The 110,769-nt window shown below is 42.0% G+C and overlaps 3 protein-coding genes across 7 annotated transcripts; 1 reads left to right on the forward strand and 2 right to left on the reverse strand.

Moving 5' to 3' along the window:
* Window positions 1-18,677: 18,677 nt before the first annotated feature.
* On the reverse strand, window positions 18,678-41,951 carry LOC306807861 (5-formyltetrahydrofolate cyclo-ligase-like). Its single transcript, XM_079317838.1, has 3 exons — window positions 41,758-41,951; window positions 38,073-38,337; window positions 18,678-19,970 (listed from the first exon to the last, which is right to left on the reverse strand). Exons 1-3 carry the CDS (start codon window positions 41,896-41,898, stop codon window positions 19,747-19,749), a joined length of 630 nt encoding a protein of 209 aa, XP_079173964.1. The 5' UTR covers window positions 41,899-41,951; the 3' UTR covers window positions 18,678-19,746.
* Window positions 41,952-44,088: 2,137 nt separating this feature from the next.
* On the reverse strand, window positions 44,089-79,165 carry BCL2A1 (BCL2 related protein A1). Of its 2 annotated transcripts, XM_079317550.1 has the most exons (4): window positions 78,726-79,165; window positions 73,270-73,447; window positions 46,417-46,964; window positions 44,089-44,938 (listed from the first exon to the last, which is right to left on the reverse strand). In XM_079317550.1, the coding sequence occupies exons 3-4, from the start codon at window positions 46,834-46,836 to the stop codon at window positions 44,834-44,836; spliced, it is 525 nt and encodes a 174-aa protein (XP_079173676.1). In that variant the 5' UTR covers window positions 46,837-46,964; window positions 73,270-73,447; window positions 78,726-79,165; the 3' UTR covers window positions 44,089-44,833. The 2 variants fall into 2 exon arrangements, with proteins under 2 accessions (XP_079173676.1, XP_079173675.1); XM_079317549.1 differs by lacking the exon at window positions 78,726-79,165 and having other exon boundaries at window positions 73,270-73,723.
* On the forward strand, window positions 72,328-108,445 carry ZFAND6 (zinc finger AN1-type containing 6). Of its 4 annotated transcripts, XM_079317546.1 has the most exons (7): window positions 72,328-72,532; window positions 75,188-75,278; window positions 97,086-97,255; window positions 98,340-98,451; window positions 100,567-100,667; window positions 106,770-106,883; window positions 107,473-108,445. In XM_079317546.1, the coding sequence occupies exons 3-7, from the start codon at window positions 97,105-97,107 to the stop codon at window positions 107,619-107,621; spliced, it is 627 nt and encodes a 208-aa protein (XP_079173672.1). In that variant the 5' UTR covers window positions 72,328-72,532; window positions 75,188-75,278; window positions 97,086-97,104; the 3' UTR covers window positions 107,622-108,445. The 4 variants fall into 4 exon arrangements, with proteins under 4 accessions (XP_079173672.1, XP_079173674.1, XP_079173673.1 ...); XM_079317548.1 differs by lacking the exon at window positions 75,188-75,278 and having other exon boundaries at window positions 72,351-72,532; XM_079317547.1 differs by lacking the exons at window positions 72,328-72,532; window positions 75,188-75,278 and adding an exon at window positions 79,301-79,387.
* Window positions 108,446-110,769: the final 2,324 nt, after the last annotated feature.

Here is a 110,769-nt window from a genome sequence, read left to right on the forward strand (position 1 = left end):
TGTAGGCTTTTTACCCCTTTCCCCCCTTTTCTGTCCCACATTTCTGTGGTACTCTGCCATGGACACAGATCCTGTGGTACCAGGCAGTGACTCAGGGTGGCCAAGATGCTTCATCCTGAAAGGTTTCTACAGATGCACCTTCTGCAGTTGCAAGATGCACACCCTGGACTTCAGAGAGACACAAAGAACAGCTCTTGGCCAAGAAATGCAAGGACAAGCTCTCTTGTCTCATCCTGAGGATGTTTTTCTGGCTCTAAGTAGGAGAGGAAGACAACCTGGGAGTGTGAGCTCCTTGTGTCCACTGGGAGTCATCCCCAGCAGGGAAGGTCAGCAGCATCTGTGAACTTGATGCTCTGGGGCTGTGGAGGATTAGGTGGTCCAGGAATGCTTTGGGAAGTTTTAACAGCAAGAGCTCCAAAATCACAGGGATTAAAAAAAAAAAAAAAAACCCAAAAAAAAACCAATCCAGAGAGTAGGAGATCTGGAGAAAGAAGACAGAAAATAGAGAGGGTGAAGATGATGAAAATAAAGCAGCACAGGCTGCCCCTGTCCGTGCTCTCTCTGGTGGAGCATCAAGGAGGGGATGGGGGAGAAGCACAGGGCACCAGGTGTGGTGAAGAGTGAGCTGTGGTCACTCCTGTGTCCCCTGGGAGCTGCTGAAACACAGCCTCAGCTCACTGGACAGAGGGGGAGAAGCAGGGAAAGCAGCCCTGAACAAAGCAGGGAGAAGCAAGAAGGAGAGAGCAAGAAGGGAGGGAACCCACCCACCCATCCCTGTCTGCCCTTGGCTCTGCCCAGGCACCAGCAGAGCCCCTGCCTGGTCCCTCAGGGGTTACAGAGCTGCCTCATGGGGGGAACACCCCCTCTGGAAAGGATGACCCTGTTTACATGATTCATAGCCAGATAAGGCTTATAACAATGAATAATGAATAATGAATAATGAATTCCTACACATGTTAACTGGGGCAAAAACATGACAGCCCTTAGAGCAGAGTGCTCAGGGATAGCACAGCCTTGAGCCCTGGACAGTGTTTGGGGAGTGATGGTGATGATGGTGAGGATGGTGAGGATGGTGAGGATGGTGATGGACATGGCTCAGAGGCAAGTCCTTCATCCTGAGTCTGAAAACAGGGAGAAACCTCCACAGAGAGTTGCAGCCCTTGGTCCCTGATTATTCATTGAGTGTTGTGGGAATGAAAGGGAGAAGTAAAAAGAAAAAAAAAAAAAAAAAAAAAAAAAAGAAGAGGGGTTTTGGAAGAGACACAAGGTCTCATGTTCTGGCCCTTCTGTTAACACCCTGGGAGATGGTTTCAATCCTGAGGGCTGAGGCTCCTTCTTAAATCTCAGCAGATGTTTACAAATATTCTTCTGAGTTGACTGGGTCATTGCATCCCAATTTGCCCTGCAGACATTTACACTTCTGCTCCATATTTTCCAGTTTCTGCTCACACACATTGTGTGCAATGAAATCAAGCATTTTCAGCCACACTAATTTTAATCTAATTTCAGACAGGTTGGTAAGATAAGGTCAGCATTCTGTCAATGACAAATTTAATGAAAATAAAGGTCCAGACACCAAAGTGTTATGGAACTGGATAAGGCTTTTTGATTGCTGTCATTACAATTGATAGTTCTATTCAGTCACTTGAAATTTTATTGATTTTTTTTTTTCCCAAGCACTCCACCTTAAACTTATTTTTCATTTCAAGAAATCAATACTATGGATCCTTTGACATGAGGCATGCAGCATTCTGCCACAATATGTATTTCATGATGGAAGGAGCTGGGATTTATTTTTTTTCTTCTCACTTCCTTCATCGTGCAAATAAACTGGAAAGTCTCAGTTACTTATAAAATTACAAATCTTAAGGAAACTTCCTGCCCTTGATTCTCTGCACTAGATCACCTGTGCTGCTGTGGAGATGTTTTTCCTGAAGCCCTGCTGCTGGTGGAAGGCAGAGTTATGAATGTGTGATGAGGTTTGCCTAACAGCTTTGGTAAGTGGAAATTTTCTTCTTCTTCTGTCTGCTTTTTGTCCTGTATTTTTTACTCAGTTCTGCTTTCCTGGGCACAGGTGGACTTTTTTTTCTTTTCTTTTCTTTTTCTTTTTTTCTTTTTCTTTTTTTTTTCCCTTTCCCCCCCTTTTTTCTCTTTTCTCTTTTTTTCCTTTTCTTTCTTTTTTTCTCAATTTCATCAATAGAATTAAAAAAACAGGTTCTGGGCTGGAGCTCCAGGTTATGTCACTGCTGCAAAGGCAGATGAACTCTGGGGTAGTGAACATGATGGGTGAAAAACGTGGGGTGTGAAATGTTATCAGGGATCCTGTGGGTGGTGAAATGTTATTTTCCATGCTTGAATAATGCCCACCACTTTCCTGTTAGGAAATCTCTGTTAGGAAAATAAAAATTCCTGTTAGGAAATAGGGAGCAGAAAGAGCAAGGTCATACCTGAAGCAGGTGACCCCTCTGGTCAGATGAGGTCCTTAGAAATGTCCTGTACTGTGGATCCTGCTGTCCTTCTGACTGATAAATAATTTAGATCTGGGTGTTTTGAATCCCTGGCCTTCTATGAATATAGAAATTTATTACAAGTGCAGAAAGTCTCACCTTTATCAATAATTAAAGCTGGTTACACAAAATGACTTTAGCAAATGTTCTGAGATTTAGGTGAAAAAAATGGAGTATTTGTCCCTCTTTTTCAGATAAAAAGAGAAGAGAGTGTTGAGGGATTGATAACAATGTAAGGGCACATAGGAGGGGTGAGTGGACTACATCTTTCTTCTGAGTATCTCTCTGACCTGATGGATTTGTGACTACAGCTCTGTAATTTTGAAGTAAATCAATTCAATTCAGAGAGAAGCAGGAGAGGAGGAGGGAGGTCTGCCATCCACATCCTTATAGGTGCAACAGGTATAAAAAACCAATATCCAGCATCCATATCTTATTACAACCACCACTAAACCAGAGTGTTATTAGCAGTCGTGGCACAACAGAGAACAGGAGGGGAGATAAAGAAAGAAAAGAAATCAGGATTGATGTTCTCTTCCTGTATTTGTTATCTTACAAAACCAACAGCAGAATACAAATTAACCCATCCCATGCACAAGAGGGTGGGATCCTTCCAGGCTCTTGTTTTATAGATTAAATTAATTCAGTTGCTGGGGGATGGGAGGCTCTATAAATGTAAAGAAAATCTCACCTTTTGCATATATTCTTCCTCTGGTCAAGAGCTTCTGGAGATGGTGTGAAGGGAAGGGCCAATAGTGGCCCAGAGTCGTCACAATTTTGCCCTTTCCAGGAGAAATTATCTTATAGACTTCTTCTACTTTTTCATGGCAACTCCTTCCATGGAGGAGGCGAAATGGCACCCAAGGTATTGTTACTCAGTTGGGGGGAAAAGAAAAAGGGGAAAAAAAAAGAAAAAATGGGGGGAAATATTTTAAAAGGAAAATGAGCTGACTAGGGAAAAGTATGTGAGCAAAAGTGGAAAAAAATTATGTTCTTCATGTTTCAGCAGAGACCGACAGTCTGCTTTTTTCCAGTCTGCAGTTTTCTACCTGAAAACACAAGTTTATGTGTTTTACAGACCAAATCAGCAACTGTTACACTCTGAAGGAGCCTGTATCTCCCTGAGAACAGGAAAACACAGCAAGCCCCAGGCTGGCGAAGCCACCTCACCTCCCCACCACCATCTCCTGCTCTGCACTGCAGTTGCTTCCCACACTGTACCTCACCTTGGCATGCTAGAGAGATTCCACAGCTGTCTCTAAGTTGAACTGAAAACCTACCCAATATATTCCTTTATCCCTATTTCTTGAAGATTAACATGGACATGTCAATCTATAACTTTTCAGGCTTGTGGCCTTTGCTGGAATATACTGATTTACAAGGTGGAGTCAAGAGATTGGTTGTTGTAACAATATCTCTCACGAGCACACATCTCTCAATTTTCTATCATAGCAATTATCCTAGAGGCAGTGGGATTCTTGGGGTTCCAAATACATCATGCCCAGAAGGTGATTTCTCTGTGAAATCGAACCACATTCAAAACCAAAGGGCACTTTTCAGATTGGTGATAAAATTCTTAATTATGCTGCATCAACCACAGCACTGCTATGGAGAAGCAAATTCTCCTACAAATTATGCACATACATCAAAACCACCCTCTGTTTCAGAGACAAATGCCCAATCATTCCAACCTATTTTGCCATCTACAGCAGACACTGCATCAGGCTATTTGATATCTTTAAATTTTAATATTCCTTCCTCACTACAGTCAGTCAACTTGTGATTAGCCAGACTCGGGGAGGGAGCTGAACTAACCCAAATAAAGTGAAGCACAGTCAAACAAAACTGATGTAAATCAGACTTTGGAAATAAATGTTTTATTTTCTATATTAATCTTGGCAAAAACCAGAGCGACAATGTAGGGAAAGGTCAATGAGGAGAATAAAAGTGGTTTATTTTTGGTGTTCCAGGGTTCATTTGCAATTGGATAATCTGCCCACACATAATTAAAAGTTGACAGTGTCTGTATTGCAAGCTAGGCAAGCAAGTCAAGGAAAAAGCAAAGTTGATTTTATTTCAGTCTTTGCAAAGATTCTGCTGCTCGGTCCAAGTGATGGATTAAGATGGAGCTGGGATACAATTTACAGCTCTGTCCCCTGGGCAGACTTTTCAGAGAAAAGAAAGCAGCAATGGAACAGCACAGTCCTGATCTCTTGGCAAAATGTAACGTGCTTCCAAAACACAAGGGGCAGGGCCACAGACAGGGGTTTAAATAAAACCAGCTTGTGAGAGAGAGATCTACAGCTCAGTGGGAGCTGCAGCCAGGGCCCAGCCAGGTGGGGAGGATGGACCAGAGGCAGAGGATTCATGGGGGGATCTAAGTGACCATCACACAGCTCTGCTGGTGCTGACATACAGGAGAGGTGCACATATAGGGGAGGCAGATAATGCTTAGAATGAATTCTGTACATTCAATAATCATCCTTTTCTGCACACTCAATAATCTCCCTTACAGAGATTTGATTTCCTATTACATTATTCTGAATCTTATTAGAGGTTGCACACAGAATAAAGATTGGGCTCCCTCATCCTTTTATGCCTCTAAACCTAGATGGAATGCTAGAAGACAATAAAGTTCCTTTTCTTTTTTTTCCCCTTCCTTCTCTACTTAGAGGAAAAGGTGCTTGATAGTAGTTTTAAGATTAAGAAAGAAAATGGGTATTTAAAAAAGAAACATATTCCTCTTGGGTCACTCTGAAAAGCTGTTTCATTACTGCCTTGAACCAATGGAGATAAAGCCAGCATGTCATCAAATCCTTAATACAGCATTAGATCTAATTGAATCTTTTGCATCTATTTTTAATGAGCATCTTGTTTGTTTAATGTGATGGCTACATAATTATGAGTATGAGTTTGTTCTCTGCTTGGGACATATTGGTTCTAATGCAATGACATTTAATTACCACCTCTCAAGGAATTATAAGAAACAAGCTGCCAGGTTTGAAAATGCAGTGAATTATTCCTTGTTCATTGGACTGAAGAGCCCACACCTTGTTATCCATGAGGTGTCCCCGAGGGGGCCAAACCTTTCATCCCAGATTTCTCCATCCATCTCAGCACTGGAGCTCTGTACAGGAGCCAGCTCAACACCAACATATGCAGATGGGTGAGACTTGCCATAAAATGAATCAAAATCCTCCTATTAAATGTGCAACAGCTCAGAGCAGCAATAGTGAGTGATAGGAATGAGGATGAGGTCCAGCTGTTGAGACAGAGAAAAGAGCACACATTGGGAATGCACATCTGTTTTCTAAGGAACAGCATCATCTGCTCTCCTTGCACCCGTCTGACCCTATTTCTGTCTACCCAAGAGCCCAGAAATGGCTCTAGAAAGCCACCAAGGCTCCTGCTGGGAGCTGTCTGCCCTGATTTCTGCAGCCCAGGCCTGAGGCTCGACCTGCTGTCCCTGCCACATGTCACTACCTGGCATCTCCTCTGCCCTGCTCCAGCAGCTGGCTCTTGCCAAGGGAGGTGACAGGAGTGGAATTATTGGTGGTAAAAACATCCACAGCAAATCTGGCCTTCCTGCCATGCTTTGTCTTAACCAAACCTGTGCCCTAGGAAGGGATCAATCACTTGTAAATTCTCCCAGTGCTCAAATGAGGAGGGGTTCCCAAAGAACATGTGCCTGGTTGGTTTTGCCTCTTAGTACTTCAATCACAGGCATCTTCTCCCCAGTAATTAATAAAAACTCCTTAAAGATGAAATAACAAATCATTACCCTCCATCCAACCCCACCTCAGAGGGAATAGCCTAAATCCCTTGACCTGTTCTTTTTAACTCCTATCAGTATTTCTCTTTTCACTAAAAATGGTTTTCCCCTATTTTCACCCAGTTGCTGTGCCTTTGCCCTTCCAGCCAGCCCCATTTAGCAGGGCTGGCCACAGGTCATTTCTCAGCCAGCCAATTTGCCATTCTCTTTCTTTATGCCATTACTCTTCCCTTCCTGTAAGCCTCCCTCCCACAGGACCCCATCAATAACGTGAGCTGAGCACAGAGCTTCACTCCAAAAACAGTCAGAGATCCTCATGCTGCTGCTTGTCCAGCCCCTGCTTAAACAGAATGACTATTTGGGGGCTGCTGGCCATAAAGAAACCCCTTCAAAATGCCTGGATTCCTTAACAGTGTGTCCTGCCTGCTCCATGCCTGCTGCAGTGGCACAAGTTAATTGGAGAGCAATCAGGCAGTATCATAACTCTGCTGACACCAGTAACTGCAGAATTGCCATTATTTCCAGCAGAGCTACACTGCAGTCCCCACAAATAACTCTACAATTGACTTAGATAAACCCTGCTGTTGTTCTTCAAATGTTTTCTAGATAACATTGTTGTGAGGGATTTCATAGGTATGCATTAACAAATTAAAGATGCAGAGTTTAGGCCAAAGTCAGAAACTTCATTCACATTACCAAATCAGACCTTGGTACTTCATTCACATGAGATGAAGCCCAGGTAATTCCTGCCACATTTTTTTTTTTTTTGTCTACAGAAGGATTTAGCCAGAGAAACAGCACTGGAGAGACACAGCTCCAGCTTTCTTATAGACTGTGCAAAAATGGTAACCCAAGGGACATCCAGAGCAGCAGTTCTGCTGGAAAAGTGATCTGGGAGATCACCCATGCTAGGAAAAATCCATATGGACTAGGGATGAAAATGTCTAGAGGAAAACAGAGCTGACAAGAACTACTTTTAGCTCCCATTGTTTGTTCCAGCTTAGAACACCACTGCAAGAGAGTTGTTTTTTTTTTTTTTTTTAAGTTGCACATTTTGTCCTTCCAACTGGAAGAAAGGCAGAGAACAGGAGGAGGAGAAGGGACAGCACAGATTAAAACACCAGCTTGGGCTGGCAGTGAAATATCACACTCAAATGCCTGAATAACCCACAGCAATGCAAAAATTAGACAAATGAACAATAAAACTGATTGTTCCATCTTGTCCTCAACGGATGGGAAAATAATTAAAATCTCATCAAAGATATATGGTAAAGTTAGTTTAAAATGGATTTAATGAAAATAAAAGAGGATGAGTACTCATTCTAGGCTACTGATTTTTATTTTCTGTATTTTAGTCCTCATAACCAAGTTCTGTCTCATTAGCCATTAGAAGTTTAATACAGGGTTACACGTTCAGTCAAAATCCAAGCAGCTTTTAAGACTTTGAAGGAGCAAAACTGCATTTTGAAAGATTAGCAAGGGCGTCCTTGGCTGGGTCCTTGCATATTAAAAAGTAAAGTTCAAACCTGGGTTTTTCTTGTGGGATGGGGGGATGGGGAATAATTCAAACCATCATGCCTTTTTTTTTTTCCCTTGCATTGAACTTGCTATAGTGTAAAATTATACCAAACTTGCAACAAAAGGAATAAAGGTTTACAAAGAATTATCTAGAAAATGAGTGGCTCTTGTGAAGATGAAACATGCTCCAAAATTAGCTGAGGGTTTGGGGTTTTTTTTTTTTTTAATTCTATATTCTTTGTCTTTCATCTGCTTGCAGATTTCAGAAAGAATGAGCTTTGTCTCCTCAATATTTTTCCATAGTGTAAATAATACATCACAATAACAATATTTGGAAGAAGTGGGATCTGTCTTGGTGTCAGAGGTGTTGGAGACAGACAGTGTGGACAAGGGTTATGCACCACAGTGAAACCCTCATGTTAAACAGTGAACTAGCAAACATCCTCAACTAGGTGTGCTGGGGAAACATCCACAGAGGGATGCTTAGGGATGAGTGACCTTTTAAATGGGCACAAATAAGCAAAAGTCCTTTATAAAGCAGGAGGTTACAAACCACAGCCCCAGGCTGCCCACACTGTGACTCAGCACTGAAACTGAGCCTCTGTGGCCCTGAGCAGAGAGCAGCTCCTCTGACTCATCCCCAGCACGGTGCAGGGCTGCCAAAATGCCAGCGGGGTCTGGTGACAGAGGTGCCACACACCAGTGCCTGGCTGAGCCCCCTCTCTGCAGGGAAGGGCAGCTCTGGGGACCACACCTGACCCAGGCTGGGCACAGACCCGGAGTGAGAGCACTGTCATCTCTGCAGGTGCAGATGGGGCTGCCACAATGGCCAGCCAGGGGCTAATTGCCTAATAGTAATAAGCTAATAGTTAATAGAAAATGGCTAATTAGCCCATAAGAAATTTAGAGCACTGAAGCTGCTGTCAGCTCTCTGGCTGCTGTGAGAGCGTAGATCCAGATCTCTGTAGCTTGACAGCAATGTCCTTGATCTTTTTAGCTGTGTAAATAAGTGCATAAATAAACTACACACACGTGCTTTCCTTCAGAAACAAATGGGAATTTTCCACACCCAGACAGGGAGCAGCTCTCTCCTCAAGGCTTCTTCCCATGGCTGTCCCCAGGACTCCAGTGTGGCACAGGATCCTGCTGCAGCCTCTGCTGGCATCTCTCAATCTCTGCTGCCAGAAAGCAGCTGCTGCTGCTAAGTGACTTTCTGCACCAGTGGCCCTTCTCACGAGCAGCACTGATTTTTCTTTCCTTAGCATCTGAAGATGCAGGGTGTAACTTCAGTCAATTGATTTTGATGGGGATCACATCCCCTGGCACAGGGAGGAGTGGGATGAGCCAGTGCCTCAGCCCCAGAATGAACAATTGCACCAACAGCAAGGACACCAAGGCAGCACAGCCCAGGCTGGCACAGGCAGAGGTAACAGCCCATCACCTGCAGGAAATGACTGTGCTACAGTAAATCCATCCACACCCTGGAGTGAAACCATCCTGCTCCCAACCTGGCCCACGGCAAAGAGGTGACTCATTTCTTGAAACTCAGCTGGGCTTTATTTTCTCAAAGTTGCACGGTAACTTTGGAGCCCCTGACCAAAATGAAGGAATGCTACCTCAGCAAAGTGAGTGCTTTTAGATGTAAATTCCCCTAGTGCTCACTGCTCTGACTCTTACTCTGATCCATCAGTATTTATAAACCACAAGCTGCTTTTGGTGGGTGCCTTTGCTGGGTGCTTTTGCTTTTTCCATCATGGCTCAAGCTCTCAGGCCTCATTCTTGTTCCCAGAGAACAGCCCCACCATCACACCCCACCCAGTGAAAGTGGCCTCTGTCCTGTGGCAGTTTTGCTGTGAAGGGGTTGCCTGGGCACAGCCACATCCCAGCTGATCAAAAGAACTTGACCATGAGCCCTGTACTGCTCTGTGTTTGGTTTCTGAATATTTCTAACCCTAAAAACACAGTGTCTGCAAGCAGGAGGCTCTCAAACATCACAAGCAGGGCAGATAGCTGTGTTTTCTCCATCCCCTACCAGCACTATGAGTTTTCTTCTCTGGTGCAGGAGGAGCAAATACATTACTCACCACAGCAAATGCCAGACAGACAAACACAGGCACTCCTCAGGCCCTGGTGAGTAGGGCACATCTCTCCCTAGAGAATAATCTCCCTGTGATCAACACATAACACTGAAAGACAAATGAGAATGAAAAGGCCTCTCAAATTTAATAGCCTCCATGAATTACATGGCCTTTCATCTACATGGACTGTCACTCTTTCCATTAAAGAGTTACTGTCATCTGTAATCCATTTTAAGATTTATAGATGTGGAGATTTATAGACTTGCTGTTCTTATCTGCCTTTTCTTCCCCATGCATCTCCAAGGGCCCCCAAAAGGTGGGATTCTGCCCAAAGCCTCTCTCCTGCATCTGAAAATATAAACCTGTGATGGGATGGAGGGCTTTTGAATTAGATGCCAACAAAACTAATAATGCTGATAAGGATAGAAAGGTTGATAACTATGAGGGGGAAAGAGAGGAGCAATGACAAGGACAGGAAAGGATAAAAGATAAAAGCAGGAGAAATAAGAGGTGAATAATCCAGATTTTTATGTATTTTTTCCCAATTCTCACTCTATAATTCTATAATTTCAAGAGAAAAAAAAAAAAAAAAAGAGATTCAGGTCCCATTTTTACATCCAGGAAGGCCACTTTACAATACTCACAATAAAGAATATGCTCAGGTGGGAGTATGCTGACATTACCAAGTCTGTTCAAACAGCTAGAGGAATTTTAGTACAAATGAGCCTCAAGCTACCTGCTTTGCATATTTTTATCCGATTCTAGTGCAGTGGCACAGTTTGTTCTGATAGTAGTTGAATACCCATGTGTGGATTAATACCTCCAACACAAAAGCATTTGAGTGTGCTCATGCTGCTTGGAACCAGTCTGTTTGCATGTGCAGCTCCATCCTTGATAAAGCTGCAAATACTTACATGACTTAGAAATCAAAGGACTGTTCAAAAAGCTTCTCACTCATTCTGGATCTGGTTTTGGGACACGTGTGTGAGAAACAGTTCTAGTTATCCTCACTCCATTATTCCTCACATATTATTTTAACAGTAAGTAGTGTTTGAAGTAACACTGAAGAAGAAGCACTAGACTAAATTCCTTAGGTAATCTCAAAAATTTCTGTTCTTTGTATTTCTTCATGTATTTGTACCTGCTTGTTTGTAAGAAGAACGAGGACAAATCTTTCCTGAGTTTTGGTGCTGTGTGGAAGAAAGCTGCAATGTTTGGTGAGTTACCAAAGGAAATGCTCTGGTACAAATGGCTATGGTGTAAATCACTGGAAGTCTACAGGGAAGACCATCCATGTGCATCAAAAATAAGGCTCTCTTTCCACATGCAAATTTACTTAAAGAGCAGTGAACTGTGGGGATTGAATGTGTAAAATATTCTAATTAGCTTCCTCTTAATCATAGCCATTACCACAGGCTATCATCATATTGGAAGCAGTGTCTGTGCTGATCCTTTACACCATGTACATGTGACAGCTGCCAAAGTAATTATCAGCACAAATTTCACTTTCTGTTTGTATTTTCCAGCTCCAGACAGAGAGAAACTAGTGGTGGATTAATTTTGCTGTGCTCTTGGGGATAGGCTGTGCTAGGATTCATTTCACATTGATCCTTCTCAAGCTCTTCAGCAGACAGAGCTGTAACCCATGAAGCCAAGATCTGCCTTCCTGTGCTCCAAAGTGTTACAGAAAGGAAGCCACGAAGCCAAAGCTGTTAAAAGTCTCCTCCTTGAACAAATAGCTGCTTTAATAAATGCTCTGGGCTCATTGCCTTTAATAGTGTTTTCCAGTGTTGCCTCAAACATTACCTGCTGTCAGAGTAATATGTAGAATAATGGAGTGAGGATAAGTAGATCTCACACACACATCCCAAAACCAGACTCAAAATGAGTTAGAAGTTTTTGAATATTAGTTTGCTGTGGTTTTTTGTTGTTGTTGTTTTGTTCTGTTCTGTTTTGGTTTTGTCTGCATATCATTAATATGCTGATATTTGTCTCCCAACAGCATTATTGTCTTGCAAAACAGCTCCTATATTGGATCTTCTTTGTACACCACCTCTTGCATGGCACACCAGGTATCTGAGAAATAAAATTCAACAGGGGAGAAGGGTAAATGCTGGGATTTTAGTGTGCTTAAACTGTTCTTGACCCATATTTCAGGTGACACCAGACAGAGGTCACTTCATGGAGCAACAGTATTTTGGATACCTTGAAAAGAAGCAGAGTGCTCAGCTGCAGGCAAACCCTTCCTCTCTGGAAAGAGCTTTACTGTATTTTAAACACCAAAAGGATAATTGTGCTGTTCCATGGGCTAAGAAAATGGGGAAATAGTGTAGAAGTTGGTCACCTTTCCAGCTCTCCTCCTGCATCAGGAGGCTGTCCATGGTGGCTGCCTCCTTTTCCTCCTCCTCTGCCTGAAGGCAGCAGTTTGAAAATGCATAACCTGGCACTTGGGCACCTTTCCAAACCCATGGAAATGCTCACTTGGCAAATGGTTTCTCTTTCCCCACCTCCCTTGATTCAAATGCCCTAAATCTCCAGGCAGGGCCAGCTGTGCTGGAAACCAGAAGGTGAGGGAGGACCACAGAAGGCAGAAGCCTCCATGCCCACATGAGAGCTTGCAGGAGAACATGTGGGATCAGCTATTAAATACCCACAAACAAAGCAGGAGATTAAAAATGCCATTTTGCAGCCTCCTGGCAGCAGTCACCATGCTGACATCATACAGCATCAGATGGGGCAGAGCCCAAACCTTTTTTTAACACACACACATCCCACCTACTTTAGATAGTGACTTAGAGATCAGAAAAAGGACTCGACAGTTTAATATAAAACCAACTTCTTTAATGTTTAGACCATCATGTTAATAATCTGTGTGTTATAACAATAATCAAGAGGAATAGAAACTTGCTTGCAATTAGCCCCTTCTGTCACACTCTACAGCACCTCAGGCCCATGGCTTCTAATTTTAGACAAATGCTAGGTTTAAAATCCAATTTACATTTTGTTCTAGAAAAAAATCCACAAATACTTGTGTTCCCATGGCTCTGTATAAAAAGTTTCCTGAATGACAGGAGGTGAGTCTGTGGCAGTCCCCATTGAAAAGCTGCTCCCTTTCTTCCTCCTCAGCTATTCACCCTTTCTGCTCCTCTTCCCCCTCCTCCCCTCCTCCAGACAGCTGCAGCCCTCTCCCTGCTGTCCTCAGCCAGAAACATTTCATTTCTGGGTACCACAATAACCAAGAGAACTGCTGTGCCCCTTATGGCTTCTGTCCATGCACAATAGAGTGTCCTATAAATGTTGAAGTAGGATGCTTATTCCAAAAAATTGTACACAATCAGGGAAAGAAAAGGCAAAGCGAGAAAATGATACATCCAGGCTGGATTTGAAGTATTCAAATGGTGAGGAAATAGCCTGGCTGGTCCTGCTGCTGCTCTGCAGGCCTTACAAAAAAACAGATTTAAGCCTATTGCACTATAATCCCCTCCTCCTACCTCTTTATTCTTGCTCTTGAATAATCTGCATTGTGCTGGGACTAATCCCAACCACAGGCCTGTTGTGCTGGAGATTGTGCTAAAACCAGTGTCACACAGAGCTTTAAACCTCACTTTAATTTTGGTGCAAATTATTCAAAACAAAGTGTTCACAGCACTGTTCAATAAACTGGGGAATTCCGTCAGGAATTTGTGTTATGTTGAAAAATGGAGAGAGGGTCTTTTTCTTCCTTTAAATAAAAGTAAAACAAGAACCTCATCACCAAGAACAGCTTCTACCAACAGTAACCTGGATGGTTTTTAAGCCAGCAAAGAGTCTTTGACTGATAGCCCTGTGTGTATCAAATCTCAGCTGTGCTCTGGTGGAGCCCTGAGCAACAACATCCACAGCAAGACAGCGCCTGTGCCTCCTCAACATCTTTATTAATGATGTACAGCCCAGTCCCTGCTGCTTGCTGCTGCTTACCCCAGATTTATGGCCAACTTCCAGCCCTCTCCCAGCTCTTAATTTATGATAACAACGCTGTTCATATGTGGGTGTCCCGTGTCAGGGACAGCACAGGAGGTCTATCCAAGTCCTACCAGCCCAGGAAATGTCTCAGGGAAGCAAGTGTCTCCCAGCTAACAAACTGAAAAGTTGCTTTTTCATCCTTTGTAAAGTGGAGGCTGGTTTTTTTGAGCTTTTGCAGAGCATTTATCAGGGCTGTAAAGGGGCAGTTTGCATCTGGTCACTGACTCCTGCAAGTGTCCCCAGAGGGGTGGCTGCAAAACTGCTGAAGTCTGAGCTAAGCCCTTTCCCACCGAGTCATTGCAATCCAGTTCTTAAAGGGTAATCTCTTTTTCCCTTTTTACAGCATGACTTGATTGTATCTAAGCCTCCCCAAATTCCCACCTCAACTCCAGTTTTCTGTTAAATTTACCTGATTTTTCTTGCTAGGTTTTTCACTTTTTTCTGTATTAAAGGGCTGGTAGGTTCCAAAAGTGGTGCTCCCAGGGGACCACAGACTTTTCCCACACCAGGAATTACAGAAGTGATGGTTCAAAGCTTCCCTGGGCACAGTGATCAGAAAATCATCAATAGTTTCCTGGTTCCTGGAGTTTTAAAACTGGAGTTTTACCTGGCTATTGCTGTGGAAGGTGCTATAAAATGAAGTCCCCATAATTAAAGTGGAAATGATCAGTGACCTGCTCCACCACTTGGACACTCATATATGTGGGGGGAATGGTGAATCTAAACTATTTAATAGGAAATGATCCTTTCCAGTACTTTTTTTAGCCATTCTAATATAACTTTTTTGTTAGTAATATTTTATTAAATTTGACAAGGTGATAACAAAAGGCTATAGAAAGGTATTCAGCTTTATTATAGCCTACAGTACTTCTCCATAAAGGTTAATATGGACTTACCAATCCTAATAATTAAATGGCAGTACTTCTGCTCAGAATATTCAAACCTGATAGTCTTCCCCTTTCCAGAAGAATCCTTTGGTTTACATTCTGTCCTATTCCATTCTTCTGTGGTTTTCATGAAAAGACTACATTTGCAGAAATTTAGGGGCATCCTCTGTTTCCTCACAAAGTGCTACCGGATACACTACAGTAAAATACAAAGTAAAATCTACTGATCAAGACAATTTGAAAGCTGACAACATATTTTGTTCCATAACTATATATCCAAATCATCTCCAAAGTATTGTAGTCTTCTCTTGGAGCTGATAAGCCATTTAAAATGCATTACACTGGTGACAGACAAGCTGGAATTTGCTACAAGCATTTTTATGATTCAGTAGTTTGCAGAGAGACTAGAAAACTAAGTAGCAGATTTACAGTATAACAAAATAAAAGCAGAGATCTCATCTGCCTGATGAACGACTGAAGCAGCTTTCATCTCCAGATTTGCAGATAGTTTGCCTGAAGGTGGAGAACTTATTGCTTGGGATGTGCTAATGGCACCCCCAGGCTACAATCACACGGCAGCTGCTGAAGACTGTACACACGCAGGGGGGAGAGAGATTCCTAACTCTGGGGCAGTTTCCATCTAAGCAAGACATGTAAGTGCAATAAATTTGAAAGAAAAAGGAGACCCAGAGTAAGGAGAAGTGCCAATATATGGGCCCCAGCAGCTGTGCCTGGCTGGCTGCCCTGTGCAGCCCTTGGCTCTGTGGTGAAGGTGCCACAGCAGACGTGGGGCTTTTCAGAAATAACAAATTCAAGGGCAACTGCAGCTGAAAGGCCATTACATACATAGAATTTGGCATCAACAGGCAGGCAGATAGAGTATTTCTGGCTGCCTCATGCCTTAGCAAACAGATATTAGATAATGCCTCCTTCTTGGCCAAGCAATGAGTCAGTGGTTGAGATGAAGGGGGAGCTCTCTTGACTTCCATTCTTCACATCTGACCAGAGATCATGCCAGCTATCTACACCCACACATTTGAAAAGGTCACAACATCTGCCTGTCCCTCAGCACCAAGGGACATACTCAGCCCACCTTTCACTAAGGGTTAACCAGGCTGTTTTGAGCTAAAATGTCTTAGATGGTGAGAGAGTGATGGAAAAGTTAGACTGTCCCAGCACCCTCTTATTCTACCTCTCCATCACCTCTAATCTTTCATCTCCCTCTGTTGGGGCTTAGAATCATGGATTCATAGAATGGCTCAGGTTGGAAAAGACCTGTAAGATCATAAATCCAACCAGTTACCTCTGTACCCTAAGGAAAAGCCCACACAAGACAGTTCCTTTTCCACCAAGGAAATGGCCATGAGGCACTGTCACATCTGGGCTCATACTAAGCCTTCTGAGGCCAGTGGGAATACCGGGCAAAACCAGCAAGTGCATTTTCTATGCACAGAGTTTTTGGTGCTTTCCGTATGATTTTTAAGCCATGAGTAATGTCGGCTTTCAGAGATTTGTCCTATATTTGAACCTTGCTCGCAGTCACCCACTTGCTTAGCTGTAAACATGATTTCAACAAAGCTATTTCAACATCTTAGTTAATTTGGTTCTGAGGCCTTTCTCTTTCAGAGTGTGTAATTAAACTAAAAGAGCCTGGAAAAGCCCCTTACAGTAAATAATTTACAACTTCTTCCCCGGGGACATTTTTTAATTATAACTCCAATGGTCAGATCTTACTGAATAGTCTGAGATAGCATTCCCCGCTGAGATCCTGAAATATAATTAACTTATTCCTTTGGTAATGGTGTTTTTCCTTAGTCTGTCTGTTTCTTATGCAGGGCAGGCAGATTTGTTTATAAACAAAGTGGAGATTGATAGACGCTTTGTCACGAGAACAGCAATAATGGCAATGGCTGCGCCAGACGGGGGCACGTCCATTTGAGGAAAGATGATACTGTTTTGAAGCAATTTTTATAAATCCTACCCTGACAATCCAGCATGGAGAGATACAAGAGAGCATGCAGACAGCCCCGATTCCTCTCGGTCTTGGCAGCCTGCCTCGCTCCCCGAGTGCCACTTCATGCATAGCAAACGTAAATAATCCTGACGAGCCCCCCGCCCCTCTAACCTTTGTGCTTCAGGAACACTGCTATATACTATCAAACTGACAGTGATTTCATGTTCTGTGGCAGAAAAGAAAAAGCGTGAGCGACAGCAGCAAGGCTGGGGATGTCAAATGAAAACTGTCACATTTATTTAGCTCCGTGATTCTCAAGACAATATACATAAATATCGTTTTACTATCCCCACCAGCTAAATGTTAAGAGCTATTTGCATCAGCCAGGGTCCTGCAGCTCCCCCAGCCTGGCTGATGAGCCTGTAATGATCAACTCCTGACTCAGGAGAGGCTGGCAAGGAACAAAGCACCAGCTCCTCTTGTTCCCAATGATACAGTACATTAAATAGTCTCCTCATCCTTTCCCACTGCAGCTGTAGCCAAAAGGGCAGTTTGGAGTGAAAGTGGGAGAGAATGGCTGCACGAGGTACTGAAAGTGATCTGAGACATAAGAAGTTTGAGGACACTCATTGCCTCAAGTCCTGAAAACCTTCAAAGCTTGCTTGCTTTTTCTACACCAATTAGTTCCAGCAACTCCAGTGAGCCCACAAGGACAAAGCTTGGTGCTTATCTGTGGCTGTGCTGTATGAGTGGCTGTATTTTGCATCCAAAATCTTGTCTTTCATTTCCCCCCTCCTATTTTGAACTCTCACACAACAAAACCAAGTCCTTGTTTCCCAGCCCTTTGTTTCTGTACAGCTCTAGTGCTGGCTCTGAAGCCTCCTCCCCATAAACTGGCCTTTCTGTACACAGTTGTTCACCTGGTACAATCCATATTGAAATACCTACATGCCCAGCAGCCCTTATTCCAGTGAATAAATCAAAGTTCAGACAGCAAGACCAAAAGCTAAGCCAAAGGTCTGCACAGTGTTGGACCTATTATATGCATTTAAAACATGTATCAGATGCAGGTTCCAGGTTTCTGCTGTGACAAGCACTGGGTTCAGCGTGGCTTTGTTGGTGTTGGTGGCAGGCTGTGCCATATGGCACACTGCTGAGCCTCGTGTGGTAGGTGAACTCAAGCTTTGCAGACAAATCCAGAAACAGGCCTGCCACACACAAACCCCATTGTTTCATCTCATTGCTCTCCATATGCTAATGGAAGATCAGAAATAAAGAAGGGATTAAAATACTGACACAACAGAGATTGTAAAAAGAAAAAAAAAGGTCTGATTTTCTCATCTCTCTTTTATTCCCCAAAGGTCTGCAATGGTAGGACTCTGTGAGAGGCACTATAGCTGGCAGTACTCAGAGTTGAGAGGACCTGGGGGATCCTCTGACAACTGCACCAGCACTGATGCTGTCACCCCAATTTCTGCTTGCACCACCCTTTGTACACCCATGGGCACACCTTTTGTTTGCAGGGGTGACCCAAAGTGACAAGGAAGGGATGGAAGCCAGCTCTGATCACCACTTACACCAAGCAGCCCACACTGCAAAGTGCCACCAGCTGCCCTGCCCAGGCTGCACACACAGGTGGGATCTCAGCAGGCCAATGCCAGAGGGATCTTCAGCCTGGCCAGATGGACCTTGGTTAACTCAGGATGGAGAAGGGAGCACAGGCCAGAGGCTAAGCTTATGCTCACCCCAGAGCCAGAGGGTTAAACAGCTCCTGTATGAGCAGAATGGAAACAGCACTGAATACAAGCATGCAAGCACTCTGAGAATAAAAGGCTCACGTGCACTGCAGGCATGGTTCTGCTCACAAAAACAGTTACTGCTGAGGAAGCCTTAAGGTCATTCCACTCTGGTGCTGGTCCTAAAGAATTTATGGATTTTTTAATGATGAGTAGTTTGGTGGAAAACAAACGCACTGATTTATTGATTGAGGGAAGAGTTAAACATGCACAGAAAAGGTGAAGTTGCATTGAAGAAGGAACACAAAATTCTGACAGTTTGATTGATCCTGATTGGAAATATTGTGTTCTTATACTACAAGGACAGTGTACAGAGGAAACTCACTATCTTCTTCTGGATTTCCATGATTGTGCATGAGAAGCAGAGAATAAGCAACCTTTCACACAAAAATTTATTTCATCCATAAAATCTGCTTTCTGCAATTCTCAGCATCTCTTATTTTTAACACAGCACCACACAGTATTTTGGGACGTTATGAATAGCTTATGTACAAAATTAGAGAACTCAAAGTAATTTTGAATACTATTTTACCAAAAAAGAGCTGTCTCCAGATGGAGAACTCCTTGACCACATTTTAGACTACATTACAATTTTCTATTCAGATAAAGGAAAGAACATACCAAAGTTATAGACGTCAACCTTTTTTTTTTTTATTAACAGGTTTTTTATTTTAAGACAACTGCAAGGAGCCAAGTAAACAGCCATAATTACTGCATACACTAAAATTAATTAAAGCTTTTTTTCCATCACCAGTTTTGCCCAGCTTCCTCTAAGATGTTTCCATTAATTTCTTGTTTTGATCATGGATGCACACAATATTTAAGTACTAAGAACTTTTACCATAACAAGTATCTAATTCCAGAATGGATCAAAAACTGTCATTACTGGACAATTCCCTTTTAAACCAGATAATAAAACTGTTAAGTATCAAGAAGCCTGTACCTCACAAATATTATGAGAAGAAATGGTCCTTACTGTAATAAACACTCATTCTTGTGTGTATTTATCCTAGAATAAGAATTCACACCAGACATTTGCAAATTAGAAGCAAATCAACACAATCCTCACTACTATTACAGTTATATTCTTTTTGAGCTTTTTGTCCCCAAACACAAATAGTATATTTTATTGGTCCCAAAGTCATATATGACAATTATTAAAAAAAAACATGATTGATGGATATGACACCTTTGGTTGCTTGCTCTGGAGGTGGATTGGTATCAAAACACTTTCAGCAATCTTCATAAAGGATTTCATCTATTGGAACATCATTTTCTGTCACAGGCACTGATTCACAAATCTGTTCCCTAAAAGCCAAAGCAATCGTGTAAGGCTTTCCACGGGGATGTTTCATACATCTTTCAAGATAGGTATCATAATATCCTTTCCCTCTTCCCAATCTGTTGCCTTTTTTGTCAAACCCAAGGCCTGGCATGAAGATAAGGTCAAGACCTCCTGCAGAAAAATGAAATAAGCATTAGTGGATGCCCTGTGGATTTCCTGATGGCTTGACTACAAACCACGTAACTTCAGATATTTGCAAGAACACAAGCTTTGTGTTTTGTAAAATGCTTCCCTTTCTTTGATCAGATGAAAAATACTTTGAATACTAAGCCTGTAAATTTACATTTTCATCTTATCAACTGCACACTAGTTCAGCTGAAAAATAATTAGATCTTGAAAAGCTGGATGGGAAAAAAACTCCTACATTTTAACAAATTTATTTTATCATTTTAACCCCACACTTCCAAATACAAATGATTATAACTCTAAATCCAGGTTGAGACTGAACTCAGGGAAATGAAATGCAGGAAGAATCAGAAAATAAAATGAACTTCAACATCAGACACAAAAATAGAAAAGGAGAAGAAGAATGAAAAGAATATGTGTAAGAGAAAGTGGAGACATCTTGACACCACTGTAAGATGCCATGAACCTTCTCTTGACCTTCCAAACCCCAAAAGCCATGAATACGATCTATTCTGAAAGTGGTAATTTGCCATCTTATATCAAGATGAAGATTTGAAGGCCTGTCCTTTTATGATGTCAGGTTCCTTTTGTCCCAATGGATTTTCTTTGTTGGCATCCAGCAATTTTCACTGCTGTTCCAGCAGCACACACAGGCATTCTGCTTCCCTGCCCTAAATATCCCTCCTTCCAGGATTCTTATGAGAATGCCCTTGATTGGAACTCAAAATCAGTTAAAAAACTGAAAAAAGACGCATAAGCTGCTAATCACCTGGACTGGCTGGTGAAACCCTGACAGGAGACCCCACCAACCAGCTCCAGACAAAAAGGCAAGAGCTCTTGCTTTGCTCATGCTCTGTGAGGAGATGTGGATGGGCACCATGCCAGGGAGCCAGCTCCAGTTAGCACTTGGCTGCACACTTGTTTCAGGAGCTGATTCACACCACTGAAAGCATGAGGAGTGCACCAGGCATGGAGGCTGCACATCCCTGTCACTTCTGCAAGGCTGATATGCTCAGTGTGAGAAGTCTTGCATGGACATCCTCTAAACAAATGAGCTGGACTGGCCTGGTGCTGACTCCTGAACCCAGGAACATCCCACTTACTCCTTTCACAATGCAAAGAAAGTCTTTTATTTCTTGCTGCTGTAGCAGACAGACACTTAAGGAGAGAAGGGCAGGGGGTGGAAAGGCAGCACGAACTAAGACAGCTGACACGAGTCTGGAAAGAAAGCAAATACAGTCTCAGTCCACTGCTTCTGCCTTCTTACAGGAACAGTGCTCAGCCTTGAGCAGCTTTTCTGTGACCAGACTCTGCTCCTTCACCAGAGCTTGGTCCTGGTCAGGTATTTTCCTGCTTTTTCCATGTCCATACCAACTCTTTCCTGACATTTTGGGCTGAGCTGCTTTTACTATATCTGAGGGATGATGCCCACCATTGAAGGAGATGTGTGGAAAAGCAGAGGAAAGCAAAGTTTTTCAGTTCAGAGGGAATCCCATCTGAGATCACATATCAACTCCAAACTCTGCCTGAAAGAGCACGTTAACAATTCACATAAAACCAACTCATTTGAACACAGTTCCCAGGCTTCTGCAGATTTCCTTCCACTCTTCATTTTTCAGAGGAGAGTCACTGACATGAACACTCAAGCATCATGATCTGATGTCTTAATTAGAACATTGATATAAAATATGCAAGGCAACACAGTGTGAAATGCTTAAAGAACATCAATCTTGCAAATCCAGCACTGTACATTCAAGAAGCTCAGCTTTTCTAAGGAGGTCAGGGGACTAAGGGTAGAGAACTAGCCATAGGACAGACCATAGAACAATACTGGTTAGATTAAAAAGGAATCAGGGTGTTTTACCACACTGCAGTCAACTTTTTACTCACAGGATAGTAAAATGAGTGAAATAGCAAATGGCAAACAAAGAGAAAAAGAGGCCCAAAGGCAGAAGTATGGTCTCCTTGAAAAGAGCTGCCATTTTCATGGTACCACCATGTACATCATTTAGGACATACCACATCACATCCCCTCAGTTTGCTCTTGTCAACAGTCAGACCTATGAACTAGGACCTAGAAACCAGCCCCGCTGTTAGCAAGGTCAGGAATAGATTCTGCAGGTCAAATCCTCCCCAAGTTACTCCTGGTTATCCTCTCCACAACCTGCCTCACATCAGCCTTGTGCAGGTAGTCAGGTGGCCTGTAAGGTATTCAGGTATTCAGAAGCCAGTAAGTACCACTCAGTCATGATGCACAGACCTAAACACACTCTGCCTCACAGTCTGTTTCAGCCATTTTCACTCCAGGTGCCTCTCAAGACAAAAAGCAGGAAACATTTGCAGTCTGCTGCTAGCAGGAAGAATGCACACGGGGCAAATCTGCAGAGCAAAAAGGTACCATTTCTCCTTATATTTGTGTTAGAGACACGAAAAAGACAAGTCAGGGGAAACACTAGGGAAAGAGGGAAATGGCAAAAACAGTGAAGGGTAGAAATGTATTTTCTGTGGAGTTTAAGTGATAGCATCAGGCACCTCTAGTGAATTTAGATGTACTAAAGCACTGTTTTCCTCTGGGTTCTCTGGAGAAACAGGGACTTTTTAAACAAGTTGTCTTCTCTATGATTGTGGGGGTTTTATGCTGAAGAACTCAAACAAGCTTATGCAAATCTCAATATGAAAAATTATGCTGTAAATACTGCAGTAGTTACCCTTATATTTTTCTTTTATGGAGCACATCAATACTGACTGCCTTGCTCAGACTCACAACATGTTCTCTGCATGTAACTTCCATGCAACTTACACTGCACAAGATTTAAGTAAAATATCTTTCAAGACTTTTGGTAGAAAAAAATGACACAACTAACCCTGCAAGAAGCCCAAGGGCAGCTCAAGCAGCATTAGTTCCAAATCCTATATCAGGGTCTAGAATGGATGGCAGAGAGCTGCATGAAGTAAATGTTTCCCTGACATGTCACTTGAGGAGTAACAAAACCTCTTGTGGTATGTGTGGCAGTGGGGGGAAAGAGCTGTCACAGGAAGAGAGGTGACACACAGATGAGATCAAGATTGCAGATACTTAAGATTGCTATCAGCACTGAGGGTAAATCAACAGGATGGCAGCTGAGGATAAGAACATGCTCCTTGTGGCAGGGGTCCTCATGCTCCCCAGCCCTCCCAGCCCTGCACACTACTGGCTGCCACTCAGGACTGTGCCTTGCTGTGTCCTCACATGCTACTGCCCTTGCTCTCACAGCCCACTGTGTGAATTGCATCCTTGTCCCTGAGAAGACAGAGCAGGTACTTGAAAATCAAACACTACATCAGGTGTTTCAGTGCCTCATAAAACATGTTAAGGGAATCTCATGTTCAACATCTGCCCATCTCCTTGTAGTGGCCAGTGTCTCCCATGTGTCTGTAGACATCAGCTGGTGGCTCTTGGATCCCCAAGGATCCCCATGTGACCACATGCCAGGAGCCCAGGAAAGCACATCCACAGTCAAGAGAGTTGTGTAACAGGTAAGCTGTGCTTCTCCTGGAAAACTTGCATGTGGTCTGCAAATTGCTGAAGGCTGAAAACACTGTCTCCAGCATTTTGCTCCAGCTTCCATGTAGAGAATATCCATGGTTCTCACATGCTTTAAGCTGCTGGGTAGGGTAGTAAGGTTAGTAATTATGATGACAGTCACCTAATACTCAATGTATCTATAGCATAAGCTCTTGTGGCTACAGCTCCTCCAACTGTGTAGCACCATGCGTGAAATAATGTCCCCTGACTTATCTATCAGTGTGGGCATACAGCCCTGCTGACATGGCCACACAGGCTTCATTTATACTGCTAAATGCAGCACAGCCAGAAAACAAATTGATTTACAGGATCACAGGTGGTCAATACCTTAATTGTCAGCACAGTGTCTGGCACTGCTGGACCAGGTGCCACCCATGACTGCTCCAGGGTACAAGATTGCCATGTGCAGAAGAGACAGAAGGGTACAGGTCTGGCTCCTCCAGACAAAAGAAAAGAGGCCAAGCTCTGTGCAGTGTGGACAGGACTTATCTGTGCCACTTAGCTCTGTGTTGTTTGACAGTGCAGATGCAGTCACAGCTTCTGAACCTGTCCTGTGGGTGTACAGGCACACTCTGTTTGCACTGACTCCCTTACAATGATGTAGACACATATTATGTCACAGAGAAGTGAAATGACTGGGCCAAGGACTCAAGAAACATGTGGCCATACTACATGCAAGAGGCAGGTGTGCAAGCTGCACATGCCCTAACTTGGGCAGCAGACCAAAGCATTAGCATCCCCTCTTGGTGCTCTAAATAAGAAGAGAGGGTTTGTTTCCTCTAGGCAGCCGCAGTGAACCTCAGCTTGGCAGTGCATTTCTCATTACCTTTCATGATGGTATCAGGTTTGATTTGTTCCCCAGGGAAGGATTTTCTCCTTGCACCTCATTACCTCTCTTCTCCTTAATCTGATGTTCCTATTTGAAATGCCAGCCGGCATTTTCAGAAGTGTTCTTGACAATGGTTAATTATAGAAGGGTCCATCAAACTGCACAGATACAGGTCATGTAAAGACTGCTGGGGACTTGTTCTGCCCTCAGAAGGAGCAGCCAGCACAGCATCTCTCCTCCCAGGTTCAAGGGGGCTCCACCAGCCCGTTGCCACCCGCTGTGTGGGGTCACTCATCTCCCCCTGCACAGCTTGACAGTCCTAATGGAAGCTGGAACTGAAATACTCTGTCATCCCAACTTCTCATCCCTTGCTGCCACTTGCTTTGTGGGCACAGCAAAGCGCCAGGGACCCATCAAAGTGGGAGCTAGGACTCTTTTGATGCTCTCCTCAAAAGCAGTGACAGAGGATGGGGCAGAGGCCGAGCTGCAGCAGCTCCTGTGTGCCTCTGAAGGATGGCAACGTGCTCACACGAACCATGTCACAGCACAGACGCCGCCTGAGCCTTCCAGGGGTCAACAGCGATCAGCTCCGTGCCACTGCTGCTGCTCCTCACAGCAGCAGCTGGGCAGCTTGAGCTTCCCCTGAAGCACAGAAGTTTGTGCATTGTTTACTCCATCACCACAAGGATGGCTGGATCCTCACAATGGTACCTCAGGCAGGAATGAGTTTTCCAGTGGTTGGTTTTGTTCCACACACACACCTCGCTCGTGCTTTGCTCAGATGTAAATGATTATATAAGGTGCAAGAGCAGAAGAACCAGGTCAAGAACAGCTTTCTGTTTAAAGGAAAGGAGGGTTTATGTTGCTCTGCACACCATAAACAATGTCAGATCTGTGCAAAACCTCTGCTGAGCTCACAAGTAATCGAAAGCTGCTGATTATAAGGAATGAAAACTTACTTTGGTCCTTTTCTGACTTAGCAAAGACCACAATGGATTAAAAGACAAACCCGATTTCAGGAAAACCTTATTTTTCAGAATGACAAGAGAGCAGTAACCATCCACTGCCTCTGTATCTGCAACCCCAGCACAGAGAAAAAAATAACTCAATCACCTGATCCTAATATCTAAGTATCAGTCTTGGAGACACACAGGGTATGAGCCAATGAATTGGAATAACTTAGAAATTTCTAATTAATGACAGAGTCCTCACTGCAACTTTAATTACCATCAGCATTAGCACAGTTGGGCAGGTGTTTGCTTTCAACACACTCTATAGGGCACAGATCACCATCTTGTTCTGTATTTACACAGCACCTAACACTGTGGTCTGAGTTAATCACCAGATTTCAGGGAAAACAACTCCACAAAAGTATTTCACCTATGCTGCAGCAAAACAAATCCCTTCCCCTTTATGGTTTCTCCTAGAACACCCTGGGTGCCCCAGCACCACTCCTGAGGTTACCAACACTTACTGTTTCCTTCCAGATAAAAAGGTTTCTGCCCTTTGGAAAAACCTGCCCTGGGTTTCGAGCACAGCATCTCTGCTCCTACACGCCTCTTGGTATAAGACCAAAAAGGGAAATGCCAGATCTGTTCACTACAGATCTGATCCAGATCCTGCTGAGGTGCATGGTTTCCCAAAGGGCTGGGACTGCTTCCAGAGGAAACAAGCTATTTTCCCCACAAACCCTGGGAGAAGAAGACATTGTTACATGCCTAAGGAGACAAAAACATTATCATTTGCTGCAACTCATAAACATTTGAAAAAAAGGCATTAATCCAAACTCAATGAGGTGCACATCCAGCAACACAGAGGATTGCAGACATAAACAGCAACATTTCTTGCCTTGACCCCAGCCAGTCTGCTCAAATGCAAACACAATCCCTTAAAAAGAAACTTTTAACTGATAATTTTCATTTGCTTTCATGATACATAGTCAGAAGCTCAGTGTGAATTCTCATCTCCTTGGAAACCCAAGTTAAAACATGAAGGACCACATCCCCAGTAGCTCTAAAATGGCATTGCCCCATTGACTCCTCTCTGCACCCACCTTAGGAACTACATGAAAAATATCCCATATTACTGACATGAGTTGGAGAAGAATGAATTCTTTTCTCTTGTAGATAATACGGTGTTGGTTGTACATAAAAAGCTTTCCTTGAATGCTCACTCTGTAAATTCTGTAAGATCCCAAACAAATACCTAACAGGACTAAAACTTGTGTTTCATATTAGAGTAAAAAATCAACTCATTTTAAACTGCAGTCAGTAGCTTTTCCTCCAGGTGTTTTCCCTGTGAGAACACCTTTAATTGTGCACTACCACATCACTTCAGCAGGACACACTGTTTTCTGCTTATTCACAGACACCCGTTTTCACAGAATTATAGAATATTCTGAGTTAGAAGGGACCCACAAGGATTACTGAGCCCAGCTCTTAAGTGAGCAGCCCACACAGGGATGGAACAGACAACCTTGGCATCACAGCCACCAGGCTCTGACCAACTGAGGTCATCTCAAGAGTGCTGCTTCAGAAGAATCCAGAGATACTCACTTTAACCTAGCACAGGAATCAAAAGTCTAAGTATCACATCTAAATCTCATAGGTTCCATCCACAGCCTCCTGCTATGGGACACACCATTAAGTCCTCAAAGCCTCAACTCCTCCAGGAAGAAATGCTCCATACACCAGGGGTAATTCCTTTATTTTCATTCTTTTGTATGGGAATCCCAGGCACTAGGAAGGTTTTATCTCCTTTTGTCCTCTGAAGAACATTTTGCACACCCATAGCTCATGTTTTACAGCCATACAGATGCCAAGCAGACTATCTCCTCTGCAATCTTGGTGCCCCAGCTGCTGGCATGACAGACACAGCTTCTGTTATTACTTCAATAAAATATTTTGCAGAAAATAGAACCATCAGCAGAATCTACAAACAAGCAACTGAGCAACTCAGCGTTTATCTGTCTACTCATCCATGTCAGTGCTTTGTGTCAGCATGAAACATAGGTCTTCACAGTTCACACTTGCCCTGCTGAACTACAGCATAATAAAATATTTATCCGCCTCCCTGAGAAACTACATGATAGCCATCAGTCATAAAGGTTTAAAACAACTGAGTGGTAGCCACTTGCCTGATATTAAACCTCAAAAACACATAATAAAGCTGCTTGATCAGCTCATCTGCTACTGAGCTGTGCTCAAGCAAATACCTCTGACTTCGAATTAATTTAAACCAAAATCTTGCAGGTTTAGTACTGATGCATCTGAAAAGCTAAGTGCACTGCACAACATCAGGTGGACTTTGTCAGCCCTGCTCAAACAAAGCTATCCTACTCCACAGAAAAATATCCTTTCATGTTTCACCAGAGAAGCCACTGTACAAGGCTAAGACTTGTGTTTCTGGCTGGTTTCACAATGTGGAAACGCTGTGTGAGGCCATAACCATCGCACTCATTTCCCCTGAGGTTTAGCTTACAGTAAGATGGGGACTAGAGTCTCATTTTCAGAGTTCCACCTAAAAGAAAATTTCAAAAGTATTTTTCTATTTCACTATTATTCATCGAGCCTGCGTAAGCCCTGTAAATAAAACATGATCACTCAATGCCACCCACAAAATGTCTGGTCTTGCAAATTGAGAGTAAAGGAAAAAATAGCTTAGGACTTTTTAGTTATCAGACTATGAAAAATGACTTAATCTGTTTCTGATATTCATATATGTGAGCACAGTCTGATTGGGAAAACATGGGCAATCAAAAATGTTTGGTTCCAAGGCTTGCACCTGCATTCTCCTGTGATTTTAAACCACCAAAATACTCTGAAACCAGATGTACCAAGAAGCAATTCCAAAGAGAGGAGAAATGGCATTAGAGCCACTTTACAGCACATCAACATATCTTGTTAAATCAGCAAATGCTGACTGCAAATCTGCTCTTTTGCAGAAACTCACAAGGCATTGATGCTTGAACAGTTTATGTGGGGATACTGCTGCAGCCTAAAAGATGAGGATCTTTGTGTATCTTCATGTGTTTTTATGAGAATTCCTCTATGGTCTTATCAGCTACACTTCCATGGTGTTTGCCTGAGCACTCATTTAAATACTCCCACTGGATACACGTGCATGTCTTCACTCTTGGTCCTCTTTTGCATACTTCTGTCTGGGTATTTTTAAGTCAAAATAAGACAGAGGTGAATCATCTGGGGCTTTTTCAATACTTTATGCATCACTATCAATATTTCCTATACCCTTTGACTCACCCAGCAGATAGCCTATCATAAAATAAGCAGAATTGCTCATGAAAGATAAACAGGTAAGACAACAACTTCCAAGTCAGTGCATAAACCTGACTCCTGTAAGGAGTGACACCGCTTGATGGGAATATCAGGCAGGGTTTATTGTACATGCAGAGTCAGCTGGCTGGGAGGTGATGGCACCTTCGCAGTTGCTGTCAAATGTGTTAACCCAGAACAGCTGAGAAATCCTGCTTCTTCCATCACAAGATTTTCTTTTATCTTTTTAAGCTTGCACAGTTTAAAAAATCTGTCTCTCCCTGAAATCCTATCCCTCCCTCACTTCAATCCCTGACTTTTATGGAAAATTAGAGTGGAGCATTTGCTCTCCTGTGCATGTGAGTGCAATGCCTGGATGGGATTTTAATAATAAGAAAACAGCCAAAATTACACCAATGCTCCATGGCAAATGTATGGAATGCTGACACCTGCCGGCAAAAGGCTTCAAGTCACTCCTGGACAGCAATCTGCCCTCATCTACATCCCAAAAACTCATTCCCATCTCACATGCACAACAGCCAGCCCAAGTAGAGACTGAGTTCAGCATGACACCAAACATGAAGGTCCAGATCTATCCTTACACCATGAAACAGCAGCATGAGTCTCCTGCTCCCTGAAAGCGGGTGGCTCTGGGCCAGTCCAAGGAGTTTCCCACCATCCAGGAGAATAACTGTGTATTTTGAATCTCAGCAAAACCAGCAGGGATTAACTGTGCCAGAAAAACAAATCTTTTGTAGCTGGAAAAGTGCTGACCTGATTTAATAGCCCACTATGCTGGCAGAACACCAATCCTAGGGAAAAGAAAGGGGAAAAAAAAAGCCAGAGATTTCTGCCAGGTTCATGAGCTGAATCCACTCAGCAGAAAGCAGCAGAGATGGTACCTGGGATGAGGGGATGAGGGAGCACAGAGCTGGGCACGAGGAAAAGGCAGCAGGACTGTCCTCTCTGGCACCAGGCAACTGCAAGGAGGGCTCAGCTGTCTCACCAAACCACATCTTCAACCCACATTCCCCACACAGGTGGGCAGCAGGGAAAAGATTCCTTCTCTCTCTTGTTCCCCAGATTGTGAGCACAAAGGCAAAGAGATGAGCTTGGTGCTGGCTGTTAATTTCCAAAACATGAAAATAAAGGGAGACAAAGATGTCTGTTTGGATTAATTACTGCAGCCAGAGACACTTGTACATTGGCATTTCCCCTGCATGAGTTGTTGTACAGACTCCTGCCACACTACAGAAATGAATTTCACCTCTTATCTGCCTTTCAAAGGCTCCTGTCTCTAGGAAACTGTATGAAAAAAGAAAGACAATGCTACTGTTCACACTCACTGGAGCAAAATTAGCCCTCTTTGAAACAAAACCCTCGAGAGTCACTTGCAGTTACTTCAAGGCCCTTGCCCATGTTGCTTTTACTTCTCTTCAAACTTTAATTGATTACAGCAGAAGTAATCTTTTCAGTTGTTTTGATGAGTTTTCTGCAAGAAGGCAAACGTGGATGTGACACATCAGATGATTACAAGGAAAAACCCTCTTTTAAAGCCTTAATGAACTTTTATGAAAGCAAAAAGCTGTAGTGTTCCAGAGCTCTCAGCCTTTCAGGTTCACTGCAGGACACCCTGGCATGGGTGGTATTAAAATTAAACCACACGGTGCTCCTGGTTTAGTCTGCACAAGGGAAATTCAGGACATAAGGACACCAAAGATCTGTCCAGTGAGCTGATCTGAAAAGCAGTATTATGGTATATACAGAAAGAATTAATATCTCCAGTGCCACTACATGTGTTTTACAGTATTTCTTTACCTGGGCATAAAATTTTCTCCCAGGCATCTTTTTTCTTCCAGAATAACATCAGAGAGATTGTAAAGGTTGAAAGAGCAATGGCTGGAACTCCTATAGAAAAGCTTTTCTACAAGAAAAATAAAACAGTCAAAGTTTGATAGAAAAGAATACAATAGATATAGTACAGGTGTAACTAAATAATGAATAATAAAAAGAATGTAACTCAAACATCCTTATTTACTTCTCATCATAGAAAAATGAAGTATCCCTTAAACTGAAAGCAGCAAATCTGAAATGAATACAAGGAACATAATACTTCACAGGTCACAGGAGCATAATATAGTATTAACATAATAAGGAACATCATATTTCACATTACAACTAACTAACCAGTACAACTCACAGCTGTTGGAAGGCAGCAGAGCCAAGGGCTTAATACAAATAAGATTAGATGCTTAGAGGAATGCTCCAAATGCCTGCTGGAAAGGGAAACCAGAATCTGTTTGTAAGGTGATAATCTGGGGACTGCAGCTGCAGAGGTAGGAAGATCCTGCAGTTTTTGCTACACAGCTACAAGTTGTGAGATTTCCTGATTGTTGTAAAACATGTGATGCTGAATTGCATGGCCAGATCCTGCACTGTGAGGGGAAGGATCCTCTCTCCACAGCAAGATTCATGAGCAGAATGTTAATGCCTCATTTGCACTGAATTTTGTTCTTCTTTTGCATATCAAAAATACTATGGATCATTGTCTCCAAACAGAAGTTCATTCCAAATTTTAAATCATTTCATTAAAAAATAAATTACATTAGCAGCTAAGCCTCGATTTTCAATTTTGTATTGTGCCATGCTTTCAGGTTTTCTTTTTATGACCACTGTAAAAAGATTTTAAATTATAATCTGTCCCTTGGCATATTTTGTACTGCAAGTTTTAATCAAGTCTCCCAGAGGAAAAGAAAATCTAATAGTACCTTCAATCACTTTACAATCTTGTTTGGGGTATTTTTTTGCTAAGCAGAAACATTTAACATCTCTGCTTTTCACGTACCCATATTTCATTTATTCCAGATACATTCCTATCTGCATATAGCTCATTAAAATATTCCCAGTTACCTCTGAGCATTGTTTACCACCTATCTTTTAGCAACATTTCCTATGGTCCCATTATGGCTTCATGGACAGCTGTACAACATCTAATGCAGCTGAAGTAGGACATTAGACCTTCCCTAAGCTTCAAGCCACAGCATTTTCCACTCACAAGTGTTTTTTACTTCTAAACTCTAATGTGCCTCATCTTTCAAAATCCTCTCACTTCTGGTGCATTTTGGGGGGGTGGGGGAGAAACCCATTATCCTTTTAAATCCCATTTTATTTTGCAGTTCTAAGTCAAACCTATTCCTCTTAAGACTGTGCTGCCATCAATTCAGTCACACTTCTGAAGAACTCTGCTAAAATTTGGAATAACTAAGAATACTGATGGCATCACAAGGCCATCAGTCCTGGCAGCAAATGCAGAATCTTTGAATGCATGAATAAATAGCAGGAATTTAAAGACAGGTAAAAAATAGTTTCTGCAGACAAAAATGCTTCTGCAGAGCAAATCCTGATGGGAAAGTTTCAAATAGGGTCAATGGTCACTCAGGAATAATTTCAAACTACTCAAGGTCTGGAATCCTAACCTAGAGGTAGCCAGCAGTTTTCTTGCAAGAGAATCATGTTCCCTGGCATAAACAGCCCTAATAAAACAAATATCACACACAGGTAAGCTGTCCCTGTCTGTTTCTGCTACCAGCAGGTTGTTGTAATTTATGCTACAGCAAGTCTCACAGTGTTCTGGAAGTTAAAAGGGCAGAAAGATAAAACTACCTTAACCTTAAAAGCCAACATTCAAAAGGTTATGTAAAAACAAAGCCACAAGAAGTTACTGCTAGACATCTGTATTTCCTTATTTTATTTCATATTCAGAGCTTTTCTTTTTATTCAGAATAAAATTTTTACCGTTATTGAAAGCATGGATTATCTAGTTAATATTTCACTAATTATCTTGAAGTTACAACACAAATGCTGTGATCAGTAGGCCACCAAAGTTTTCAGTGCTGAAAATGCCAGAAGTCTCCAAACCAAATTACAAAATACAACTCAAGTTCTTAATACATTCATTTCTTAAAGCAAAAATGCATTATGCTGTAGCTGAGTAGTATCAGATTATTCAGCATTCCCCATGACATATAAAATGCTATATTGTCAAATGGTGACATTTTTCAGCTTGGGTACTTATGCCAGACTGAGATGGGGGTGGGGGGTTTATGTTTGTTTTATTCCTGCAAAATGGTTCACTGGTTTCCATGATCAAAGCTAGTAAAAAAAAATAAAAAGGAGAAAAAATAAAAAAAAAATAAATAAAAAGGAGAAAAGCTCTGTTGCTCCATGCCTTGTAGCAAGAACTTGAAATCTTGCTGGTAGTACCCTCACTGGTGATGATGTGGCTTTAGCCCTGTTCAAACCCAGTTAAGCCAGGCTTATGCAACGCTGCAAAGTCTGAAAAGCTGCCATTGGCACAGGCTTAGGAGAGATGTGTCTGGGTATGTTCTGGGGCTCTCTGAAGATGCCCCCCTCCCTGTACCACTACTGGAGTCACATTTGCATGGGTGGCCCCATGATTCTCTCTAGGAACCTGTGCCACAGCGGATGTTCCTCCATCCTGGCTCCTCATTCCCTCCTTCCCAAATACATGGCACTGATCTGGCCACATGGTAAACTGGATCCACTCATCTGGGTTCAAAAAACCCAATGAAAACAGGAGAGGGGGAAGGAGGGAAATAATCTTCACCCAGAGCAGCAGGTTGATCCAGCTCACCAGAGAGGGGCAGGAATAGGCTGAAAACACAAGGAGGGAAAACTCCTCGAGCCAGAATTGGTGCACAGAGGGAGCACATGGAGCTGCAGGCTCAGCTCCTCCTGACAGACCCATCTCAGCTGTGAGGACTCTGAAGGACTTTCATTTCAAGGGTTGTTCCTATTCCTACTGCATGGGGCAAGACTGGGAACTGAAACATGGAAGGAAATGATGAAGTTTCACTGAGACTTTCTTTGGCATGACACCCATTTTCACAACCCCTCACCATCAGCTTCCTACCAGCCTTCCAGTTGCATCAGTCCAAACCAGGGTGGTGGTTCTGTTTGAGAAGAGACTTCTGCTGGTGCTGGGTTGCTCCTAACTAAGACTGGTTTCCCAGTATAGGTCCCAATGTGGCTGCAGGGCCATCTGTGCTGGCTCAGGAGAGGAGGAGTGGGGACCAAGAGGAGGAGAAATAGCAGCAGCTTATTTTTACAGGCACTGCCCAAAAGAAACAATCACAAAACGATGTCTTTTGTACAATTTGGTAGAAAAAGTACTATTAAACAGTGAAGATTTTCTAAGCCAAGGAAAAAGAGGAAGAAGTCAGCACAGTGGGGAAGGAAATGAATAAATTGGGACGGAGAATCTTGTATGTCTGGAAGCAGACAAGTGAAAGAAGACAAACACATGATCTCCTCCCTTTGGCAGGGACCGGCTATTTATGCTGGCCCAGTTGCTCCTGAAATGACAGAGTGGGACTGAGAGCAGGAGGAAGTGGGAAATACAGTCAGAAAGGCCAGAGAAAGGGAGTTTCAGAGAGGCTGGAGAAAAAGCAGAAAGATGGAAAGGGACATTGTGGTGGTAGAGAAATTAAAGCTTGGAAAAGGAGGTCTAGTCCAAGGCTGAGACAAATCTGGGAAATTATTTTTTTGGAGGGAACAGAGAAGAAAACTTCATGTTGGAAAAACAAGCAAAAGAGCCTGTATTCACTGGGGGCTGCACCTCTGCACAACTCAGGCTTCAACAAGATCCTGAGCCTCTGCTGCTTCTCCATCAGCAAATACCACTTAATATCTTTAAGTGACTGAATGGTGTAGTGATGAAGAGCCCATACAGAAATGCACATCTCCATCTCTATCCCAAGGTTTGAATAATGCACAGTAAAGAGGGCAGCAGCTCTAACCTGAGCAGGAAGAAAGCAAATGATGGAGCAGATACTCATTAGAGGCAATCATTAACAGCAAGCAGTGTTCATCTTCTGCCTCTTTGAAAGAACCCAGAACATTTCACCTGGGCTCATCTTTGAGGGAGTTCACACCTGAGGGACAAGGACCATGTACTGTGACACCAGGGCAGAACTGACAGAGATTAAGAGGCTGAATTAAATGTGTACACATAAACTATTTCTTGCATTTCTTAGAAAAGCACATCCCAATCCACTGCAGCAAGCACATTCAGAGCTGTAATTTCTCATAACACTTAATTTCTTGGCCAAGAAAAATATTTAGGCCAAACCACCTCTCTCCATCATGCAGGTGAATGTTACAAAAGCTGTTTATAATTTATTGCACACCTTCAGCTACCAGTCAGTAGTTCAGTTATAAACAGTTAAGCATATTTGCTCAGGTCCAAGCCTTCCAGCTGAGATCCCTGGCCACGTGCCTCTCTTAAAGAGGCCTCCAAGAAGTTTACCATATGGAAACATTCAATCTAGTCTTTTTTTCCTTTTTTTGTGTCCCAGTAAGAATAATCTCTTTTTCAGAGGAATAACTTAGCTTTTCCCTCATAGTTCTCAGAGCAGGTCTAAATAATAATAAATAACATTACAAATGGGCAAACCCATGTCCAGCTCAGTGAAATAACACCACCTCCCTAAACCACACTGAAAATGAAACTGCTGGTGAAGAGTTCTTTAAACTTCTGTAGGAGTAGAGATACAAAGCAAACAGGGAGTACAGTTTTATTTGATTTTATCTTCCAAAGTTGTGCAAGGTTTTACACTTTTGTAAACAAATACTGCAATCTGCCTGAGCTTTCATCAGTAGTATTACCTTGGGCAAAACCCAATACCAGTGCACATTTACACCCCTGATAGGTAAGGATAAAAATGGGAATTGGTACCTATTAGGAAAATGTATCACAGGTTTGCCCCAGAAGTTGTCTAAGTCTTTTCAATAGATATAGCTGGAAACAAACCAAGTCATGCACCCACACATATCCCTACTTCAAAATATCTGAACTTCTTCCACCTTTGTTCTTGCTGTTATTGTGTCCAAACAGCCTAAAGAAAGCAACTTTTCACATGCCAGTGAGTCACCCACACATGGTAGAGAAGATGACAGACTTTCTCCTACCACAAAAGCAGTGATCTTTGTTTATGCCAACATGGTGTGATGTGAATACTGCCAAAATGAAAAGAGGTAAACCTTGGTCCAACAGAAAAAAGGATCATCTCCAAGAGGAGGGGCTCATGTCTATACAACACTGCCCATGAGTGCTACTAAAGACTGGGAAACTCTATGCAAAAATTATACCCAGTCTTGTCTTTGAGCTATTCTTAACAGTAACCATACCTGAAGTCTTAAGGACAGTGTGAATTTAGGCTTTTTGTCATGCAAAATGAATACATTCAGAAATGGCATGGCTTATTTATGTACCTGCAGGCTATTTCTTGGAAATTGCATAGTAATTTATGCCAGCCATGGGAACATTACTAATGTAACACCATGTTATCTCCTTATAACAATGTAAATGCTCAGATCACCAAAATATTTGATAACATCTCTGAGATAAATGGGCCATCCATGTGTCATTCCAACAATGGAGGATGGATGTAGCAGCAGGGCAATTTGCATTCTTGCAAATGTACCAAAGTTCAAAAAATATAATAGGTGACAAAAAATATAGCAAAATGAATATAAAGACATATTGAGATGAAGGGTGTGTTTCTGTGGGGACAAATTAGTAGCATGTGTCTCATGCTGCAACAGTGGAAAAAAACAAAACTTAGTCTCTAATTTACAAAAACTGCTCTAGGATAAAGGACCAAAGTCTGACTTCCAATCCAAATGGCATTATTCCAAAATTACTGTACAAACAGTACAAACAGGCTAATATTGAGTTTCAGGCAGAACAAGTCTGACATGGACATACATCAGTTCTTGCAACTGTTCTCTTGGCACCTCTCTGTAGAGCACAGGAGCTCTTCTGGCACTGCTCTTTGCCCATAGCCTGGTGCAGAGAAGGAAGCAGCAGCTCCAGAACTTGCCAGATACCAAAGTGTGTCTCTGCCTTCCCCATCTTCATTGTCTGGCACCACACATCTCATCTCAGTGCACTCTATACCTGAAGTCCTTGCTCTCATCATACCTCAATTTGTGTGTTTACTCTGTGATGTCTGCAACAGACTTGCTAAATTCAATTAACAGCAGCTCACCAGCAGTACAAAAGCTTGTCCAGAGTGCCTGAACTAAGCTCAGTCAACAGAAATCCAGATATATTTAGGTTACCTTCAAAAGTCCCTAAATCCCACCAATATACACAATTTTTTTACAAACATTAAAAAAACATCAAACAGTACTAAATACTAAATGTAAAGAAAATGATTGTATGAAGCAGTGAAATCCCTTGCTAGCTAAAATGTAGACACAGAAAAGATTCTGAATTAGGAAAGAGGTAATGACCAAAAATAAAAGAGAAACAAACATGGTGAAGCATTCTGGGAAAGTACATTGGCATCCCAAAGCAAATACAAGCCCAAGTTCAATCAAACACAGTCACAGAAATGTTATGTACCTTTATGAAGCACTAAAAAGCTGGCAAGTGTGTGAGGTGTAGAAGTTGTCTGCATGGTGAATTTCAACCTGGAGTTAATCTTCCCAGGCTGAGGTTTCAAGCATGAGTTCAAAATGAGTTTTCTATTAATCAGATTAAACATTTCTGCAGATGTTTCAAGAAGACATTAAAGTGTTTACAAAAAAAATGCAAATAATGAATGCAAATACACAAAAAGTAAGCTTGTTGAGAAGTGGGAGTTAGGGAATTTTAGGTTAAGAGAGAGGTTATTTGAGGATCAAAACACACACACAAGTTTGATCTCAATGAACTTGTACCTTCTCAACTCTATGAAGAATCCAGTGTCTGAGATAGCATTATAAGATCAAAATAAAAATGTGAGAGAATAATGCTGGAAAAGACTGTAATATTCATGCAGGCCACTAAAAATCCTTTTATTTTCAGTCTAAGGTCTCAGTCCAGAGAGCTGTTCTGCAAAGGCAGGCTCCATATCAGCACTGTGATTCATCCATGCAACACAATTGACAGGATCAAATATTTCAGAAAATTCTCAGTCTGTGGACATCACCTGAGGTGCTGCCAGCTTTTCAGGCAGCACAAACCAAAGTTCTCAGAGTACATCCTAAGCCTGTGAATCCCCATGACTTTCAGTGGCAGCTAAGCTGCCCCCAGCAAGTCCCTCTTTCCTTTAGGAGCCTCTACATTACACTGGCTGAGACTGTGCCAAGGATGTTCATGGATCAGACCAAAAAGATGATTTATCTGGAGGGTTTTCTTCCAGCTGGATCAGTGCAGTCATGTTCCTGCTCTCCTGGTATGTCACAGGGGTGCCATAGGGTAGAGGAAAACAGGCAGGAGAAAGGAGCATCTCTCTACCACATATAAAACCAAGATGCAACATTTAATTTCATTCTTGCTATCAGAGTATCTCCTACCAGCCTCCAGGCTACTCCTGCTCAGCAATCCCATGATGCAGCAAGAAAATACTCACCACCAGCAAGAGCTTCCTCTCTTGCAGTGTCATCATCACTGGGCTGAAGAATATTCCAGGATGTCAAAGCAAGTGAAGAAATGTCTTCAGCTGATGATAACTTCAGCATGTCCATGTGATTGCTCTGAGGTTTGTAACGGGGGATGAAACACTCTTTGCCTTGCTTAAAAATGTCCCTAATGATTTCTTCTGTCTGGACTTCATCTGGCATGCTCAGGAAGATTGCAATTCTTTTGGATTCTTGGTACTTGGGATGGTCAATCACCTACATGGCAAATTAACACAAGTGGTTTATGACAAGTTTTTTGAAAGACCAACTAACTTTAATTTAGCACAATACTGGAGCAAAAGTATTAATTGAAAATGGTAGAGATAGAAACTTTGATGCATCATGAACAGAATAAACTGACTTGGCTGCCTACTCCAACCTTTCTACCATCAGCAAAATCAAAATAGGCAAATTTTTGCATCTAATCAACTAAACACTGCAACTCACGTTTGGGCCAGCAAAAAACAATTTTGCAGACAACCTTCCAATCCTCTAAAGATCTGTGCCATACAGTGCAGTCATCCTCAAATGCCCAACATCACTGCAAAATAAAGCAGGCCAGAACTGCCAGCTTATGCAAGCCATGAGGGTTTAGCATTCCTTTTCTTCCATCCTTTTTACAGGCTGCATCTCTCCTCTGGGCCAAGGCAGGACAGGAGGCACCTCAGTGATAATAACTCAAAGAAAAATTAGCACCAGAGCAGATGACAAAGTCTTCCAAGACCAGCCCTTCTTTCTTTTGTTAGCCTGAATGCCTTCCCTCCAGCAAGATGAGATATATGACTTCAAACATCACCTGCTTCTAATAGGTGATCTTATTACTGCACATTTTTCAGAGCTTGAAGGAAAGATGGTCTTGCCATTTTTTTGCTTTTCATGAGACTCTGTGCTGGGCTTATAAAAGGTTGAATAAAGGAGGGAAAATAAAAAATGCTTATATGGTGAAAACATGTTAGCAGACTCATACCTCACTTGTCTCTGCCCATTCCAGGCTGAATTCCACATTAAAATTTGAAAGGAGGCTTTTAAAAGCCTGTCTTCTCATTCTCTAGCACCTTACATATTTTGTCACTTACATTTGGATAAAACAAATATAAATGAGTTCCTACTCATTTTAATGTGATTTATTTTACCAACTTATAAAAATCTGTCAAAAAATATCAGGCAATTGAGAAACTCTCTAGTATCCACAGAACAGAGATCACCAAATCTCCAGTGTTTGTATAACTGCAGGGTAACTCACTTTTCTGAGCTTTACCCTTTGCCCTGGCCTTGTTTTGAGATACAAATGCCCATATCTGAGCCAAGATAGGGTTTCCACTACATATTTTATTTTCTTTCCATCACAGCAGTTAAAAACCAGATTAAATATTGTGAAGATGGATATAATTTTGTAAGGAAAAAAAAAATAAAGAAAAACTTCAGACAAAACGTTGGTGTATGTGTTGCTTGGCCACAGAAACATATTAAAATTCCAAACTGTATTTTATTTCCTTTTCTATCTGCCTAACCCTACACATGGATTTTCCACAGGATTAAGCTCTTAAAAAAACCATAATTTCCATGGTAGCTCTTGCTGCAAAAAGCAGACTATTGAGACAGTTTCAGACAAGGGCTGTGTGCTGTGGGCACCAGCTGCTCTGATGTATCCAGTAACACAATAATTAGGCTGTATAGGAACAAAAATGAGGTTGAAGATGTAAACCCACGTGTGAGCAGGAAGACACAATTTCAGATGTTCTCAGAATTGTGTAGATGCTCCTGCTATGACTCGGAGCAGTTTCTGAGAAGACTGAAAAAATTTCCACACTTAACAAATGTTATTTGCCCTTTGTTCACCAGCTGATGGCATTTTTTTTTCAGAATCAGAGCATGCAAATAGCATGACTTTAATCATCAACATAAGCATTAAAAAAGAATAATCATCCAGAAGCTAATTAAATACTGGCGACTAGGTTGGCTGGTGGAGCTATTTCATTTTGATTTTAAAGATTATTTTGAAATGAGGTTTTACTCCTAAAAATATTACTCGGGAGTTACAAAATAACCTGCTCACTTTTATTAGCTACAAGCACTCATGTATGTTACAAAGCTACATTTTTGGCCTAATATCATTCCAAACACCTCAGCCTTTTCCAAAATTTCTCTGTGCCTGCTGTATTACCCACCCCCATGAGGAAGCTGACTACTTTCTGCCACTTGCACAGAGCCACTCTGTCACAAGCAAGCTCAGGATTTTCAATTTGTGTCAGATTAAGAAAATGGTAAGATATCATCAATTTATGTCATATTTCCTGATCTTTTAAGCAAAACAAAGGCTGTATATTTCAGTGTGCTCTCACTAGAAGAAATGAGTGCTGTGTTGCTGTGTTTATCAGCAGTAGTTAAACAAAGGCTGAGAGCTCCTAAAAATTCAGTACTACATGGGCTAGGTGCTTAAAAGTTGGCTGATGACTGAATTTTTAAAGGGGACACATGCCAGTATTTGCTAAAATTTGAGAGATTTAAGTCTAGGATGTATGATTACTAAAATGCATTATCATGAGAGTAGGACACTACATATAGATATGTTTTTAAAAATCATTCCCAATGAAAATTAAAAAAAGGCTATGTAAATTCCAGTTAAAACTTCCTAGAACCTAAAGTTTCTGTGCTGTCACATCCCACTCATGAAGTGGCTACACATTAGTAGTAAATGAAGTCTATAAAATGATTTGAGAGCCTCTGGCAGGAAAATAACCATATAAATGTAGATCATCTAGAAGTACCCGCTGGTGCTGCAAAAAAAAAATGAGGACTGTGCTCTATTACATGCAGGGACTGCAAAATAAAATTTTATTATGTTTATTAAAATGATAAAATACATCTATATAAAAACTGTGTAATCTAAACACAAACAGGACATTTCAAAAGTACATACCCATATCACTCTGTGCTAGGATACCAGTTAGGCAAACCCTGCATGATATCTTTTAGAGTGTAAAAATTATATTAGAAATAAAATTGTGTGGAAGAAACACTGCTGGAAGATACAGAAGGGAGATGACAGGGCGTAAAACAAGAGGCCAAATCAGGCAGCGCTGGGTTTTGTATGTACGGCTGGTGTGAAATGGCTGAGACAAACACCCACCACCATCCCCGGGAGCCCTGCCTGGGGTGTGCGGCAGTGTCCCCACTGTCCCCAAACCCAGGGGTGAAGTGTGAACACCATCCAACAGTGTCCCCAGCACCGCAGGGCAAAGGGCCATCACCACGCCACTTCAGGGGTGATGTGTGACCGGCACCCCAGGGGTGGTTTCCTCACCACCCACGGGAGAAGTGTCCTCAGCACCCCAGGGGTGAAGTGTCCCAACCACCCCACAGCAGAAGTGTCCCCAGCACCCATGGCAGAAGTGTCCCCAGCACCCATGGCACAAGCGTCCCCAGCAGGCCCCTCTGTGCCACACGGCCGCAGCAGCCCCGCTGCCCTCAGAGCGGCGGGAGGGCGAGGGAAGGCTCCGAGGCGGAGCTCACCCCGCTCGGCGGAAGGGCCCGAGTCACGCTTTCGAGCGCTGCCGGCGGGGCCTGGAAAGCCCCGGCCGCGCTTCCCAGCGAGCCGGGCCCGGCTCCGGGCCGTGCCCCGGTATCCGCACCCACCTTGCGCCCGAGCAGGCGGGACTGCCGCTGCTTCTCGGCCGCGCTGAGCGCCCGCAGGCGCTGCCGCAGCTCCGCCCGCAGCTGCTGCTTGGCCGCCCTCAGCGCCGCCGCCATCGCTCCGCCGGGCCGGGCCCGCTCCATGCGCCCCGCGCCCGCCGCGGGGCCGGGCAGGGCTCCGGGACCGCCCGGTCAGCGCTGCGGGACCGCCCGGTCAGCGCTCCGAGCCTGGCACCGGCCCCGCCGTGATGGAGAGCCCTGACAACATCTTTTCCTTTTTTTTTTTTTTTTTTTTTTTTTTTTTTTTTTTATTCTGGCGCAGATCGCAAAGAATTTCCCCTTCTCTAATTTTGCTGCAGGCAGGGAAAGTACACTCCGGCGGGATGTTTTATCAGCTCCTGCCCTGCAGTTTCATTTCCCTGCGCACCCGGCGGTGGCCTGGGCTCTGGGGACGGTGTGGACAGTCCGTGCCTGCGGCTCGGGTGCTCATCACCCATCAGTGTCCAGCCCAGCAGCTGTTCCCGCAGGGAAGATGTGCTGGCCATGTCCCAAGGGAGGCCTCTGGGTCCAGCACACCTTTAACTGCCCGGGGAGGTGGTGGAACCATCTCTGGAAGTGTTCAGGAAATGACTGGATGTGGCACTTGGTGCCATGGTCCAGTTGACAAAGTGATGGTGACCGGTTAAAGATTGGACTCAACGACCCCAGAGGTGTTTTCCAACCTAACTGGTTCTGTGATTTGATGGAGACGTGTCCATAGGAGAAGAGCTGTTTCCATAAATCATCTCTGTGTGGTTTTTGATGACATGGCAGTTTAGCTGCTGTGTGCATGGATGAAGCCATCAGCTGTCACACTGTGCAGCTCTTTGGCCTCGCCTTTTGCTCCAGGAGCAGCATTTTGTTCTCCCCTGGCAGACCCAAGGATCCCCTGAGCAGCAGTGTCCTGTATGGATAACTGCACATCTACACTATTTCATAAAACTTAGCTAATAGCCCTGCTGTTTTCAGGTGGTTTACTATGCTTAGAATTGGGCTGGTACATCTCATCACTGCTTTTCTTGCTTTGCACTGAAAAAATAAGTTTTTGTCCTGGTGAAGTTAACCTGGAGCCCACTGGACCATTAATGATCCAGGCTTCTTTTGTTTAAACCCTGCCCTTACAATGAAGGCAAGTTCCAAAATTATTGTATCACCTACATTTTGAAAAGACACAGTCACTCTTTATATTTAACTAAAAAACTGTATTTCTGAATATAAAGTAGGTTACTAGACCAGTGTAAAAGGAAGTGAATGTGATATTAATAGATTGGTGTTCGCCACTATAATACGTGCTTGCAGTAGTGCTCAAAAAGGAACTGAGTAAGAATTACTGTTCTTACCATGAAGACAGACTGTCAAAAAAGACATGTATGTCATTACATGTCTTAAAATGTCATTTCTGACAGATGCTGCCATAGGTTTTCTGGAGGTAGGCATTTTCCTTTAGTTGCCCCCTTGCCCTCTGAACACTGCCATCTTTTATTCAACAGCAACAAAGGGAGCCTGGATGAAACTGTCTAGTGCCCTTTTCAGATGTATCCTGAAAACTGCCAGGGAGGGGGACTCTGCCACAACTCTGGGCAGGTTGTTCCAATGAACAGATGTTCTTACTTCAAAAAAAAAAAAAAAAAAAAAAAAAGTCTTATGCTGATATGGAAGGTGGAGAGCCCATAACCAGAAGAGGCTGGTTCATTCTCTCAGTGTCACAGAGCTGGATATTTTAGAGGATCTGTCTCAGAGAACAGTGGTGGTGTGTGCCACAGGCAGCTACTGGCTCAGTTTGGTTCACCTCCCAACATATCTAAGTGTTTAGACCCAGCCTTAGTTCCCTAGTGGAAAGTCACTACAGCTGAAGAAAACCCTTCTAGAATGAATTCTTGAAGAACTACTGTTTAGCTTTTGAAAACAAATGGAATTTGAGTAGAAACATGAATTGCCCGAGACTGTAAAAGCCTGGAAGTCTCTTATATCACTCTCTGAATTAGCTGAGTTTTATGATGTATCCCAAAACACTAATTACTGTCAGCAGAGCTGATCCAGTTCATTTACTTTGCCACAAGATACCTGTTTCTTTTACCAGATAGTACCTATCTGATAATGAAAATGAAAATGAAAATGAAAGTCTTGACATCCATGGTCATCAGGTCAAACTCATAAATTACTTGGATTTTCCAGCAGCATTGTGATAACGCTTCTAAGATTATTTTATTCAGGCAGATCTTTGCCCATGCTTCAGTTTTTCTGGAAAAAATGAGATCAATCATGACTTTAAAACATGTATTTTAATATATTTTCTTAAAATATTAGTGTATTTACAAAAATTTATCATTTTAAAATTATTTTGTGCTTGCCATTTTTAAACATCTAGTTTAAAAAACGTTCAGCCAGATGACTACATCACACAAATACGAAAGAACATTCATTGTAGATGTGAGCAATTAAAAAAATACAGCACAAAACCACATACCATTGCATTAACAGTAAGTGAGTGCAACTTTTTAAGTTGCTAGTTTCCACAAACAGTTCTTCCCTTAGAAATCACTTAGTATGTGTCAGTAACTTATACCCACTTCTATGTTGGAGTTCCCATTTCTTTTCACAAAAATTCCCCCTCCCCTTCTTCTTATACAGAGATTGCAATAAAATGCATTACAGTAGTATTTCATTTACAAAACAAATGACATAAAAACTTGTTTCTTAACCCATTGGATTGTATTTCACTAAAATAATGTCCTTTCATGGAGATGCAAGAGAGATTCCAAGAGCTGTCTGGATGTGGAAAATGATCTCAAAGCAATTCTGCCTGGAAAGGTGGACTTGAATTTCTGCATGATGTTGTGCAGATTCCCTTTTGGAAGGATCTCATCTTCAGATTTGGTATTAGGATAGCATGTTAAACCTTGCATTTAGTCAAAATAAATACAAATAAATTAAACACAAATTATGGAAGGAAATTATTCTCTTGTTGATACTGCTTGGAGGAAGGCTGAGAAATGAAGCTTGTGGCAATATCTACACAGGAATGGCAGATCCTTTTACTTCAGTAGTACTCTCTGAACAAGGAAACAACAGCTATGAACAGGGCTGTAATTTTGGAGAAAGACAGTAGTGATCTTCTTTCAAACTTTGTTAGGAAGCCATTTTCCTGTGGAAAAGAACACCCACAGTTAGGGACAGCTTAAAAACTGCATGTAGGGAAACCACACCAGTGTCTGTGTCAAATAAAGTGCTGCAGCATTGTGCAGTGAGGGACAGCTTTTCAGAGCTCTACCTTCAAAAGATGAATAGAGCTTTAAAAACAGTGGCTGAAAATAGCTGCACCTTGCTGAATGTTTGTTTTATCTCCAAGTCAAGACTCTGCCCTCCCTGTGTAAATAGAAAACAAACATGATCTCTATCATCTGAGCCTGCATCTTCCAGGGAGGTACCAGGAAGGTACAAGTACCATGTTTCTGATGTAGTAATACACTCAGAAATATCTTCCTTTAAGCTTCCTTATTCTACTATGATGAGGCACCTATTATGACAGAATGTTGCCAGGAGTTGATACTTCTCTGAAATAAAATTGACTCTGTTTGAAAGAGATGGGAAGAGAAGCCTTTATAAAAAATCCGATGCATCAAGGGACTGTGAGTCACTATCACCTTTTTTTTTTTGCTGCTGCAGATAAGGATTAAAACAAGCAGAAAGAAAAAAAAATAAAATAAAGGAAAAGCAAGACACTAGAAAATAAATCAAATAAATCAGGGGGAGGAAAGTAGTAGGAAATATGAGAGACGTGGGATGAGAGGGGGTGGAAAAAGAAAGTAACATTTACATATAAGTAAAGGAAAAAAGTCCCAAGGAAATAACTGAGACTGGTGTCATTGATTCTCAGTTCCCCTAAAAAAAAAAAAAAAAAAATTGGTATTGGCGTGATGAAACTTTGCAAAGCAGAAGGAACTTTCCCTTCACTGGCAGAAAGGGAATTTCAGCAGCTTGGCAGAACAGTCCACTTAATAACAATGCTTTTACTCAGCATTGACCATTCATAGATAGAAGTTCTAGGATTACCTCAGTCCAAACAGAAAAGATTTAATGCCAGTTGTACTTACCTGGACATTTGTTGTAAGTAAAACTGATTTGGGAGATTAAATAATGGCTTTGTTGAAATCCACTGCAAAAGTGCTGACTTCATTTGTGAGGATCACACCTGTGTATTCTTTCCTTAGTTTGAACTTAAGTATTTTTCAACCAACTCCTCTATGAAAGTAAAATTGCTGTGCTGACCTTAGGATGCCACTTAATTTTAGATTTAATAATGGAAATTTCAGGCTATGTATGGTTTAACCTGCTTTGAGTGGGAGGCTGAACCAAATGATTTTCTAAAGTTATTCTCAACTTGAATTATGGTATGATCCTGTTATTCAAAATTTGGAACTGCCTTTTAAAAAGAAAGTTGTCTTTTATCACTGTGCTGTTTGTAGCAGAAGCAAAGTTCTCACTTAAGTCTCAATGAGACATTCCAGACACCAAATATTAATCCACCAAATTAAACCCTGAATAAAATGGTTTTGACTGTGTCTGTAGCAACAATTAATGAAATCCCTTAATCTAGACTTTGGTGGAAAATGAGAAACTCACCCAGCCACCATTCGCATCGATCCATTCGGATTTGTTGTTGATGATGTACTCTGTGATGAAATAAGAGATCTCCTCCTTCTCCTCTGCAGTCAGCTGAACTCCATGCTCTTGAAGCTTCTTGGTGAGAAGACCTCCAAAAGTAAATATGGTCATAATTCGTCCCCAGTTAGTATTTCCATCTGCAAACTTTTCATCCATGACTCCTTTGAAAATCCTCTTGGCAGCAGCTACAGAGGTGATGTCAATCCTGTCCAGGAGAGGCCTGAGAGCCTCCTCAGTTTGGTCTTGCAGGGAAGATGCCATGGTTCTCAGCACATGGGCAACCCTGGTCTGGGCTGGCCCGAGCTGTGATTCCTGGAGCACATACTGCAGGTAATCCTGAGCTAAGTAATAAACGTAATAGAACTCAGCAGTTTCCATTCAATACAAAATGCAGAGAGCAGTTCGCTGCTCCGGATCAGGGTGAGCAGTGAGCAGCCACAGGACATGCACACCGTTTTGTTTCGTCTGGTTTTGATGGAATCTTTCTGGTTTTACCACAGAATTTCCTGTAAAAGGCAGTGACTTACTGGTGCGCTGGGGAATATGTCACAGAGGAAATGAAAGAAAAAGTATGTCTCCTTTTATGTCTTGAGTGATTTATTTCTCCAAATAGTGTGATTCCGCAGCTAAAATCAACCACATTTTACCACATTCTTTAGCAGAATAAATTGGCATTTTCTAGGGACTTTTGCTGCATACCACTAGCAAAGGTTTGGCATTTGGCTTGTAGAATTCCAAGAATGGTGTGTGCTAGCAAAGGTTAGGCATTTGGCTTGGAAAAACGTGCCCAAGAAGTGCATGCTGCTGGAGATGCAGCCCCTCCAGCACCCCCAGACCTGTCTCCTCTGGAGACTGTATTGCAGGTTTATGGGTTATTTCTGGTCACAACTTTGTGAAGAAACTGATAGATGTTCTTAACAGGATGGAGGAATGGATAAACTTTCTTCAGCACTCAGGGAGTTTTATGGAAGTTTAAAAAGTTGAGCACAACAGTGGTACGATTATGGATGGACAAAGGGGAAAGTCAGCTTTATAACATTATCCATGTTCCAGACTTTCCCACATTCTCTCTGAGTGCTCTTTAAGGTCCTTCTTTGAAGATTTGAATGGGAAGCTTCAAAGATTTCTTTTGCCCATAACATCTTTACAGCCCATGCTGTGAAGGATAAGTATGAAAGACAATGCTAATACAGGCAGCATGTCAGAACATGGGATGGAAAATGTGGGGCCAGTGATGTGTGATACCACCTGTATCTTTCAGGACAGGTAACAAAGAAGTATCGTGATACCTACAACTGCTCTTAGATTCAACTTTTCTGTCAGTCTGTTATTCTTAGGAGAAGAGGCAGGGGTATCTAGCCAGATTTATCCTTACAAACATCTTCTCCTGAGGCAATCTGATCTTGCTAAGGGATCAGGTTGTGCCTGTAGAGAACTTCACCCCATTGCAGAGGCTTCAAGGGGCAGCAAGCAGTTTGATGTCTGGAGACCCCTCTCTTTCTTCCATCTTTCCTTATCCCTCTACTCCTTATCCACCTTTCTTCCACTGCTCTCCCTTCTTTGAAAGCAAAAGGTACTCCCAGCACCCTACACCAACTGCTTTTCTTTGTCCCAGGAGTGGCTGTGAGCCTGTTTCCAGTCCTGGGCACTCCCTGCTGCTCAGACCTATGGAAGAGGAGCAGAGCTGCAGTCTCAGATGTCAGGATAGCACTGGAACCTAATTACACTGGGGAAAGCCTGTGTGGACTGAAACAGCTCTGATGTCAGCACACTGCTAACCCTAGCCAGCCCCCAAAAAAGCGTGTGATGCTGTTCTGACATCACAGTTTTTGCAGAAACCCATTGAGTAGACCAGGGTAATTTCCATTTCCTGCTCAGTTTTTTTTTTTTCTGTATGTGGTGAGACTGGCCGAGAGTGACACAGGGCAGTGTGAGCTGGAAAACTCCAGTGTTAGATGTTACCCCCAGGATGGATGTGATGCCAGGACTGGGAATGGGGTGGGTGTGGGAAGCTGGATCTCCCCTTTTTCATACACTCATGTTCTTACCAAAGCTCATTTTGAAAGTTCAGAGGTGTTTCCTATCCAGTACCTGCAGCTGTTGCTTTGGCAGAGCTGTCAGGCTGACTTTGCCTTTGTTAAGCTCAGTGATTTCAGCAAAATGCTATCATTTTATGAGGAATGCAAATGGGGAAAAAAAAAAAAAAAGAAAGAAAAAAGAAAGAAAAAAGGATGTAACAGTCCCTAACTCTTTCCAACTGGGCAGGAATTTCTGGTGCAGAGGAATGTCATTGCTCACCCAGCCAGCTCCCTTCCTGTGAGGTGCTTGCTGTAATCAGGGCTGAGAGAGGTACTAGAGCAGACATCAAACGGGGCTGTGAGGTGAACTGAGGGCTCAGCTCCTGGGATGGGGTGGCAGCTCCAAGCAGAGATCTCTGACAGCAGCTGTGACACTGTGACAGAGCTCAGGATGGAGCTGTTGAAAATGCCCCAGGTCTCTCTCCTGCAATGTTTTCATGGAATGCAGTGCAGGGTACAGTTCCCAGTGATGGGTGTTCAGTAGCAGTGACAGCTGATGTGTTATAATGTTATAATGTTGATAATGGTCAACTCTGAACACTCTAAGAAATCAGCTTTGGGATCGCTTGCATCATGCCACTCTAATGCTTTGATTCTCATTTTCTGCATTAGGCAGTGTCTTGCTTTCTTCTAGCATACTTATTCTCATTTTGTAGCTATAAATGAATACCTCTGAATTAATGGAAGTCTATTTTGTTTCCTACCTGCTTTGTCTCCCCAATGCCACATAGACTGCATTCTCATACACTGCACTGCTTTTTCCTTGTTTTCCTCTTTGCTGGATATACTCTAATTGTTAATTAATAAAAAGCTTGAAACAGAAACCAGCTTGACAGGGAAGCTCAAATGCAAACCCTCCCCTCACTACCTGGCATTTGGAAGGGGCTTCAGATACTTTGATTTAAATGTGGATTTGAATCCACATCCTACTCTAACCTGAAAAGGCTTATTTTTCCAGAACAGATGGGGACTGAGCTGACAGATCCTCATAAAACTGACTTGTGAGAGCCGATGTTATCTCATTGCATTCGAGACAAAACCAAGCCAAATAACAAAAGCTTTGCTGAGCTATCTCTGCTGCATCTGCCTTGCCAGAGTTGTTCCAGTTCCAGGTGATTGTGGGAACCGTGATTTCTTTTTTTTTTTTTCGTCTGGAAGAACAGTCCAAGCCTTAAGAAAATGATTGAAGAATTTTTTTCTTCCCCCCCCCCCCCTCCTTTTCTTCCCTTTTTAAGGTCTGACCGGGGGGAGGGGGTGATGATTTTTTTTTTTTTGTGGTATTGGATTTCATGGCGGAAGAGCAGCTCGGTTCACTTGTAGCTTTGCAGCTGTCCTGCACAGGGTGGTACAGAGCAGGGGAGGTTTGCTGGGTTTATTTGCCGCCGATGCTGCGCTGGGGCCGCTTGCCCAGTGGAGTGCTGACATCTAGTCGCAGCCGGGGGAGCTGCGCCGCACATCCCCGCTTTGGGAATCTCTGCAGCCCAGACCTAAAGCCCCTGGGGTTGGGATGCACCCCGCTAATGAGCTGCGTTGATAAGTGATGTTGTGTTCCCAAAGCCCCTGGGGTTGGGATGCACCCCGCTAATGAGCTGCGTTGATAAGTGATGTTGTGTTCCCAAAGCCCCGTGGGCAGCAGAGTGAGGGAGGGATTGTCCCTGCCGGCTCTGGGACCCCGCTGTGCCCATCTCTGGATGGCACAGGAAGGACATGGACCTGCTGCATCAGGGCCAAAGCAGGACACTGAGTTGATTAAATGGATGGATCATCTTTCCTACTAGGAAAGGCTGAGAATTGGGATTGTTCAGACTCAGGTTGACCTAATCGCAGGAAGGATGGAGGGACATTATTTACAGGGGCACTGATGACAGGACAGGGGGGAATGGTTTCAAACTGAAAGAGGGTAGGTGTAGATTAAGTATTAGGAAAAAAAACTTTGTTGTGAGGGTGGTGAGGCACAGGAACAAGTTATCCAGAGAAATTATGGTTGCTTCCATCCCTGGAAGTGCTGGAGGCCAGGCTGGATGGGGCTCTGAGCAGCGTGGTCTAATAGAAGATACTCTTGCCCAACAGCAGGGGACTTGGGTCTAGGTGATCTTTAAGATTCTTTCCAGCTCAGAGCATTCTGATTCTCTGATTCTCCGAATTCTGCAAGCCAGGAAGCACCAAGGACTCCTGTTCAAAGCATGGAAAGGTCATGTCCATTAAATTTGTGAGCAGTTAACTTTAAAAAATCTAAGACCATCTCCTAATGTTGGATGGAGACAAAATACCAGGATCCTGGATCTCCAGTTCTGTGGCAATTGAAAGAGACACTTTTACCCAGCTTGCAGTCTGTGTTCCAGACATGCACTGAAGGCAAGCTCCAGAAGGGATGGGAGGATGCAGCTGGTTTTGCATCCTCTGGGCCAGCTCAGGCATTCTGGGCTAGAAATTGGAAAGCCAAAGTGGTCCCCAGTATAAACTAAAACAAGTAATTACTGCAGCTCACTATTGAGCTGTGGTGCCATCTAGAATGACTGAGGGCTGAGCAATTTGGCATAAGCTCTCTCCTGCTCCTAAAATACCACCCAGGAAAGGCTGAGAGGATGGATCAAATGGAGGTGCACAGCATGGTTCTCCATTGCTCAAACATGAGAAGGTGGTCATTCAGTTCCCCTTATGACTCCTGCAGCACTCCAGAGAGCTGAGGGGACTGCAGGAATGGCCAGCTTTGGCTGTGTTACTCAGGATTCAGCTGCTGCCTCGTCACTTCCCCTGGCAACTCACCTCAAGTCAGAGCCTGTTTTCTTCTGAATCCTTGCTTCTGTCATCACCATAAGTCAAGGAGCAGCCAAACACATTTCTCCACTGTGCACGTGTCACGTGTCATCATGTGCATGTGTGCAGACACATGCTCTACATTCTCATAAACCTTTCCAAATGTTTATCTTGGATTAGGAGAATTTGAACACATAGTCATCAGTGTCAGCAGTGAGCCACAGAAATGTAAAGGTCCCTAAGCTTCCCAGACAATGAACAAGTCTTGGTAGAATCTTAGTAAGTTCTTGCAGATGCCAGCAGAAACACTGGAGTCAGCTACTGGGCTGAAAATACTTGCTCCCAGAAGGGGAAAAAATGAAAATCTGCTTTTGAGTATTCATGAAATAAGTCAAGAGCTCATGCCTCAAAATGGTAACCAAAACTTTGAGTGTCCCTGGCACCCATGAGTCAAGGGTGTCACAAGTCAAGGGTGGTCTTGAGTGTTGGTTCATTCCCCTGGGGCAGATGAACATGTGCACAGTCATTTGTGATTGATCAGCAGCTTTAGTTCAGGTCTGTGCCTGGCAGCAACATAACGCTGCCAGGAGAGACAGGCATTCAACACCTAAACCTATTTTAGACACTGGTGATACCCAAAATGTGGTGAGACAGCATTTCAGTGACATATCTGAGCCTTGCTTAGCATACACTGAATCACGATTCCAAAATATGAACAAGATCTGGGTGAAGAGTTTCCACTGAGCATGGATAAGATATAGGTGCCCAGTTCCTTCAGGTGCCTTTGGAAAAAAAATAGCTATTCATTAAAGCTACTAATAGTTTAAAGTTAGGCATGCTTTTAAATTCTTTGCTATTTCATTTTCCAAGAGAAGCTTACGTATCTCATGTTTTAAAAATAAATCACTTTAAAATTCAAGCTCACTTTACCAATTACAAGTTACCTGGGTGCCCTGGAGCTTTGCAGTCCTCTATATCAGCCCTCCCAGGAGCGTGCTTGCTTCTGTGCTTCTCCATCTTTTAAATCAGCCCTGCATCTGCTCCTGTACTTCTCCATTATTTAAATCAAGGCTGCATCTGCTCCTGGTTCTACTGGTGACCTTTGCCCTGGGTCAAGTGTTTGTGATCCACAGATTAAATACCTTTCCTTTAGAAGAGAATGTATTCTCTTAATAAATAATTTCACCCCCCTTTTTCCATATCCCCTCTGTTGATGACCCTATAAAAGAGGTTTGCAGCAATGCTGGTATTTCCACTATAAATTCCTCTTCATGGATGTTCATAACTCATCCTTAGTTTGTTTTACATGCAGGGTTCTGATCTGGGGGCACATTTGTTTTTATTCCCCTTTCAAAGTGTTTTGAAATATTTACAGTTATAAAATAGACAAAAATACCAATGTGTAGTATACAGATATTTTCTTTTATAATCAAACCAGATATCTGGATGGAAATTATGATTAGGAAATTAATGTATAATGGTATTTCAGTAATTTTCATATGTTCAAAATAAATACTGATATTAAAACATATTTCTGAACCCTTACTCAGTAATTTTACTACATTTTAATTACCTTTTCAAATGTGTATTTGCATGAAAATGTCGTGGTGCTGGTGCCTCCTGCTTGCAGCCTCCTTTTTTAAATAAATATTTTTAAAAACCCCTCATGTGCAAGAAAAAGACACAGACTACATTGCTGTTTGGCAGGACTTTTTGAAGTCTGAAGTCAGTTGTTATGAAGGTCATTCCATCCACCTACAGCCTGAGAAACTGGGCTCCACGTGCTAGAATAAAATCTTCATTACTCAACTGCAAGGAAGAGCTTGTGAACTTAATATCCCAAATGACCCTTCTGGAGGGTTCCTCAGCCCTAACTGCATTTCTCATTCTCCTGATTTGCACCATTGCAGCAGACACTTGGCTGTTGGCACTCTGCAGTATTTTCAAATGATTATGTGTAAATTGCTGCGAATTATAGCAAGAAATTAGCTGTAACTCCCATGGCATATTTTTATCCTTGTGTTTATTATGACTTTCTAATCCTCCAAAAAGCATGCTGAGATGGCATTTCTGTGCTCCTAGGAGAAGGCTGTGAGCAGAAATAGCAAACTAATCTGTCTCCCCAGGTATTTGTGCCACATTCATCGCTGTGCTGTCTGAGCATGTAGCACTGTCCCCTCGATCTTTTTAAGTGAAATGATGTCCTGTTAAGTAAGTGTGAAGGAAGCTGATGCTACCGTGACTAGTTATCCAAGCCTGCTGCCATTCTGTAACCAAAGCAGAATAAAAAGAGATTTGCTCTTGAGCTCATTTTTTAATGATGGATCTTTAGAGTGCTCTGTGCTGTGAATTACATTTGTCCATCTTCATTGCCATGGCTGTGTACAGAGCCTGGGGTCATCGAGGGAATTAAGCCTGTAAGCATCTTAGCAGTGCTACTGATCCCAGGGCATGCTCAGACCCTAAAATGCTCTGTCTTTAAGAAAGCTGAATTCTTTTAGATCATTCCAAATAACCTGAGCTTTTGCCAGCTGTTATGGGCAATAAAGCAACACCGAAATGCCCCAGCTGGGAGTGGGGGTTGTTCTCAGCTCACTGAGCATGGGGAGAAGCACTGAGCCAACACAAACCCCACTGGCCTCACGTAACAGCAGGAGTGGGACTGTGAGAGTCTTTCATCAGGCAAGGGTGAGGGTGATTGCATTTAATCTGAGAGGCAATTTAATGGCTATTGGTAGCAGGAGCAAGCAAACTCCATACCAGCAGTTCAGTGCACGTAATTCTGAGTTTTCACAATAAAACCCCAGAATACCCACTCATCCTCAGCAGACTTGCCTTTGTATCAATTTGGGACTAGATTCTTGGCATGCCAGGGAATTATGCATCATAATGACTTAATCAAGGGCTTTCACAGTGTATTCTGGAGCTGAGAAACCTTTTTAAACCCAAATGCAGATGGAAGCTTGGACCCAGCAGCGAGTGCTTGGCTCATGAAGTCAGAGGAGCTCTGCACAGACTGACCCCCTGTGCCTCTGCAAAGCTGTATTGATTTTGGTAACTTCATCTGTGCAGGGATGTGAATCTATCCACAGGCAGCTAAATGAAGCCTAAAGTTATCGATTTTCAAGAGCAAAGAACTTTAGTTAAAAATCTCTTATGTTTTCTTAATTATTCCTGATTTTGAAACATGGCATCACAGCAGAGTAATGATATTTAGGAGCAGTAAATAAATCAGCCAGTTGCACGTGATTTAATGCAGTAAGGGCAGAGAGAATGGGACTGACTGAATTAGACAAGGTTTTTATTTGCTCTTTGTGCTGGATAACTGTTAATCACTCAATGAGAAACGCATTTCCAATGGCCAGTGCTCAAGCAACATAAATAATAGCAACATCCTTGTTTCTCCTTTGCCCTCAATCTCCTTTTGGAGGCTTGACAATAAACAGCCATTCCTAATCTATTTCGTAACTCAGAACTCAGATCCAAAAAGCCCCCACAAAACGTAATTAGTTTACTTTACTTGTCTCTCCTTTATATTCCTGAGCTAATAAATGGCCACTGCAGTTCCAGAGGGAGTTAATTTTTCTGGCTGCCTACAGGGGGTTGAGAGCTGCTGTCTCACTTGAGCCCAGCTCAGTTGTTTGCTGGGTCTATCAACAGGGGCTGTATTTCCTACAAAAGGTGGCAAACCACAAAATCATTATATCCAATGTAAAACTTGGTGTTCCTGTGGCATGGCAGACTCCTTCAACCTGCTGAATTTTGGTTTTCCCATCTATTACATGGGCTTCTCCAGAAGATTTGCTGACTCTTGCAATACAACTTAACTTTCTAGCTGTGCCTGCATGTGCTGGAGAAAACCATTGGTGTCTCTATGACCCACTTCTAAAACAGGAACTTTGAGACTTGCATTCAGGTTAGTGGCTGTTGCCTGTGTTTAGCAGCCTTTGCAGGGAGTGTGTTGGGGCAGGGTTCTGTGTGTGGTGCCTCTGCTGGGCTGGACCCTGCTCAGGCTATTGGTGATGATAACTGCAGCCACCAGCTCAGTGGAGCTAAGCAGGTAAGGGCTGACTCAAAGTGCATCACTCCAGTCATCTGCCATCTGTGTGTGAGTCAGAGCCCTAGTATTTGTTTTCCATCCTTTGCTGGAAGTCAGTGGAGCTGTTTATTTATGCAGCAGTTGACACACTGGGGCCTTAATCTGGGCCAGGCCTAGGTGCTGGTTTAGTACACAGCCTAATGTAGCATGCTGTGAGTGAGAGGCTGAGTTTGGCTTTTATGTGTATGTCTGTATATGTCTTGAATCCCATTTTTCTCCCACATGACACTGTAGATAGCAGCTAGATCTGCCTTAGAGATGCCAAAGATGTAGAGCTTGTAATTCTTTGGACGTGTGTTTTGATTCAGTCACCTAAGATTGAGTGTTAGTGAGGCAACCTAAAAGGCAGTTTTATCAAGTTCATCTTTTCAAATCACTTTTCTTTCACAATATGACTTGCTAGCTATAAAATTATTCCATTAAACTATGTTACCACACTCTGAGGCAATTTGTTTTCTTGTGCATTGATCTTTGATCCAAGGTACTTGCTCCTGAAAACATTGTTCCTCTTTAACCACTTAGCTAGAAGTTAATTTTGTAGAAATTGGAAATTGATGTAGAACAGCATTTCTTTTGTATTCTGTACTTTGTTATTTGCTAATCACTTTTTCTGGATAGTCACTTTGCGAGTGGATTTCTATTCAGTCATGGTCAGATTCTTTAGTGTTTAGTGTATAAATCAATTTGTTGTTTAGCTCTCCAAAATAGTTTAGAATTATGGATTTCATAAAAGGGTAAAAATCTCATTTTAAAATAAAGAAATGGTTTTGCTAGTATGTAATGTTTGGCAAATTGGAAACAACTGCAGCAACAATAAACTATTTATTGTTAATTAACTTGTAATCTAATGGGAACTAATCTCCCCTGGAAGGTAAAAGCCCAACACACTTGCATGGTGTAGTCAGGTTTTCTGTTCATGGTGTCCAGCTGGAAACCCAACAAAGAAAATGTCTGGGGGTTTATTGCAGCAATTCCTTGCCAAACAATGCTGTCTCCATTAGCCATGGCCTCGTGTCAAACCAGGAGGTGTTGTAGGTGCATTGGGGACCTCTAGCTATTGTTTCTCTTTGAGACATTGTTTTCATCCTAAAACAGCCATGCTGTCCTGTCCCCTTCCTTCATTCCTTTCTGTGGATTTACAGCCCTGTCCTGCACCTGTGCAAGGTGTGCTGCTGGGGCATCCTCCTGCATGGAGGGAGCTGGAATGCAGGATCCAACCTGAGCAGCTTCTGTCTCCATCTAAAGGGTTCTGAGACATCTGAGGAAGCAGGGCTGGGTAAAGTCTGGCCTAGAAGCTCACACTCCTGAACAGGGATTGAGCAAACACACTGCCTAATTCCTGATGATATTAGCAAGGTAAGAATGCTGGGACAAGCATTTAGAACCCAAATAACACACTGAAAACTGTGTTCTGATGGGAAAATGACTCGGTAAAAATGTTACTTCCAAACTGCAGGAAGCTGCTGGTACTGAGTCCAGACCAAAGGTAAGCAGTTTACAAGCAAAAGTGCAGTATTTATTTCTTAACTGCCAGCCATGAAGGGCCCATGCTCTGAGCTGGTTGCCCTATAGCTGATGTAGTTGTTTCCCCAGTAGATGTTGAGGTCATGACTTGGTGATGCTTTGCCTCTGCTTTGTATTTGTATTTGCAACAGGGAGGTCAGAGAGGTTGCAAGTGGATGTGAAAAGGTCAGGATGGGTTCCTTCCTCCTGGTTAATGTACACCTGCTGGAATTGGAGCATCCACTCTGCCTCTTGGATAACACAAAGCAGAGAGTTTCAGTTGTTACTTTCTGTGTGTAGCTCATACATGAGCTAGGACAGACTCTGCTATCCAGATGAACACTCACAGTTTTATAATTTTATCCCTCTTAATGGTTTTGCAGAAATGTAACATTCCAGAACACTCTGATTCACTCATGGCTCACAACACCTGCTGTGGCTCTTCCCCCAGAGCATTCCCCCTTGGCTCTTGCACTGGCTCTGGAGCTACCTGAGTGTTGGTGCAGCAATGTTGTAAACCTTCTTTCCACCCTCAGGCACCTGTGTGGTACTCAGCCAAAGTTTGTTCTGTACCATTGAAAAGTTTTACAGGGGCTTTAATGGTTAAATAATAAAAACAATAGATAAGAATTTCACCATTATAAATACTTTCACTGGTGATGTCTTTATCACTGTGTTTCCATACAGCCCGGTACTTATTTGAGTTAGGGTATGGTGAAAAAACATTGTCATTGTAACACTACATGAACTAATGCTGTTGTCTCTAGTCTCCATCTCCCACTTTATTAAAGTTTGGTATTTTGATACCTTCTGACATAACCAGATGAAGAAGAATGCTGAGTGAGCACAGCCTTTTTACTATGAATAAGTGATTGCATCAGTGTTGACTCCAAAGGAATTTGTAGAAATTTATTTCTAGAGAGCAGTTGAGCTATCAGCCTCCAGAGAACTAAATGACAGCAGTTGGTTTCAATAATTACAGTGCTTTTAATTTGGCACATTGTCCTTTTGTCATCACAGGGTTTCTTCTTGCTTGAGGAGCCTGAAGAAAGGGAATATTGACATTTGAGTGATTAAAATCTGGGAAAGTTTACTTTCGGTAAACTGTCTGTACTGTCTCTACTGTCTGTAGCATCTCTGCATAGACAGAACAATCTGTTGAAGTTTAAAAGATTATTAAGGCAATACTGTGCAGGGAAATTTTAGTGCCAAGAATTTAGCCATGTATATCTGACCATATTAATGGGAATTCTACTGCTAAGTCCCTGTGCACCCTGGTACATAATTTACCTAGTGATTTCAGTTAAGCACAAAAACCAAGCACCATCTGAAACTGTTTGACTTACAGTGCTTGATGCATGGGAGCCAGACAGAAAACAGCTCTGCAGTGTGAGTATCTCAGTTCCCAGTACTGAGAGTGAGGGGAGAGATGGGCTTTAGGATAAACATATTCTGGGACATCAGTGCACACTGTAATGGATCCATGGCAAAGGCTTTGGATTCAGCTTTTATCCCACTCTGAGGGATGGACCTTTTTTACCCTCAGTCTCAAGAGTCCAGTTGGGCAACACTTGTCTGATTTAGGCTCCTGGCTTCAAAAATAGCACTCTATTGTAAGCTCTAGGAAACCTTTAATTTGCAAAGAATTTGGCATAATAATTTTTCAAAGGAAGGTCTGATCAGTTGTCCTCCCTTGTGGTACAGTTCCATTCATATAATGGTAGGTTATACAGGCAGCATGATATGGACAGTCTGTTAGGAACAATCTGCTATTTCAAGTACCAAGTCCTCTCATAACTACATATAGCAAAGCAGTGAATTTTTAAAAGTGACATAATAGAAGAATTTCTCACCTTCCCTATTTCCAGCTCTGATTTTATCCTTCAAGTATACGTGGCAGAGCCAAAGCAGAAATTTCAGCACCAAAGCAGAAATTAGAGCAGACTGTGGGAACACACTGAGGATGCCTCATCTCTCAAAGTCCAGTAGAATGCTACATATCCTCCTACTACACTTAGGAAAGATTTGCAGTCTGTTAAATAAAGTGCTATTATCTGCATTACAAGTCAGCAAAAGCACCTACACATCCCTGGCTGAAGGCTGCCTGTCATCCACCTTCCCACACATATCACGTTTGGGCTGTAGTGAGTAAAGCTCTGTGATCTCAGGTCCTAAGCCAAAGAAAGCTGGGCTTCACAAGTCACTGGACTGCTTAGGAAACATTTTAGAGAAACTCATGACTGCTAGAAATGAACCTTCCAAGTCACAGCCTTGTCCCTGAGCTCAGTTGGAAATACTGTGCCAAGCATGGTCACAGGGAACCTAATGCTTGTGGAAGTGCCATCATCACTCACAAGTGATGAAACGACCACAAAATACTTTGGAGCATATTTTTACAAGCAGCAGCATATCAGCTCTTATGTCCTCATCAAATTCCAAATCAAGCAATTACCTTGCAATTCCAAATGGCAATATTATTGTTTGCTTCATTACCTGCTGTGCTCACTAATGCTGTTTGTGCAGGATGGTCACTATTTCTCCAGTTTAGCAGCAGTCACGTTCCAGCAATGAGCAAAAAGACCCATTATCAGCCTTCCACAGCACCTTGGATCTCTTCAGGATGAATAGTGCAATATAAATGTAGAGGATTATTTAAAAACCCATTGCAAACACTTCTAGCGTATTAGCCATAATAATAGTCTGACTGTTTTATTTGGCAATGATCCAGTTCCTTCATCAAGATACAGCACCTGGTGCATGTACTTGCAGACCAACCGACTGGCTCGTAAAATAGCAGGGTGGCAAAATTATCAGGAAAAACAATGATGTGTTTTTATAGTGCTGTAAGTTATGGGTGTGCAATAAAAGGGGAACATGAAGTTCTTGAGCCAGTGAGTGTAAAGGTGAGGGGTTTACAGCAGCTGTAAGTCCTGAAGTGTGCATTTAATGCATTTAATGCTGCACAGTTTTTAGCTGTTCACTCTGATTTTTGTGTACCTGACTAATAACAATAAAGGTGAAGCAGATAATGTAAGAGTTGGAAACTGTAGCAAGGCAATGTTTTCTTTGAGAAAATAGCAAAGGGAGATGTGAAATCTCACTTCAAATCAAAAGTAAAAATGTACAGGCCTCCATAAGAGCACAAATGAGGCATTGGCCTAAGTTCACTACACACATTTATTTGAAATCTGAGGAGCAATTAATAGAAAAGTTTGCTTTTATATTAAGCAATATTCCCATGATAATACAATTACAACAAATGTAGTTTCTGTGAGATTTAGTTTCTAATCTAGTGCTTATTAACAAATCTGCAGCCACTCTACAAAGGGGGAATGAGGCATTGCAGGGTGCCTGCACTGACAAAAGCAGATCTATCATATTTATTGGCACCTCTGAATTATATATGTATGTGTAAATGTTGATAACACTCATCACTATTAACCAAATAATTCCTGAACAAATGGTGCCTGGGGATCTATGCAACTGGCTGCTTGTTACAACTTTATTTTTCAACCAAATGTTTGTTTAGCATGAAGACGACCTCCCTGGAAGGGTTTCCTGAGTTGTGCTCTTGTGCTGCCAGTGATGGGTAACAAGTTTGGGTGTTGGCATGCTGTGTGCACTCAAGGCTGGCAGAAATTCTACAAAGGAGACTTGTACTGGGCTCCAAACTCAGCTCAGTCCTGGAGCAGAGCATCTTAGGCTTAAGCACCATGATTTTTAGAAGCATCTCCATGAATATACAGTGATCTTCAGCCTTTGTGTGGCTGATTCAGTTTTGCATGGAAGAGGGGCAAGGTGATCCTTCCTCACCTTGCCAGCCACTTGGCTGAGTGGGTGGGCTTGCCAACCAAGCAAACCTCAGCTTGCAGATCTTCCTTAGCTCCTAAAGAAAAGCCTGGAGAGGAGCAGATCCTGATATCTACATATGGCTCAGCTAATTAAGAGGTGCTCTAGGCATAGACTAATCAAGCCTTAGAGCCCTCTGTGCTGCAGATGCTTCTTTTCTGTAACTACAATGGGGCTCTGTCATTCACCTCCTGTGAACTGTGCAGCTTCCTCCCATCATAACTATTGTCACCAGGGAAGAAAGTGTTACTCAACACTCAACACAAGCAAATGTGACAGCAGCTGGGTCTATGGTTAAGTCTAATCTGCTCTGAAGTGAGAACTGACACAGGCCTAACCCTGCTGGATGAGTCAGTGGCAGAACCAGGGTGAGAAGAGGAATCCCTTATTACCAGCTCTGTGATATAAACACAAGCCTTCCCTCTCTGCCTTCCCAACCCTTCATTAAAACAGCGGTAGCTGTTAGATTTTGTTTATTTTTTTTTTCTCAAGATGAACTTTCACCTATTTTTTGAGTTAGGCAGGAATCCTTCTTCTCCTTGCCTTGCTCTTCCTCAGCTTTCTCTCTTCCCATAAAGCATCAGAGTGTCAGGCTCCTCATGTTTGCCAACATAAAACAAAAATTGCTCAGAATTACTAACGCTCCATATTTGCTTGGTTGCCCCATACCTGTCACCAGGTACAGCTCTTGTAGCTGCATTTCATTCTTTGTGGGGCACTGCAGCCCCACATGAACATTTAAAAGCTGTGAGTCAGGCCTCCAAGAAAAGTCATGCATGACTTAAAATCACAAGGTTGATCAAAAACAATAAAATGCATATTTTCAATTTGCCTTTGGGTTTTCTAAGGCTGTGAGGCACACCCATTTCAGGTCTTCAAGCCCTGATTTGCAACCATTAAGGCTAGAAATTCAGGGTATTCATTTGTCATGAGCTACACATAATTCTTGTTTTCAAAAAAACAGGAAATATTATAAGACCTAATGGCCAGAATTGGCAGCACTGGTGCTAACACTGAATGTACTTACTGAAACTAAATGTGTGATTTTTTCCTTTCCATCTAGAATGAGGGTTTTGCTTTTCACTATGAGGGTTTTCAGCACAATGTCTCACTGTTCAGATATGTCAAACTACTTGAGAAAGTGTAGATTGCTTTTGCTGAGGCTTTTTAAAAATTGTATCAATGGTTGGTGCTGGATGAAAGCCACAGGGGGATGTGTCCCCTGATTCTACACTTTCAGAGCCTGTGGTTGACTGTGCCCTTGATTTGGTTTGGGTTTGGCATATTTTGTTTCACCTCTTCACATTCACACAGCTCCATACACTTGGACTGAATACTATTCTGAATTTACAATGAGAAAAATAAGGGAAAAAAAAGGAGAGAAGACTAATTTTCTCACTGTAAATTTTGGACATCATAGCAAGATGGTGAAATGGCTGGACTGGGCACACCCCATCCTCCAGACCTTCAGACTAAACACCTCCCTGGCAGCCACGTCCCTCAGGTAAATAGGATTCTGCAAAATGACAATGCAGCTTGTCTGGGCAGGGGACAGGCCACATCTCAGAGTAAATAATGAGCTCCCTCAGGGGCTCATGGCCATGGCAAACACCACCACCTTCTGCTCCCTGTGCGAGATGCAATTCCTAGAGCTTGTGTTCTTGGATGCAAAGACAGCACTAAAAGTACCTGCCAAGACATGTGGGCCTTCCCTTGAAAAAAAGGGTGAGAAAACAAAATACATATGATAGATGTTAGTCATGTTGCTTATTGCACTGTTGGCACACTCCCCACCTGGGGCTCCTGTACTCACATCCAGGATCTGGGGATGAGTCACATGTACTGCATATGCACTTATGGGCAATCTCAGCACACACAGAACATAATGGGAATTTCGTGATGTCCCAACTTGCTTTTGCATCACTTTGTGCAATGAGATGTCTGCAAATCCTAGACAGAGCCCTTTTTCTCTGAGATGAGTTGCTGAATGGAAAAACACAGCCTGCCCACAGGGAGCTGCATGTGTGGAACACGAGGGATTTTGCTAGAAGAACAGAGCAATGCTGCACGTTACTGCTGGCCATGTGGCCTTGGTGATGATATGCTGCAATCTCTGGGTTCGTGGTACCACTCAAGAATCTCTATTAAGCAAAAAGTTTGCAGCCTCCACATTTGTAAAATAAAGCTGGTTCTGCATGATTCCCCAGCATATCAGAAAGCAAAGACAAATAAGAACACACTGAACCTGTATTTTGAAGACTGAAAGTCTGTAAGCAAATCACATGGCTTTGGGGGACCTGAAATTATTTCTGAACAGCTTGTGTTGACAACTTTCTAATTTTCCTTTAATAGCTGTGTCTGTGCTTGTGTGGTTCAGCTTCCTACACCTTATCTAATAAAGACATCAATGTTATTTTGTATATGTTAAACTTTGTTTTATTTTTTCATCTAGTTCCTCAGTCACTAACAGGAGATAGTGTCATATGCAGGGCAATTATTCAGGCATTACAGGATGAAAATGTGGACTACATTTCCCTGGGAAATAAAGTTTTCAGACAGTCTTCTCCACATATGGAAAAGGAATGAAAGCTTCAACACTGTCTGCTCTGGTTCCCTGCTTGCAGCTATAGATAGGTCGGTTTTTTGTTTGTTTTTTTTTTCCTTTTTTTTTTTTTTTTTTTTTTTTTTTCTCAAAAAGAGAAAGATTGTTAAGAACAAGGACTCAAAATGTAAGGACAAAAAAAGCATGGTGCCAACATAAGATGTTGAAGGGAAAATGTTTGTTAGCTTTCAGTGGTAGTGTCACACTTCCATGAGGTTGCTTTACTGCAGGCAAAACACAACAACACACAGCAATGAGTAAAATACTAAATGCTGTGGAGATTTTTAGGAAGACATTTTTATAGTTCTACCAGGTGCAGTGGCATTCTTTTAATTACCTGGGCATGACAAAGAATGCTGAAAAGCTGAAGTGTTAATTTTCTGCTTATACATAAGGCAATAGAGATAAGGACAGGGAGGGAACTGAGCTGCAGGTAGAAGATTCTGATCTGTGCACAGAAATGGGCAATGAATTTTGTTCTCATCTGCCCATAGTTTTTACACTGCTAACAGGTGGAAATCATTCTGAAGGGTATAGAACACAGTCATAAAAAATGTCACTTGATTTATCCATCAGATGAATTCCAAATACTGATGTCTTCCCAAATGCTGGCACTCTACAGTGTTTCCTGTTGTGTCTTACTCAATTTAATATATGTAACACTGTAAGGGGTAACATGCCCAGTCACCTGCTACACCCACCCTTGTCTTCCTCCAGACATTTACTCAGACATTTCTCAAGACCTTACCAGGGGCTCATTCTTCAGGGGAAGAATGAGTCCTGATTCCACTGAAATATTTTCTACAAGGGGTGTCAATAAGAAATCAAACCACGTTTTTGGCAATTAATCAAGTTGTCCCCTGTACTGTGTGTGTAAATACTTGCCCCTGTGCTAGATCTGCTCCCTGGAGAAATGCTTCCTTAGCAAGAGACTGAGCCTGAGAGCACCTGAGCATCTGCCATGTCCTCAGCTCCTGATGACTTCAAGGACAACTGAACTCATCCCATTTTTATCTGCCTTCTGCAGGTCCTCTCCCTTCTTCAGGAGCTGATATATTCCTACATAATGAGCACTCTGACACTCAGCAACTCACAGCATGAGGGATTATAAGGTAGGGAAGTATTATCTAACATCATGGCAGAGAAATTATGTATTTTGCCTGAGATCATACAGAAGGTCTCTTGTAGCACTCAGAAAAACATCCCAGAGAAGTAACTTTTTGTTAGGTATGGACAAATACATACGTCTTTAATGTTTATTTTCTCCTGTTTTACTTATAGCTCTGCTTTCTCTGATTTACTCAAGACTTAATATTGATTTTGAACTACACTGGGGTGTTTTGTTAGTAGAAAACTTTCTGGTTTATGGTTTGTTTTTCTCCCAATTCCTCTCTTCCAGTAGCATGAGCTCTGGCAGCCCAGCTCCAGCACAGTCAGCAGTAGTTTTGTGAATGATCACTGCTTCTCATGGTATTTTCTGCAGACACTATTGTAGCATAAAACAGCACACAGGTTGTGTGTCTGTTCTAAAGTTCATAATCCAGCATTTTAGCACCAATGCTTCTCCATCACTGCCTTAAGCTGTGAGCTGGGCCAGCTGAGTCATAAAGTAGGTCACCATCCCCTTCCCCAATCCCAGAGAGCTGGAAACATCTCATGGGGAGGAAGATGCAGACAGAGGGGGTGATGAACCTTGTCCTTCAGTGGCCAGGCCACCACTGCCCATCTGGGGAGCTGTGACCCAGGGATGTGATCACTGCTCTGGAGGTACACACTGCACAAGATCTTCACGAGCTGGCTTGATTACCAGCAGCACTCAAGTTGTTAAAGCCAGAGTTTGGCATTTAGTGACTCAGTGAGTATTATTCTGATTGTTTTTGCAGCCCTACCAGCCATGGCTGCTGGTACAGAGCCTGAGCTCTGGCTGAAGGTGGGCTGAGCACACCTGTGCTCCATAACAGCCACATCAATGCAGACATAACTTAATGTTGACATTTTCAACTGTGTAATTAGGTATGCCAGCAAATGAACAGCAGCAGTACTGAGCACTATTCTTTGTGAGCTCGATGTGGGGTGTGTAAATATTTTGCCTCAGTTAAGGAAGAGAAATTAGGGAAAATAAATATTCCCAATCACATTCTAGAGAATGCTAGACAGAAGAACAGAGCACAGTATAAAGCAGATTTTATAAGGCAGTATTTACAAAGACCTTACATTACTTACACACCCCAACATTTTCGTGGCTGAACTGCATGTGAAACCCACTATATCTTCACATGCAGGACACTATATTCTAGGAGGTGTGACTTTCAGAAGTACCAGAGTTTTTTAAGTAAAAAGAGAAAAACCAAAACCCTGCAGCCTTCTACTGTGGTATGCTTCTCTCTTTCTGCAGAACTTGTTCTTTATTGTGGCCACTCTGATAATTAGAAATTTCCCACAGGAGGAAAGATTTTGCAAGCCTCTAAGATGTCCCTTTCATTTAGAAGAAGAGAAGCAGAAAAGTAAGGAGGAAGCAGAGAGAAGCAAGCTGGGAGAGAGGTGTGATTTATTGCTCTTCAACTGTAGACCTGTCAGTGATCCAAATCCTTAATCTTGTTCTGTGTGTACTTTTTCTCAGGAAGTCCACTGGGCATGTCCTGTGTGTAACTCAGGTAAGTTGCTAGTATGGCTTTTTAATATCTCCTGGGCAGTGAACAAGGCATGAAAAGACAGTATAGGGAATCAGGCATCAGAGTTTCTTCATATAAAATCAAATTAAATTAAACAGTATTTCAGCTGGACCAGATCTGCTTTTGTAAAATCTATCAGGGGTAGGGTAGGAATGAGGATGGACAGGCCTCTGCTCTGATTCTGTCACTGTGGTCCTCACACAGGCTACAGCTCAGAAGTGATACTACCCAAGGGATCCTGATCTGTTACAGGAGAACAGGAACACGATACCTGTCCCTCTCTGCACCTCCCTTCTCCCCATGTAGAGAGCAGGGAGCATGGTCAGTAATCTGTGTTCACAAGCAATTCCCTGGGAAACTGCCAGCACAGAGGAGAGAGATGGATAGACTCTGTCCCTCCTGATGTGGTACAGTGAGCAAAGTACACTGCAGAAAAACAGGGAGGTTGGGCCCAATTTCTGGCTAGGATGACTTGGGAATTTCTGTGATTGCTTTAGAATCCTTGACTGAAAGGTGCTACCCAAAGGCAGCCCCAGCTATCAATCTTCCAAAAGGCATCTTTTCAGAGGGAGGATACCAGGACAGCAGTGATCCCATCTCAGCTTGGTGAGTCCTCTGCCAAAGTTAATGAGAGACATCAAAGCTGATTATGACACAATACTTGGATATTGTGAGACAAAAATATGTGCTGTAGGTATATTAAAAGCCTCAGCCTCAAATTTCCTAAAGAAAGCATACAAAATCTCAAATGCATTTTGAGGATCTGTGAAACTATAGAAATGTCCTGTTTTATAACTTTCTCCAGTAGAACATTTTATTTTATTTTTTAATATATCAAAATCTAATTACATTTTGACAGAGAAGAATAATTTTCTAATTTAAGGAAACATTGATCAGATCTGCTTTGCTGTAAAACTTTTTATCACCTGCAAATTTCCAGCCATTCAAGTATCCAAGACTGCTTTAGAAAAAGACTTCAGGCATTATAATTTTACAAGAAGTTACTAGCTGCTTAGAGAGTTTTGTAAAACAAATGGTTTACTTCTAAGCAATCAAAGTGATTTTTTAGCTCCCCTAATGAGGTAGTTCCCTCAAGGAGCTGGAGAATACTGACACCAGATACTCCCTCCGTGTTTGCAGCAGATTTTTCTGGCATTGACAAATAGCCTGTGTGAGCTAGCAAGGTCAGATGGACAGGAACAGAACAAACAAGAGTGCCAAACCCATAGTAGTCTGGTGCTCCTGGCATTCCTGAGCAGGTGGGAAAACGGCTGAACAGAGATTTTTGTCATTTGGGACATTTGTATCCAGATCCTTGACAGGTGCTTCAGGCCTATTGTTTGCTCTCTAGACACCAGGATGTGTTCAGGCACAGTGTGAGCTAAGAGCTTTCCTACATGCAGTGGAGACAACAGAAAGTTGCAAAAGCAAAAATTGGCTCAGAATACCTTCAGGGATGAATTAAATTCTGCTGGATTTAAAAGTCTCTGAAGGAGTGCTGCTATTAAAGGATCACCAAGCAGTCCTGCCCTGACAATGGGATTTTTTTCTCCCCTTAAATTTCAAGGACTAGAGCAGAAACAGGTAGGGCCAGCTTTCCTGAGTGCATGGAAACTTTTCATGGCTGAAGCCATCGTGTTAGAGCATCTCCGATCCCTGTGCCCTCCACAATTTAGCAGGAATTGATATCCTCTGGGCTTTCCATGCATTTGTGGAAGGGTTTATGCATATAGTATATGGCTCCTTTAATGTTACAGAATTTAGGAATCCAGATTTAAAATAGTGATTAATGTAATTAATACTCAAATGCTGTAGCACATACAAAGCATAGACAGATGCATTCAGAGGGTTATGTTATGGGCAGGATTGGGAGCACAGAGAGGCTCCCAGTGAGACTGGAGTTGCTGTGTTGATGACTAGACACGCTCAGCCTGAGCCACTCCTGCCCTGAAAGACAGAGACAAAGCAGATGCGGGAGAAGAAAAAGCACAGAGGTACAAAATAACTTCTTTGCCTAAAGTTACTCATCAGCCCACAATGGCACACTGTTATCCTGAATGCTCAATGAACTGCTTAACATGGATATTAAAAGCTTAAGCAGGAGTCGTCAGGGCTTTAAAAGGCCCCAGCCCAGATTCTAGAAGGAAGCTCGCAGATCTGTCAGCACGTGGCAGCACAATCTGCCTCATTGTGAAAGTGCTGAGCTGCCCGGTGGCTCCGGCTGGAGCCTGGGGAATCCTTCCTCCCTGCCCAGGAACAGCCACTCTTTTTTGGTTTGCTCTCAGCCTGTGCAGCTCCAAGGTCTCTGAGCTTTGGGGCAGTGGTGGGCATTGCCTGGTGCCTGGCATCTCACCTGCCTGTTTTCATCCATTCATTCTCAACTACTATCTGTGTGTTTTTACCTATTATCATTGCTGATCACTCCTTTTTCACCAGGTGACTTTTTTTTCTCCCATCCTCTCAGAGGCAGAAAAACATTTTTTATTTTTAGGGATGGACTCATGTCTCTGACTGGAAAACCAGCATACAGAAAATAAAACAGAGTGTTAAAGTTTTGAACAATACGAGGCTTTTTTATTCCAACCATTTTCACAACAGACTTGATGAGTAAAGCTCCAGAATTCCATAGATAAATGCCAAGAAATTGGATTTTCATTTCTGCTTCTTTTTTTTTTTTCAAATGAGAAATAGTCCCTGGGTTGTTTTGGAAAATGAATGCTGAAAGCTGGAAATCCTGATGGTAATTGATGTTTTTTCATTTCCATATGTGCATCTTTCTTGCAAACTATGTAGCATCAGCACAGTAAATATCCTTTATGTAATTTAAAAGTAAAATGCATCATGGAGCATGCTAATAGAGCTTGATGGTAATATCATATAAACAGAAGCATGAGGGAGTCTGAAAAAATCCTGGCCAATTTCTGCTCTTGGCTAAAATCTTAAAACCCCCTTGAACTCAGTGGCCTTCTGGGCTTGTAAATATAAGCAGAATTTGGACTCTAATTTTGCAAATCTCTGAATGTGGGCATTGCAATGGAAAGCTGGCATTGCTGCTCATGAAGGCCACTGCCAAATAACTGCTGGGCCAAATTTCCAGTAGGTCTGGGTAGCTGAAACTCCAGCTCATCCTGTTAGGATAAGGCTTAGAACAGAGGACAACATACTTGTGGATAAAAAAAAAAAAAATCCAGTGAGACTCAAATAAAATAAAATTTAAGATTCACTTGTTCAAGAAAACTTTGTGTTTATTTCTTTTTTATTTTTATAGACTGTCTCTCAGGAAGCAGGAGCTGATGCTGCTCTCAATAAACCTATGGTGAAAATCTCAGCAGAGTCAGGAGCTGCACAATGGGCCCCAAACAACAAGATTAGAACTGAAATGATGTTAGCACTTAACATCAGATCCAAAGCCCACTGGGGTGAAGAAGAGACTTCCCATTTACCAGCTCTGAAGATAAACCCACCTCAAAATGAATACATTACTAAGATTCCTCTAGTGATTTCTAAAGCTTTAGCAAAAGAAATAACAAGCCACTATAGTAGAAGCAAACATAAAAGGAGCCAAAGGAAAAGGTCCTCTGTGTTAGCAGATAGATTAAATGAATTTGGGAGAAAGGAGTAAAAATCAGAAGAAACCTCTTTCAGAAAAATTGTGCCCATATTTTCTAAAGAGGTCTATGAATAGATAGATGGTCCTTAAAACCATGAAAGCAAGTTGTGCTGGGGAATGAAGATGATGGGAGCATTAATATACAAAAGCAGATGTGAGTAATGCAGGTCAAGGAGAATAAACAACGTTGCAGTTGTGACGTTGTAGAAGAGGAAGCAACGTTCACTGATTGCCTCTCACCATTTTGCTGTACATCATCAAATCACTGGCACAGCTGGGAAACCTTTCACCTCTCTCCTGCGTGTTTCAGCTTGGACTGGCATCTCCTGCCTAATTTTGGAGTTTCTCTTGGATTTCTCTGTCAAAGCGAAATCATGCCTGGTTGAATGAAGTTGTTCCATGAAGAACATCCCACTGAATATCAGGCTCCTCATGCTTCAGGCAGTCCCGTGCCCTACTGAACATTTGTGCACTCTCAAAAATAAAAATTATTCTGATCAGCTCAGGGTAGACCAGTAGCCTCCAACTCCTTCTCTGCAGTGCTCCACAGAAAACAGACTTCTGTTTTCAGCTGCTGGCTCAGAATCACTTGACTTCTTCAGCTGATTTCAAAGCCAAGGATGCCCCTCTCTGCGTGGTTAAAACCTTAGCCATTTCTCTGATTATACACTTCCCTTTTAATCTTTATCCTACTTGACTACAGCAAGATTTTTTAGACTATCAGTCCCTAGATCCTCAAACTAGAAAACTGAACTATTTCTTCAATATTATGCTTTTCATCCCCAGTGGAACAACATGTACATTTTATTTTTAAATGCATCCTTTATTCTACCCCAAGAATAAACCTGGCCATTTTGTTTGGGATTTTTTTTTTCCTCAGAGACAGTTTGACTACTCCTTTTTAATGCAAAAGGCACAAAACTCTCTGTTCACTATTTTCCTAGACGTTGTTTGCCTTTTCTGAGTTGTGGCAGCTTTTGACTGTACCAAAGTGATTCTGAGTGCTCCAGGAAACTCACTTACTCCATCATTATTGTAACTGAGTTTTCTCATTTCAGCACATGATGAGCGTCACCCGCAACTTGAGTAAGATCACATTTGAACATTCTGCTGCTCCCCCCTGACATCTGATGCCACAACGTAACATTTGTTGCACCATGTGTTGCTGGTCAGTAACTCCTGGCACTGTTTGCATTTCCCTTGTATTTACGCTGCTGTTCTGCCAGCTGCTGTGCTGGTCACTCACAACTGCAGAACAATCAGCTGGCCTTTTCCTAAACACTGAGGATGTTGTGCCCTACTATTCTGCATTTATATTTCCAATAATGAGATGAAACTTGACGCAAAGAAAGCAGTCTGAGAAGAAGCAGAGGGGAAAACAAGGTTTTTTTAAAAAAACCTACAAACATATTAAAAAGATGATCATGGAGAGCCTGGGAGGAATGTGATCATCACTCCCTGCAGCTCCTTATGATTACTGCCAAGACCATGAAAGCGCTCCAAGTAATGTTGTGGTGAATGCTGTGATACCCACATGCAATGCAGGTCATCTTCTGCTCATGCAACCTGGCATTTGGAAAACCTATTGCATCAGCAAAGACAGCCAAGACTGAATAATCTCTACCAAAATAGCTGTAAAGCTATGCTAGCACTTCCATGCTGGTTGCACCAGCATTTTCTAGTGTTGATCCAAGCTCAGATATTCAAAACAAACAAGGTGTTTTCTTCCCTTTAGTGCTTTTTCCAGGTTTATGTATCTACCTACTCAGCTCTCAACGTGGGTGAGAGCAAGCTCCTAGCAAGAAGTCTCTGCTTGGATTTTATCTTTGCTGAAATCTTTATGTGTCCCCTTGCAATGTTTTCCTCTGATAAAAAAAAAAAAGACACCAAATTTTAAATCTCTTCACAGTACCCCTAGGAAATCAATGATCCTGACGGGTCCATTCCAGCTCAGTATATTCTGTGATTGTATGAAATGAGAACGTTGTATCCAGCCTCAGCTTCTCTGGCTGCACAATCACACGCTTTTCCTTCCCTCCTCCAAAACTCTGCAAACTCCACTCACCTCCTGGCAGCTGCTCTAGCCTTGGCCCGCTCCTCTCCCCTTATCCACGGATAAAAATCTCCTTTAATTTAGCTTTGTCCCTGGAATCCTGTACTCCCTATCTGCTTCCAGCCACAACTCACTCATCATCCTTAAATCTCACCTTTAAAACCTCCCTGCATGGTTTGGGCTACAGCCGGCTGTGACAAGTGGGGAGAGTGTATTAAAAAAAATTAAATACATCCATATATATCGGGCGTGTGGTGGAAATGGTGTGCATGTAAAGAAGCTGTAGTGGATTGTCTAAGAGCCATAAAGAAGAAAAAAACCACCAACAAGCAGGTGACATTACAGATAATAAGACTCCTAGCCCACGCTGCCTTCCCACAGGGCACAGAGGCGAGGAGGCTCTGAGGGACTGAGCCCCGCAGGTACCCCGCTAGGAGAGACCTTCCCTTTCACGAATCTGGAGGGCGGAGCAGGCGCATCCACAGCATTTTCACAGCAAAATGAATTTATTTTTTGGGCAGGAGGGCGGACGCCGCCGCCCCGGCAGCCGCTGCCCGCTCGCCCTCCCGCCGCCGCCGCGCTCGCCTCAGGTCACCCCTGCGGGCGGGGGGGGGCGCGGGGCGGGTGCTGTCCCTTTAAATAGCATTCGGTGGTTCACGTCGCCGCCGTCGCCGTGTAATTATTACTCGCGGGCCGTAGCGCCGCCCCCCGCTCCCCGCGGCCTCCCTTCCTGGGCTCCGCCAATCAGCGCCCGCCCGCGTCACTCCGAGGGCAACGAAACACGGAGAAAGGGGAAAAAAAAGTTTGGTGAGGAGCGAGCGGGGCCGGCGGGCGCGGCGGGCCCGGCGCAGGTGAGGGAGCGCGGCGGGGCCGGGGCGGCCGGGCCGGGGCTGCGACCGCGGCCCCGCACCGCCGCGGGGCGGGGGAACGGCGGCCGCCCGCCCACCGGCCCCGGGGAGCGGCGGAGGGGCTGTGGGGAGGGTCCCCCCTTCGCACCCCCGACCCCCGCACGCAGCGGGCGAGGGGCTGCGGGGCGACGGCGGGCGCGGGGCCCGCGGCTTTTTCTCTGCCTTTTTTGGTGGTTCCGTCCTCGTCTCCCCACCCCCGGCGGGCGGCTGCGTGCGCAGGAGCCATCCCGGGGCAGAGGTGTTTGTACTCGTGTCCTTGGGTGGAAGGGAGAGGCAGGGGCGGCCCGCCGCCAGCGCTGGGCCCTCGGCACGGAGCGCGGCGCTCGGAGCGGCCGAGCCGCCGGCGCTGCCCCGCCCGCCGCGGGCCGCTGCCCCTCGCTGAGCCCGGCCAGCGCTCGGCTGCTCTGGGGACAGGAGCGCTCGGGAATCAGCGTGCACTTCGTGCTGTACCGCACTTCTGGTTAAACGCTTGCACGGTCTGTCGTACTTTGGCGTTTTGCTTTATGAGAAGTTATTGTTGTTGTTTTGGTGTTCGCCCAGGAACCCTGTGAGATTTAACCCAACTTGCCTCCTAGGCTTTGCCAAAAGCCTGGAGTGATAGATAAGGGGTGTGAACATCCACTCGTGTTTCCACAGGATGTTAGGATTGGGTAACCTTAGAAAATTACAAGGGCAGTTACCTTACTGCTAATAACGACAGCAGCAACAACGAAAATACAGAAGCTTCCACCATTTGTGCTGGTGTCATGTGGAGGCATGCGGCAAAACCATGGTGGTTCCTTCACCCCCTGCATGGATTGACTTCAAGTGCACCGTTGTGTTCTGAAGTCCATTCCCGAGTGTTTGTCCAGGCTTGTCCTAGAATAGGTGTCATTGCATAAGAGTTACAGGGAGCAAAGAGCGTGCCGAGTTTCTTTCACTCTTCTAAGGTTCTGTGCTCACATCTTAACTGTGCCAAACTCTATGCTGAAAAGAGAATGGCACAGCTTGGTAAGCTGCCTCGTGAACTTCAGAGGAAAAAAAAAAAAATATTCTCTTCTTCCTTGTACTTACAGTAAATGTTGTTGTTTGTCTTGTGTCGTCTTAAATAATTTTTTACACAGAGTGCTAATCCTCTTCTGAGCTGTGGATGATGGTAAGTCAACAATTGAGGAAGTAAAAATGTCAGCTCCTTCCTTTGTCTCTTTCTTGTCTGTCCTCTAACTATTACAGCTTTACTCTTTGAATTTTATCTGATTTGTTTTGTAGTGCTGAGGTATCTACACCTGTTCTTTATTATCACCTAACTTAGAACAAGGGGACTGTCTCGTTTCTGATTTGTCTTGTATTTGTTCAAGCCAAAATAAATGTATAATGGGAGGATTTTTGTTGCTTATGATACTGAATAACAAAGTCTCTGACATGTCAGTGACATAATTTCTGGGGTATATTACTTTGCAGATAGAGAAGAAGGTAATCTTCACTACTGGAAAAACTGCCTTGTGTATATATTTTATAAAGTACCTGTTAAAGTGTTTGTCTTAAAAACTTGTGAATCATGTTAAATTTATTTTAATCTGTTACTATTTAGCTTCTTGACTAATCATGAATTTATGGCAAAAATTAACAACATTGTATGTGACATAGTATACTTACAGGAGTGTGATTGAAGAATGTATGTTTACATTTCAACTTCTTGTTACTTCATGGTCTCAGATGGCACATTCAAAACCTTACACAAATAGCTTGAAAGAGATAGTGGCAAGTTATCAGAGAGAGTAGCATTAACACAAACTACTGAAAAGTTGCTATGGTTACAGATAAAGGTAATCCCTGTTTCTGTGAAAGTGTGTAGTTTTGGAACAGCTATATTAATCAGTCTTATTTCTGAGAAAATTGGAAGTATACAAACTTCTGCCTCCATTTTCTTGGCAGTTAATTGCTATGCAGCTTTTTTTTTTTTTTTTAATACTGAATGGGCTGTGACTTGCATTCAAGATACATCATTTGACCTACAAAGATTATTATAGATTACATATAAATGCACTTGGACTATGCTGAATTAAATGGAAACTGTAGTATACTTATTTTTGCTCCACCCAAGAGATACCTGATATCAAGGAAGTGTCTTTTAAAATGTCTAGGTCCTTTTTCAAGGACTTTGGCTGAAGCAAGTGATGTAGCCCTCTGTCACCAGAGACCTTGGCTGTGCAGCTGTACAAGATACAATTCCATGTTCTGATTTAAAGAAAAAATAAAGAAAAAATATCCACCCAACCAAATCACACACCCCCCCAAAAATCCCAACAACTTCCCCAAAGCAAAGCAATGTGGCAGCTGCTGAGAGATTGAGAACTGTTAGGAATATCTAGCTTTAGGCCAGGGGGCCACAGGGCAAGGGCAAATGATTCTGTTAAGGGCTTATTCCCTGTATTGAAAGAGTTGGGATTTAACATGCTGGAACTTTAATAACATCTCAAGTCAGCCAAGCTTTGGGTGGTTTGAGGTAGCTGCTAAAACATCCAGGGGAATGTGTCTGTCTGGTGTGTCTGTACTGCTGTCCAGACAGCTCAGCAGAGCTCTCTGTATTTACCACGTGCACCCCTTTGTTGTTTCCAGATCTGATTATTGCAGTGCTGTAGTTCATCTGGGATTGAAAGCAGCAAGAGGAATCTCAGAAGTTCGAGATTTCAGTAATCTCATCAGTCTGGTATGTTCTCTTCAAACTCCTGGAATAGCAAGTTGAATTCTTTGTATGTGAGGGCCTCCTTAGTTACAGCTGAGGATAAGTTTCCTGCTAGGTTTCTAGGATCTTGGCTTTTCATCAGCAATTTCATTCTCGGGAAGTAATGTGCTACTAAGAATTATGGTCTGTGTATTGTTGGGCTTTTGTGAAGGTTGTTTTTGGTAGTGGTGTTTGAAGCAGGACAATGAACCCAAGCTCTGGGGACCTTCAGTCAATATACACTCTGAACTTGTTTTCATCTTGCTTATCCAGCCTGGAAATTGCAGGTAATTTTGCAGACTTTCAAAATAAAGTCAGGCTGGAAAGGAGATGCTGCTAGCAGACTTTGCAGAGACTACACACTGATGTATTGAAGAGTGCATAATATGAAAAGGAATGTTTGTTTCTTCATATTGGGATTTTTTTTCCCACTGCTTTTAGGTAGACATGGCCTGCATGAAATACTGGGGTTTTTTTAGGTTTGATAAAAAAATTAATGCTGCCTCAGAGTCATTTCTCAAATGGAAAAGGTCTGAAATTACTATGCTAATATAATCTATAAATTGATATATTTCAGAAATACACAGCAAGATTGAGAACTATTGTTTATAAACAGTGTTAAGGCATCTGATGGTGTGAAAGGCATGGGAAGCTAAATATTACTTTGAAAGCTGTCTCTAGTAAAAAGAATAGCTAAAAGTCTGAACTATAATAATAATAAAAAATTCAGCATGTGCTGTAGTGCAGACATCATTGAGAAGCACAGGGTAAAGGCCTTTTCTCCAAAGCCAGCTCAGTGTGTGTATGCAACAGATCAGTTTCTTTACTACTTATTAACATGTACAGAATCCAGGAGGTGTAATGGATTCAGGACTGAAAACTTGAAAAACCAGGTGCAGAATAGTGAGGAAAGCTCTTGTGATCACACTGATCTACTGGGACCTGGACATTGAGTAACCATCTCTTCATCTAATCCCTGAACAGCCATCACATGTAGCTTTTGATCACTACTATTCTTGTCTCTGTTTGAACTGGTGACTTAGAGATGGAAGGCTCTGTTCCTGATCTCTTGAGCTGTCAGGTCTCCCAAACTTGTTGTCTTCTGCATGTGTGAGATTACAGAACAAATGGCCTTTTAGCTGTTCTATGATTACTGTAGTCAAATGAGAGTCAGGTGCTCTCTTAGTGTCCAAGTCCAAAGTTGGGTAGCAACAAACTGATTTTTTTTTTAACACTGCTGTGGAAGCTTCCCTGTTTAGTGTTCTTGCAGCTGCAATCTGCTATTTTATTTTTTTCTGCATTGCTACATATATTGTAAGAGCAACAAAGGCTTAACTTGAGCCTGAGTTAATGTGCCTGTGTCATTTTCCCAGAATGTATGTGTGTTTAGAAGGAAAATAGATGGCTTTTTGCTGAAACATAGACTGAAAATTAGGCTTTTAAATCTGATTTTACTACATTTCCTTCAGCATGGGATAATGACTTGAGTAGCAATTTTTTAATGCAATTTTTAACCCAAGATTTAGGTACAGAAGTGATTTCTAGTTCAGTAACCTAGGGTCAACCATGAATCTAGCTTGGATACCTCACTTCACAGACAACATGGGGATCCTCACTTTTATCAGGATAGCAAATTACTCTTGGAGCTTTCTTATTAGGATAGTAATGGTGTGTGTGTGTGTGTTTTGGTTTTAAATGAGATGGGGTAAGCAAAGCTGGGAGGCCAGTGCTGGGCAGGGGAGAGTTTTCTTTGCCATCCCTTCTGCTCTGGGTCAGCCATGCTCCTGCTCACCAGAGGCTGGCCAAACTTCTGCCAGCTCAGAGACTCAAGGCAGGTGGAAGGGGCTGATTAGCACCAGAGCTGGTTTCAGGAGTTGGCCAGACTGCAGGGCATGTGGGGGGAAGAGGTGGGGAGGAAAAGGAATGGAACATCTCCCCTGTGGTGATAAGAATTGCTAGTTGCCCGTGTGACAGAAGCACGAGCTGAAGTGTGGGATGTTTGATGATAAAAATTACTTTTCATTGCTATTACAAGGGGGTGAGACTGCTGTGGTAGCAAATAGAGCTGGAGACTTTCAGAGTAGTATATTTGGTTTGGGTTTTTTTCCTCTCTTCTTTTTAAAGTACCTCAACAGCAGTATTGACTACAGGATTGTCATGTCTTCCAGCAGTTGGCAGTTTGGTTGATAAAATTTGTGATTTGTGCTGCTGTTTTTGTGGGCCTGGAGTTAATGTGCTCCAAATTGAAGCTTTCCAAGATTGGTTACTGAGATACTTGAGGGATGCTTTACTGGTCTGTTTTGTTTGCATGAACTGTGTTCTTGGTTTTGTTTGCTTAGATAAGGGTTGGTCAAAAAAAGTGTCATGCAAGTATGAATTATCCTCAGGGGACCCCAGATCAGCTCCCAGCAGTGCTGGCTCTTGCAGGGCACTGAATTCAGATGCAAGGATTAAAGTCTGGTTCTTTCCGTTTATATTTTAGGTGTGGTGGGGGAAGTTATGTGGATATTACTAATTCTGCTCTTGTAGTGTTTCATATATATCAGCTTAAAACCAATTGCTGCTTTTCAGTTGTACTTGGATTTGTGGCATGACAGGTTGCTTTAAAATAAGTAACACAAAATGTGCTATTTCATCGTTTTAGCAGAAGTAAATGTCCTTCCTGAAGGTGTTTTTTATGCTCTTTTTGGTGTACCACAGCTCAAGGGAACACTTAGCTGTAAATATTTTCCTGATGTTGCATAGTATTTGCAGTAAAGCAGTGTGCTGGACTGCCTTGGACTTTATTAATCTGTATTAGGGAAGTTAAAACTTCCCTGTTTTGTGGTGCTGGTGGTGGGTGAAGTAAGGGAAGGCAGGCAGCTCCAGCACTGGCAGAGGAAAGGTGACAAGAACCAGAAACAAGTTTTTCCTTTCTGCCTTTGCACACGACAAAAACAACCCAAATGTGCTTGTGCTGACAAGTGCTTTATCTTCCTCTAGCTTGATATTTTTAGTCGTTTTACACTAAGCACGTGAGAATATTTTACATAAGGCAGCCTTGCTACCCGGGTTAAGTCTTGTGTAACTATGATGATACTTGTGGGTGCAGGAGGGAACACTGACTGTGTTCTGGCTCTTCCCTGTGTTGCTTGTTAGGAATGGGGCAAGGTTCGTCTTGAACCAGGTGTCCTATCAACACTTGTGAAATATTTAAGCCTTGTTTTGTTTTTACTTATCTTTTCACTGGATAGATACGTAGGGAGTCACATCTGCGTTTGCACAGAGGAAAAAGAACCCCTTTTGAGCCAAAAGGCAGGTTTTTGTATGGTGCTGAGAGGAAACTCTGCCGTGAGAAACGCTCTTGTCATAACGTGACCAGGATCTTGCAAATTTGTTCAGTCAAGTGAAGCCTGAATAAGCACAAAAAGTTTCTGGCAGAAGCCGTGGTACCTTGTGGGATGGAGACAGTCACTTCCTGCGGAGCTCCTGCTGACTCATGCTTTAAATGGGTGGAAGTCTTTGGAACCGGCGACCCGGTGTATTTTTAGCCAGGGTTACTAATTTATATAGTGTGCTCGGCCTCCCAGGGTAACTCCAGTCACCCTTAAAGCGCGGATGGGCTCCAAACCCACAGCTAATTTTATCCCATAAGTGGAGCAAGCGGCAGTTGTGTAATTGCCGCGGGAGAAGCGTTCCCAGCTCGCTCGGGTGTTATCCTCGCTTCCACCCCCGACCCCCGTCCCCGAGCGAGGTGCCGGGAGGGGCGGGCGCCCGCGGGGAGCGGGGTCCGTTCCCCGGCATCATTCCGGGGGGCGCCCGCCCGCGGCTCGGGTTTGTGACGGCGGGAGCGGGGCACGGCCCCTTTAAGAGCGCGCGCCCGGGGTGCCCGAGCCCGCCCAGCCTAACCTGCTAGCGAGGAAAAGTTCTTTACGTGACGGACACGCCGCTCCGCCAATCAGCGGGCGCGGCCCGGCCGGCGGGGCGGGGCTTTTCCTCTTCGGCCAATAGGAGCGGGAGGGCGGGCCCGTGCCCAGGGTAGGTTGCGCCGAAGTGCAGCTCCAAGTGAAGTTAATCTGGGGTGAAGCGAACAGAAAATTGTGGAGATCGTGTTGGTAGGAATTTTGCCCTTCTAATCGCGTCGTGTGGCGTCGTTCCGCCCTCCGGGGCAGTGGAGTTCATGTGCGTGGGGCTTTCCTTCGTCGTTTCGCTCTCTAATGATGGCAGGATATTAACATTTATGCAGGGAAGCAGAACAAAAGGGCTCTTTAGACAGGAAATAAGGTGCTGAGAGGCTCAAACTTGACCGAGTTTCTTTTGTCATCTTTCGGCTTGCACCGGGTGTTCTGGTGTGGAAGAATCGAGCGGTTCCACATTATCTTATGAAGAAATGTTAATTCTAAAATAGCGAGGATAATGCTGCTGTTTTGGAGTTACACAATGTTACAGGAAGAGAGCTCGATTTTAACTCTAACTTCCCTGATTCTGATGAGATTGGAGGTAACTAATTATGACAGCTGCTGTGGGATTATTCAGTGATAGCATTTGCTCCAAGTCATTTGTCTTAAATTGTCCTTTGTTGTATCACTGAAGGCTGCTGTGCTGTTGTCTGTGTGTTTGTTCTTGATGAGAAGAATGTCTCGCAGGTCTTTAGCATTTAGAACAAAGATATGTAAAAACTATGTAAAACATGGCAATTTTTTTCTCAATTTTAATCAGTTTTATAGGGTGTCTAGGCCTGTAAGAGCTCTGATTACAAACACAGGCAGGAAAAATTAAGTGTTATTGCTCTGTGTTGCAGCTATTCCCCTTTCAGCTAAGGGGGGGAGAAAAGTGGGGGGAGGATTTTTTTTTTTTGCCTTTGGAATTGTCTGAATCTCTTTGGAAACCTGTGTTGCCTAATGGTAGCAGGTGTTTTATTTGAGGGAAGACTATTTTCAGTTTCTGCACCAGTTATATCATATGTGGTATTTTTAGTGACACTTTGTGCATCTGAAAGGGCTTCAGGAACAGGAAAAGTATGAATTGCCGTGTGTGGTATGGGATAGGGTGAGAGGGAGGAGAGCAGGAAGTGGTGAGGCAGGAAACAGGAGGGTTCTAATGAGAATGAAGACTTTCTTTTAATTGTCACCCCTTCTGCATTAGATGAGGCCACATACAGAACAAGGCTTTCAGATTGGGAAATCTGTTTTCTTACTTCCCTAAATATTTCTTGTTTTTATAAAATCACTTGGGTTGATGCACAGCTACTCCTGGGAATTGGAAAGAAATACTCATGTCCCTGATACTTGTTGAGTCTCAGAAGTTTGATGGGTTTTCTATGATTAGTCATGGTGATAGAAGAAAGGATGTGAAAAATTGAGCAACAATCTCTCAAGTGACCATGGAAAGCAATAGCTTAGACCTTAGTGAATGTAAACAAGTTTTATTTTTAAAGTATACCTTATTCTTTCAATTTTACAATGAGCCATTCTGTTTTCTCCCAAAATGCTGGGTATAGATTATTTTATGTATATATATATTGGTGTATATATATGGGCCAGTGGCTTATAGGTCTGACTTACTGTTTTGCTCTTGCTTTTTCTGTCTATGCCGTTTTTAAATGTCCTGTTTGTATTTAAACCCTGAAAATACTATTTTAGAATGGACAATGACTATATATGTTTTAGCTGAGAGCTGGGATGGGTTTCTTCTACTGGGTTTAAGATCAGGATATGTAAGTGTTTAAATACCTGGATATTAATTTCTTAGCTTCCATGTGATGCTAGGCCTAAGACTAAGTGTCTAGATCAGGTGTATGAGGTGGGGGCAAGAGGAATACTAGAGTTAGCTGTAATTTCTCCAAACTTATAATTATGTGTATTAGAACTGCTGAAACTGAAGGAGGCCAACTCAAGTATTTATATGCTGTTAAACATTACATTCAGCCAAAAACTAGTTTCTCTTAGAACAAGATAAAAGCTGAATACATGATGCAACTTGTTCCTGTTGCTTGATCACTGAGCAGCCATGTTTTTTGGGTCCCCTCTGGCCCCCAACTTAGTCAGGAAAGATGTATTATCTGGGACCAGTTTTGCTGATTTATTCAACACAGGAGTGAAATGCTCAACTGTCTCACCACATGTATACAGTTCTAATGCAGGCTGTTTGTAGAAAGCAAATCTGCCCTAAAGGGTAAACATACCACTTTGCTGGCACAGCTGTACAACTTCTGTATTCAGGCTACAGCAAATGTTTCTTGCCTGCATTCAAAGCCGTTGCTGGCAGGACCCGTGTTGTCCCCGCACGACGATTGGTTGTTCCAGCATTTCTTGTTCATAAAACCTTCTCCTGCACATGCTCCATCTGCAGATCTTAAACACTGTGAATGTGTTGTGTGCTGTGGGATTTATGTGTCTGCTTCTTGTGCCAGGATGGAATGTACATCTCTGATGTGAATAAGAGATTCTTAAAATCTGCTGTAACCCTGTGTACAAAATGCAGGACTGAATTTTATCTGTCCCCTCTTTGAGACAAAGGGCATCTGTGCCTTAGGGTCCACTGGCTGCTGGTGGCACTGCCCAGTGTGAGGTGGGTGGCCCAGCATGAGCTGGGAAGGTGACCCTGCACTCTGGTTCTGTTCAGTGCTGCTTGGAGCAGGCTGTGTGCCTGCCATGGGCTGATCTGTAAAATACCCCTCAGCTTAAGGAAGGGCTGGTGTTCACCCTAAACCAGGAATGTGGGCTAATGTGGGCTTGGCTTCCCCCTTGCCTGTTGGGCCCTGTGTGCCACACTTGGGGCCGCCTGCATGCTCCCAGCAGAGTGGGTTCTGTGAGCACTGCAGGCAGAGTCAACTGGGCTGGCTCAAATTGTTCTGAACTAGTGGCTGGAACCAACCCAACTGGCCCTTTCCCCCCTTCTCTTCCTCCCCCTGTTTCTCAAGTGGTTTAGGGATCATTTCTGCTAATTGCCCTGTGCCCAAGGCAGGAGGGAGGGGGAAGAAGAAGAATGTCATCCTAGATCGTGTCAGGGGCACTAAAGAAGGGGACACCTGGCGCTGGTTTTAGCGGTGAGGTTTGGATTCCAGCAGGTTTTGTTGCAGTTTCTAGGAAAGGGGTGAAGGGAGGAGGCGTGATCAGCACGGGGAGCTGTTGCAGGGCAGATTGGTTCCGAGGAGCAGCCCTCTCCTGCAGATACAAGGGCTCCTCGCAGATAGCTGTGTGTCCCTGCGGTGTGCAGCTCGCTCTGGGTGGGGCACATCATCTGCCCAGTGATGTTTACACTGTAATAAGGTTTTGTGAAAATAAGTAGTTAATTACACATGACCTACAAAGGAATAAAAATAGTTGGGATATGTTCTTGTTTTAAAATCCATTTAATAGAGGCATGTAGCATGTTTGGGATTTTTAAACCTGCTTCTTTTTTTTTTTTTCCTTACCTTTAGTATCAGGAACATTAAGTCTTTCTTCCCTGTTCTTGTTGGATTTCTCAGATGTGTCATAAGCTTCTCAGCCCTTAATTGAAGGGGTGGGGTGATATATTTTTAACAGATCCCTTCTTCTAAGTGTGTTTATAGGGCTTTTGAGCTAAACAGAGATTAGCTAAAACAAAGCTTTGACAGTGCAAAAACTCTTTCTCCTCAATCGTGTTGGGGTTTTTTGCTCATTCTCTAGTTATTGAAAGGAACAGAGTTGGTTGTTTTTTTTTTTTTTTTTTTTTTTTAAAATTTGAGAAGTAACTTTTTTGGCTATTAAATTATGCTTTAAGAGATAAACTGAGTTAAATCCTAACCTGATGCATCTTCTGCTCCATTTAGATCAACTTAAGACAGTATTTTGAATATTACTTATACAAACGAACACACTCGTTTGAGTATTTCCTAAAAATAGCTCCTTTGTAAGCAGCAGTTTTATTAAACCCACAGTTCTTCCTTTAACTTAATGCCTCAGCAGTCTTGCAGGAGCTCAGCCTGTCTCTGTGCTGAAGACCACCCCTGCTCAGCTGTTCTGCCCTGCCAGGATGTATTTGTGTCACAGGACTCTAACCTTCAGGATATGGTATTTGTCAGTCTGAAATGTAATAATCCTGTATCTGGAGAACTGAACTATAAACAGTGTGGCTGCCCTGGCAGGCCCTGGCAGCCACCCCAGCAGTTTAACTAGCCCAGGGTTTAAGACAGCACTGCACCAGTGTGTCCTGTAATTCATGATGCTAATGCATCTTTACCTATGTGAAGGATTAGGGAGACAAATATAAACTTAATAATCAGATGGGAATGGGAACTTAAGAGAGGTATTTCTAAGCTGGAAATGATGTGTTTTGGGCTTGTTTAAACATCTTGCATTGCATGAGTTTTTTAAGCAAGGCCTAAAGTTTTCAGCATTAGTTTGAATAAAGCAGGAGGCTGGATGATTTTCATGTGTGTGCTATGGAATATAATTGTGCTGATGAAAGCAGAATATTGCATGAGGAATGCAGGTATTTTCCACTTAAGGTTTAAAATGTGTTTGTGGTGAGAGAACCCCTGATTCTTCAGGCAGAAATGTACCATTTTGTACCTAAGTTGGTAGTAATTTAGTAGGATAAAATTGTTTCTCTACTATCCCCTGTATGAATTTAACATGTTGATACAATCAAGTCCTTAATGCAATGCAATGTTGTCATGTACCAGAATGTTTTTTGTGTAACAAGATGACCTTGCATTGGGATCTGGATTATTATCAAGGTAGGGGCAAAAGAAGAGGGTTGTGGGTGTTAAACTGAAAGGTTTGGAGATTGCTCTCCTTGCCCAGTTTCTTCAGAATCAGGTAAGATGCTTATCAGGTAGCTTTAGTTGCTGATACATGTGAGTGAGTTTCTAAGTGAGTTTCACCAGGCTTCTTATGTTGGGATTATGCTATCCAAATATCATGCTAGTATGACATGCTGTTGGATATTGGTGTCAAGTCCTTAAGTGATTTTTCAGTATCAATTACAATTAGTTATCAAACAAATGTTGTTGTCTAGGTGAAAGGTGACAAGAAAAGGATTTGTTTTAGTGTTTTATAATACCAAAATATTTGATTACTAACGTGCAAAGAAAGAGGAAAAAATTGTGACATCATGGAAGGACTTACCTGTAATGCCTTTTAGGGAAGAGACTTTAGAATTGTTTTGAGTATCAACATATTTTCATGGGGTTTGTTTAAAGTATCCTGGGAGAGGAGGAAGGCAGCATTCGTAACAATAGGTCAAGGTAAGTGTATTATTATTAGTTACATACCAAACAAATTGCCAGCTGTGTGACAAACCATGCAGGGGCTAAGACTAGTGCTGAGATAAAGGAGTGTTTGATTTGTTGTAGAATGGTCTGGCAGTTGGGTATGACTTTGTCTTCTTAACAAGTCCAGTCAAACTTGGTGCTTTGAGTGCATTTAAAAGTGATTTAAAACTTCTGTGCATGGCAGTGGAATAATTTGCTTTAATTTTTTCTTCCATTATAACAATGAAGATATCTAATTTCGCACCTTGGTCACTTGTTGATTTTCTTTCCTTTCTGCATTTGCTTTTCTCTTACTTGGTGTCTGAGAAACTTTTGGCTGTTGACTCTGGTCTTTCTTTCTACAGGAATGGGCTTGTTATTCTGCTAAGTCATAATGTGACTGTGACCTGTGGTCTTAAGTTTATACCTAGTCATTCTGTATATAAATAAATCCCTGATTAGTTGCTACCTACTTATCCTTCTGTCTTCAACCTCAGATCCCACACTACACAATCAGAATGCTTGGAACATCAGTCTTCTCTGAATAATACTGTGTCCTTGCTGCAGCTCTGACACCTTAATTTCTTAGACTTTTATTCAAGGCCTGAAATGAAGAATTTATTGCAACTTTTTTGTGTGGCCTCACAGTTCAGCCTGGTGAACTTACAGAAGGTGGCATATGCAGTGCAAAATGTGCATTGCAGTATTGTTGGGTTTCCTTCAGCAGCATCACATTTTACAATGGGACAGCTGGTTTTTGAAATCCAGGGTTATTTGTTAAAATTAATTTTTCTTTTAATGTAAGGGATGCAAATATTCTTCAACAATTGTGTGGGGATTTTTACCTTCACAAAAGGAGTTTGAGACAGAGTAAGGGCACTGGGCTTTTTTTCCAAGCTGTAAGCAAGGACACTGTACTTGTGGGATCAGCCTAGCTGAAGCTGCTGTGCTGTGACTGCATCCTTAGGCCAAGCTAAATGCCTTTTTCTTGCTGATAAACCTGTTTGTGACCCAGTACCATAATAAAAAGGAAAATACTTTGTTCTTTTTTTCCATTGTTTCCTGATAGAAGCCCTGTTGGCCATAGTTTGAGAATGAAAGGGAATGAATATCATGATAGAAAGCCACACGTTGTTGACAGTTGAAGCTCAATATCCTGTGAGCAGATATTCCCTCCCCCCACCTTTTTATCCATTCTGAAGTGAGATGCTGGCTTTAATATGCCAAAGAAAATAGTTGGTGATCTGGCCTCCATTTTTCTGTGTTTGTCTACTTTTCCTTTAGATTGTGAACTTTTTTCTCTAGAAAGTGCTATTACTTTGGCATGTGTCAATCTGTTCTCCGGCAGAATACAATCACTATGGCAAGAGGATAAAAAGAGAAATTGGATCTACTTAAGGAATTACTGTTTAAAATGCTTCTAAAAATGTACATTTTTGTTTATGTGACTTGAGGAAAAAGGGGAAATCCCATGGCACTACTTAACACCTTGGTCTTTTTGGTTATAAATCCCTCCTTTAAAGCCATTTATGACTTTATTTTTCTATGTAGATTTGTAGAAAAAAAACTCTGTACAAAGGTAGCATAGTAATAAGTGGGGAGACAGTGGCATCCAGCCATGCTATTTTTAGGTGATTTTGATTAACTTGCTGATCTAAGTGTTCTGGACAGTGAGTGGGGGAGACATTGTACTAGAAATGTGTGCTCACATAGCGGAATCTTGTCTGAAAACAGAATGAATAGCAGACTTGGTTATCAGGAGGGCAGGTCACAGAGTTGTAACTGGAGTATTTGTAGGTTAAAAGGATGCCCTAGTGATTAAAGCACAGTGTTTGCAAAGCAGACTCTTACTCGAGAGCTGTCAGCTCTGGCTTTCTCCTCAGCTGAGAAACTGAAATATGTGCAGTCTGTTCTGTATGGGCTTAGGGAAGAAGTGTAAAAAACTATTTTCTGTTCCATGACGGCAGTGGGGGAAGAAATGCCAGTTGTCCTCAATCAAGTTGCTTCCAGTATTTTTTTAAACTTTTCTTAAGCAGTGACCTCTCCATCTGAGCAAGTGGTGTATTTTGGAAACCTTCAGAAAGGAGAGTGTCTCATTGCAAATTTCTGGTAATTTCCTAGTCCCTCATCTATTAACTTGATGCTTAGATAGTTAAAGCTGACACAAGGCACTCTGACCTCCTGGTGATGGGTGCTTTTTTTCTTGACTTAAGCTGTAAGTGAGGCTATGCCTTAAATTTCACGTTTACTGATTTTGTAAGCTCACCTTCCTCCTGCACTGTTAATTTTGACTCTTCTGGCACAGAGCTGCACCACAGACCAGATAAGAGACAATCCAAGCTTTTGAAGAATGAAGTCTTCAGGGTAGATCAGTTGCTGTCCCAGCAATGCTGTGACAGAGGTATCTGAAGCCCCTAATTATCTGTATCATGAAACCATTGCATTAAGTTGCATATTAACAGGTACTGAATGCATGTGTGTAGGTTGCAATTGGATGTTTGTATGTTCCATTGTTTCAGGCAGTGTAAAATGATAGCTGAGAGGAAACTAAGGAAAGATGCAAAACTTCAGAGTGTGACCAGTTGGTCTGTTCATATCTTCAGTGAAACTTGACAATGTATTGAAGTGATGGATAAATTCCAGTTGTCCAGCTGCCATACCCGTGTAGTATTTTCCTATGCTTTGTGCAGGGGATAAATTTTAGTATGTAGGCATCTGCATAGTACATGTGATTTGTTTGGGATCCTGTAAACTGGCTTCCCCAGTAGTTGAAATAATAATTAAGGGATAAAAAAAAGGCTGCAGCTCCCCCCCAGAATAGCATTGAGGTTGAAACAAAGTAATAGCTTTAAGTCCCTTGCCTAAATTTAAGTGTATTTCAGGACATGAGAAATGCAGCTTTGGCACAGGGAACATTATACTTGCACCTCTTCTGCTGAAAACTTGTCCTTACATACCCTCTTTCTTTGGTCAGGCTTTAGCTTTAGGTTGAGTTCCCCATCAAACCACTGTTAAGGGTATTGTATAATTTTGCACACTTAAATTAGGCAGAGTGCATAATTCTAACTAGAACTACACATCATGCATGCTAATCACAGTGTTCTTGGAAGTTAAGCTGAATTCAAGATGCCCTAGCCAGAAATGATGATTGTTTTATTTATTAACACATAGGAACCCCGATATTAAGCCAGGAGCTTCCTTAGCATTAAGCCCATGTAGAGCTGTGGCATTATAAGCTAATTAAAATTCTACATAGTGCTGTTTATGAAAACAAATTATAATGTGTTTTGTGCTTACTGTCAGTTCTCAGCAACAGGTGCTTTGTTAACAAGAAGCTGTCTATTTTGGGAACTCGTGTTAAAGTGGCTTTTATCTCTTCTGGGTTTGATATGCTTAAAATAAGTGAAACTTATGCTGTATTGAGAGAAGATTAGTTATTCACTGAAGCTCAAAAGAAGCGATTACTGAATCTATACCTATTCTTTCAGTAATTATGAGGGTAATCTTGTAAGTGTTTGAATCCTCCTTACAGATTATTTCTCATCAGTGTGTAATGTCAAACCTGTTTTAAAATACAGCATCAAAGATAGTTTATGATGTTGCTCTCCTGCATCCCTTTTGGTCTGGTATTCAAGAGGAATTGAGAGAATTCTGGAATCTCCTGATTCTGTTTTTATGCAACCTCTGATTTCTGAAATGGCCAGCCTCAATATCTGATACCAGAGAAAGCAGACTGCAACCCTGTCTGGTCTGTTTCAGAGTAGCTTTCTTACCTTTTGTATAGCTTTTTAGAGAAGGTGTTTCTGTAATCTGACAGATTTCAAGTAAACTTTAAATTTATGGGGCTGTGAGGGGCAACTCAAGCATTACTGCAGCACCTGAATGCCAAAATACAGGTATGAGATGGCACAAACTAAAGAGGAAAGAAAAGGGCTTCTCGGGCAGTATCTGTGTCTGTGGCTGACATGAGCTCAGCCACACATGATGGAAACTGTGAGCTGACGTAGCCAACTGCTGATGAGCAATTACTGACATGGTTTGATTTTTCTGATGGGTGTAACTTCTGAATTTTTATTCCTCTTGAACAGAGATGCCAGGGCAGAGCAAGCACTCTGTAGAAGGGTGCTCTTTTAAAAATAGCTGCACGTTGTGTCAGAAATGTAACTTCATGTAAGATTTCTATCTCAATCTTGTCTCAGAGGCAGCCATCTTCCAAAAATGGGCCTGCTCAGCCTGTCTGCCTTAAATCTTGAGCTGAGAGGGCTAACCCTGAGTAAGTTCAACTTCATTTTTGGGGGAGGGCACTCTTCTCTGGGCTGTGTATGGACGTAGAGTGCTGTGGGTAGGGCAGCATGGCCACTGGGGTGGCTGGCCAGTGTCTTCTCTGTGTTCCTTGCATATCCCTCTTGAACTTCTCTCACCATGCCTTTTCCCCCAGGGATGCCAGATTAAAACCAGCTTCCTGAAACACATCTTCCCTTGTGTTCACTTTTCTTTGTCTGTAACTCACTTAGAAATTGTTTTTACTATGTTCTGAACAAGTATAGTTACTGTGTTGCTCTCAGTGCTTTTAATGTTTAACTAGTTATCTTTATTGAAGGTCCCTGTCATGGCTCTGTAAACAAGTCTGTCTAGCTCCAAGGGTTATTTGCTGTTTTTTTTCTTTTGAACCCAAGAAGTGAGTTTTGTTGTGTGTCTGGGTTTTGTTGTTTTCACTTGCATTCAGGTTGACCTCTCCAAAAAGGCAGCTTTGTCAGCTTAGATTTTTTTCTGATAGTTTTCACTGGAGAGACAGAAACTTAGGACATGCTGGTGGTGCCTCTTTCTGAAAGTATTTTTTTGTTGCTCTGGACTGGAGTTTGCTGGATGGACTGGGGTTGCCTACATATGTATTGTGCTGTTGGAAAATAAGAGGCTTTTAAGTGTTCTAAGTCAGATGAAAAATGGTGTTTCTTTGAATCTCAAAGTTTGGATGCTGTCCTATGCAAGGGTCTAATTCTAGTGGTGCTGCAGTGTTTGTTTAGAACAACTAGGAAGTCCCAATGTACAGGCTTAAATGTACTAACAGTGATAATCCTTGGCATCCTGATTTGTACTTAGCTGCTTTAGACTCAAATTGAAATGCATGATAAATGGGAGTGTTGAAGTGTTTATACAGAGTGCTGCACTTAATCTTTTAGGTGTCTTAGCAGATGCTCCATAAAGTAGTGATCATTCCTGCAAAAGCCCAGCATCACACCAGTAGCTCTGTGTTCTACAATTCCAAAGCAGGTCTTTTGTCTGTACTCTGCCTCTTTGAAATTCAAAATAAAATATGGTTCTTCCTACTAGGTAATGAAATGTACCTCTTGTATTTCTTGTTAATTATTGGGGTTTTTTTAGAATTAATCTTCAGGGTAATGAAGTTCATGGAATTGGCCCTTTATTTGGTGTGGCGATACTAGAAAGTTTGGAAATTAAATATGAAAAATTGGCTTATACTTGCTTTTATTTTTAGACTTTAAGTGGTCATTGCAAGTAATTAGGTGCTTTTGCATGAGGTGAGTGAGAGTCTGAGGTACCACTTTTACAGAAGTTAATCTTTGGCTCTGGTAATCCGTGCTTTGCAAAGGTTAAGCGTGGTCACAAGTAGTAATTACAGTTTCAAAGTAACATCTATTAATAGTGTATGTAGACAAGCATGGAAAGCTGAGTCCTTATTATCAGTGATCTCCTTGATAGCAGTATAGAATCTGTGCATCTTTGTTCTTGCTTAGCAAGAGTGGAGGGGTTGTAGTGAAATGTTCTCTTGTTCCTCATGTAACCTTGAGTACAAGAGCAGTCAGCTGTACTTAGCAGCATATATGCTTTAACACTGGAGGCTTTGTCTGTATCAGGTGGTCCTGGGTTTATGATATTCTGGCTCAGATTAGTTATAAAAGTTGCTAATGTTCTGTCCCTTTCTGAGACCTGAACTGTCTCTTTTCTGTCCATCTGCCTCTTCCGAGTTTGCGCTTTCTCTAGTGTGTGTGTCACTTTGCCATTAATGTGATTCTTTCAGAGTCTTTCTGACATTTTTTTATCTGAGCTGTGGCTTTCTTAAGAGTCCAGATTTTATTTATTTTTTCATTTTTGAATGGAAGGATTTAAACTTGTCACCTGCTAGAAATTGAAAGTGAAGAAAAGATGTCTCTTAACTGTTTACATCTTTTTGCAAAGTTTCTGCTAGGAGTGCCTAGTATAAGTACTTGATTTTAGCCTAAATTAAGTCTGTGCATGAAACAAAAATAAAAAGCTGTTCAACAGGAATAGACAGGAACATAGTAGATATTAAATGACTTGTCAAGTGAGTTAAAAGAATATCTTATGTAAGTCTTTGGTCACTAGCGTGAGTATTTTGTTTTTGTTATGAAGTCATATAAATTCTACTTCAAATTGCAATTTAAAACTGTAGTTTGTTTAAGCAAGAAGAAAACTGGAGGCTCAGTGGAATGAGTGGGAAGCTTTAAAATGTATGGATTCTCTGGGTGCTGAGGAAGTTGGAACTCCTGTGTTTTGAAAAATGCAGCAGCTGTGTGATCTGCTGCTGCAGGAACAAAGAGGTCGCTGCCCTTACAGATCTGCTTGCATAGCTGGTCCTTAACCATATTCACTTTTTTTAACTCAAAGCATTCTGATGAAACTGGGTCAGAGTGTAACTACACATGTAGCTGTGCTGGCAAATGTGAACCAGCTGCAGTGCTTTAGCAGGGGTGAGCTGTAAGATGAAATGACATGTCTGACTGCAACCAGCAAGCTGGGCTGAGCTGTAATGACTGAGGCCCCTATTCAAATCTGCCAGTTCTTCTTGGCTCCATAGCAAGTTGCTGGGACATGATAATGCCTTAAAGCAGCTACAAATGACTGCTCAGTGAATGTAAATTGGAGCCTTTTGGGAGGCAGCAATGGAGTAAAAAAAAGCCAGGACTGTTCTGTAACTTGCTATTAATTTGTGAGTGCAGTGCTTTATAACCCTGAGTAGTGTCCTTCCAGCAGGACATCTGAGCAGCAAATTCTGATATGAACTGCTGTCCTCGATTACAGCCAGTGCTTTGCAAATTTCTGCAGCAAGATTCAACAGAACTTTGCTTTTGGGCTTCTGTTGCCCTTTGTTCTGATAAGCCTGTAGAGAAGTGCATTTCCTATTTATTGATTCTTCTGCCAGCATGCCTTTTCATATGGTGGTACAGGTGGTATTGGGTATCTGTGCCAGAACATGCTACAAAGTGAAGTGTATTTTTGTGTGCCTAACTTTGTCTTATTTGTGCCAGGAATGAAGCTTTATATGTTTAAGCAGCACACTTTACCACTTCTGCAGTTTCTTCCTTGCTTCATTAGCACAAAGAGAAAATGACCATGAGTGTTGGTGCTACTTTAATCAGTGCTTAACAGTTTCATCATAAAGGTGATCATGACAGAGGAAGGAATATTTTAATTACTTGTTAAAATTGGATTTATCATTCGAGGTGAGTGTCAGGTAAAACTGTCAGTGTGCTGATTTTGACAGTGAAGAGTAGCTCACACTGTGTTCTGCTTTCTCTCTGATCATTGGTTTTGGAGCTGGCATCAGAGTGGTTCAAACTGTGTCTGCTGTGCTGCTGAGGCACAATGCTGTTTGGGTGGTCTCTGCATTAGCTTTTGGGAGGGATCCTTCCCATACCAGTCACAGATTTTAGGAGCATTTGCAGAACACAAGACTACTGCAGGATGCGAGGATCTGCTTGTTTTCCTTACCACAACTTAAAGTATAAGGGTAACTGGTATTCAAGAGACCTTTTCATTTGGGAAGACAGATGAAGAGAAAGCTGGCTTCTGTGCCAGACTTCTTTTTTTCTTGTCTAGAATGGGGGGGGGGGGGGTTGTGTGTGAAAGAGATTATTCTTAAACCTTGTGTGTTTAATCCTGCTAAATGCTGCTCTCTCTGATCTTACTGATTAACATTTGAAGCCTATAAAGCTAGGGTATCAGTTATTTGAAACTAGTGGTATATAAACATTTTAATTAAAAGGAAAAGAAGAAAGGGGGATGGGGAGGAAGACCAGGATCACAGTGCCTGCTCTGTGGGGAAGAGATGTCCACAAGTATTTTGTTACTTGCTTTCCAGAGTATTGGAAGATGTCTCTTTCTCCAGAGAACTTGATGTCCAGAAGATTTGATCTGCTGTATTGTTTCTACAGCTTCAACTCTGTGTTTTATAGGCATGTTGTTGCTTAGTACAGAAATGAATTTACTCTGAGGATGTGACATTGTGAGGGAGGAAAGGTAGAACCTGTAGCAGCAGCAGTAAGGGCGCATTATTAAATTAATGAAGTTGTGTATTACAGGAGTAACAGGAACCAGTAGACTGTAAGCACCTTATTTGTAGGAAAAGGAGGGCTTAGCCTGCAGAGCTGTGTGCTGCCATGCTTCTAGTGGCAATAAATATCTTTAAGAAACCAGTTAGAGGTAATTTCAGCTGAAGTTTAGTAATTTTTAGCTAATACAGAAAGAGGCTGTTTATTCCATAATCTTCAATGAAGTTGATGTTCTGGAGTTGCACTGAGAGTTGTTTAAGGCTCTGGCACTTCCCTCAGCTGTTCCTTCTCATCAGTGCTTGTTATAACTGGTTATACAACTATACTTAAAGCAAAGCAGGAAATGTGCTTGAAATATTGTCAAGAGCTCTGTTTTGGTTTTTTTACTTTAAGATAAATCCATTCTTCATTCACAATAACCTTCAGAATTCCTAGCATTACCCTGTGAATGCTGTGCAGGCAAAGCTCTGGGGGAACAGGCAGAGCCCAGAGGCATTTCCAGGAGCTTGACAAGCTCCACGTTTGTTTTGTGACACCTCAGACTGAGGAGGACATACATGTAGTCATGTTGATCCCAAGACCTTGTTGTCACTTCAGCTATGAAGCTGCTTCAAGTGTCATACTGAAGCCAAGCTAGAGGAGAGCGTGTTTGAAATTATGGATAGTGCATGTGCTTGGGCTTTATTTTACAGAAGGCTTGATGCTCTGCAAGGGCTTGTTGCCCCTAAAAAGGTTTGTCCTATTTTTAGCCATGTCACTTCCTGTGCAGTGTATGTGATTTCTCTGGAGTTGATCTTCTATCAGATCAGCAAGCTCTCCATTGCAGCAGAACAAATATTTGTGTTGTTTCCATGAAATGGCTGAGCTGATGTGGCTGCAGGCAGGGACAGGGTGCAGCAGTGGCTGGAGCTGTGGAAATGAATGGAGCTGTGGAAATGCATGTCCCATAAAGCAGTAGAGGTGGGCAATTCCTGCTGATGTTTGGGCTCAGCAATACTGGGGGTTTTCCTGTCTGAGGCATTTTTGAAACAAAAATCAACTGAAGCTGAACCAAGAACAGGGCTGATGGGAGGTCCTTCCCTCCCCCAAAAGCATCTGTCAGGTGATGTTTGCTGTGCTGGGGCAGAGTCTGGCTGCTCTGCTGGTGGCTGTTTTCAATGCCTGCTCTTGGCTAGTGGTTCTCTTAATTTCTTTAAGCCTGCTCTGCTGCTGGAACAGGCATTTCCACACATGTCTGCAGCTAGACCCTCTCTGTGCCCAAATAGAACACGTCTGACAAATGAGCTCAGAAACCAATCTGTGTTGAAACTAATTGGCAGAAGGTGGAGTGGTTGATTTTTCTAAAGATTGATCATTTCCTTGTTTCATTTTGGTGGATGTGAGCACTAAAGGGAGGACTAAGCATGGGAGAGCTTATTATACTGGTTTGGCATTCTGTGGCTTTAGGGTTCAAGTAAATGAATTCAACCATGCCAGGCTGCTAAAACATGTGTTGTCCCTCCTGGTCACATGTCTTCCCTTACATCAGTTCCACAGGCTCTCCTGTATTGAACTTTCTGTTTGTGTTTTTACACGTGAACTGATTGAGCTCACTGAACTGTCAGAAAACTTTGTGTTGGTGATGGTCCTTTCTTTTCCTGGTGGGTTTTTTTGGTAGCTCACAGCAATAGTTGTGTGGGTGAGGGGGATTGTACCCAATTGTCCCCTTTGTACCCAACAAGCTGTTGTCCTGGTGCAAGCTCTCCTTTGACTTCATAACATTGCATCAGGTTGATCCTATCTCTTATTCATTGTATTTCTCGAATATTAGCAACCAATGAAAGATCTTCCACTTCCTGTGGCCCTTATTAAAACTCTTCAGAAGAATCCCTGGCACTTCCCCTTGGAGATTGAAGTGTTCTGGAGCCTCATGCCAGTGGCTTGTGCTTTGACTGGTGACAGGATCCACTGCTTAATGAGCTTGGGAACTGGCTTAGCTGGAACTCAGGCCAGCTTTTCTTGTTTTTTGTCTGGGCATCTTTGGGCACCTTTCACAGTTTGTTTATTGAGTTGGAGCAGATTCTTTTTGGTTTTTTTTTTTTTTTTCTATTCATGTTAGAGATTGTTATTCCATGTTTGTGATTAGCACCTGGTTCCTTCAGCAATGTTGTATTGGGGAATATTAGTGGTGCTGTTACTGAGTTCTGTGTGTTGCTTAAAGCTAATATTGAACAGAATCTGCAAGTTAGTGTAGGGTTCTTTAATATGCTGCTGCCTAAAGTTAAAAGGATTAATACTTGTATTGTGACATTGAATCTCTATTAGCTCTTGAAATATTCAGTTGAAAGTGTTTTTAATTAGTCTTTCGATCTTAAAACATTCTATGCCAAAAATAGTTTGCATAAGGTTTCAGCTTTAAATTTGTTCTGGTTACCAAAGCACAGCAAACTCGTATTCATTTGCGTTCCCCTGAAATGGCTTCTCTGAAACGTTGGGCCCAGCATAAGAATTAAATTCCACATGCACTACTTGCAGTTTCATTCTGAAAGGCTGTCTGGAGAAAAGCAGGAATGAAAGTGCTCTTTCAGCTACAAGTACAGTACTTCAGCAAAAATCAAATTTAGCTGTCGTGTGAGGTCAATGGGGGCTTTGTATGTTGAAAGCAAGTGCTTCTCTGTTGGGGTGGGGGAGTGTAGTCAACAGCTGAAATAAGCTTAATTGCAGGTTGAAGCTGAAAAAGATGCTATCAGATTTTGGTTGCCTTCCTGCCTGTACATCTTCCTTGTCTGGTATCTTGTGTCGTTCCTCATCCGTAGAGTACCTTATTGCTGTGAGCAGACTTGACTTGTTTGTGTTGCTGTTGGCTTTGCAACCCAGAGGTTTGCTCTTGGTATCAATTCCATATGTTTTGGGGAAATGAAAACAAAATGGAGTGGATATGGGTGTGAGAGGAGATGAAGGGATTTCTCTGGAAACAAAGTAATGGGAAAGTTGTTTGTGTTTGGCTTCAAATACGTCTTATGCAAAAGGAAATAATTTTTACTGTCATACTTCTTACTGTGATTTAATCTAGTTTTATAGCAGGGCAATTGGTGAAGTATTCGAGTATCTTTAAACCCCTTTCCCTCTGGATTTTTTTCTTTTTGTTTGGAATGTATATTGATGCTACTTGCAAGATTGTTGCGTTTTTTTCAGTAATATTGCTTATCTTTGGCTTGACCTGCAAGAATTAAAATTACCTATGCTTCAGCTTACTTTTTAATCAGGAAATGGTGTTCCTAAATTGATCTCAAATTAAATATAAATAATTGATACCTTGACGTACCTAGTTTCTTAATGAGAAGCTGTTTTGTCTTTCAAATTTGGTAAAAGTAGTGCAATTCTATATTTATGGGGGGGGGGGGAAATGGAAAATAAATTTTATCTCATGAAATGATGTGTCAAAAATGAGTTGCAAATTAGACCACTTGATAATAGGAGCCTCAGAACACTGATGGAAATGGTCATTTGTTGTAATTTTCTTGTAATATCTTGCAAGTGTCTGTAAATTTGATTAATACCAGCCAGGGGAAAAAAAAAATATACAGTTTTTATGAAAACCAGAGTTAAGGATGTTAAGTCATGTGGCAGCTCATATATTGTGTATCTTTTGTGTCTCTTCTCATTTTTATTATATTTTCATACAGAATTTATAAATAGAAGGTTATGTTTACTTGGTCTTCACAATATCTTTGACTGTAAGGGTGATTTTCTCTTAGTGCGTGAAAAATCATAGTATGGGGTTTGTGGTAAGCAGTTGTTGTCTTTCACTAATGACACAGTGACTAAACAGTGACATCTGAATTCATGTGACTGTTGTTAATTATAATTACTGTGCAGCAGGTAATTGAGCATTGGACATGGACAAGGTGCTATGCTTGTCTCTTATTTTACAGTTCTCATGCAGAGTGTCAGGTGTTCAGGTTTCAGCATAAGTGTCCTCCTCCCTTACTCCCCTTACCTCACTGCCAGAAGCAGTAATGCTTCCAATATTTGCTAAAATTACTTTTCTTTGTGGGGCATACATTGAAAATAAATTGGTGGGGTGGTAGGGTGGGTCATGCAAAGCCTGCATATGACTGTATGTTTATTATTGGGCAGAGTTTCTAGTCTTTTTGGGAAAGGGCACGGAGTTACCCACAAGGCATTTTTTCTGGATGATCTTTTTGCTGAGCTATAGGAAATTGCAGATTTTCAAATGTCAGCTGTAAAAGGAGAGTTTTCTCAGGCCTCTAAATACTGGGTTGTGTGTATCAATTTCAGGTTTATAGAAGAAGGGAGGATGGCTCAAGAAACTAACCGTAGCCAAGTGCCTATGCTTTGTTCCACTGGCTGCGGGTTTTACGGGAATCCTCGCACAAATGGCATGTGTTCAGTGTGCTACAAAGAGCACCTTCAAAGGCAGAACAGCAATGGTAGAATTAGCCCTCCTGGTAAGTAACCCCAGCACACGTGTGTGTGTGTGAACAGCTCAGCCTGGCCCAGCAGGCAGCATGTCTTGGCCATGTCCAGATACTGATTGTTGGAGTGTTAGTGCAAACCATTTCATTGCAGCATCTTCCCTTATGGAATGAGCTTGGATGGAATGCTCCTAATGGAATTGTGTTGCCACTAATCTGCTCAGAAGTAACCTCTCACTAATGCCTTTTGTATTCATTTGAATGTTTCTGATTTGAAATTATAAAAATGCAGAAAAAAAGCCATCACAGCAACATATTTTTGCTGAAATTACTGACAGAGATAGCATTGAGCTTGCAGAATGTTTGTGAAAAGCATTTTAAGTACAGGTATTTCATCACTGTGGCCTCATGCTGAAGGATTAAACTGTAAACACCTGCTGGTGATGGCCTTTTCCTTTTGAAGGCCTTCTGGGGCTTTTGTGGACATCTTCCCATAACTGCCCCTGCAGGCCTTCAAATAAAGATCTGCTCTTATATTACTTCCTTACTAAAATTATCTCGACTTTAATTTCCAGCTTGGGAAAAGGCAACAATAGTTTCTCCTTAACTTCATATACTTATTGTTCTTTTTGGCCCAGTGCACTGTTGCCTTCCCTTCATCCTGACATTTTAAACTGAAGCAATAGCTTCTATTGAAATCTGGAGATCTGGGTTCTACACCTTCAAAATGCATCTGGAGTTGGCACTGGGCTGTTATACTGGTGTTCTCACAGATCCATCTTGGTTTTTTAAACAAAATACTGACTTCTCGTGTCAGAGTACAGCAGTGTATGCTGAGAAAGCTGCTCATAGATGCTTTAATTAGCAAAAAATAACTGTTTTAAAACTCCAGCTTCAAAATTTTCTTCAGTGTAAGTTCTGGAGGCCTGGGGCTGGAAGGAGATCAAAATATGGCCAAACATAATTACTTTTTTGTAAAATTACATTTCATTACAGTGTAGGCAGAGATTCAATTACTTCCCTGGCTGGTGTCATGGGGTCAAAGAGTAAATGCAATGTGTAACTTTTGTAATCCCAGGAAGCAGTGTAACACATTTTCCCTGGGTGTGTCTTGCAGCAGCCTCTGTCAGTAGTATCACCGAGTCCTTACCGGTCCAGTGCACAGAGGGCAGTGCCCAGGAAACTCAGTCCACTTTAGATTCTACATCGACTCCATCTATGCAGCCAAGGTAAGGTGCTTCAGTCTGCTCTGTGTCTTTACAGAAAAATCTGTGTCAAAATGATTAAATGAAGTATGCTGATCCTGCATAATTAAATGCTGGAACCAGGATTAGGAGAAGGTGTAGGATTTCAGTGCTAACTTTAAAGCATGGGATCTCAGGGTGAATGCTAGCAGATCTCTGTGCTTCATCTGGCATTCAGATGGAAATTTGTCTTTAGAATTTAGCCTCAAATAGAAGTTGTCAGCTTCTGTTCTACGGAGATTTGTCTGGCTGCTCTTCTGCTTCCACAACTTGCAGTACATTTACCAAAGGAGAACTCTTTCCATCCTAGAAATCTGAGGATTTTGTAAAATGGCAGGGAGCTGTTTACTAGGGCTCTCATAAATAAATGTATGATAATGTGTTAACAAGCCAGTTGCTTTGCAAGGAGTGGAGAGTCCTAGAACAGGGTAAAGACACAGGTCTTGGTACAAGTTGTGCAACTGAACTGATCTCATATTAAACAAGTAATTTCCATCTGGATTATTCAAGGATACATAATGTCCTCTTGTAAATCACTCAGACTTACTAAGTGCTCTCCATTTGTAAAAGCTAAATATTTGTTTATATTTAGTGGCTCCATTTCAGTTTAGAATGACACAACCAACAGCAACTTAAGTGCTTGGGAAATTTTTTTGAGTGAAAAGTGTTAGTGTGTTACATACTATGGATGCTAAGCTTGCAGTAATACTCATTTCAACTTTTCTTTTAAAAAATGAATGCAGTGGAACACAGGGTGAGGGTGATTTCATCAGTTGCTGCTGACTGATTCTGCTCAGATTGTTTTTGCTCCCTGGCTTTTTATAGGAGGTGTTATCTCATGCTTAGATCCTGCATATGAACTGAGAGCTAGGTGCCATGCTTGATGCTATATTTAGTCTTTCCATTCTGAGGTTTCTAGTTGGGGTAGCAAATACATATCTTACCCTGAAACAAGTCTTCTGGTGTGTGTAAAAAGAAAAAAAAGTTCATCCAGGTCAGTGCACAGATGTGAACCAATTACAGTGCCTTGCCCTTGTTCTCTCAACTTCAGTAAAACCATGAAAGAATAGAAGTACCTCCCTGATCACTGGCTTGATTACTGGCTGCTGGAGAAATGAGTGGATGGTTGCTCTTGAACTTGCACTTCAAAAAAAAATCCATGTCACTTGCTTGGGTTTTTTTTTCAAAATAAAGAAGCAGGATTTCAACTTCAATCTCTGGAAATAGCTCAAACTTATGATACTCTTGAGGACAGATAAAATGAATTGACAATGCCCTTTTGTAGGTGGCCAGATGGGCTGTTCAAGACCTGAATGCAGTTCTTGACAATTAAAATTGCAACTCCAGTGCTCTGGTTGTGCCATGGAGTGCTGGTTCATGGACGGCTGGATAATCTGGATTTTGCCTTCAGAGTGAATCCCTCACTGGAAAGGAAGAAAAAAAAAGTGCAGCTGAGATAGTGCTACCTCTTGCTTGAGTCTTGAATTCTGTCTTATGCTACAGGAGAGCTGCTGGATGAGCAGCTTGGCTGGGAGAGATGGCTAGTGTTGAATTACTCTCTCTCAACTGCTCAGGGTGTTCATTGGTGAGTGCTCAGCCATCCTGTGATTTAGCAGTATGCCTAAAGGGTTGGGAAGTTTGGCCTGCACCACCTTACATTGTGAAAATCCAAGGGTTTCTGTGTGCAGCTGCTGCAGCTTTATTACTGGAAACATTGACATGCTGCAATTTTCTTGTTTGTATCACCAGAACACTGAAACTATCTCCTCTACAATTATCTTGCTGACTTATAAAGATCCTTGCATATTGAATGTTGTGTTGTTGTTTCTGTGTGGAATGATGGTATGCCAAACTACCCAAAATATTTTTTCCTTTTTTATAGTGGAACTGTTCTGTTGCATTCAGTATGAATTAAAAAAAAAAAGTTGACCTTTTGTGTCAGTTCAGATTGTGGCAGTTTTAAGTGGTTGCAGAAACAACTTCAGAGTGAAAAGTTCTGGGATACATTTGGGCATCTCTTGATGAAAAGGTATCCCTTAGAGAAAAAGGATGTGGAAATGCATAATAAAAAAACCATAACTTTCTTCTTTTGCCCCACAGCCCTGTGTCAAGTCAATCACTTTTAACAGAATCCGTAGCATCGTCCCAAGCGGATAGTACAGCCGTGGACAAAACAGTACCTGAGACAGAGGAGTTGCAAGGTTGGTGCCTTCAAGGACAGAACTTATGAATAGTGCTTTTTAAACTTTGTTCTTTATCCATTACTGTTCAAGACATGGCTGATTCTCAAATCCTGATGTTCTGTGAAATCAGAAGGTAAAATAAGGATAAAGTTTGTTTTCTTAAAGGGCAAGTGAAATGGAAACTTTAATTGGTGATGTCAGTGTCTGCCATAAACAAGTTAATTGTTGGAAATGCACATCATAAAGCAACATCCTGTTCTGTCTCTATGCCATGGCTATTGCATCGAAGTGGAGTTTTGAGTATCTGTTTACTTCTCAGAGTAACCATTTACAGCACATATCAGAAGTTTATGAGCACATTTGTGATAGAGGGTGTTTGACATAGCCATTGCAAGAACAGGGTCAGTATCTCTTATAAACAGTAAACACCTATAAAAGAACCTTTCACCTTTGAACTGTAATGGTGTAAGATTTTAAGCTACTGAAATTTACTTTATCAAGTATGAAATTGCCAAACCACGGGCTATGTGTGCTTGAAGGACAATAGCTGAGTGAGTTTTATATACTGGCCTAAAATCCTTCCTGCTAGTACAATGTAAACTTTCTTTTCACTTTTCTTCTTTTCTGTGTGCAGACTTTCAGAGATTAAAACTAAAATAAATTTTAAAATAAGTGTTTCTTAGGAGATGCAAAAATGCCAGGTAGAATAAAAAAGGTGCTCAAACTGGTTACCTATAGGCATTATAAAAGATACTTAAAGGTAAGTCAGTAAGTATTCTGCCTTTTGCTGAGACAGTTTAGGTTTTAGTGAGGAGGATTATTTTTCTGTGGACTAGTCTATACATAGAAGTGGATTTTTTTACAGATACAACTTGTAATTCCTTTTAAACATTCTAAATATTAATTCTTTGACTGTATCTCTGGTATCAAAGTTTTGCTTCTCAGATACTTTTCTAAACCTGATCTGTCCCTTGATGTAAAATGGAATATAAGAATCATTAGTCAGCTGCTGTGCTGAGTAAGGCCATTTTCTTGGTTACATATATTTGGGGAAAAAATATTTTAATTCAATTTTTTTACTAACTTTTACTAACCTTTTGATATGTCAATTATTAGAAATGTGTTTACTCTTGAAAAGATACATTCTAGAGAGACTCTCTAATACCTGTTAGGAAATTTGTGTTCTGGATCTGAGAGCTCTTGTCTCAGTTTTGACAGTGCATCTACTGACTTTTCATTGGGAGGCAGAGGGAGTGCTTTACTAACCCTGGCACTGTGAGGTGACTTAGGCCTGTGAAAATACTTTTCCCAGCAAGTTTTCAGATGTCTCTCTTCTTACTCATTTGGATAAATTTGTGCTGCTTCTAATTCTGCACCTCTCAAATGTACTCTCCTTATGAGAAGATATGAGGTTTCTCAACCAGAAGCTTTGAATTTAGGGATGTATCTGCATTTTACAATATGTTTTTCAAGGGTCAGAGGTGTTTAGATTACTCAGCTGTGTCCTCTGTCCTTTTCTTTGTACCCTCTTTTTCTAAACTAAGAACATCATCAGCATGTAGTTGCAGTTCTAAATTACCATCCCTATTTATAACTCTCTGGCAGGGCCAACCTTATTTCCTTAAGAGTTCCTTCTATGTTGTCCCTTAACTGAAAATCATAGGAAATTTAGTGTTTCCAGTTTTAAAGCCTTTTGATTTGAAAATGGAAGTTTGGAAGGAAAGCAGCTTAGAATGGATGCTGAGAGGGATTTCATTGAATTGGTGTCACAGCTGTGCATCCTGAAGTTTCTTCTTCTTTGGAATTTGAATTTTAGGTTGCTGACAAGCATGTAATACCCAGAGTGAAGTGTGTCTAATAGTACTTCTGTTGATGTAGGGGAACAGGAGAAATAATGTCAGTTTTTATTTTGATAAAATCTTGCCTTGTGGGAATGTCTGTTCTGGGGAGAATTGTTCTATGCTGCTGCTGTAGGTTAATGTATTGTGCTCAGCTGAGGTCCCCTTAACTTGCCATTTAACAAAAATTACCAGGCTACAGCAGCATTGAATGAAAGACTGGGTGAATAATTAAGCTTTCTTAGATTACTATTATTACTTTTCTAAAGCAGACAGATAAATTAGACTTGAGCTGTGTGGAACACAGTCCTTGGTGTTTGCAGTCAAACTAAAACTACCAAGGGATAAAATTCCCAAAGAGCAGTTCAGATTTGTCTTTTTTGGATTTATGCATTGCAGAAGAAATAGAGGAAAACTCCAGAATATGTTAATAAGTGTAGGCTTTAGAGCTAGTGTTTGTATGATGATGCTTGTGGAACAGTGCAAAAACCCAGATGCTCTAAGATGGGGAGTAATAGAATTTTTTTTTAACTTTAATGTTCTTAAATACCATGAACATACCATTGAAGATGACATAAAATGAAACTCGTTAAGTACAGTCCAGCTTTTCTAGCAGCTTTCTTCTATTCTGAGCATTTCTCCAAGTATTTTTAATTACCTCCTGGGCTATTGTGCCCAGGACAGTTGCTCAACATGATGGCTCTGTTAGGGTTAGCCAGTCAGGATTCCTGATTTGTTAGCCAGAGGATTAACAAGGCTGCCTCCAGGCAAGCCTGCAAGCAGGTAAAGAGGTGCTTCACTTCCCTGGGGTAGGTTAAAACCATCCAGGTTAGGATTCACACTTCTAGTTTAAGGAGGATTTTAAAGGTAAATGAAGCTTGTCATGGAAGGCAGGAGGACTCCACCACAAACATTATGGAGCTCCTACAATTGGAGAACAAGGAGCTAAAAGTATAAATCCAACTTACAGGTGGACTCTCAGCCCCTCTGAGACTGGAAACTTCTGAGAATGAGAACAGCCTCTGTGATTTTCAAGCTTGTTGTGAGTTGGAGAAGAGCATGTACCATTGCAAAATGCCATCACTCATGTCATGTGGTGTTATTATTTGAAAAACCAAAGTACAAAGTTTGATTGGATTAACTAAGAGATATATGGCTGTTCTAAATGGAGCCTCTTGATTTTGTGCATATCTGGATTTTAGTGAGGTGCAAGTTACATTCAAACTAAGTTTAAAAAACTTGATATTAAAATAATTAGGTTGCTACAGAATTTTATGTGGAGGTAACTTGAACCTAAAATGAATGCAATTGAATTAATGGCTTTAAGGGTTTGCTCAGTACACAGTACTGGAAAGGAATTGGTGGATGCTTCTCACTTTTGTGATAGTACCAGGGACTCAGAGGTAGAGTAGGATTGTGATACCAAGTGTATGAAATAATACCAGATACCCTGATACACTAAGTGAATGCTCCAGGATGAGAGGAAATACACAACACAAAGATTAAACTCAGTTCTGTTGGTGAGTGTGCTCTTAATTTGCCACTTCCTAACATTGAAACAGTGTATTTTAGGCTGATTATGTCAGTTTAAAATGTTCACCTCCTCTGGAGGTGTGGGGATTCTTCTTCCCAGGCCTAGTGAAATGCCCTTAAGAAGTAAATGTAGCTGTTTGTGCTCTTCTGTAGGAATAAGAAAGATTTTCTTTAAAATCTCTGCCTAGTAATGCAGGGGTGAGACACTGGGTGTCTTGCTGCACACACAGAGCTGTGTTGTGCCTGCAGGGGTGCAGAGGCTGGAGTGCATTTTATCATGGGGATGCTGTTTTTGTGGTCAGAGCACACTGAAGCTCAGGCAGGGGTTGGCAGAAGCAAAGCAAGAGGAAAAGCTTGTGCCTTTAGGAGGAAATCCTTCTTGTTTTGGTCAGCTAGGAACACTTTCTGTCAATCTGGGAACTTCTAGTGGCCAGCCCAACTTGTCAACTCCAGAAATACATGACTGTATTCTTACTTACTCCTTTTTGGTTAGTTGGCAGCTTATACTGGTGCTGCCAGGGCTTCTCTTCTCCAGCTGCAGGTAGAACTGGGGCTGGGGGAAGGGAGGACTTGGTTCAAGGAAAGCAGGCAGCAGCATCCTGAAATCCAGATGAAGTCCAAACATAATTCCTGCAAGCTCCAAGCTGGGCAGTGCTGCATCTTACCTGGCTTTGTTCTGCTGTGGTCATCACAGGTAGCTGATGGACTGAACACTGGCACATGGTCATCTGAAGTAGTTGGGATGTTTGTGATTATCATAGAGGATTTTGGTTCAAATCTCTGGCTTCTGTTCAAAAGCAAATTGAGACCTAAAATTTATGGTTACTGTAGTAGGTACAAAGTGACTTGTGGTGCAGTAGAAGAATCTTTCCACTTGGCTCTACACTGAGCAGCAGCTCTTAAATATTTTTAAACCTTTTTTAATGTGAGAGCCATACACACAAAAAAAATGTAAGTAAGGGTGTATGAGAGCATTGTTATGCTGGGAAGAGTGACAGGTTTTCCTAAATTTAGCTAATACTTACGGAGGCACTTAGTGAAACTTACCTTTACGTAACTGGATTTTGCTACAACAGGAAATGCAAGCTGGAGAATGTTACCTCATGGCATGAATTTGTCTTAATGAATTAATAAACACTGCAATGTCTGTTTTGTGTAAAACTACGAAAGTTAATTGAAGTCTTACCCCTTCTGGTACTTATCTCACCTCTTTTAGTCCTTGCTGACTTTGGTTTTTACCTTTTGGTATTATGCCCACTCAGAAATGTGCCCTTTAACAGCAATTTAAAGCCATTGAACCCCCCCCTTTTTTTTTTCAAACTATGAATTTTAATAAATTTCAGGACAAAGAGAAGTTCTGCTTATAGCATAGATGGTGACTTAGAAGGATTTAATAGACTGTGTATAATAGTATCTTTGCTAGATTAATCTGTGGAATATATTGTCCCCTCAGGCAAAGTCTTTGCAGGTGATCAGGTATCTTGCTATCCATTGATGTTGCTTAGTACAGTGGTTTGATACATAGCAAAAGTGGTGAGTGCCCTTTCCTTTAAAAAAAAAAAAAAAAAAAAAAAATAGCAGCACCTGAAAAACCCACTGGATTTGTCATGCAGAGGAGCTGTCAGCTGGTGAAGAGCTAGCACAGAACTGCATCTGACAGTCTCTGACAAACACAAGTCCAGCTGCACAGAGATGCCTGCAGCTTTTTCCCTGACAAATGTCTGAGCTTGCTGTTGTATTCCCTTCCTCACAGCACTGGTTCTAGCTCTGCTTCCATCCACACTCCTCCCAGATGGAGCTTGCTTTTGTTCATTGCTGCAAATGCTCCCAACTTCTCTGTATCTTAGTCACTGGAGGCTTGTCCTGCTGTGGTTCAGCTATGTCTGGTAGGCAGAGATTGGCTTTTTGCCCTTCTTGAAACGAAGTTGGGGTTTTTCTGTTTCTATTTCTGTTTGTAATGTAAGGAATGTGCAAATACTTGAGGAAAACCAGCCAACTTCTATTTTTACCTGACTCAGGAAAATACTGCTAGTTCATACTCTCCCACACAACCTATAACCTGTTTCTTTTAGTGCTCTCATACATCTAAAGTAGGTTGAAAGATGCCTTAGTAGAAATGTATTTAAAATTAGGTTTTTACCTGTTTTCTTCTGGACTCCAGAGCAGTGTACTTCCACCCTGTAAGTCTGGGTCTCTTGAGCTGATGTTTCTCAGCCCAGGTAGTGACTATGTCCTGTGTAGGCTTTTTCCAGGTGTGCAAGAACAGCAGCATCACAGTGGTAGAGATTGTTCTGAAACACTGTGTTTTGTGTGGCCTCTATGTTGCAGTCTTCAGCAAAAATAATGTTGATTCAGGATTTGAAAGAGGGTGTTTGGCTCAACTCATCCTGTTACATAGAGTGCTTCTTGCAAGCAGATTTTGGGGACTGGGCGAGTAGCACTGTGGGGAAAACACTTGGCTGTTGGATTTTTCTTCCCAAATCTGACAGTGCTGAATCTTGCTGTTAAACCTAATGTTTATTGTTTTGGATGTTTTGGTGGTATTTTCAATCATTTTTTGAGTTCTTTTCTTAAATTATATCAAAGGTCTAGAAGGAGGGAGTTTCAGTCGCTGTGGAGAGCACTTCAGACAAGGAAGCTGCAGCAAAATGGCCAAATGTACAACATGGGCTTTAGATTATTGTAGGACTTAAAAGGGGACAGACAGACTTTTTTTCTCCACTGTTCTTATTAACATTTTTAATGTCAGCTTCAGTGTCAGAGAATGCAGAGCCTACACCTGAAGAACAGGACAAGTCGCTTGACAAACCAAAACAGAAAAAGAATCGTTGTTTCATGTGCAGGAAGAAGGTTGGACTGACTGGTAAGAAATACTGATTTCAGTTTGCTTAGGCTTGTTCAGGCTTTGGGCCTTTGAAATGTTATCTTAAAGGGAAAATGGGGCATGGTCTTTTGATACTGATTTGAAATAAGAGGTGCTTTCAGCTGACTCTTACTAGATTAGTCATTCATGTATCATTTTCTTTTTCAGCCTCCTTTCTTAAGTGAAGTTCATAATTCCAAATACTTCCTTTTGGAAGTCCGCTGAGCTAAGGAATTGGATGATAGTTTGCTGCCATTCACTAGCCAGCTTTGCAGTGATGCAGTGAAAGGGCTGAGTTCTGGAGGGTGAAGATTCATAGACATAGCAAAAGAGCAGGAGTTCTCTAGAAATGGTCTGTGCTAAAGTGTCATGCAATAAGAAGGAATGGTCAAGTCAAATCTTGCTTGCTTTAATCACTTAAAAATGTATTACTTGTGATTCTTATGCTTTCTGCAGCAGAGGCTCTTTCGCTGATTGATTGGCACTGGTGACTGAGATTTATTGCTAGTGAGTGAACACATTCAGGATTTAAAGCAAACCAGTGTAATTAAGAATGTTGAAATGTCTAAGCTGCTGTTTCTGTCCACAGGGTTTGAATGTCGGTGTGGGAACGTTTACTGTGGAATGCACCGTTACTCAGATGTACACAGTTGCTCTTATAACTACAAAGCTGATGCTGCTGAGAAAATCAGAAAAGAGAATCCTGTAGTTGTTGGGGAAAAGATCCAGAAGATCTGAACTGCTGCTTCTGCTGGAATACAAAAATCTTCTGACCATCTGCAGATTAAATTGACTTGAGCTTTTTTCCTTAGTCATCAGGAACGTAGAGCAGTGTATCTTGCCTAGACCTTTTAATCATGCATGTCATCAGATGAATAGATTTTTTGTTTTTGTTTTTTTTTTGTTTTGAAAATGACTCTGAACATTATTTTCATTGCAGTTTTCTGTGGCTGAAGACTTAAGTAAACTTTACAAGTATTATCCTTTAAGATCATTTTAATTTTAGTTGAGTGCAGAGGGCTTTTATAACAAACATGGAGAAAATATTGGAGGGCTGTGCTTTTCCAGGATAAAACATGCATGCGTTAACTTTGCAGTTTATTTTCTTGTTGTATATAGCTTTTCTCTGCAGCACAATTTCCTTTTTTTTTTTTTTTTTTTTATTGATAATGCCTTGTATGGCACAACTAGTTATCAGTAACTGAATGTATTTTAATCATTATGGCTGCTTCTGGTTTTTTTTCCCATTAACGAGAGGTTATACATGTTCGCATATTAGCTTGTTTGCACCCTCTACCTATTTATGTATGAATCATTTGTAATGAGAGTGTGTGCTGAGATTGTGTGGGGTTTTTTGTTGTTTTCTTTTTTTTTTTTTAATTGGGGTTTGTTTTGTGTGTGTGGGGGGAAGGCTGTATGCACTTCATTGACTGCAGTTTTCATTGGGATTACATCCATCAGTTTGTCTGTACACAAATATGAAGAATGATCTGAAGTACCTGTGCTGTATTTATGTTTATCCACGTCTTAACTTTGATTAAATAAAATTTTAAAAAATCCGAGCCCCTATGGCTGTCACTGGCATATGTAAGTTGGATTTCTCTTGCTTTGTTTTAATGGGGATCTTCCATTGGTGGTTCTTTTGCTTTAAGTGTATTTATTCACAGCTACCACATGTATCCAAATGCCAGCTAAATTCTGATGAGTTTTTTTATTTTTTCATCAGACTGCAGTTTCCAGACCTTGTTTGTTTATTCTGCCCAGGGAGCTCTCCGTGCTTCCTGTGCAGCACATCTCTCATGTGCATGAGTTTGGGGCATTTGTGACACTGTGACAATGTACTTCAGTTGAGCCAGACCTGAAAGTAAAACTGATTTGACCATGAGTAGGGTGTGGAGTTGTGATTCTAGGAGATTGTGCTGTGGGGTTGGGGATCCACTTCCTGACAGATGGCACTGTTGGAGGAATTGTTCTTTTCTTGTCTTGTGAGGGTGCTCAGTAAGTTTCTTTCTTCAAGGCTACATGTCCTGAGATTAAAGGCTGTGCCTTTACCCAGGTCACCTCCAGAATTTAAAGGTAGTTTATGTAGTGCCATGGAAACTTCAGCCAGTGCTGCTTGTCACCAGAACTAACAGTACACTAATAAAGTAACACCAGTTCTTCTCCAGATGGTCCTGATCTGCAGTTTAAATCTCACTGGGTGACTTGCTGCTGCTTTGGAGTATTTGGGAAACAAATGTGATTGCACAGCTTTATTTAAAACATTAAATTTTTAATCAAAGCTGGCCCCATTCTTTAAAATTCTGAATGCTCTTTAAAAGCTATGGCTGGCAATTAGTAGATAAAGCATACATTTAGGATATAAACTGTGCAGCAGAAGGAGCTTTCTCTGGTCGTTACAGAAAGTAAATCTGCAAGACAGAATAATAAATGAAGTAGCTTGTGCTTGCAGAAATGGCCTAACCACAATCTATGAAGCACAAGGAGTTTATAGTAAAGGAAGGAAGGAATAAATAACTTACTGGCAAGTTTCAGTAATGGTCTGCCTTATCACGGGTCAGAGATCCTGTATTTCCTCAAAGCATTTGCTAAACTTCCTCTTACACGGCACAGAGCGTGGAAGAACAGCAGTGTCACCTCTGGTGGGTGTTTCTGTTTGCTTTCCTCTTGGCTGCTGCTTCCCTGTTCTCTAATCTTTCTCACTTTGATTCCTCCCTCTTCCCTATTTCTGGTGTCTCTCTTTTCCTAAGCATGTCCTTGTCTCTCTCCTATGTGCCCTCCTGACCAATCTGCCTTTCACCTGACAGTGATACTTCTGAACCAGGCAGAGAGAAAGACACCACTGATTTTACAGAGTGGAGGAAGGCCTGTTATGTTTGTATTTTCTGGTGTCTGAAAGAAGAAAAGGTACAAGAAAGGTTTTCACATCCTTCCTTTACCACCACCAGGTACAAAGCAACTGCTCCTCTGGCTGTTGATTACACAGCAGGATCCTCTCCTGGCAGTGCCCACGGTGGGGCAGAACCACAGTGGGAGTTCTGCTTCCACACCTGTCCTCCAAGCCATTTAATAAACTCCTTCAGCCTGGCTTGTGCAGGGGGCTGAGTTAATCCTGAAGGAGTTTCTGGTCCTGTTGTATAAGCTCACATTTAGACTGGATGTCCACCTTCCTGTGACACCTGAGAACATGTTTGTTTGCTTTGGCCCTGTGTTATCCTGGTGGTTGATCTGCACTTCAATCTGTATTTTGTGTCCTCGCCTTGAGGTTAGCAGATTAACATTCTAATTAACACCAGCACATTCACAGCACTACTAAATGCTTGGGTAAATCTGTCTCCTCATGTTGAACGCTATTGGAACAGGTTTTCAATGTGGTTTTGTTCAATTTTGGAGTAAGTAGGTTCTATAGTCCAGATCTTATAATCTGTCCATGAAACATCTTCACTGTTTTTAAAACATTTCCAACAGTTGAGAAATTGTACAGGAAATCTTCCACAAGCTAGGCCTTGTGATGTTTAAGTAAAACCCCTTTTCAAACAGCACTTTGTGAGCTTGTGTCTCAACAAGTGAGCAGCTGTCACAGATGATGCTGTTATATCATCTTTTACTGAATCTCTGGCTGTACCATTTGCTGCATTTCTTCTAATGATTCTGCCAAAAAAAAAAAAAAAAAAGTTGAGCAGCAAACCAGTTCTTGGGTTGGCAGTCACAAGCCTCTTCCTGTTTTTACTGGAAAGCTGTGGCCTTTGCTATTTAGTTCTAATTTCAAGGATGTTCCCTCATTGGTTTCTGCTTCTGACAATGAGTGAATTTTCTCCTGCAGGTGGGAGAAGGCTGGCACTGGGAGCAGAAGGACAAGCCTCCCTGTTCTTTGTGGTTGGCTGCA

Source organism: Erithacus rubecula (assembly GCF_903797595.1).
Source record: "Erithacus rubecula genome assembly, chromosome: 14".
Taxonomy (NCBI): domain Eukaryota; kingdom Metazoa; phylum Chordata; class Aves; order Passeriformes; family Muscicapidae; genus Erithacus; species Erithacus rubecula.

Coding starts and splice junctions, on each gene's coding strand:
- LOC306807861 (XM_079317838.1), bottom strand. CDS start 41,898: ATGGAGCGGGCCCGGCCCGGCGGAGCGATGGCGGCGGCGCTGAGGGCG. Junction 38,338..41,757: donor CCCGCCTGCTCGGGCGCAAG/GTGGGTGCGGAT, acceptor TTTGCCATGTAG/GTGATTGACCATCCCAAGTA. Junction 19,971..38,072: donor AGAGGAAGCTCTTGCTGGTG/GTGAGTATTTTC, acceptor ATTTTTCTGCAG/GAGGTCTTGACCTTATCTTC.
- BCL2A1 (XM_079317550.1), bottom strand. CDS start 46,836: ATGGAAACTGCTGAGTTCTATTACGTTTATTACTTAGCTCAGGATTAC. Junction 44,939..46,416: donor TCGATGCGAATGGTGGCTGG/GTGAGTTTCTCA, acceptor TCTTTTCCACAG/GAAAATGGCTTCCTAACAAA.
- ZFAND6 (XM_079317545.1), top strand. Junction 98,452..100,566: donor ACTCCATCTATGCAGCCAAG/GTAAGGTGCTTC, acceptor TTTGCCCCACAG/CCCTGTGTCAAGTCAATCAC. Junction 106,884..107,472: donor GAAGAAGGTTGGACTGACTG/GTAAGAAATACT, acceptor TTCTGTCCACAG/GGTTTGAATGTCGGTGTGGG.